This window comes from Ptychodera flava, unplaced genomic scaffold (genome assembly GCF_041260155.1).
Source record: "Ptychodera flava strain L36383 unplaced genomic scaffold, AS_Pfla_20210202 Scaffold_88__1_contigs__length_448041_pilon, whole genome shotgun sequence".
Classification (NCBI taxonomy): domain Eukaryota; kingdom Metazoa; phylum Hemichordata; class Enteropneusta; family Ptychoderidae; genus Ptychodera; species Ptychodera flava.
This window is the reverse complement of record NW_027248410.1, coordinates 42,118-173,052: the sequence shown is the minus strand read 5'-3', so window position 1 is coordinate 173,052 and position 130,935 is coordinate 42,118. Positions and strand designations below refer to the sequence as shown.

The 130,935-nt window shown below is 38.2% G+C and overlaps 2 protein-coding genes and 1 long non-coding RNA gene across 3 annotated transcripts; 2 read left to right on the top strand and 1 right to left on the bottom strand.

Moving 5' to 3' along the window:
• Positions 1 to 6,889: 6,889 nt before the first annotated feature.
• Positions 6,890 to 8,433, bottom strand: LOC139129071 (uncharacterized). Its single transcript, XR_011551494.1, has 3 exons — positions 8,417 to 8,433; positions 7,434 to 7,507; positions 6,890 to 6,993 (listed from the first exon to the last, which is right to left on the bottom strand). It is a non-coding gene; the product is annotated as an uncharacterized lncRNA (long non-coding RNA).
• A 5,260-nt stretch (positions 8,434 to 13,693) lies between these two features.
• On the top strand, positions 13,694 to 14,890 carry LOC139129063 (uncharacterized protein KIAA1958-like). The gene has a single exon (XM_070694737.1). It carries the CDS (start codon positions 13,694 to 13,696, stop codon positions 14,888 to 14,890), a length of 1,197 nt encoding a protein of 398 aa, XP_070550838.1.
• Positions 14,891 to 43,788: 28,898 nt separating this feature from the next.
• LOC139129058 (death-associated protein kinase 1-like) lies at positions 43,789 to 86,526 on the top strand. The gene is made up of 9 exons (XM_070694731.1): positions 43,789 to 44,229; positions 63,853 to 63,969; positions 64,325 to 64,384; positions 64,780 to 64,908; positions 65,869 to 66,120; positions 82,146 to 82,272; positions 82,510 to 82,658; positions 82,984 to 83,163; positions 83,747 to 86,526. The coding sequence occupies exons 1-9, from the start codon at positions 43,789 to 43,791 to the stop codon at positions 85,007 to 85,009; spliced, it is 2,718 nt and encodes a 905-aa protein (XP_070550832.1). The 3' UTR covers positions 85,010 to 86,526.
• Positions 86,527 to 130,935: the final 44,409 nt, after the last annotated feature.

Here is a 130,935-nt window from a genome sequence, read left to right as displayed (position 1 = left end):
GGTAAGGGGTGGGCCACCATTTTTTTACAGCATGACAGACAGAGAATATTTTTCAGTATTTTTGTTCCTTGTTGAAGCTGGAGTTCCTTGTAAAAATTCTTGTAGCATGATGAAATACCAAGTCTTAAACCTAACAATACAGTTGTTATGTGTGAAATGATCAATATTATTATTGAAAATTGACTTCATTTTGTGAACAATAATAATGGTTGGTAATGATACAGAGGCTAGGTTGAAACTGGTAATTTCATCATGCTATAGGGAAACTAGAATATGTAGTGGACACACAGTAAACAAAACACAATACTGAAAAGAAGCTGTAGGTGTTACAAGTAGTAAAGCTTGAACATTTGTTATCTTGTTTGTTGATTATTTATATATTTATTTGTTTATTGTTATTTCAAGAATGCAAGAATGTTGTTTTCAACTAAAGCATATATTAAAAGTTTCAAGGATAATTATTACTATATATATATATATATATATATATATATATATATATATATATATATATATATATATATATATATATATATATGTGTGTGTGTGTACAACTTTGTACCTATGTAATCTTTTTTAGGGGGGGGGAGGGGTGCACAAAAATTTTGTTGCCGGTGATGGTGGGCCACTAAAATTATTGCTGGTGTTGGGGGGGACTGTAAAAATATATATGCACCATATATTTTCTCTTCCAGCCCCCCTGCCGTTAATTGTGCTCGTTCCATTAGCCATATAATAGATCGTACGTAGAACTGCTCGCTGTTTTTCCTTGGTTTCGGAAAGTCCTTTACTAGAAAAAATCACGTATAAAATCCTCAGATGATCGCGCCACAGCAGCCCTACGATGATCATCAGTCTTCATATGACGATTCATTGCCGATTTTTGTGAATCTTGAGACCCACGAGATAACGCGTTCCTTTTATTTGCTTTCTCGCACAGCATACATAACAGCAAAATTCTTTTTTGTCATTTCCGATGGCCCGAACTTGTGAGCGAAGCCAAGGCTACTGGATGCTCCAACTGCTTTGAAACTCACTGTGACTTTCTCCCGTGCCGGGTTGCTTGCGCTTCCGCTTATCTGCTGTCAACGTTGAACTTGATGTCACTGAGGACACGGTAGCGGTGAACGTGGTAGTCTCTGAAGTAGTCGTGGCTGGCATGTCAGCCTTTTAGTGCTTGAACTTGTACAAGATCATCTTGCGATGCTTCCGATATTTTTTTGCTCGAAGCACTAAAAGTTGAAAGATAGCAACGAGGATTGGTTTGACATGATCTATGACCTATGGTGGCAACAGTTACAGGTAGCTAAGCTGCCTCTCAGCATGCACGCTGTCGTGTCAGTGATATAATAAGTGTGGTTGTTTGCCTTGAGGAAAATACATGTAAAAATCGCCCAAAATGATTTGCTCAAAAGTTACAATTTCAGGCAACACCCACTTGAGTAGTCAGTTGTTGACGGGGTCGCAATCTCACAAAGCAATAATCGCTCACATGCCAGGAAATGCCAAGAGGATTTGACAGTTGACCTCGCTGTTAATTTTATGCAGGAAATTACAATAACAATTCTTGGTCGTATACGCGTGCCAAAAGACACCTATGGTTGATTTCCTGTTGACCATTAGCATGGCAGAGTTGCAACATACCTGGACTGAAACAATTTTGTTTTGTTTTTTGTGGTGTCGGTGGTACTTTGAGAATAAAAGTAAAGATGCACATATATTGAATTTATTGTCTTGCTTATGAGCGGCCAGTATTTCCAACAGCATAAATTATGTGCATTTGCCCTAGAAGAAATAAATAATTTCGAATAAAACATCGCGAATGTAACTACATTCCTTAAGCTCGACGTACACTTAAGTGCCCCAAAGAACCATGGAATCGCCCGACTTTCGATTGAAGAGATGGGTTTTGCCAAACCGCGTATACAGAATCAAAGTGGCAGATGACTTAATTTTTAAGAATCATCGGACAATATAGCGAGATGTAAAAAATGTGAAACAGGCTCGCCACCTAATAATCCTTAATGTTTTTGTGTCAAATTTTGTGTTGATTCGTTTCGAAAATGTGTTCCTACATTCTTATCCGATTGTTTGTGTTAATGAAATGTTTGTTTCGCTTTGGATATTTGTAGAGAAGTTTGGATTAGTGTGTACGGTAATGTTTTGTTTGTGTGGGAAAGCTTATGGCGAGACGCAGCCGGACCTATGTTGTTACAAAGTTGATAGAGTCGCCCTTTGACGCTTGCGTTTCGAAACCCGAGTGTGGTTTCTCATCAGTCGCAGTGTAGATTCTTTCCTTAGTTTGATGTTTGTGAAAATTTATTTTAATGCATTTTAGTGGTCTTGCTTTCGATTAGCGAGGCAAGTATATTAATTTTGGTCACGTTGTGAGTCCGTTTGGGGTTGTTTTCTTTTTGTTTGTTGTAAATTTTGTGTTTGACGTTCATTTAGATTTTTGCGGAGGTTTGTGAATTTTTAGGCATATTTCACACTGCTCTTGGTTATGTTAGCTCTCGTACAATCTTGGTTGGAGGGACCATGAAAAAAATGCCGTTTCGTCATCAATTAGCGCTGAGTATGGGCGTCAGTATTTTGTGTAGTCAAACGCATTGCCATCAGAAAAATGCGTGTTGAAAATTTCTTCTGCGTATAATAGCATTTTTTGTGTAACCACGAACTCTGAAATTGTAAGGATTTCTTCATGAATAAAGTTTTCTTCTTTTTTCCGTCTCGACTATGTTTAACAGTGAGTAATTGGACATTTTTATTTTTCCTGCTTTTGTGCAATTTTTTGGCGAATTGATCCCGACGCGATTTCATTTTTTGATCGAGCCCGCCGACAAGACTGAGTCAACCTCTGGAGTTATTTCAATATCGCTCAAAACTAAATGTCACACATTTAATCCATTTGAATCAAATCACTTTTAGTAAAAAAAAACTACATAATTAGATGTGGAGTTAGTAGGAGTCTACGATATCTACTGCTACCAGACAAAATCAGTTGAACCATTGGGTATGTCCAGTGCGGTTATGCGTCATTGTATTTACTTAGCGCAAGCGTAATTTTTAACGTGTACACTGCAAATTTTTCTGGTTTGCCGGCCAGCTAAATTCAAGCCAAAAATAAACCGGCTTGTTTGTCAGTAAACGGATTGTTTCGAGTTGTGAATTTTGGCTTATATTTGGCTTTCTGGCATGCCAAGTCTGGTTTCTGTGCATGCCAGTTTGGGTTTTGATACGGCATATATACATGCCAAGTAAAGATCACTTCAGCTTGCCAGTTTGCCAGTTAGTACTGAACAATGGTTTACAGGCAATCCACTCTTATATGAACTAGGCTTGCTAGCAAGCCATGTTTTAGATACTGTGGCTTACCCATATACCAGATAATGCTGAACAGTGGCTTATTTGTAAACCAATACCACACTTCTCTGGCTCAACAGTAAGCCAATTCTGGTTCCATCTGGTTTGAAGATAAGCCAATATTACTGCAATGTGGCTTACAAACAAACCAATTTCTGACTAATTATGGTTTACAAGCAAGCCACTATAAGGATTCCTCTGGTTTACCAACAAGCCATTACAAGCTGGCTTGCAGACATGCCACTCTAGGGCTTTTGTATGGCTTGCTGACAAACCAGTTCAATATTGGCCATATTGCTGGGGGGGGGGGGGAGGGGGAGGATAATTATTTTTGACCATTCTTCAAATTTAAATTTGATTTCTTCAAATTTTGCAGACACAGGGGAGGATTATCATCCATGGAATGGCCTATTGGGTCCTCTATGTGATGGAGCTACACAAAGCAGGACTGTAAAATATCTGAAACACAAACAACAGCTGAAATAGTTAGAAATCCTGCATGCAAGCTACATTAAAAAAACAACAACAACAATCATCAAAATTAATTTCAGATTAACATTTATTGCAATTTACAAGAAATGAAACAGTAATTGTTGCAACATAATTAAATCTAATACTTACAAGGGTATACTCACTGAAAATGACATTCTTATGAATGCTACTTGTAAGATCATACTGATAACATAATTTGATGTTATAAAGTTTACCTCATGCATCTGATGCAAAATTGCTAGCTGTTTCACGGGAAATCCCCTGTGCATTACAGACCACTCATAATTGTCAGCACATTTAGTTCACATCCCAGCTTTGTCAAGCCAGAAGTACTCTACAAATTGACAAGTTCCTTTCAGACATCTGATGTAATTAAACTTTGAAACCCTAGATAACTAAGCAAACCCAGCATAACATTGTCTCTTTCCATGCTGCAGAAGATTACACCTTCAAGAAACAACACAAACTGCTTGCTCCTTCATAGACGAGCATACCTAAACAGGGCTGCTGCTTTGCATCTCTTCCTCGGAGTTTTCCAGTATCATGAGATGTAAAAGATGTAAACACTTTAAATTTGAGGCACAAGGTTAGATCATGGTAAAACACTCAGTACCAAGCTAACTAGTACAATGAGGGCAAGGCTTATCTACTGGTATGTTAAGGGAATTTTTGCAAGTATATCGGAATGTTTATTGGCAGCATTCTAAATTACAGTCATGTTCTGAAACACATATTTGACTGCGGGTACACTATTATCAAGTCTTTCTTAGTGCACCAATAATCTGACATGACCACTCAGGGTAAAGTCTCTTAGCATGAAAAAGATATAGGCCTTGCTGCATCACTGCACTTGCAAAAATGTGTAAAACTGTGGTTTGAATGTCATGATAATGAATTTTAAATCCAGAATACCAAAATGAATATATTACAAGGCAAGATATATTAGAGTCACAGTGCAATGTGCTTTTGAGACTTGCAAAAAAGTTGGAAAGACTTTGAGAAAACAATTTATTACTCTGGCTATGCAACAGCCATCATTGATGATATACTTCACATGTATATAGTTTGAAATAAGTAAATTAGACTCCATTAACTGTAACTTTTGGCTACTTCTTCAGTATTTCACTACTGTTTATCATCTACAGTCTTGGCTACTTTCTTCAGCATACTAAAATGCCAAGTATTATGTTTGTAAACACAGCCTGTATTTTTATATTTTTATAATTGACAAATGAATTCTTGTCCAGCCCTAAATGAAATTTCAACAATAACAATGCTACATGTACATACTGTACTGAGTAGCTAAATATTGAGGATTCCATTATGCTTCAATGACTTGAATGGGAAACTACAGTTGATAAGCAGAACAAAAATGCTGGCAGAAAGCCCCTAAGTTGTGGCTAATGGAGATCCGAACAACAGAACTAAGCCATAATCTACCAAGTAAACATATGATTCATGTGAATGAGGGTATGGTTGATGGTCATATCTGCCTTTTATCTTGAAATAAATTGACAAATGCAGATTCGACGTGGCCATGTCCTTGTACAACATCCTAGCACAGCTTTGACGAGCACTCTGTGTACCACCCATATACCTGACAACACTGTAGCAGGGGTAATTTTATACACATCCAGATATAGGAATGTGTGCTGTGTGTATGTGACATGCCTAGCACTATATACATGTACCAGATGTGCTGATCACCTCCCTCTACCAGGACCTGTGTTCAGCATGTGAGGCACAGTGATGATCACATCCACAAACAGCTGTGAAATTTTCAGCCCCTTTTTACCCTTGTCACATAAAAGCTAACTTCCGTGTACCAGCCTTATTGTAAACACACAGTGCAATTGTGCCTATGCAGACATTCATGTACCAGTTATGTTGGAATTTCCTTATTACAAACTGTACACATTGCTTCTACAAGGTTGATTTGGAAGCAAATTTTGAAGCTCATTTTTTTCAAACCCATGTTACGGTACATGTACTATTTGCAAAACTATTGTACAGGACTGTTGACACACTAGGTACATGGATGTGAAATGCAGCTGTGCTACTTATTTTTCTGACTATACTATACTGAGGATATTATTTTAATAGCTGGTAGTCTCTGTAGCTTCTCAGAGCTGGTACAGGTATGTGCACATCCCTGAACCAGCCCTCAGAATGTAAAAGGGCTGTGAGAGATTTCCAGTGTAGGATTACACGGACGTCGTTGTACTGAATCTGACAGAAATTATAAATCCAGCATGATGAAAACTCCATCAGCTGTAGCCATTGGCAATTTCCAAGTAGTTTTGTTGTGTGTATATACAGTTTCTTGTTCTACTTCTTAGAGCATAATGAATGTCTAACATACAGTATCAACCAAGTTCATATGTGTACAGCATGGTTATTGTTAAAAATCTAATTTCAGTCTGGAATAGAATTCATTTGTCAACAATAAAAATGGTTGTTAAGCATGTACACAGTACATTGTCAAGCAGAACACTGGTATTCAGTTATATAGCTATCAAAACTGTAGTTTGTACACACAACAATGAAGATTGAAAATTGCTAAAACTTACAGCTAATGTCAGAGCAAACTAGTCAAGGCACATTATGTGCCTTGACTAGTTTGTACTGAATCACAGTAACAATTTTTTTCAACAAGCAATACTTACGTCAAACTGTTACCATTTTCCAACTGCAGTTTTTCCACCAAAGACACCAAAAATGTTTGATGCCTGTTTAAAAATAAGGGAAATGGCAAATTATGTTTTGATACACCAGACTAAGATTCAATATCATAAACAGGTGCAAGCAAATGGCTCCCCTCATAAGATTGATTATAACAATAAAAAGTTTAAACATGTCTGTCTGTTGTGTGACCACGACAAAGATAATGTCACAGATATGTAATAACAGCTGAAATTTAAACAAAACCCAAAGTGTTAGTGTACTATGTGGAAATATGAAGAACATTCATGCTGATGTAATTATTATCACTGCACATAACGATACTTGATCACCTTTAGAATTCCATATCTGAGGGCAAAGTCTTCATTCTGCTTACACATTGTACACAGAGAATCCATTGTTAATTTGTGGAGCTGAAGGCATTTTCTGTATCGAGTATGTTATGTCCTGGACAATCTGTTGAAAAAGAAACAAATAATATCTATTACCGGTTAGTGGAAGTCAATAGTCACATTTGTACAGGAAGTTATTTGCTGGAAATGAATGGCTTTTAATATTTAACCATCTTGAGTGACAAGATGGCTCACAAAATTTGTGTAAGCAATTTGAAGGACCCAAGTTCAAATCGTGCTGTGGAAACATAAATTTGCCTTGAATAACAGAATCAACCATTACATCTTTTTGGCCAAAGGATTTGTGAGGTATGTGTCTGTATTAATCATCTAAGTTGCCAGTTTGAGGTTATTATCAACATGAAAAAAAAATATCACCCATGAAACAGTATGTTTGTTATTGAGAGAATGGCATGAGGATGCTTGCAAATAAGCTGTGGCAAGTCAGTTTGCCTGAAAATCACACAGAAAGGTAGCGTGAAACAAATGTGCAGTTTTACTCACTTTTTCTGGTAAAATGGGGCATCTCTTTACTGTGGCAATAGCTCTTGTTGCAGCTATTTGTTGGTGTCTCCGTCCTATACAATAATGACAAAGGATTATTAAATGCAATTTTCCTGTGAACTGATGGATGACAAAATTTAAATGATTGCCATCTTTCCGTTCAGGATGGACAATGGCAAGGGGTTATTAAATGTATAGCGGACTATGAACGACGTACACCGGACGACGCATCCATGATCCACCTCAAAGAATAGCCCTGCATACAGGTCTGTGTGTTCCCGGCGTTATAACTTACGGCCTCCGCATAACTGGGGTCTCTGCGGTCCGGATGAGGACTGCAACGAAAACGCTGTCTTTTTAGACGAAATTCTGCTCTATCGGGGCAAAATCCTTTCCCTGCCTACCTTAACCTCCTTACCGACCCAAGGAAAAATGCGATTAACTTCTCCTAACATCCAAATCCGCTCGTTTTCTGAAACATAACGTACTTGACAAGTTGTTTACCCACGGGGATCGCCATTTTGAATCTCGCTGCAACAACCCCAGTTATCTCCATATAGACCGTTGCAGAGCTAGCTAGTGGTGGAGTCTGGAGGCCGTATAAACGCCGGGAACACACATACCTGTACTCAGGGCTACTCTTAGAAAAGCTCCTCATCGCTGACCAGCAGCAACAGTGGAGCTAAGAAAACGCATTTGATTATTCACCGAGCATGGACGATTTCGGGGAAACACATTCATTCGCGGTCGTGAAAAGCCATGCAAACACGATAAACATACACCCGTCCATGGTGTAGCGGTATGTCGAAGACAATGGCGAATAGTTGTGACAAGGAAATTTTCACTTTTTCCGACAATACTCAAACGCATGTATGTTACTTAAAAATGGTTCAAGCTTGCCAATATGCTTTGAGGAAAAAATAAGCGCGGTTTAAATCAATGACTTTGCAAATCTTCCACGGAATATGCAAAAACAAGCTTACGTTTGATTTGTGGCTGTACGTGCATTCCAAGACGTTGGTTGCAACTTGCATCTGATCATGACCCGTGTATTTGTGGTGGCGAATAGCTATCGTTGAGGTACATAACCAGTTCTTGCTTGCGAAGTAATTCTTCATCGGTGACGGAAGCCATTAACTGTCGACTTGTACCGGAGTACGGAATCGTAAGCGCTGATACGATCGTCAGTAATGCCTCGGCTACGTACGGTGCGAAGGCCAGTGTAATTCGGATTTTTGGCGGGCGCAGTATCATATCAGTGCCACACAGGAATTAATACGCAACTGCCTAAAGTGAAGGGATGGGGATTCCAATAGCCAGCGGTCCCTTTAAGAGTACGATCAATCAACAAGTACTATAATTCTTACATATGTCACGGAGATATAATATCTATGACGAAGTTTAAACATTGGCTTGGTGAATCATTGTGTAAAATTGAACTATTTTAAAGTGCAATGTTACAAAGGGTGAAAGGACGGTCAAAGGTTAAGGACTTCCTCCTTGTACGCTGTTTTGGTAATTTGAACGACCGTCTGAATATCAGTTGCGTTTGCTATGGCTTGTGTATATTTTTGGCACATTCAGGGGCATAGAACATCCATTTCAAACATGTCCTTATTAATAAAATGCGTCGGACTTGTCCCAGGATCAAGGCTGTGGTCTGGCAAACATTCAGGATACGCCTACAATCCGGGCCTACAGAGAATAGCATTGATCGCGATTTCAGGTTTGATAGGCCTAGGCCTACTACTGCATGCGCGCATTCGGTCAAAGTTTGTTGTTGTATGCGTGACTCAGGGTTGTGGTAGCTTTAGTCTGAGCTATGAATTACTGTGGTTTTTACTTCCGTCGTTGTCTTGGAAAATGTTGACAATCCGACGCATAGGCCCTACATTTGTTTTTGCATGTCAATGAAAGAAAAATGACGTCATTTGATATCAACGCTTTTTATTGTCAATTAGGCCTAATTCCTTCAATTTGTTTTGATATTTATGTGCCCACAGATTTGAAGCAAGTCCTTGTCTTTTGCTCAATTGAAAACTTCAGAAAATTGTATCACCCCAAATTAAAGCTAATCAATCTGTTGCACTGAATGCGCATGGTCCTCCCTATCGTGCGAAAGGGCTGTCAAGTTGTGAGGTGATGTAAAATTCTGGTTTAGAAATTAACCAGTGACTGATGATGACAATGGCTTGAAAACAGGCCGATTAATTTCATAAACTTGAATGGTTTAAACTCAAACCATGCCCACAAAGCTGCCACTTGTGGTTGGCTTAAAGATGAGCCAATGAATTTGTTGGTATATAAACAAACCAACGATGCCAGTGGCTCAAATTTAAACCGATAAATTATATTGTCAGGGGCTTAAAAAGAAGCCATTCGTCTTAAATTATACCAAGACGGGCTTGATAATAAGCCACCAATGTATTGGTATGAATACACGCCATCCATACTCTGTGTGGTGGCGTGACTTCAAACCATAAAAACCTTAGTGGATTTCGGGCAAACCGAACTTCTACACACTGGTTCACCCGCAAGCCACCTACAAACCAAGTTGTTATATTTCAAGCCAGAAGAATTTGCAGTGGTGGGCCGTAGTACGGGCGCTTGTCATCTCGCTGTCACAAGTGTCGAATCTAGTAGACATATACATGTATTTGAAATGAATATACTAAACCGGACATCCATGATAGCGTGATGGCAAGCGCCTGTGACTCGGGCTACAGTGAGCGAGAATCAAGAACCTCGTACGGCACAAATGAAAAGCAAGCCCGAACAAAATGCACATCCACTTAGTTTTGTGAGTGGTCAATCGTACCCGGAAATGCATGAAGACAGAAAAAAATCGTGCTCCACCGGTGCTCCAATAACCGACAAGAATAGTTGACCTATCGTTGCAAAGCTTACAAACTCTCCGTACTACAGATGGTAAAGTTAAATTAAAATTTGGTCAACAATATATGATGCTATATTTGGCGAGAAATAAGTTACTGTAAATAGACTAGGTCAAATACTATTTATAGAAAACTAACTTGACAAAGGAAGCATCCAAAGAAGTAATTTTCGATGTACTAATCACTTTTGTCAGTCGCCATCTCGACCGTACCGAGTCGTGATGTGCGCAAATCTAAAAATTGCCGAGTGCTAAAATTTGCCCTGGATGGAATGTAGCTGAAGTGATCCGAACTCGCTGCAATCTACAGCCTTAATTACATGACTTATTATTCATGACATTGGAGACTGAGGTTCACTGGTCGGCCAATCCTACTATGCTGTATTTACCCATGACCTGGACTGGTTCTCGTCACAGCTCCTATTCGCAGTCGAGCGGAATTCCCTCTGCTCTCATACTGATGTGCGCCCCCCGACGACGTAATCAGTCACTGCTGATCAACGATTAAAACACTTTCAGAGATTGCATTTTTCTATTATTTTTATGTTTAGATTGAATTTGAAAGGCGGAAATAGATGTTTCCGTAATATAACCTGAGTTCAAACCAGGTTTTGTAAATATCACATGTCTTTAATTACCTGGGGGCTACCAAAATACTATTGCTGTACCTATACTTAATTAGTATAAGATGGAGTTATCAAAGTTATTCTTTATGATAATTCAAAAAAAAATAACGAAAAAGTTATAAAATATTAACAATTCATCTCTATACTCAAATCAAAATGCTTCCGTTTTCTTCGTGACAGATAGATATCCCTAATAACAATGACAATAGAGGCTGTAGTCGTGTTGATTTACAATATACAATCTGGGCTTTGGTAGGACGCTACGATCAACTACGTGTTACTAAAGCATAGCCTCGTGCACATCTTTCAATCATATGTTTTTGTGGTTTTCTGCTTTAATTGTTCATTCCACCCTTGCATATGATGAAGGAGACTGTACGTCTTTGAAAGCTCATGCTACAGTAAATTTTAGTGGACAATAGCGTTCACGTTGCTACCAAACCCAAGATTAGATGAACCATAGATCCTAAAGCTCCAGGGTCTATGTAATGAACAATGAGTAATTTAATGTGTTTTCGAAATGATGGCGTTTTCTCATGCCAGACATCTGACCTGTATTAACCTGCTGACCACAGGGTAAACAATAAATACAAAATGTATACTGCAAAATATATGAATAGCAACATTGTCGGGAATTTTCGTAAAACTTGCAACCATTGTCAAGATAGCAAAGCGAAAATATATACATTAAAAACAAATCTCAACGCAATACGCCAATGAGAATTCAATGACATTATCATACACTAAACTAGACTAAAACTACAACTTGATACATGCCATTCCGACACACTTCAGACAAGAAAACGCGTTGACCCACTCTTCATTTTTGTATGTTTTTTATTGTGACATATGCAGTAATACGAGAACGAAATGGCGAGACAAAGTAAGCGCTCTGTACTCGGAGCATTTGCATTCGCAGTTGCGCTGTATTGATTATTTGGCCGTGCCACACTTGCTAAGTGCTCGTGCCAGGACGGCCGCCGCGGCAGACTTAAGCAAACCAGAGTAGTTCCCTTAATACGGTTCGCTCGCATTGTCTCACCATGGGGTTCAGCCATGTTAAAATATATTCCAGTTGAAAGAGTAACAGGTCACGTTGTGTCTGTTTCTCAATATTCTGTTAATGGAAAAGATTTGCTTTCAATTTCTCTGATGAGAGTTAATGTTATACTTCTAAATAAACAATAGAGTTGGATGTGTTGATGTTTTATAGTTCCACTTTCGTTTGTGTTAATGTTTGTGTTTTTAAGTTAGTTTGTTACGGTACCTTGTATAATAACATATCAAATGAAACATGATATCTTTTGCAAGTACTCGAGACAGAGACTAAAGCATACATTCACATCGTTCCATTTCGTATTCTATGTAGGGAAACATACAATGTTTCCAAAACGTTACCAGTACACTACCGAAAAGCATGAGAAAAATGACACTAAGATAACACTTCCAAACTAACATTCTTGTTTTCGACCAAGTCTTCCTGAAATTGTCCATGTCATTTATATCGCAACAATTAGGATCGAAATATGATGCTAGGTACAAAGTTATCTTTCATCAATTTATTTTCACAACCTTCAAGATTACCACACAAGATAACATAAATCGAGACAATAAACTCTCCATTCAAAGCAAATTGGATTTTTTAAAAATCTATCTGCAAGCAAAGGAGAAAAAGAAACACAGAAAAACACACTGTGTATTTATATAAGCTCATTTTTATTTGGTTTCTTTAGAAACATATGTTTGATAATAATGTTAATGTTGTGTTTGTTTTCTTTATTTTTAAACCGAAACTCTACCAGCACGCGGACGGCAAACAAAGAATGTTTTTGAAAGTGCCTAAACGGGAAAAACCTTCCCCCAACAGTTTCGGAACGAAGCGTAACCACTTCCGGAACCATTACCATGATGTTCATGTTAAAATGAATGAAAATGCAGACGTTATTTCCTCCTTTTTCAAATGTATGCATCGTAATGCTAATTATATGTTTTACATTTATGGACAGGCTGACTGGACACCATTACATAATGCAGCGTACAACGGTCACGAAGCCACAACAAGATTACTATTGCAATCTAAAGCAGATATCGATGCTCGGATTTTGTAAGTAATCTTTATCATATACCCATGACCGTATCCGTGTCTCCTCTGACGCGTCGTGACGTGGAACGTAAAACATCAGTCTGATACGGCATGTTATACGTCATCAATTTTTGTTTATTTCCAGGGACTTTTTTTTCCAAAATTGCGACCTCTGTATGACAACAAAGCTTTGCCTACGATGTTCTGTCCGAGCCCGAAAAGTGGGAGGGCTTTGAAGCAGAGGGAAATGTGGGGTTACATTATTAAATCACATGTGCTTATATGCAATTTTATCGCTGCTACAAGCATGTGGGCATTCATACACGAGCGATGTTCGATAGTTTGTTCAGAGCTGCTGGACGGTCGGTCAGCGGGCAGCAACGTCTGCGGCGCACAGGCGGGACTTCCCGCGTCAGCAATCTGCGTCCGGTACATTGCAGACGATCGCCGACGCTGGAACATTTTCCTCCCCAAAAAAGAGATCTTTAACTAATAAACTGTTTAAAATTATAGTTACCATTAAAAAAGATTCGTTGTAAATGTTGATCTGAATGGAAAATATTTATTTTTCGATGCAACTTTCTAGAAAACAACAAAATTTGTGTCGAAAACTATCCCGCAAAAATGTTTCCCTGGCAACGCAATGCTGCTTTCCATCATGTCTGCCGACGAAAATCTGCAAGAGCTGTTCCTCCTCTCTCAACTGCTATCTGACGAAGAAATATTTCAGAATTTGCCTCCCGAGCCAAGTCTACCACTGCAGCAACCTGACCAGCAACGGTATGTTGATTATTCTGCCCTTGACCAAGCCGAGTTCATTGAACAACAAAAGAAACGAAATACCGTTCGAAATACCAACACAGCGGTGAAGCAGTTCGAGCAATGGTTGAAAGCAATGCGACCAACTGAAAACCGCCCAATCTCTGATATTCCGCCAGCCGAACTTGATGAGTACTTGGCATCCTACTTTCTCGGAGCAAGGCAAAAAGATAAGAGTGAATATGAACCCGACACTCTGACTAACTACCAGCGAGGTATCGACCGCTTCCTGCAAGACAGTGGATACGGACATTCGATCATCCGTGACAAGGAATTTGAAAAATCGCGTAAATGTCTTGCAGCCAAACGCGTTTCTCTGAAAAAGCAGGGAAAGGGAAATAAACCAAATGCTGCCGAACGGCTGACCGACGAAGAAATAAAAATACTTACGGAGCAAGGTATCATCAAAAGATCAACCCCCGAGTCTCTGTTCAATGCGTGCACAAACAACACAAAGATGCTTGGGTTTCGCGGCGGACAAGAAAATAGACAGTTGAAGTGGGGAGATATTGTGCTCAAAACAACTGCAGGAGGGCTGGAATATCTTGAATTTAATGAGAGAGAAACTAAAACACGATGGGGTCAGGCAGTTGGTCCAACCAGACCTTTCAATCCAAAGATATTTGCGACTCCCGACAACAAGGATTCGTGTCCGATCGAAACGTACCGCCAGTTCGCCAGTCGCCGACCAACGGAAATGAGCACACCAGAAAGTCTGTTTTACCTCGCCATCAACTACGTTCCCGTAAACGACATCTGGTACAAAAAACTTCCGATGGGGCAGAATAGACTTGCCAGTGTTGTCAGAACAATGACCAGTAAAGCAGGCATTGCTGGCAAGAAAACAAATCACAGTATGAGGAAAACGGCCATCACTAACCTCCTTCACACCGGTGTTCCACCAACGCGAGTCCAGCAGCTCTCCGGTCACAGCAATGTACAGAGCGTCAACAATTACGCAATACCATCGCTTGAACAACAACAAGAAATGTCGAATGTGCTCTGCAACTCAAATACCTCTCAACTATCACACTAACACCAGGCCGTCGTCTCACCACCCCGCCTCCGTCGTAACAACATCGTCCGCGGAAAATACTTTTCCAAACGCAGGCTGCGGCAACAGCTGGCATTTTCAGTCACGCGTCATCTACTGGCGGCTCTTTCACGATCAACGTAGCGACTGGTAATTGTCAGCCAAAGTCTCCACCAAGAAAACGTCGCAGGGCAGTCATTTATGACACGTCTAGCTCGGACAATTCCCAGGAGTAGAACTTATACATGCTATGTGTTCAGCAACATTCAAGATTGACAATTTCTGATGATTTGTTTGGAATGATTTTGGTCATGATTGAATTTGATGTTATGATGTTCATCTTGCATTTATCGATCAAATCCATCTTTTTTCACTTCAATCAAAATTTACCAATATAAAACGAAACATATTACTAGTACATATGAATTTAACGTTCCTTTATTTCAGATCTAAAGAGAGTTACAGGACAGGTTGATGTAGAAAATATATGTGATAAAGTTGATGTTTACAATCTGTTGTATTTCGCGCTACTTCGTCGTTCCTGTTCACGTCAGCCATGTTTCAGCAAGAGTTATTAAAGTGAATTCAAACTTACAATATTGTCCGTGTAATAATTATCCACCAGAACACCGGGATAGTGACCAGAATAAGTAAATTGGCTCCATTCCTTTTCTGAACTGCGGTAAATTGCGCTGAAATAATCCTGTTTAGACACTCGACACGATGCGATCGACGACTTGATCAGCTGTTGTAAACAAACATGTATCAATGCGCTCAGACCAGCGGCAGAATATAAAAACATAGTCCCTTCGAAAGACTGACAAAAACTAATAAAATTTCTTTATTTTTAATTACCTTTTACATAAATATACGGTCATGGGCATATGATAAATCGGTTATCCCACGATATCAGCGCTTGGTTGGGACGTATTGCCACTCGTGAGGGTGCGCGCCGCATCACACTCGTCTTCGACTCGTGTGATGCGGCTCGCACCCTCACTCGTTGCAATACGTCCCACAAAGCGCTGATATTGTGGGATAACCTCATACCATTAGTTTACAATGAAAATTCACAGGGTGTCCGGCAGCTCATTCAGAATTATACAATTATATCACAATGAGGTGATATCGAATTTATTTAAAACGTCAAATGCATTAATTAACTCGGCGCTTAAATAAAGCTTACGATCGCCAGGGATCTATTAAAATAATTCTAAAGATATGAATTAAAGCACATATAAAGTAGATGTAAAACATTAACTTGTCGGCATTTGCATTGTTGTCAAAGATAAATTAGGTTGAGTGGGAGCATTATGTACTTTAATGATTGAATACGATGGATGTAGTGAATACACACAGCGCACTACAAAGTTTATAAGCATATCCTCTTAAATTGCGGTAGACTTGGCATATCACGAGTGCTTGTTGTAATGGAGACGATCCTTACTCATACACGTAGCTGAGTGCAAGTTCGGACGAGTACCTTTTTCCAAGTGGCTACCTGGTAAAAAGATACGTCTTGGTTTCAGCCAATAAGTATCCGCGACACTGACGCAATGGCGAGTGAAAAATACTGGCTTAGGGTGAGGTTTGCTTGAAGCTGCACTCATAACAACGACTCCAAGACAAATTATCACCATAACGTTGGATTGTCTGCCGAGTGCTCTGCAAGTCTACGCATCACTATCGTAATAAGTGGCAAATTGTATTTCTCAATTTCCAATATTTGAACCGTAGTTATGTTATCGCAATAGAAAATCACGCGTTTGCGTTGCCGAGTTACCCCCCCCCACCCCCCGCCGCCGATAGGAAAGAGTAATCGGTTATTATCAAGCCATAGTTTGTCATTCAAATTCCAATGGAATCACGGATAAAGAGCAGTAGTAGGGTGAGGAAGTTGGTTCGATATCAAGGAACAGAGATACGCCGATCGAGCATCAAAGAAAATCATGCTCTGATGTTACTGCTACATTCAGCATAAATTGTCACACGCCCCTGTAGTCAGCCCTCAGTCTTTGGTAATTCACTCAGTTGAGGAGTGAATGTAAAAAGAGATACAATAACACGGCATGCAAAGTCTAAGCAACCTTCAAAACAAAACAGTTTGTGTTTGATGCATGATCTACAGTTCCTACAATGTCCGATAATAGCCAGTAGGCGGTCACACTTACGAAGTGGTATGTGTGCTTCTTTACCCTTCATGCCAAGTCAATAAAGGCACTCCAAGAAATCATGTTGGTCCAGCAGTCTTGTCCGGCGCTGGGGTACTTGCAGTCTTTTGGAAACCAATGCTAACACAGACGTTGTACTATCAGCGTCGGTGTTGTGGCTGTCGATGGACGGAAATCATCCAGAGGATGCTTAACGGTCGATGTCAGGGCTGTCGACGGTGAGGTTATCGGCCAGACGACATATGTGCCATGTTTATCCAGCAAAGATCCGTCGTCCATTACATGAGGGATATTTTTGGGACAGAAATTTGAGGACATACAGCGTTGTTTTTTAACATTCTCAATGAACGCACAATTTTTGTTTGAATGACCGAACACCTTTCGAGTAGCGGCTAAAATATGGTGGCAACAAACAAGCGTACATGTCTGAAGTCACAAGCGACAAAATCCATTTGGATCATTACCAAAGTCGAAATAGTGAATTTTTTTAAAAACAAATTAGCGTATCAATAAATCCAAAATATCCTCGCGAAGATTTAATGACATATTTTCAATTGTAATATAAAGAGAACAGCATGTTTGTTTAGTACTGAGATGTGCGGAGTGACAGATAAAAGGGGAATGAGTTTAAAGGCGTTAACATTATCAGTTTTGCAAAGCTGAGCTCCTTAAGCTGCACGTTTGATGTCTTGTATAGCAACAACGATTTTAATGTTTATGTTACTTAGGAAAAGTCATTCTCAGATATAATCTTTGCTCTTCAAGTACTTTTCTCTCCTCGACTTAAATCGGACTGAAGCAATAAGCAGGAAAAATATGGTTTATCAAAAAGGCCGACCGAGTGTAATTTTGTTAATTCATCTCCGAGTAAACATATGATTTCGTTAGGCTGTGCACGTGTGGAGTCGAGATTCAGGATTTCGAAGCTTGACAGCGAAATATAATGTAAGCTGGTATCTAATCCATAATGAAGACCTTAACACTCATCGACCAATACGGTCACTAAATCGCTACAATTTATTATCTTTTTGACAAATAATCCGATAATAGCGTTCATATGTGCCGTATCATTGAACGAAATTCCGGTGTAAAAAGACCAATAAGTCGGGTAAGTTATGAGATGGTAAATTAAGCAAACATTTCGATATAACTTAGCAACAATGACCACTTCGCAAAAGCAATCGCTGCATCTCGAATGTGTAAGCTGCTGTACAATGTTTCGCTCACTGACACTTGTATTTTTCTCGATTGAAACAGGTATATGTTTTTTTTATTTCTCTATTGAAGCAGGTATATGACTGTTCTGCCGTATAGACGGCATTGTCCGACCTAAAGACATAATGAGATAGAATAGTTTTGTATATAGAACTGTAAAGCTTGTATTCCAAAGTAAAACGGGGAAAATGTGAGCAATGATTTGTCTTTAATTTAACTTTATTTCGAGAGCCAGCTGATAGAAATTTACAGAGAATTGGAAGGATAGTAAAAAGAAGAAAACACATAAGATATCTCGACAAGATATACAGAACATCGACAAACAAGAGTAAAACCATAATGGCAATCTGTAATAAAACATTCAGTGGTCGACAGTGAAGTATTTTCAAATCGAAACCAGTGCGCCCCTATGTTTTCAGAAATTTATTCGGCAATAAAACTAATTAAGCAATAATAGATTTAAAACATCAAGGTACACAGTGCAATTGTATTTGCGATTTTCAGCGGCACACTGATGACCGGCTGTTTTCATGGGCTTATCAGAGGAACTACATCTGCCGAAAATATTCTTTCATTTTCTGAGGCTACTGACCTTCATAGTAATTAGCCTTTATTATGTTTTAAAAGTAGTTAAAACGTTCCGTGGAAAGATTCGTGTCGGATCTCGTTGCATCCCCTCTTTTGGTTTGTTCAGTCACTGAGTATAATGATTGATAAATACATATATTGCAGCTATGAATTAACGTGACCGACGAATATTTTGATTGGTAGCTATTTGACGTTCACGGGTCATAGGTAAACATGATGCAGAGCATTCTATTTCGTTGATACAGTGAGTGTTACCATTGAAAGAACCATATTTACCACCTGAGTGGTAACTATCTTTTCTGTTACGACCCTGAGTCAGACATAATTTTTAACTGGCCAAAACCTAGTCAAAACAAGTGCTCCAAATATTCAGCAAAATAAAGTGAAGTTGTTCAACACAAAAATATCCTCGTATTCTCTCCTGGTTTTCTCTCAATCATACCCTCTGAAGGGACATGGGATTTTACTGCATTAGGAAACAATTTCTTTTGAAACATTTGACAAGTGAATTCAAATTTTAACGGCCATTTTGATTTCCCGCCATTTTCAAAAAATGGTTATATTTACAAGGGAAACAGAACATACAATGTCACTGTTGAAAACATTCACCCCTATGCATTACATTGGATTACTCTGTGCAGTTTATGTACAGATTTTAGTGCCGATATGTACACTATCCACGGCTTTTTGCTAATCCGAATGGGTGTGCGATTAATGTCCGGGCAAACATTAAAGCTCCATAAGCTGTATTTTTTGGCTATTTGTTTTCAGAACTTTTGTTTTGTGGTTTCCCTACACTTTCTGCATTGAATCCCTAAACTGTGATTTAATGCCAAGTATTTAGCATATCAACACAACCTATATGAGGATAATCTCCATTGTTATTGTTAAAATTATATTCAAGTCCGGACTAGAATTTATTTGTAAACAATGACCAACTACACACATACAAGCTGTGTTCAAAAAAAGAATACTCGAAATTTCAACATGACAAACGGATTAGGGTCAGACACAGTAGTTGATATATAGAAAAAAAGCACAATACTAAAAAAACTTGACATAAAGTTTCAGCCTATGTCCCTTTAATCGCAGTGTAATCGTTTATCTTGTTCAAAACTGGATACTAGTCCCAGTGGGTAAAATGAGTATATACACACACGATAATGAGTACATTCCCAAAAACTGTTTTCAGCTTGAAAGTAAATTCATAAAAATAATGCTAAAAGCCACAGCTAGTGGGGCTTTAATTTATTTAGACAAAGAAAACAGTGATAAAAAAAATATTAAACTTAACCCGAACTTGACCATGTGACTAAGAAAAACTACTATAATGGCAAACTCAAGTGTTCAGTGTCTAGCAGAAGCACTCTTAGGTGTCGGTGACTTCAACCGACGTGCGACACGAGACAATACACGAATGAGAAACACAAATGCACTGATTTAGCCAATAGTCCACGTAGAATAATGGCACAAACTTCCTACTGTTTAAATCACTCAACGGAACAGAACTTCTTTGGATGTTCACCAGAACCCACAGTAGTAATACGTGAGATCGTAACCACAGAATTATGTTCCAAGAGTAAATGCAAATTACCTGTAACGTGATAATTATGTAAACAATGGTGACACTGTGATTACTAAAATCTTCCCCTATATCTGGGCTTTCAGATAATGTATAATGTACGGGATTTCTGAGCTTTTTAACCACCAGAGAATTGTTAGACTAAAGAGGTCAATTTTTTGTCTTGAACCATAAGGACGGGGAATACGTACGAAAATCGACGTCTGCGCAAGTCAGAGCGTAGTCTGTTATTTCCATTATCTTATCAGCGAACCCAAGAAAAACCGTCAAAATTTCCGAAAATTTCAGGAGCGAACGACAACTTGGCCCAAGAAACTGAGACATACACGACATACTGTCACGCGCGCTGTAAAAAAATGGCAAATCCGGAGATGTTTTCAAAAAAAGTATCCCAATTTGACTTACAAGTGCTCCATTTTATTTTGTGATTGGTTATGATTTACGTTTGAACTCTAAAGTTATGATACTTTGAGTTGTTACTTTTGTTATTAATATTTAAGGGTATGTAAACAAACCATTACTGTGTATTTGTGGTCAGTCACATGGTTCAGCTCGACCTAGCAAAATGCGACGGGCAGGGCATGGTAATATAATTGTTAGTAACTGTCGTAGCATTTACCTCTGCCAAGAATTGGATAAATTACAGAAAAATACAGCGCCAACAACAATCGTCATCATCTCACTTAACCCAATACAACGGGACCTAACGAGAAGAACTGTTAATGGCAAAGCATGTTGTTACAATCGGTACCATTCTAAACTCACCTCTACTTCGCCAGTAAAAAGTGGCGGCAATTTTCTCTTCTGTCCTAAAATTTCCTTGTTCAAAAAGCCCTTCAAAGCTGTACGTCGGAATATCGCATCATTGACGAACAGCTGCAGCCATTGTGTGTATTTGCTTTTTTTTCTTTTAGGTACGAAATGAATTTAGGGGACTCTCATAAACTGATGAGTTTGGGGAACGTCCATATCGACATTGTCGTGAAATATCCCGGCTAATATTTTAGGCAACAGGTCGTTTGGATGGAGCGATATGGGAATGTTTATGATATAGTAAATAAATCAAATCAGTCAATGAATCGATCGAGTGATAATAACCAGATATCATCATGATATTCATTTCTGTCACAGTGTGTCTGAGTCAGCTGTTGAGTTAGAATTAAACCGACTACTTATTTTCTGTGTTTGTTTGTGACATTCCGACAACATAGTAATAGTCTAATCATTCACCATATCAGAAACATCACCGGGCTGTAAAGTCTTTAAATTAAATGTGAAGCATGGAATACTGTATGATTAAACAGCTGTATTTCGTTTTCCCTTCAGGTTGGTGATACACCGTTGCTCTGGGTAGTAGGGAATGGTAATGAGAAGATGACCAAATTATTGTTGGAGTACGAAGCATCTGTAGACATGAAGAACAACGTAGTGAACGCAGTTTGCATAAAGCACGATACTGCAGTGAGACATTACTAAGATTTTAAAGCATAGAAATGTGAAATAAACATCTTACGTTGAGAATATGCCAGAACACCGCTTAAGTATGAGTACGCATGTGCGAAATTATATTCGCGAGTTGGATTTGTGGGAACACACCCAGCTCGGGTCTGTTTATTTTGTATCGGAAACTTTCATCAATGTCCATTATATGCCTTATCGGTTAATTATGTACCACACGACAGGCAAACAGTGTGCGGTCCCTCACTGTGACTAACTCTATCGTGTCGGGAAAGTGTCAGCGAGAGGTGGTAGAGACCCGTGAAGAGAGTTTTCAAAGTTCAAAGTCGTTCATTTCGTGTTCTGTAAAGGAGAGCGTCCTTCTTGGTCTGTATTCTGAAACCAAAATCATTATATTCAGTGGTAATTTGCATACAATAAATGTAAAATTGCCACATCATACCCTGTACAAGTGGATATCATGCGTGGTCAGTGCAAGCGGTACAGGGTATATCCCGTGAAAGTCCATCAGACGTGGCGGCATTGAATTGGCTTCAACGCAGCTAAAATGATATTCAAATCATCTATAAGTTGTGTATTTCTGTTTGAAATTAAACTATTTTTGGACTAATCAACCCCCTTCCCCGTCGACCCTACACGTTTTATAACTCACAGTCTTTTGTCGCCCATGACACATTGATTCCCAATGCTGTGTGAACAAATCCATCATTTTGTTTGCGAAGGAGCATGCATATAATACGCTAAAAGGTTAATTATTAAACGTATACACAAAGGAATAACATGAAGAATTTGTTGAAATAACTTAGACACAACAGTAACAAAATAACTTCATTCTGCAGATTACTAGCGATTAAAGGTGTTGCGAGAGACTCTAGAAGTTGATATGGGGCTTCAGTAGACTAAGAACAAATATTGTGCCGACCTACCCCTTTTTGCCTGCCGACCCTAAACTTTTAGAGCTATGTATACACAGATGTAAAAAGGGAAGAAAAAACCGTAAAATCACGTGTTTCGTTACCAGGCATTTGAATTTTGCTTGAACGAGGACGTCTCTTTTGTTTTTATTCCTTTTATATGTATGATCCTTTTTTTTCTGGAAATGTTGTGGACAGTGTTTGATCCCACTGAACCCTGAAAGTTGCGGATTTAAAAAAAATAAACATATTGTGGGAAAAAAATCCTTCTCGACCTACATGCCTAGTTTTGAAAACCATGTTATCGGAACAGCACACTTTGTTTCTTGAACTTAGGCTGCCCTCAAAAATGTTTTTGGTGCTGGAGGCTGGAGAAATTCAGGGGGATTCGATTTTTTTTTGTAGTAGAGGGGTAACGTCTGTTTGTTTGTATGATTTCAAAATTACATTTCAATTTCTTACATCGACGGCCTTATTCTAAGTTCAAAAATTTGTTGAATCAGTAGACAATGCCCTCAAATAGGTGTGAACATGCTGGCTCCGTGAGGTAGTATTTTCACTTGTGGACACGTACACGATGTGAGTGAACACGTCGTCATCAAAACTATTTATTGCTATATGTCTGATAAGCCCGTCAGTGAAAGGAACTCAGATACTTTTAAATATATGTAGCAATTATGGCAATATTCATGATATTGTTTTCAATACAGAGAAAACTGTATGTATGTGTATAATTCTCAAGCGATGTATGATGGAACATATTCCGGCTGTTTATCTCAATGGAGTTAAACTGCCCTGAAACAATTGAAAGTTGCTTACAATAATGCTGGTCGCTACTTCTACGATATGACAGACGCAGCAGTGCTAGTACTATGTTTGTATATAATAGGATTGACACTTTTGATGCTTTGCTTAGAAAGCAAATCAATAGTTTGATGAAAAGGGTTTCTATGAGTGAGAACCTAATTATACGTAAGGTGTATGATGTTGTGTACTTCACTTCTGACTTGAGGAAAAGATGGATAAATTCAGTCTTCTAATCTGTGTTCAGAAATATGTCTTTATGGTCTAACCCATAAATGAATATTTCTTGATGTAACCTTTTTTGTATCATTCTTTTTGCCAATCCTGTAACCATTTATATATATGGACATGCTCATTGTCCGAAATAAAGAATTAATAATAATAATAATAATTGCTGAGCCGTGGCCTTACAGTTTGACTTAACAGTTATCAGCTGGAGTGTCGACACTAGCTAAAATGCAAGGAGATGCATGTAAACTAACCAATAAAGGTTGACCGGTGCGTGAAATGTAAAAAAAAAAAAAAAGTTTGCAAGCAATATGTACACAGACGGCTACAGTGCCCCCAGCTGACCCGAGATTCAGACCGAAGATGACAGTCGTAAGGATAGGGTACAATCTTGTCCAAATGTTTTACTATTCAAGCTTTTTGCATGAGATTTCTATTCTGGTCAAGAACTTAAAATAACGTGGAACTAAATGTAACTTATTAAATTCAACTCAGCCGTATCGGTCGATGCCGTGCGGACGGAGACGAAGGGGATAGATCAAAATTTCGATTATCCTTTCTCGGCAAATTAAATAATGAAGTTTGTTCGTTAAGGATCACGACATGACAAACCGCTAAGATAGCATCATTTACACGATACAGGTATGACCTTTTGTGGTCAATTATTATGATATTATCTCAACAATTTCGTCAGTCAATAAGCTACACCTACAGCAGAGCTCGAAAAGTGAATAAAACACGATATTTAAAGCACGATATTTAAAGCGTACAAAAATTCGCTTCGCTTTAGCCCGGTAGGCTCTGTGAGCCTCGCTTGCTAGAAAGACCGTTGAAGGCGCATCGTCATATTGTTGAGGATAGAGCTGCATAGCGAACGGGTGACTGTGCATAGAATCTAATATACACACACACAAACAAACATTTTGACAAGCTTGATTGACTCTCAATCGTTCGTCTTTTTTGAGGTCATCTCAAAGTACCAAATCTGCAACTTGAGTGGCGCAGGCATAGATTGACATGCGACAGGTGTCAACGTAACGCCAATCTTCCAGAGTGCTCTAGTGCTCGTTTGTGGAATGGTTTATAGTTTGATGTCGAACAAACTATAGTAACTTATTTTGTTCATCAAATGGGCTGTGTGCCTATATTTAAAATACTAGTTATGAAAGATGAAAAGAATACTGTCGTAAAAATACTGATTTTGACGAAATTTTCCCAACGTTGTTCGTGTAGTGAACAAAAGCGGAAGTGACACCGATCAGTATTTTGTCGTCAGACATCGCCAGCAAACTCTTTTAAAAGTTTAAATATTGTACTTTAAATGAATTATTGACAGATTTGTGTGATTTGAAAACCAAGAAAGGGTTCTTTTTTTGCTGTAACAGCTTTAATTTAGTGACATCAAAATAAAGAGTTCTCCCCAACACTTTACTCACTTTACTTCCTACAAAGCCCTGAAAATGATTTCAATTCATTGTCGCTGAGGATGGTTGCAGAAAATTAAATTATAGGGCTTTACATACCTACAAAGAGACATTTATAACAAAGGAAGTATAAGTGGCCTTCAAATTCACACCTTGAAAGATAGGTCCTTCTATTTTACATTCATTTTACTAACCATGTTTAAGTTTGCTCACTATTTCTAATTTATTCCTGTACAGTAGTTTCAACAGTGAAAATTTGAAATCAACTGGGGCTCTTATGGATCTTCTAAAGATCCATGTTACACAGCATACAAACTTAAAAATGATTTCTTTACTCGATTACTTCTAATCGAAGCCAGAACATTGTGATACTATGTTAATCCTCTCCTTTCCCACAGAACATGTCTGTACTTCAAATCTTTTAACACATTGAGAATCACAGATGTACTTACCGGTACATGAGTGTTATCTTCCTCAATTATAGCAGCCCATTTCTCTACTATTTCTTCAGTCTGTCCTGTCTCATTTACTTCAGGAGGGCTTTTCTGTCTGTTATTGCAGTAGTCAACAATTTCTTTCAGTGGCCAAGTGACGCTTCTTCTGGAACCTGATTTGGGTAAGAAGAAAACAGTTTTTACCATGAAACAGTAGGAACAATAGGCATATACACTATATATGGTAATAGGAAATAGGAATACTCTTTACTCAATAAAAAGGCTGCTATCAGAACTATGGATTTGGTAAAAAACAGTATCCCTATATTACAATATTAGGTTTAATGAAACAAAATATGAATTCCATTATTTTGTTATTATATTACCATGCCCTCTCCGTCACAATTTAATTGGTCGAGCTGAACCATGTGACAGACCACAAATAAATAAAATATTATCTAATAAACAATGATGGTGTGTTTACATTTCTATGAATATGAATAATGACATTAACAGCATTTATCATAGCTGGGTATTTATTAGGAATACATGCAGAGTAAAAATAAACAGGTATTGCATAGTTCTGCATGCAGATGTCCGACACTACCTCTTATCAGCAGGTTGTTGAGCCATATGCTTTAAAGACGGAGCCTCCCTTTAAAAGGACGCCAATGTATGGAGGCGTACATTGTGTAAGTGGACACCAAACACGCCAAAACCTGGCACACGCTCCAGAAAATGCCACTTTTTAGTTTTTCCCCGGCCGCAAAAACACAGAACAGACTGCCAAGCGTTCAGCGTGAAGTTGCTGCCGATCAAACTTTGTGGTTATATTCAAAGTCTAACGCGACTGGAAGACAATTTTTTAGGAAATTCAAGCATTTGTGGTGGGGAATCAATGACCGTTGGCAATTTGAACCGACTGTCAATCAAAAGCTTGCATAAACTCTGTTTGCAGGATTAGCAAAATGTGACAAAAGGTTGAGATCAGTTTGTGTAATTAATGTTATAGAAATCAAACATCATACTGGCCATGTGTTTGACTGGGAGGAGAACTCCACTAATGCGAGAACCTGGGATTGAAAAGTGCGGCTTTAATAGGGCAAGATCTTAATTTGATTCGTTTTTAAATTCATCAGTGGACTTTTTGGATTAAGCAGTCTAAGTTGACTTGAGTTTATCCAACTCTGGCCAGTTCAATGGCACCAGCTAAAAGCACACAAAAGGATGATCATGAGAGAGTATGCAAACTGTGAATTCAAAGCTACATGTTACCAAATTGTCAAAAACTGAGCACAGTGACCTACCGGAAAAAATAACTTTATCAAATGTACAGGACTTATACAACTCTGATGGTTTCACAAAATTCACAATACTGGAAGGTTAAACTATTCCACCAAATATTTCTTTTACTAATAATCTTAGAATTTTTTGGTGTAATGTTGGCATATTTGGTATGAAATGAATGAGTTCATTAAATCACACATTTTTTTCATTTAGAGTCTTTAGTCATACTGTTCAAAGTTTTACTTTTGTGTTATTGTACAAAGAGATGTGAAAATTTCATTCACTGCAAGAACTTGAAATGAATGAATGGTTTTGATTTAAGTGATTTTAAGAGAAAAACTGACTTTCTGCATCCTGTAGACATCAAGAAACTGTATTTGATACATTATCATTGCATAGAAATATTGAAAAAAAATTCTCAACAGTTGCATCTCCTACCCCATTACAAGGCCAATTTGGTGTTTTTACTTAAACATTGGCATTCATACATTTTCAGATTTTTCCAAGATTAAAGTCATAAAATGCTACAAACTGGTTCTGGATTTTGTTTAATTATCACTAACATTAAAACCATGGGATGACATCAAAATGTTGGGCGCCAAAATATTTTCAGGTCCCGTCCCATGGGCAGAGCAAAACTTTCAAGTCCCCCCAACTGCCCCATGAATTTTTGAATCCCCCTGAACTCATCCAGCCCCCTCACCATTTTTTGAATGCGGCCTAATGTTATGAAAGTTACAGGACATTGGGAGCACAATAGGGGATTACTGAGGACGCAGTATAACTTGAGCTGGGCTGGGGTTTTAGAATTCTCATAGCATCAATTTGACTGCATGATAAATTTGAATAATTATATTGGGTACTTCATGACATAGAGTGCTCAAATGGTTGTATGGGAACACATCTTGAAACATAAGCATTGTTCGACGAAAAACAGAACATTTTTTTCAGTTTATTGTTTACTCAAGCTTAGTCCCTATATATTCACAGACATCATATGCAATATTCAATGACAATTGAAACATGGCAAAATTATGGGAATCTGAGACCAAACATGGCATGTCCGATCAGTAGCATGGCTATTTTACATTTGCATAGATTTACAATAAATCTAACTTTTACAGGAGGAGTTACTGTTTGTCCGTGTATATTTTCCTGCATAAAAAATGACCAGGGGCATATTTTACCAACTATTCTTCTTCTTCTTTGTATTATTATTATTATTATTATTATTATTATTATTATTTTTACTTACCATTATTAGGAGGTAAACCGAAGTTACTACAAATAGTTTCAGCCATCTTTATGAGAAATGCGTCTACAAAAAATCTGGAACATGAATGCAAAAAAACATATTAATTGCAAAATCTGTACATGCTGATAATATGATGCACTTAGACGACTCTACATAACTACAGCAGCGCATGTTACTAATAATGACCTGTGGTGCTCCCATTCTCAAGTGCATAATCAGGCTATGAACAGGCGATTATTAACCGACAACTATTGACACAAGGAGACAAGGGACATTGGACAAGGGGGTCTATCTCGTCCCTTCTGTTACAGAACTGAACTACCTTGTTGACTATACCATTATATATTGGGGGCGACCGAGGGGGCGAGGGCCTACCGTGTAAGCCCTGGCCATGTCGAAAGAGGATCAATTGATTATTTCTGCTCTATAATAAAGCTAAGTGTTTCAGGGTTTGAGTAAGTTTTAGAAAGATTTCGAGAAAATATATTAAACAAATGCAGCTCACTATGTGACCAGAGATAACCACCGATCAGTAATGGTCAGGTGGTAGTCCCTTGCACAAATCGACCGCCCCATAATATAAAACAATAGCCGGTATGTAGCTTGACAAGTTGTGACACATATGACAAGGTGACAAGGGAAGTTTCGAAGATGTTTGTTTTTGATTTGCGTTCATCACGCCAAAATGTCACTGCAGCAGGCGGTAGGGCCAGGGTGCCTATTGGCATGGAGCTCTTTTTTAGTTCATATATAACTTTATTAAAAAGGTCCAATTTACTTGGGGGTTATAGCACAGGTGCCTGGAGTTGCCAATGTGAAGCATACTATGCATACTTCACTGGCAACTCAAGGCACCTGTAGGTCCAGCTGACACGGGGTCCAGTTGACCAGTTACTGAGCTACAGAGCAGCTAAGGTTATTGCGAACACTGGGGACAAAACACAGCTCTGACATATGCAGCTAAACGTCCAGTTATCATACGAAATCGGTGCACACTTACCCAGTTGTTGTACACGATGGAAGTATCGCAGTCTATCCGCTTTCAAAAATAGTCGGTAAAATGACCAAAAACAAATAATTACGCTCCCGCCACTGCATTGGGAACGGAATAATAGTTGACAGTGCAGTTCTCGATCCGGTCCCAGAGAAAGGTTGAATGGATAACATCCGGGTACTTTTAGGCAAGGAACAACCATAAAAAAGGTTGGAGCGGCGCGGTAATCGTTCACACTATGCACTGTTCTATAGTACTGTTGGAGGACATGCGACCACAAAAAGCTGGAATATATAAAGAGTTAGTGGCTATTGCATACACTGTAGTAAACATTTTGATTTTTTTTAAATTTATTAATGTCACGTACATTCATGTCCCTCATGTAACAAAGTGATCAACCTTTTCAAAAGTGGCCTCGACAGTCAGCTGTTTGATGACGTAATTCGAAGAACGTGAAGACTGCCTTCCTTCCAGCTAGCCAGCCACGACGGTTGCGGTGTGTACACGGTGCAATGTGTGAATTGTTTACCGGAAGTCTAAACTTTGACAATAGCTTGGCGATGTGTTATGAGGAGAAAATTGTCTTGACTAGTCATTTACCAAGCAAGGGCGATACCGGTCGGCTGCCGTTCTCGACGTCGCAACCCTGCAAAATCGAAAATGCCTCCCAAAAGGCTATGGTGGTTCGGCTCCCGCGGAGATGATACTGACAGTGACATTGACAGAAGATTGTTGATATCCACGTGCAATGCGTCAGCAACATCCTCTTCACGAACACTGCGTCACCGACCAGGGAAAAGTGGCGTCGAAGGGAGAGAGTACGGTGCCGTAAAATGCCTCGAAGTTCCGTCCGACCCGTCTAAAATGTCTACCTACGTTAAGGTTAGTTATTTTACAGATTTCCTAATCACTGATCATCGTCAACATGATTGACAACGTACCATAACACCCACAATATGCCACGGCTTTATCAGTAGTGATTATTAATATTAAGAGAGGTCCAAGTTCTTTTGCATTCGTGTTCGATTCAAATTGCAGCCGGCAATCAATACGGGTACCAGTCAACTCGCACCTTTTCCAACCCGCCCAGAACCAACTCGCCCGATTGCAAACACACAGCCCAGACCTGCGTACCAGTGTGTGTTCCCGGCGTTATATATGGCCGCCTCCAACCACATACCGTATAACGCCGGGAACACACAGCATTGTACGCAGAGTTACATGGCACCCTTGCTGCTGATCCGTAGCCATATAAAGGGACCGTGTACCATCCCTTGGCACATTGTGTGCGATAGGGCAAACTGTCAAGTGATTGATGCGACTATGGATCTGAAGCAAGTGCCAATACTTTTTATTATTGAAAGAGCAAGCTTATTCCATGACTGCAAGACCGCATGACTGCACCATATTACTAAATAAATATCAGCTTGGTTGCAAATAGGTTGACCCATAGACAGTAGGGGGATCTTCTCCTACTGTCTATGGTTGACTGTTTCCTTGCCTCACTCAACCTCAGCACTGCACACTGCATGCTTCAAACATTGGAAGTTAAACATTAATTGTATTTCATACTGAAACTTTGAATTTCATGTTGAAATGATGATGCATCTATAAGTTGATAGAAACACGGTCTGGTGGAGGGACTGTGATAGATTGCTGTTGAAGTGGTCTGTAATTTTTACAGTCATGCTGTGAACAGTCCCCTACTCCATTGATCTTGACACACCTGCAACACTTCCTATGTGTGAAAGATGTGAAAGAGAACAAAAACTTCCTCTTAGACCACAGGCGGCCCAGTTGCATTGAGTTTTTCTCACTACTGTTTTTTCTATCAGTTCCATGTGAATGAAAAAGTGTCTTTTTAACTTTTCCTAACTTTGGCAATGTTGACCAACCATAAAATCCCTGATATTAGCATATTTAGTTGTGTCAACTAATTACAATATGTGTAAAAGAAAGATAAACGCCCTTGTACTGGGGTGTAAAAAAAATAAAGACTCAAGCGGCTAGGTTATGTAATAGAATAATTCATTTTAGTTTCTCTGATCAGTCAGAGCATGAAGAAAAGGAGAGGAAATGATAAAGAAAACAGTAGTGAGCGAAACTCAGTGCATCTGGGCTGCCCGTGCTTCGACACTGGCTCAACTATTATGTCTATTGTTGCAACTGGTGATAGCTTAGTGAACTGTCATAACATTTGTTTAATGATTATGTCAATTATAAGCTGTAAAACCAGAGCAACCTGCTAATATTAGTGCCAGTGAATGCAGTCAGTGTGAACCTAATTGTTAAAAGATGATGAAGTCAATTACTCTAGCGGAATATAGCAAACTGATAAGGATACTGGTTACTCTGCCTGCTGCTTAATTTACTTTTATTTTAACAGACTGTTTCCAATTTCCACTGTAAGCCCTAGCATGTAGACTTTGATATTGATGTTAATTCTCCCATTATTTTCTTTTTACATATAGATCATCTTTGAAAACATGTCAGTTGATGCTCCATATGCAGTGCCAGTTAAAACATTTCGATGGAATGCCAACACATTTTGTCAACACTTCAAAGGGCTGAAACCACAAGACTTTGCTAAGAAATTTGATGAACTGCTTGTTAAGCAGTCTTCAGAGAGTGAGGGTGGTAGAAGTTCTAGTCATGCTGACAATGAGCTGTCTGTCTCAGATACATTTATCAGTAGTCAAGCCGACAATGACATGCAATCAAGCTGTAGCAGTCCCACGCCATCCACAGGCTCCGACAGTTTCAGATCTGTGTCTTCATCTCAAAGCAGTGGATCACCTAATGATGGTGATATGCTCCTCGACGACTTGGCAGTAGAAATTGAATCTGCTACCAAAAGGTAAGTAATTTTTATTGTCCATATAATGTTTTTATTGTTGTCCCTAGTATTATAAACATGTTTGTAAAGTCAGGTCAAACATATATGAGCGCAAAGTATTGTAGCCACTACTCGTTGGAAAAGGCTACTATTATGTAAAGAACGCAAATCCAGGTAAATGGTAGGATTTTCTTGAAAATTATATCCGATTCTTCCTGCCAGTCTCACAAAGTTTAAATATTCTCTCTAATTTAATTAATGTGGCACCTCTGATATTTAGGAAATCAGCATTTGTAGGTACTACTATGTAAGACATAGGGCTTTGCTGTATGAATTACCCATATTTGTCCAAGTGTAAGCCTCTGCTCATGTATAAGTGCCCCTTCCCCTTTGATTTCAGAGGATTTTTGAGTCTTGAGAAAGCTTTACATCTGTGTATTAGCCCCTACCCTAGTTTAACTCAAATACGGTAGGTAGATCCTTCTTAAGTAAATGTTGGTAGAAACATACATAAATAATTATGAAAGCACCTTGAGTAAAACAGTCATGTGTAAGGCTTCGACTTTGCAAACTTGGCTTACAGGTCTGACTTTCAGTTGTACTGTTTTTTTCTCATAGGTTCTACTGTTACCATGTGCAATGCAGTTCATGGCGTGCTCATTGGCTATTGGTCTGTGACAGGAGATGTTGCCATGGAGCAAGTCAACATGCCAGAGAAGGAGTCACATCACAATTTTTGGTCTTGCACAGCAGATACTTAAGTGAGAAATGATGATGGTACAGTGGCAAATGAGACTCAGAAGCCTATTGATCTGATGGAGATGTTAATTGAAACTTTTAGTCCTGAAGATGCAATGGTCTTGGATGCCTGCAGTGGTACAGGTGTGTAGTGAACCAATACAAACAATATGATAGAGTTACCTTGGTATAGCCTGGTATGTAAAAATGATAGTTAAATCAATCAATATCCACAAGAGACAGTGATCAGAAATGTTGCTCATCAAAAAGATAAAAGTTAATATTCACATTAAATATCCGGAATGACTGCTTCCCATGGAAAAATGATTGAGTGGGTGACCGTTTAGTTAATCTGTTTACCATATAACCATCTTCACAATTCTTTCTGACTTATTTTTCCAGGTTCTACAGCAGTTGCAGCATTGCAGACAGGCCGAGATGTGTTTGCAATAGAAAAGGATGCCGACCAGTATGCCTGCTTATCGTCCAGAATCCTGCAAACATTTTCTGGTGAGGAAAGCCAATAGGAAAATCCCCACTTTCTGTTTTTAGGTAGAACATGCATTGATGACAATTCAGACTCTCAAATTTGTACAATTCTTTTCTGATCGACCACCCATGGAGGCTCATTGTAAAACAATTTGAGAACGAAAACATTTCACTGCTTCAATTTTTAGCTCCACTGTCAGCGACATGGAGCTTATCTAATATCTACTCATCTAATAGCTTTGAGATTTGGAAGACAAATTCTTAGTGATGATTTGAATGTAATGTATTCAAAGTAGGATGAAATCTGCAATTTGTATTTTTGGGTAATTTTGCCATTATTGGTCAAATTTCTTTTTCTTTAAATCTTTCTGAAATTTTGTATACAGATTCTCAGCAACTATCCATATGTAATATACTGTGATTATGAATTATTACTGTATTTGGTCAAAATATTTTCTCTCAAAGTCTCATAGAACTCATCTAATAGCTTTGATATTAATTGACATGTTCCTTGGGGTGATTTGAATGTCATACATTTAAATTGTGGTGGAATGTTTAATTTTGTATTTCAAAGCTATTTTGCCATTTGTTGTCAGGCCAATGCAAGGAAACTATCAATGATATCCAACTTCCTCATTAACGTATGTCATAAATAGGTAGCCTTTACATAACCCAGCGGAGCTGTATCGGTTGCGTGTTTGATATTGCAAAATTTTATTATAAATTCCTTCATAGAATTAACACAAAGGTTGTGGCTATTTGCTTGTAAATAAATGTTATAAAATCATAATTTTATTACATTTTTAAAAATGTGCTATTGAGCTGCTCCATTATACTGTTACAGTTTTTTCATCTTTTAAAATAAACCATACTTGGATTTGAAGTTTCTCTCCTTGTTTGTATGTATTTGCAAACACCATAGTGTGTGTGTTATGGAAGTTGAGAGAGTATATAACCATAACAAGTGGGGGTTTGAGAATAATACTTTAAATTTCATGTTAGTTGTTGTAAACGTAAAGAGAAATCTTGCTCTTGATCTCTCACACCCATCAATTGACTTTCAAAACTTTTATTTTGAAATCCTTGACCTGTTGATCTGACCAGTTGAGGGTTGGCATTTGAAACCCTGAACTGGGTTGGTCTTACAAGTTGAGGTTTGGCATTTGAAATCCCTGAACTGTCGATCTGACCAGTTGAGGGTTGGCATTTGAAATCCCTGAAATGTTGGTCTGATCAGTTGAGGGTTGGCATTTGAATACCCTGAACTGGGTTGGTCTGACCAGTTGAGGGTTGGCATTTGAAATCCCTGAACTGGGTTGGTCTGACCAGCTGAAGGTTGGCATTTGAAATCCCTGAATTGTTTACATTTGAATTTTACTGATGTTAGGTGAGGTTTTTCCTATGTATATCAGACATTGTAATTATTACTTAGAGAGTGTGGGCCAGATAACATTTATTAATATGAAAATATGACCACAGCCGTGAATTAGGCTTATGAAGTGGCAAAGCGAAATATTAACGTTCTTTGTCAGTGCCGCCAATTTTTTTTTCACTGTGTAATTTTTTTTTACAAAAATAGCTAATTAGACTTGTTGATTTGCAAAGAAAATGTCATTTCAAGTTTTATCCGAGTCAAAACAGAGACCAGTTATTTTTTCTTGACAATATAAAAATTTTCCGTGATAAAGACTAGAAATCCTTAAATGTGTAAAATCCAAAAAAACATGTGCAAGTGTTTTATATAAATATCTTTTAATATGCAGCTGATTAACATCATAAATATGGCAGGTGTATGTGCAGTAAAACTTAGTTTATCAGAATTGCAAACTTCAACTAATCCGTGTCCCCAGGAAGTTTAATGTCCGACTTCTTCTCATTGTTCAGGGTGGCGCTAACGATTGTAATTTCGTTTGAATAGCATTTATTAGTATGTTAAGGCATCCTTTAAGGGCAGGGGAGCCTATAAATACCCCCTATCATCCTGGGCGTTCATAATCCATCATGAGTGGCACATGGTCGTAGCGTCTACGAATGCTCCCTAAAATCTGGATTTTTCAAGAACAATGGTGTACATTAAAGCACTATTCCAACACATTACGTTTTGTGAATACTTTTTGCATTACTTTGTTGGCGAAATTCTCTCTTTTTTTCCCATTTTAAGTTGGTTTTTCATGCCAAAAGTGCCTCAATGCTGTGTTCGAAGCGTCCAACAAACAATACATTAAAGCATTCAAACAGCTGCCAATCACGAGGGGACGCGCAAAGTTGCAAACGATCAAACATATGTGTGTACATCAGATTGATAACGATGTCAACAATAAACAAACGATTCTTACTACAGTGACTACTGGGTTAAATACTTGACCAACGGTTACTGAAGACGAGTCTCAAATGAGATCAGGTACTGACGGACTGCTTAATGGTTTCAAGTAGCTCAAATACAGTAGTTCGAGCGAGGTTTTCCCTGGGTGTTTAGGTTGGATGGCAAAACTAGATTTTGCCAAACACCAAGGCAAAACCTCGAGCTACTGTACTGCAGCTAGGTTTAAAGCAGATTGCCTCTCCCTGTCTGTTTGTAGATCTGTGTACCCGTAGGCCTAAGAATGGGTGATGTGTACGTTGACATGCAGTACGTTATTTTACGATCGATCTCTTTTGGAAGTATGTTGTGGCCTAGCCCTGCATACAATGCCGTGTGTTCCCGACGTTATACGGCCTCCCATCATAGCTTTGTGTGACAGGGCTGTGTGTTACCGGCGTTATATGGCCTGTGGTGGGAGGCCGCAAAACGCTGGTAACACCTGAGTCCTGCCATGCAGAGCTACCTCCTACCACAGCTCTGCTGATTGCCATGGACCACGGTCCCTCCACAAAGGGACCATGCATGGACAAAACCAGCAACATGCGGATCCATTTTGGACTGAGCACGAAAAAATACTTTTCTAACTACTTTCTGCCGAAATCAACTCCATTCTGATCTATGCCTATCCATTGAGCTACCAAGCAGTAGCTCCTTTGCCTTCCCAAATCACTCAACCTCTCACAGACAGCGAAAACAATGCTCTCGTGACGTCCAAAACCGTTGTTTGGCTTGCGATGCACGGTCAAACGTCCATGCAGTGGCCGACCTTTGGATACGTTCATGCGACGAGTATACAGGTGCCCATGAGCTGCATTATTTCCGGTCAGGTCGGGTTGATGAAACTAAATCAAGACTGATTCATCTCTGTAGGAGTTGTTCAAAAAAAGAGACACTTGCCACAGATTAGCATCAAATGTCGACCGTTCAGACTGAACAATGATGAAAGTTCTGAAGTTCCCCATGATGTCGCTCTTCTCTATACGTTTTTCTGAGCTTGATATCTGACTTGTTGTGGAATCTTAATCAACTTTACTTTCCCAACCAGGGTACAACATTACCTTTGTTACTTACATAGTTACCTAGAATTCATTTAATTCGCTGATTAATATGACTCTTACGTTCTTCCTCAATTGTCTGTAACTGATTTTTCTATCCTGATATTGATATTGCATTCCTATTTCAAGTGTTTTGAAACTTATGTCATGGTCATTCACTGAAATAGTTTTCTGACAAACTCTATAAATTTGCCAACTACTGATGATAAGTCTGCAACATTTACAAACACTAGCAATAATAATTACATTTATGGTCATTTACTGTCTTTCGCTTAAGCGGGTTTGCTTGGCGGAAGCAGTATATAACGAGCTGAGTTCCCATTTTTACCCTTCCATGTGAGTGTAGTATTCGAACAAGTGAGATCATAATCTTACACTGTTCTGAGTGGCCTGGACATTTTTTATAATATACATTAAATTGATCATATCAAAATTACTCTTGTTTACATTGCTTGGATATTTATATTTTTTTCTATACTTTTGACTTTTGATTTGAAGTATTTTGACTCTCCATTGGACGCAGCACATGTACGGGTACAACCATCATGTGCAGACTGGAGTGTAATTGTAAATTTGTCGGGAAGTTGTTCACAAGAAAAAAAGCATTTTGTATTTAGAGCCTGTAGCTCGGGATTTTCCAAGATGAACAACCCATTATACATTTCCTACATCTTTGAAGCGGTTATTACTGTAATCTTTCCTGTGATGAAAATTTTGTGAATATCTTTGCAATGTGTTCCCACGATGAGTGTGAACTGATTCTCTGTTGGTAAAAATCGTCAGAAATGGTCCAGTGACCGTGATAAAATAGACACAGATGTTAAATCATTGCGAGAAAGAGTAAGACATTCACCTTGCAATATTTGCTGCCGTATTTCTCAGCAGAATAACCCATTTTTACACATTGTGTAAAGCAAGAGCAAGCAGGCGTTTCAAGGTAAATTTTGTATATAACCATGCCAGTTTGTGGCGTAAAGTTTTCCAGAGTGAAAGATTGAGTTGACGCTAATAGAGTAGACGTCCGGCCTGGCACAGTTGACTGAGATCCAGTCGGTTTGGGTTTAGTCCAGAAACCTGCAAAGTTTTGTATGATCATCGTTCAGCATTTGGGTGTTTTAATTCAATTTTTCTTGGTCAAAGTAATTGAGTAACAATGTACGCCTGATTCCATGTGTTGCTTTTGTCACCGTTATACGCGTATACGGACGGTTTCCGATTAAAAGCGGTGCTCCAGTGCTCCTAAATGCGTGCTAAGTTTATTCAGTGACTGTTTACGCAGCAGTAATCAATACGACTAGGATTTGCCACCACTTAACGACTGTAAATACGCATCGATGGTCCATACGAAAATCTTGTACTAAATTGAAGGAGGTAAAAATTATGGAAGAAAGGTCAGTCCACCGTCCATCAAAGTTGTTGATCTGAAAAATCTTCACTGTACACCAAATATACGAGTGGCTGTTATGGGTCTACATGTCTCGCCTGCTTTCCACTGTTCCTTGTTACGAGCTGTGGTCAAAGTGCGTCAAGTTACAATATGTTCATGTACAGAGTTACAGACATCGGTGAAGTACCGGGTACATTGATTGTGTTCAAAACCACTGCTTGTTTTCTCTTCGTGATTCTTGTGTCCCTAACGTCGACTGACTCTATTTGCGTCCGCACATGACTGTCGGGATTGATATTTCCTGGACAAATTGATACACTCATAGTTTATTCCGCCTCTGACGCAAAGATACACACTGCTTTACACGTGCCACTCCTAGGCCATGGGATCGATTACCATACCTTTAAATAAATGGGGTGACAGAATATTATTGTTTGCCAGTACCTTGATATACTGGACGAGACCGTGTTGCACTAGCACTGTCTATTCAGTTATTTAATCACAGAGTTCATCAAGCTATGCCCTGCAAGCACATGCCCCAATATGTTGTCGTCACATTTCTTGCAAACACAAATTCCTTGTGGATATGGCACACCAGAGTAGCAGCATGGCAAATATCGCCCCCAATAAGTGTACTCCGATGTCGGCGTATGATGTACCCCGTGAATGAACAGAACCTCTACTGGTACGATGAACATAGACATATGAACATATGGACAGACATATATTTCTGAAGGAGTTCCTTTGCGTATATTCCCAAACACAACGTTTAAGTGCACAGAACGTACTCCATTCACCATTTTTACCTTACATACTGGCTGTTTTACCTGTCTAGTGATTTCAAAGTAACATCTCCCAATATAACCCTATTCGTAGACAAGCTATTTACGGATGGTGTTCTGTTATTGTTGATGTTGTCGCTGTTGTTTTTATTGTTTTTCTGGCTGCGATGTTTTTAGTTGCTTCCAAGGTAGTGAAAGAGAAGGTTGTAGCATAACCAAGCCGTTAAATATTGTAGAAATTGATTTGCATTGGGCCACACCTGTCACCGGGCCAAAAAGAAAGGCATGTTTTGCATAAATACTGCCATTACTTTCATCACTCTGAGCACGTTATTTTCAGCTTAAATTAATATGGCATGGGGTTCTAAAGATCTACTTTAAAACTGGAACGGCTATAAAAATGGTTAAGTAAGAATTTTGAACACAGCAAAATCTAACAAATTGATTGGTATGCCTGTACGAAAATGGTTACTGGTTTGCAATTGAACTATTCAGCAAAAATTAGTGTACTTTTGAATGGGAGTGAGCCTCCTAAAAGCCTGATATGCACCCATTATGTTTGTCTTGCGCTTGGTTGGGATGAACGCCCGAACAATATATGCTTTCAAAGGACGATATGGAATAACCCGCCTGAACACTTAAATATGAAGATATTTTTTTGCATCTCATTTGATGCACTTTTCAAGGCCTTGCACGATATTCTTGTTGGAATCGAATAACGGGTATAGGATAAGTGTCATACAGCGGTTATCATGAAATATCATTTAGTCATTCTATTATTAACGATATATTATATTTTTCAACAGAGTGGGCAAACTCCTCTTCACTTGGCAGTAGCAAATAATCATGACGCCATTACAAGATTGCTGCTGGAACATAACGCATCCATTGATGTACAAGATAAAGTAAGACTGAATTGCAATGGACCATGTCGATAATTATTTACATGATTCGTACACTTATCAAGAAAGTATTGATTTCTAATAAGTCCAATTGTAATGCAGTATTCCAAATATGTATCCTACAACATTAAAAAGGGACCAATTGATTGTAAAATATCAATGACTGCATGAAAAAAGAACTTCAAAGCATACGTTGTTGCTTAATAAATAAAATGAAACAAACATGGGTTAACATTTACTGTTGCCTGCCGTGGTAGTGAAAGAGAAGGTTGTGGCCTAGCCAAGCCGTTAAAATATTGTACAAATTGATTTGCATTGGCCACACCTGTCACTTGGTCAAAAAGAAAGACATGTTTTACATAAATACTGCCATTACTTTAAATCACTCTGAGTACGTTGTTTTGAGCTTAAATTAGTACAGCATGGGGTTCTAAAGATCTACTTAAAAACCATAACGGCTATTAAAAATGGATAAGTAAGAATTTTCAACACAGCAAAATCTACCAAATGAATTGGTCAGCCTGTGAGAAAATGGTTACTGGTTTGAAGTTGAACTATTCGGCAAAAAATTAGTGTACTTTTAAAAAGGAAATAAGCCTCGTTAAAGCCTAACATGCACTGTTATGTTTGTCTTGCGTTTCAGTTGAAACGCTAATCAAGGCCATGCTCATTTTCACAGGAACGTGAGACAGTCCACGTGATGCATTAAAGCTCTGTCACAATTAAACACTTAAATCCTAATTTCTCAGAGATTACTAATAAAACGTAAACACTTTAAGTAAAAAATCATGGTTGGATGAACGCCCGAACAAGATATGCTTTCGAAGGACGATATGGAATAACTAGCCAGCGTGAACAAATTAGTACGAAGAATTTATTTGCATCTCAATTGATGCACTCTTCAAGGCCATGCGAGCTATTCCACTTAAAATCGAATAAGAGAGATAGGATAATTGTCAGACAGTGGTTGTCATGCAATATCATTTTGTCATTCTATCATTAAGGATATATCTATTTTTTACCACAGAATGGGAAAACTCCTCTTCACTTGGCAGCGGCAAACGATCGTGATGCCACTACGAGATTGCTGTTGGAATCTAAAGCATCCATTGACGTACAAGATAAAGTAAGTCTGAAATTCACTTGACCATGTCGATAATTATATACATAACTCGTACACTTCTCGAGAAAGTCACGATTTCTAATAATTCAATCGTAATGCGATATTCCAAACTTGTTTCCTACAACATCACAAAGGAGCCAATTGATTGTAAAATATTAATGACGGCATGAAAAAGAACGTTAACGCATGTATAGTTGCTTAAGGTGGAGCAACATGTTGCCAACACACTTTTTTCAAAGCAATATTTCTCATCAAAGATGACAGGGGCAAGCGCAAGAGGAAAGCCAAATATCGCCCGTTAAAGTGCGGAAAACAAACCTGAAAGGTCAAACCCTGGCCGACAAAAGGGTCGTTTTATTTTATGATGATTAGTTATGATGAGTTTACGAACCACGACTAACATTTTAGCCGTAATGTTTAGATGTTAATGACACTGTGAGTTTGTAATATTATTGTTCATATTCACGGGCATGTAAACAAGCCATTAATGTGGTCCTCTGTGGTCCTGCACGTGGTTCAGCTCAACCAATGTCATCGCAGCGGACATGGCAAAGCAATACAAAATAAAAATATCAATAGCAGCATGTACAAATATACATCATACTTAAAAAAATCTTGTTCATCGGATTTTGGACCAGGATTCAGGAGCGGCCGCAAGCGAATAGTTTTAGTTTTTTCTAGCCCCCAAAATACCCGCGGTCCCTCCGTCGTTTTTGCCGGGTTGCAGACAAGGCAAAATGATCTTTTCCCCCTTTAGGCTACCCAGAAATATCTCAGACAAGATACACTGATATGGTTATTGAATTCAACACTATATTTCTCAACAATAACAAAGGGAATTACAGTTCTAATTAATGTGTAACTGATTTGTTTTTTCATTGTCATAATTTTTTATATTTTTGATGTAATTTTCGCTCAATCAGATGCACCGCCCATTGTCTATTGTCACGATCTTGGTAAACAGACCGCCAAACGTTTTATCAGGACAAACACTGAACAACGTCTTTGCAACTAACTGTTGGCCATCACTTCGAATGTTGGCGATGAAATTAATAGTCATGGAGTACTAACCTTGAAAAAAAAAGAGAATCTTATCAGGACAAACACTTAACAACGTCTTTGGAACTAACTGTTGGCCATCACTTCGAATGTTGGCGATGAAATTAATAGTCATGGAGTACTAACCTTAACAAAACGAAAAAAATTCAACCAAAAATTTACCCATATTTTGTCGTAATTTGCAAAATCCAGACGTCGCAACAACGTGTTGACAGAGCTCAGTGCTGACACCGTGACGTCGGAAGTCTCATTCAGAATTCCACATGCCCACGGAATTGAAAACCTGACGATGTGTAGGGCGCCGCCGGCGGCGGTAATAAATATTACAAATTCGCCGATGCTAACATGTGCACTATGAACGCCTGTTAATTAGATGTGAAAAGCGTCACCTGTATGCATTTCGTGGCGAAGTGTAAATGAAGTAGTTTGCTCACAGAATTAGGTAATGAGGGATTATTGATGGTGAATTTTCTGGTCAGCATTATGGTAATGCTGACCATGATATGCCCACCCTTAATCCTTCAACACGATACGGACTGTGGCTGACCCTTACCTCCATGGGTTGACCAATGGAGCTAGATGGAAGAGTACATTGGAACTTGACCATGCACACCTAGACGTGTATAGATCATCAGCGGCTTATACAGCGGTACAATGTATAGGTGTAAGCATTGAGCCAGGTCCGTTTCTAGCTCCATGGTGTAAGACTAAGACTTTATTTTTGACTGACTACACCAGCGATGGTCCGCATCAAACAGAACTACAGGAGAAAATTTACACGGCAAATTTCCATGGACTTATTTCCATTTTTTTTGAAATCAAATTATACGTACACTTATCGTGAAGGCACACTTCGCAGCGGTAAAACATAAGTTAAAGCTAGGTTTTCATATCAGTGACGTGTGCATGTGCGCAATTTTGCTGTTGCTAAACTATGTCAAATGACCTTTTGATGTGAATGAAAACACTTCTTCGAGCATACACCTTGGTGTTCAATCCATGCCAAAATTACTACTTTGATTTTACAACACAACATGCAACTCCGTTTTCTATTTCACTACTCAACATGCTATTCCACTACTCCGTATCCTATTCCACAACTGTGTATGCTATTCCATTTTCTATTTCACAATTCAACATGCTCTTTCGAATTTCATTTCACAACACAACATGCCATTGCAAATCCTATTTCACTACTCAACATGCTCTTCCGAATTTCATTTCACAACACAACATGTCATTCCAAATCCTATTTCACAACTCAACATGCTCTTCCGAATTTCATTTGACAACACAAACATGCCATGCCAAATCCTATTTCACAACTCAACATGCTCTTCCGAATTTCATTTCACAACACAACATGTCATTCCAAATCCTATTTCACAACTCAACATGCTCTTTCGAATTTCATTTGAGTGACAACGCATCAACATATCATGCAGCAGCGAAGGAAATTCACGAAATCATGAACTCTCCATCTGTAAGGGGATTTCTCGCGAACCACCTCGTCCAATTGGACTTTATACCGAAGCGAGTCCCCTGGTTTGGGGGGGGGGTTTCTGGGAACGATTGATTGGCATTACAAATTATGCCTGAAGAAAGTACTGCGACGAGCTTTTATATACGAAGATGAGCTGAGAACACTACTCACAGAGATCGAAGCAGTAATTAACGATCGGCCACTGACTTAAGTGTACGGCGACTGCAACGAACCCCTACCTCTAAATCCGTCGCAACTCATCGTCGGCCGAACAATTACCACTTTACCGAACGACGATATCAACGTCGACGAACTACGCGATCCAAACTACATGTCGCAAACCGTCTTGGAAAAGAGATCTCATCGTCTTTCAAGACTTTTAGAGCAATTTCACGCTCGTTGGAGTAACGAATACTTGACCGCACTGAAGGAACGAGACTTAAATTACGTGAGGGGCTCCACTACGAATGAAATTAAAGTCGGAGACGTCGTACTCATACATGACAGTCAGAAGAAACGTGCGCAATGGAAATTAGCCATTGTACAGAAACTAAACGCTGGCAACGACGGGTTAGTTCGCTCAGCTGAAATTAAAACAGCAAATGGACCTAGCAACCGACCTGTCACCAAATTACATCCCCTTGAAATAAACACTGGCGATGTCAACGGCACCAGCCCATCAACAGATGATTGCGCTACAACTAATCACATCCGACGCTCATCGAGACTAGCAACAAAGGAAGCCATGAGACGAATCAAGGAGTGGAATAGAGTAATTGCCACGGAACACTGACAATTAACGTCGTATTGAGTTTCATGTGTTAACTTTATTAGAACTTTGATGGACACATAATGGACGGTTCTCATGCAAGATAATAGTTTATGCTTGCAACTTTTCATGTTTCAATAGTTTATTGAATTTCATATTTGTTGAGTTAAGTAAACTGATATTTCGCGGGCCGGAGTAAATGTCGGGAACGAACTCTGAGCACAGTAAAAGTATCAAACTATCTGTCAATCATTACGTTAGTATTCACCTCCGGTCACGTGACTAAGAGTTATTAGGCTTTAGAACTTTCTAGTGTTCATGGCGTGCAGACGTGCGTTGTCTCGCAGCGCCTCGTTGTACTTGCACTGAAACCAGTCAATAAAGCTCACGTTCAAGTTCAACCAGGTTTATGTCTTCCCTCTCTATCCATCTCACGAACCTAATCACCCACAACTTCAGTGAAAGAAAAAATATGATAAACAGAACAAAAAGTTATAAAAATAAAAAAGTTACTTCATTTACTGGCCACGATTATACCCTTCAGATCTCCCCTCCCCCCCCCTTCTTGGCCAAAGAATCATAGTATATCTGATGCAGACTAAAATAAAAATGTGTTTCAGAAAGTAACTTTTGACGGATTTTTTTTTCTTTTACCTAAGTGCGTCATCTGTTTTTCTCAAGTTTCTTTGGCTGATTTTTTATTGAAATTTGCGGGGAATTTTTTTTAAAGAAAATTTTCCACTCCCCAATGGTCCACCCCTTGCCCACTAAAGGCCTCCCTCCACAGCCCTGCTGACCACCATAGGCAAAACCAACCACTGATTTCAACGCGCAGTTTCTCCACCGAAAACAATCTGTTTTTTCACCCAAAATCGTGATCGATCTCCTATTTTGAGCACGCACAGATGCACGATGAGCTAAGCTGTGCTTTTGAACTTACACAAAGCCCACTTTCATCTCTGCGATGGGACCATATCCGTATCAGACGCCATATAGTAAATCTCGGTCTTTCACAATAAGCCTCCCACGCACGTGCACCATAGACAAAACTGCTGATTGCAGCGCGCAGTTTCTTTTCCGAAAACAGCCAATTTTTAATTTAAGATCGTGATCGATCCTTGTTTTCGAGCACGCTCATCTTGTTTAGATACACTATTTGTTAAGCTGCGTTTTTAGACTTGCGCAAAGTTCGCATTTCTCTCTCTGTGCGAGGGGACCATTTCGCGTCCGCCATTTTGAATCTTGTTCGATAGCCAGTAACAATGCCCTGCTCCGCAGAGCTAGGTTTAGAATGGGATTGTGAAATAGGATTTGGAATGGCATGATGTGTTGTCAAATGAAATTCGAAAGAGCATGTTGAGTTGTGAAATAGGATTTGGAATGCCATGATGTGTTGTCAAATGAAATTCGAAAGAGCATGTTGAGTTGTGAAATAGGATTTGCAATGGCATGTTGTGTTGTGAAATGAAATTCGAAAGAGCATGTTGAGTTGTGAAATAGGATTTGCAATGGCATGTTGTGTTGTGAAATGAAATTCGAAAGAGCATGTTGAATTGTGAAATAGAAAATGGAATAGCATACACAGTTGTGGAATAGGATACGGAGTAGTGGAATAGCATGTTGAGTAGTGAAATAGGATTTGCAATGGCATGTTGTGTTGTGAAATGAAATTCGAAAGAGCATGTTGAATTGTGAAATAGAAAATGGAATAGCATACACAGTTGTGGAATAGGATACGGAGTAGTGGAATAGCATGTTGAGTAGTGAAATAGAAAACGGAGTTGCATGTCAAGTTGTAAAATAAAAATAGTAATTTTGGCATGGATTGAACACCATAATACACCCTCGAGGGTTTATGTCCGAAAATACTTGCAAAGTAGTAAAGTAACATCCCAAGAAGATTTTATTTTCTGACATTTTGATATCACATATAAGAGGCGCCAAATGTAAAAAAAAATATTTTCACAATCAAGCTTTTTGAAGAGATAAACAATTTTGAAATATATATATATATATATATATATATATATATATATATATATATATATATATATATATATATTTTTTTTTTTTTTTTAATTATCTTTATGTTTACAATTTTTCGGCGCGTCCTTGGGCGCATTTCTTTATAATATCAAACATATTTTTCAGCATGCCCTTCATATGAAAAAAATGGAAGTTCCTGATACTTTTCTGTTTTCTGTATGAGAATTTAGTATAAGAATGCAACATGTACTAATATTTCAATCACATTTCCCTTAAAAAGTTCTGGACATCCGCTTATGCATAGAGAGTGTTGGAATACATTCAGCTCATTCAAAATACTGTACTCAAACTTCAGAATTGACAATTTTTGTGTTCCTATCTTACAACTGACATTACACCTATTTCATTAAAACGTAGATGACTGATTGTTGAAAATATACCCCCAAAATTATATATATATATATATATATATATATATATATATATATATATATATATATATATATATATATATATATATATATATATATATATATATATATATGTGTGTGTGTGTGTATGTATGTATGTGTGTGTGTATGTGTGTGTGTGTGTGTGTCTATATATGTTTGTATCTATGTATGTATGTATGTATGTATGTATGTAAATTATTATTTTTTACATTTTGCGCCTCGTATGCATACTCTTTGCTTTTAAAAACTTAAACATCTGTCATGTATCAATGGTCAATTGGCACTGTTTTTTCAACGTTTGACTTCAGTGTCAGTTTCGCCATGGCAGAATATTTGCAACACACGTTGAGTGTTGACAAGCAATGAAGCGAACGAACATCCTACTGTTCACCATATCCTTGCCCCGAAAACTACTAGGCAGATTATTTCAATTTTTTCAAATTTCCATAGGATTACGAGTAAGTTGATGTTATCAGATATTTTTCTGGAACTACCAGGCTATGATTACCTAATCCAATCATTACCCTTATTCCGAAAGACCTATTGATATTATTGTATTGTGTCATGATCAAAGTTTCATTCTATTACAATGCTGAACTTCTTTCGAGAAACATAGAAATAAAGATCGATTATTTTTACTATGTGTACACGCCAACGAGATACTGTTGTTTAGCAGGAGCGGAGATTAAACCAAGTGGGTCATTAGTGCCTTCCGATCCGAATGAAAAGTTGTGTATCCTCAGAACGTCTGTGTTTCACACAAGCGATATCGTCTTTGTCTCGAGACTAGACGAACCGGAAGTTGACCGGGCAATTCATATAGCATTCCAGTTTCTTCCATTGATTGTTATTCCGAACGGTTTTTTTGACAAAGGATGAAGCTATAAAACCTCTTGACCAGTGTTTTCCATTTACATAAATAAAAAAAACAGACCGACAAATAGATAAATAGATAGATAGATCATGTTGGTGGATAGATAGATTATCAGTGTGACAGCATAGACGTATCGTGGCAGCGACTGTGTAAGAAGTTACATACAGAGAAGATACATGTAGAGGGACAGAGAGACGAAGAGAAACATGGAGAAAGGAAGCACTCTTTGTTCGCCGCGTTTATTCGGTGAAATTTAAAATCGACAGAGGCTACAGACTGTGACCAACAGGACTAAAATACCATCATTAACGTGGAAATGGACATTCAAACTTAATGGTCACTGTCTTGGCCATGAAATGATATAATCTGAAGTGACATATATCCCTTGAAAAAAAATCAGCGATGATCACAAAACTGTTTCAGCTGACCCTTTTTAAGGCATGTCTGCTGTAACATAGGATGGGGAGTACGATTTTGGCGTTGGTTGCCTTTCAACGACAACTCGCAGTGAGAGATATCCCTGTTTTCGTGAAAATTGTCTTTAGTGACTGTCACTCTCACTGTATTTTTAGATTAGGGGACTTTTGTACCACTGGTTAATTGCAGTTTGTAAGCCATGTTCAAGAATGGAACGCAGTCCTCGCTTCTAGCGTTTATGCGGCTTATGCTGACATAAACATGTCTATCTAATTTGAATAAAAAGGCTAACAACGTGAAAGAGAGTTTTGTCCAAAGCATGTGAATCACTACTGGAGGAATAATTTCGACACATTTTCATGCTCCATGAATCCATCATGAATGTCCATCAAATGTTGTTTCAACAAATTTTGCAATGTTTTGATCGCATAATTTAGACAAAACATGATCTAATCTTTCGTCAATGGCATTTGGCGAGAGATAAGCAGCATGGACCACATGATCCACTGCCGTCCGCAGATAGGATTCAAAATTATGGTGAAGTCACCGTGGTTTAATGACCAGTTAGTAAATACCGCAGTCATGAGCGTTCGTCTTACACTTTACACCCTTTGGTGCAGCAAATACTGAGTCCGAATCACCACAAATTCAAGTAAATCAAAGTCCGAATCAAAAACCTTTATCTACGACTGAAACTTAACATCATTCCGTTCGAGGCCCGCGGCCCCCTCATTATCACCGGCATAAAAAAATCGGCGTCATCAAGGGATTTTCATTTTGTATTTTTTTAATATTTTTTGATTCGGATGTAGCTTTACCTACACTTGAGGTATTTAAAAATTGAATTCGTTCTCCACTGCTCGATGTAAATGTTCTGTTGTGAGTGTTTGAAGACTGTGAGACAATCACAATTATCGCCTGTGTTGTTTGCTGAATTAGCAACCTCAAGAATGGTACAAATTTTCATTACGATTTTCTTCTGACTGAGGTCCTTGTCTGATTCAAGACGTTTGATAATGCGATTGTGACTGGCGAGGCTACCTCAGGGTGCAATGCACTCGAGTCGAATACATAGACAATGCCTCTGTTTTTCTTGTGAGGTGGGGTGAGGCATAGTATACAGCTGCCGCTATGTCATAAGTACGGGCCGAAAGAAAGTAGGAGTTATACTTGTAAAATATGAATTGTAGTAGCAGCCAATACTACGAGCTATAGATGTCGAGGGAAGTCTGTACGCCACGGTCATTCCACTCGTTATTGTGGGGTCACCGTGCTTACATCGTTCACGGAGGTAGCACAGATTCGCCGTTCAACCATTTTAGCTCAGGTGTTCACACATGCGCTAATTTCATAGCGACGTCTGTCTGTCTGTCCGTGTGTGTTTGTGTTAGTGTGTGTATGTGTGTGTGTCTTTCTGTCTTTCTGTTTTTTTTGTTTGTTTGTTTTTACACGATAACTCAAAAACGCCTGAACAAATTTAAGTCAGATTCGGTACAAAGGTACCATATGCTACTTGCAAGAACTGATAAGATGTCGGTTAGTGTGACTTGCATATTAATGAAGTTATGCAATATCATTTTTTCCTTTCAATGGTTTCCCTATGGAGACACTGGACAAAATGCTTGATATACGACAATATATACACATGTACTGATTTTGACATGCGTCAAATACGTTAGGTATACACGTACGTATACCAATAAAATGCAAAACTACAGTGTACATTTAGTGTGCAAAGATCTGCATTATGTATACTCATACTCTGCATAGAAATACGCTTTGCATATCAAAGTATTGAAATGTTCCATATACAAAGATATGCGCTGCAAATGCAATTAATATTGTGTTCCATAGACGTAAATATGCGAAGGGCATATCAAGCATTTTAACCAGTGAGACAGTAATGACAGTGTCGACATATATCAAGAAATACTGCACCAACTTTCATGAAACTTTTCACAGATGACAATCTCAGAACATTACGATGATACTTTGAGTGTCATGTCAATTATCTGCTCATTTGCATTTTTAATGAACGTTTTTTAGTGACATAACTCCGAAATTCTTGCACCAAACTTGATGATTCGTGCAACAAATATTGATCTGATATACTGTATATCTAATTATACTTAGAAGCATTTGGCAGTTTAAATTTAATAAATAGCTCATTTGCATATTTTATCATGTTTTATAATAAGTCATATAACTCCGATATGACTGCACCTAATTTGATGAATTCTGCTGCAGATAATGATCTGACTGACATCTAACCTTTCAGTGTCTTATTATTGAAATTAGTATTTTCACCTAGATATCGAAGGAAATAAGTATATTACCCGCGTCCTTCCTTTCTCATCGTGTAAATCAACAGATTTATTTCCATCCCCTGTCAATTTGAATAAATGACTCTTTTCTGTGTGAATCGAGCAACATTATTTTCATCGTTAATATTCCTTCCTTATTTGACCGATATCATGTTCTAAACCACATGCTACTTGTTCATTGCAATGGTAGACAGATATGTCCGGTGCGCTAAAGGGAATAGTTGTAGATATATTTTGCAAAACGCTAAAAAAGGTGCAAACAAAAAACTATGTGTTAGTCAGTACGGCCGATGGAAAACCGACGTTCACACAGACTTGGGACAGAGAACGAAAGCGGGGATATCAGGAAAGGCGGTGACGTATTTTCCAATATAAAATGCTCTGTCTGGTTGTGCTAGTCAATCAATCGAATTTATTTGTGTTGAACATTTATAAAAGCATGGACAATCTCGATTCGTCCGTCTGTGAATTGACATTACTGACTTAGTCTTTCTCTTTTTTGTTGATCAATGAAAGTATTTTCGTATTCAATATTTGGCCCTAATTTGACCGATTTAATATTCTAATCTAAACTGTCTATGGTTGACCTCACTAACATACAAAGACTTGGTCTGTGGGTCAATGTGCATATATAGTTGATGAGATATTAAAAAATATTGGAAGCACGGCCATACTCTTCAAGTTAAGAGAAATATTGATATCATAGTATTTCCAACAAAAACGAGAATGCCTTGGTGATAACAAAGGCGATGAATCGGTTGAATAGAAAAACTTTTCGGACATATTTCGGACATATTTCGGATATTTTTGCATGTCAATTTTTGATAACGCAGCTCATCTATTGTACTGTCAGGGGAAGTGAATTACACGCATTGTTTATGTAGTCAGTCAATATCGGGCCTCGCCTTGTATGCTGGAACTCGGAGTTCACGACTATATGAAGTGGGATTAGATTGAACATAAACCGTCAAAGTGCCGGCAAACGGTATTCTTGCGTTACTTTACTGGTCGACTCTCCTTCGATATATGTTAATGTTGCCATGCATACCCTTTCTATAAATATATAATTTCAGTCAGCCGCCATGCTGCACCATGCAAATTCACATTCAGCAAACATTGCAATTTTTGGGACATTACAGCAACTAGGGTTAAGAAAGTAACACACCGTCTGTGTCCCACCAACAGTCAACTTCATAGTAAGCGAACCTATAGCTATCTGCAGTACAGTAGATCGGTCTTCTTTTCTGCAGCTAATTAACTTATTGATCGTATCGTTGTCGGTCATGGCCGTGATCACGGGAGCAAGCAGATTACATCACCAACGCTCAAAACCAGTACGTAAAGACTAATTATCACAACCATGCCAAATAACCAACCACTCAAGTACAGCGTAAAGCCTGATCCAGGTCCATTTCGAGCCGAGCTTGAAAACATATATCATACCTGGTATATACTAAGGGATAGTTACTTTCAGTGAACCAACGCGCGTGACCGTAGCGGTACACGTGGAATTAAACAACACAAACGTTTAATGGACTTAGATATTTCATTAAATTTGAAATCCCAATGATATGAATATATACTGTCTTTCAGAAACTGTGAGATTCGAATGAGCATCGTACATGCTCAAAAACTCATGGTTTTTTTTCAACAAAATACAGTCGGCAGTGCTGCCGAATTTAGATCCTCCCAAAACTTGCACATCGACGCAGTCATTGTGTTATATCGTATAGTAAACAGAGAGCTTTACCACATCAATACTACGGTAACATGACCATCCGATTGTTCAGTACAGCGCCGCCGTAGTTATAATCTCTGAGATTGTCAATAGCAACATATATTGCAAGATGGCGGTGCCCAGAGAGAGAAGTTTTGATATCAAAAACAGTGGACATAGGAGGCAAAATGCAGATTAATACTCTTGTGTTTGTTTTTGCTAGATATGCTTCAAGAGATATATCTGATTATTGAAATAAAGGTGGAGGGTTATTTTGGCCAATGTTCACAATAATGCGTACGGTATGTTGATGTCGCCGAATTCTAGACCACACCAATGAAGCATAATTTATCTATACAGTATGTGTAATATGTACAGTGTCGGATCTATAACGCGGCTTGGCGTCATTTAAGAGCATTGTCTCTGGGGTTTGCAAAACAAAATTCTAAAAAAAATAAAAGTATGTTGCGACTGATTGACCCTCTTAAAAACGTGAAAGTATAAAATTGTGACGACATGATCTCGCATGCAAATGCAAGGGAAGTCACAATGTAAACAATGTGATATCAAAAATAAAGTTTACTGACGGTACGCGCACTGAAATGATTATCGGGTTGATGTACATCGTTTAATGAACGTCGAGACTGTAATTCCCCTTTGTGACTCCCAAGTGTCGCCGTTTTTCTCTGTTTACGCTGATTGACATGTTACCATCAAAAACGTGATTGGCTTAGTATTTATTTTTTAGCATATTGGCATATTCAGTTTTTAATCAAAATCTACTCTAGCATTCAAACTGAAAGCTTTACTCCACATACTATTGTACTACTGCAGACTAGCCTAATTCAAATAATTTGTTGGCGATATTTTGTTCAAATATACCTGCAGTAGATATACTTAACAAGCTCATGTTCATAAATATAGAAGGAGGAGACATAGAGTCATTTTGCTTTGATAAATCATTGTGTGGTTAGTCTTCTTAGAAAGACCGAATAAAAGCAAAAAGCTCTGAAAATCATACAGAGTATAAGAAGAGTGTATAGTCTGATGAACAATAATAGGGACTTCTGTGGCTTTCCCTCAACGTATGTTCAAATGAATAAATGAGTACAGTAGAATCTTCGGGAAAGCGACATAGGAGGCACAAGAATAAAGTCATTCGACTACAACATAAATTTCCTTCATTGCACAAAAAAATTCCTTAAATATTCTCGCTCAGAATCAAACTTGCAGCGCGGGATAAGGCTGTAGCGAAGACATATATAACACGATTGGAACAAAATTGGAAAATTGGATGGCAGTAATTATAGGGAAATTGTGACGCAATCAAATATTTTACAGTGGAAATTTTACAAAATGAGAAACTAGTGTAAAATTTGAAATATTGTTTTTATTGAACAAAACAACAAAAACACAAAGATTATTGCATACCGTTTTAATCGGGTTCATTTTCATGAAAGAAGTCTTATTTTGTATAAATTTCATAAAGAAACGAGACAAAATGTATGAAAGGTCACTACTTGATGACTTTTGAGTCAGGGCACTTTTGAAATGTCCCCTACTTTTTCGTGAATTTGGGGCTCAATAAACACTAAATGTAGTCAGGACACATTTGAAATGACCCTGACTGACCTAACTGTAAATCGATCGAAAAAAATCATTTTGGTCGAGGTAAACTAAAAAAAAAGATTAGTACCAGTACATCAGTAACAAAGAAACTACGGACAAGTTCACACATTTTCACACAAAAATAATATTTTTCAAATGTTTTGAACAATTTTGCATAAGATACTGTAATGCATTGATTCTTACTCATAACATTTTAACAGCACCGTAAATATTGGATAAATTTTGTAATACGTAAGCAAATATGGTGTAAAATCAAACAAATTGCTAATTGTCTTGAGAAAGTATGCTAATCCCATTATCCCAATTCTATTAAGCTGTCGAGCTGTGTGCAGCAATGTGGAATCCGATGTACTTTGAAAGTTGACTCAGACAACACTCAAAACAGAGTTGTAGTCAAGTAACAAAATTAGGATGTATCCACGGGCGAGATATGTGTCACTGCAGGTCCGTATGGTCCTTAAAACGAAAAACATTGAGATCGGGATTGACGAGTTGACACCGGCATAAAGACCGGTGACGGCAGCGTTGTGGGCATAAATGAGGTACACACCCCGTGTTTTATCGAACAGAATCTTTCGCGCTCGCCAAGGTCGTAAAATTGTTTTTTTTTTGAAAAGCCACTACATCTCTGAGAATGAGAATTTCTGTTTTGATCTTATCGTTGCATTTACTTCATAAATCTATTGGTAAATATCTAATTAACTCTGAATACTATGGCTATCCGTCGCTAGCACGGTAAAACTGGGCCCTGCCTACAGGTCTGTGTGACCTATACGGTGGATGCCGTATCACGCGGGAACACACAGACCTTTACGCAGGGCTACGTGAAAGCTATGTCCTCCGACTTGCCTTGGCATCGGTACAACGCGACACAATGATTAACACGTTTCATGCCCGAATCCGTACGTCTGGTTGGTGGAGATACCATTCGAGGTATCAAAGTCTCAGCTTGATGGATTTATGAATGAAGTATATCCTTGGCGACGAACCCCCTTACTCTTTAAATGAAAGTAATCCGCGTAAAATAAAACACAAATCGCGAAAAAATTCGTGCACTTTGTTACAATAGTTTTGATTCATATATGCAAAAACAAAAATTAGAAATCTCTTCATGTGATAAATATATAATCCCATGGTATTTTTGTCTGTTTGACGTCGTCGTATACTCTTGTTTTTCGCGGAGACGCACAACTTCTCGCCTTCGGCTCGTATACGATGACGTCAAAGAGAGAAAATACCTAGGAATTATATATATATATATATATATATATATATATATATATATATATATATATATATATATACAACACACATACACACACATATATATATGTATATTATATATATATATATATATATATATTGTGTGTGTGTGTGTGTGTGTGTGTGTGTGTGTGTGTGTGTGTGTGGAGAGAGAGAGAGAGAGAGAGAGAGAGAGAGAGAGAGAGAGAGAGAGAGAGAGAGAGAGAGAGAGAGAGAGAGAGAGAGAGAGAGAGAGAGAGAGAGAGCGATGATTGGGCAGGAAAAAACCTTATAAGGCCAGCTATGTGTATGGGGCAGTCAAATCTAGCCGTTGTTATCTATCGGGGTATTTGTGTCTGTAACAATGAAGAAAGGTTCAAGTATCTCGAGCCTTACAATTGGAGAGCATTATGCGGGCGCAGCGGAGCCAATTAAATAGTTAACATTTTCAGAGTCGTTTTTGCCTGTAGTTTTTCTCACCGGCGCGGATATTCCCTGTTTACAATAGAATGTCACTTTTGCATGCAGTTCATTCTGTGCTTGTGTGGCCTGCTACATGCTACTGATAACAGTGAGCGCTTGTGTGCCACGGTAAACACTGAAATATGATCGTTCGACAAGTTACATTTGCCGTATTTTTCTCTTAAATTTCCCGTAAAAATCTTCAAACTGTTATTTGTATCGATCATTTAGAAGAATTTCGAGCTCAACATGTTAAAACATCAAAAGCGTTCACTTCCATGTTCAAAGTTCTCTTCGTTTATCTATGGCATGTTGCTACGTATGTGTACGTGTGAGCGATCGCAAGCAGACTTCGAAGTTCGAGCCCTTAGACGTTCCTCTTACGTCATCCTTGATAAACAAGTAAACAATACTTTAGCCAATCAAAACAGAGGGTGTGGCGGCGTTGACCAATGAAAAGTGAGAGCTGATTTGATGCCTCATTACAGTGATGTTAATGTTATATAACTCCGCAGGGTCGCCCTGAAGCTTTGACAGACAAGTAGTACGCATGACTAATCGTCGATTCTCTCGATAAATGATGCAAATAAAAGATAGAACATATGTAATAATAACAGAACCCCATGGCCTGTGAGTGCAAGCGCGCCGTACTAGCGGTATTTGCACTCGTGCTGCGGTGTATTCGGCTGTCCTTTCACTCGCTTCGCTCGTGAAAGGACTGCCGCCGAATAAACCACAGCACTCGTGCAAATACCGCTAGTACGGCGCGCTTGCACTCACAGGCCATGGGGTTCTGTCATATTATGAATGAAACAAAAAATGAAGCTAGCGATCCAAAAGGTAATGGCAATCCACGCAAAATATCGTTTAGGCCTAATACGGGTATTTTTTCGTATCATCCGCCTAACTCGCTAAACCTGAACCTCGCCGTTTCATTTTTTTTTTCATTTTCACCCAAAATGTAGAAAAGAGAAAGTTACTCAGATGTCCATCGTAACTAAAAACGTATCTTTTCGATTTCATATTTACGCCCCGGCTTTCTCGTACGATTTTGTTGCCGTGCTTCATAAGCAGTGCTGATTGCGGTAAAATAGCTTCCCTGCTTTGTCAGCATTAGTTAGTTAAAATTAATTACACAATTTGTTCTCTTTCGTTACATAACATACTACTTAAACGTGTTTAAGTACATGATATATATATATATATATATATATATATATATATATATATATATATATATATATATATATATATTATATATATATATATATATATATTAGCGGACAATTCATCACAATGCTAGCATTAAGCAATGGTGCTTTATTTCTGTTTCATATTGATATCTTTTGGAAAACAGGATATTTTGAGATCGGTTTATTAAAGATTCGCAGCTTTTAGGGCTTTGAAGCAGTGTGACTTTCTCTTTTCTTAATTTTGTGCAAAAGTGAAAATCTACGTCGTTACTGATGCTTTTAATTGCCTATTGCGCCAAAGAAAGCATGGGTAAATTACTAATTTGCGGGCGCTGTCACCAGATTGTCACCTCATTAACTTTGACAAAGTCAACAACGAATGCATGAGCAAGGTATAACTTAGCTACTGCTAAAAAATTAACAGACTCAGGGCCTTTGATGCACCAATTTTTGAGCTCTCATACCGGTATATAGTCATACTGGCAAATTTCCTCCCAAACGTGAAAGGTGAACACGCGGGCATTCTGCGATGGACGCTTGCAACTTTACCTTGCTGCAGGCCCCTCGCTAATCTTGGCCCCGCTGCTCATGTACACCCTACATGACTTAGCCCGCATTAAAAATGGTGACAGGGGGGGGAGGGGGAATTCTGGGAGGGGATTTGAAAATTCACGGGGTAGTCGAGGGGACTTGAAAGTTTTGCTCTGCCTTGGGGGGGGGGGCTGAAAATATTTAGGTTGCCAACGTTTTGAAGTCATCAAATGGTTCGAATGTTAGTAATAATTAGATGAAATCTATAACTGTTTTCTCATTTTCTGAATTAAATCTCTCTCTAATCTCTCTCTCAAAAAAAATGTATGAATGCCATTATTTTTTAACATCATGTTCGACTTGATATGGGGCAGGAGCTGCAACTGTTGATAATTTTTCAATATATCTATGCAAAGTATCAAATACAGTTCTTGGTGTCTCTCTACATCATGCTGACAAAACACAATATTCAGTTTGTCAACAAAGCTCATTGTCTAAATATTGATGATAATTAAATTAGAGTTCAGACTGAAAGTTATTTGTCAACGATACAAATGCACAGTACACGTAGGCTGTGTTGAAAAGCTGAATACTGGACAGCTCAACATACTGTAGGGAGTAGAACAAGAACTAATAAAAAGAAGAACTGAAAAAATAATTGTCAAAATACATAGTTAATACAGCTACTGCCCTGATACTGCCAGAGGCAGTGCCACTGTCACTGCGTGCCGGCAGTGACAGTGATAGGTCTGACTCTGATGTAGTTTAAGAAGATAGTATGCAAGGTAGACTCTCATGTATTTATTCGGTGAAGCACTATATCAACCAAGTCTTGCTTTCTTTAAATGGCGAACATCCCACAATTGTACGACACTTCAAAATCTCTTGCATGATAAGTTGCGACGCCCCTCCCCTATAATTTATGTTCCTAACTTACATAACAATTTAACCAATTGTTATATAAATTAGCTGACACTGGTTCAGTTATTCCTGGTTAGAGTACTGAATTGATTAGGGAAGGGTCAAGTTTTACAAAGTCGGACAAGGAGGAGGGTCACATTTTACTTTACAAGTACGCCCGGGTGCAATGAATCAATACACGGATGTTTGAGATACTGAGTACAAAAATAAAAGTAGTTATATAAAAAGTAGTTATATAATAAAAGATTGTTATATAACAATCCAATACAAGTGTCATCCGCAACAGATTATTGAAAATGCTTACCACCTAGATAGCTGAGAGAGAGTTTTATATTAATAGTGCGATTTATTTGAATTTTCTCCAAAATGTATTAATAATGAAATTATATTTCAATCATAAACAATAATATGTGTCCGTTCAAGTTGAAATTCATTCATTCATTCATTCATTCATTCATTCATTCGTTCGTTCATGGTTCATTCATTGATATAAATTCCTTCCATTCCTCTTTCATTCCATTCACCAACACAATATTGCATATCTTTGTTCCTAAAGCCGTGTCATTCTTTGACCCTTTCGTTTGTGAAGATTGATGCATATGCCTGAATTGCGTAGTCAGCGGACATTAATAAATACTATATCGACTGGATCCACTTCTTTACAATTACCAATTTAAAGAAAACACCCATGATGTTACTTAAGTAGTTTCAAAATAATGGTAGATGTTTGACCAACCTAATAATAACAGCTCAACAGTTACATAAATGACAGAGTCATTCTGCCAGAATCATGATTACCTAATCGTTTTGTATTTAACAGAGGGTTTTTTTCTTATTAATTCTAATGTTAGTTTCAATTCTTGTACGCTCTCTGTATTATCGAAAGAGGTCTTGTATGGACAGGCAAACAAACATTCCACTGGTTGAATATAAGATTATGTTAAATTTAACCAATGTAAAAGTAAATTCTCCATGGAATTCCAACTATACAATAAAATAAATTAAACGCCTGAAATGACAATCCTTATCTTAACATAATAAATTTCCGTACACATTTTCACCCAGTAAAGAGATCGATGTCTATTTAAAATATTCATCCCCAGATGCTATTTTGAGTTCATCGAGTGTTCATTTGTTAGTAGAGTTCACGGGGTCACTGATACTTCAAGTTCCCTTAAGACACTTACAGGCTGTTTTACTAAAGCGATCGATAACATAAGCACCCTGCTGCATTTATTTATTTATTTATTTATTTATTTTTTATTTATTTATTTATTTATTTATTATAATATTCATCCACAGCGGACACGATACGTGTACCGACATAGGATAGGATGACTGAAACAGGTGCGAACCACCTATACAAAGCCAGTCACCCTAATGAAATGAAATATGTACTAATGAAAAAGCAAACAACAATAACATACAGGAGATAACAAATGAAGAAAGTCTAAAACAAATCAAATAAAATCTACATAGGTCTACACCTGCTACACAGACAACGAGAAATCCACGTACAAGTGTTGTCTGGATCAAAACAGTTATAAAATTTATCCCAATACCATTTCGTCAATGTTACTCTAAATGTACAGAGTGAAGCAGTGGTTCTAATTGTCGCCGGTAAATTGTTCAGAGATTGACAATTCTATTAAAGAGAAGGTGTTGGAAAGTGACAGTTTTACAATGGTTTCTATCCAGTGCATTTGTATCAGCACTAGAACGTGTATTAATTTTAGATGAGTGAGTTTTGACATACTTATGAACATTTAAAGAGTATTTCCCAGTAGTGCATTTATAAAAGAAAATCAGATCAAGAATCTCCCTGCGAAATGACAACGGTAAAAGGTTTACAGCAACTAATCTTTGTTTATAATCAATGTCAGTGGGATAATTAAGAATATACCTTGTTGCTGCTCTTTGGATTTTTTCAATTTTTACTAAGTTGCGCTTAGACTGGGCTGCCCAAACGACACTTCCGTACTCCAGATGACTACGCATTAGTGAACAGTAAAGAGCTTGTTTTAGAGTCACATTTGTAGCCACAAGTGCGCTTGATCATGCCAAGCAATCTATGAGATTTCATGCAAATACGATCAATGTGAGTATTCCAATTCAAGTCGAAAGTGAGATCAACACCTAAATCACAGTATTTTTTAACTGATGCTAAGTCATTACCATTCATGATATAATCAAAATTCAGAAAATTTTTACATCGTGTAAAGTGGAGGACATTGCACTTTAGAAATAAAAAAGGACCCAAAATGGATCCCTGGGGAACTGCTGAAGGAACAGGCAACCAATCTGAGCATTCACCTTCAACTACCGCTCTCTGTCTTCGATGTGACAAGTAATTAGAAAACCAACTGTGCAGCATACCATTAAAACCAAAAGAATGCAACTTATTTAATAATTTGTCATGAGGTACTTTGTCAAATGCCTTTGAGAAGTCCAGATAAAGCATATCCACCTGTCCTCCTTTATCTAAGACTTCTCCGATGTCATGAACAATTTGTACAAGTTGGGTACTACATGACTTCCCCTTGCAGAAACCATGTTGTAAACTATATATTTTTTCAGATAAGATTGGATAAACTCTATTGAATAAACACTTTCCATCACTTTGCTGGCTGAGCTCAACAAGAAACAGGTCTATAATTACAAACGTCTTCCCTCAGACCTTTCTTATACACAGGAATAACATTAGCATGTTTCCACTGTGATGGTAGCTTTCCCGCATTCAATGACATGTTAAAAAGGTCACACAGAGAAGGGGGTAACTCCCTGGCACATTCCCGAAGAAGACGGGAGATAACTTGTCATTGCCCACAGCCTTATTGGGATCTAAATTTTTAAGAACATTGTAAACTTCATCAACTGTAAAAAAAATATCACCCAAGGCAGGATTTGAATGGGCATCGCTATTGAAATTAAATTCACTATCAGTACAAGTACTATCGATGGTTAAAAGTTGAATAAAAAAATCATTAAAAGTTGAGCTTTGTCAAAAGCCGTTGACACATCTTTGCCGCTACCTTTTAAAATACTAGGCAAACTATGTGATTTAGTCGTAGCACTATAAAAGCCCCAAAATCGCTTAGGATTTTTATGCATATCACTTGCTAAGTTGTCAAGAAAACTATCATACTTCAGTGAGATAAGATTTTTTAACTTGTTTCTTAGCTTGCGGTATTTCGCCCAATGAACACCTTTGTTAGACAGGATTGCTTTTCTCCGGGCACGCTCTTTAGATTTGGATAAGTGTATTACTTCTCCATCAATCCAGGGTGGAGTGGCATTTTTACGGATTTTCACTTTAGGTATGTACTCATCGACAGTTATAAAAATAAACCAAATCCAGCCACCGTTGCCACGAGGAATCAATGTCGTTCTCTAAAAGTGCTGACTTCAGGGGCACATAAGACAAGTGCTGCCTGAGGCCCTCAAAGTCAGCTTTCTTATAATTATAAACATCTCTAGGTACTTTGTGTTTTCTGTCAGGTTTACAGTTAATATGGAACTCAACAATACAGTGATCAGAGTCAAAAATATCATTATATGTAATAACATCACTAAAAGCTTCTGGAAAATTAGTTAAAACAAGATCAAGTATATTACCACTTGAAAAAGTAGGATTGTGGTTTAACTGCTCCAAAGAGAAATCGATAACAAAATCACAGAAATCATTTTCAATGCCTGAGCCGACAGTCGAAGTGACTGACGACCAGTCTAACTTGGGTACATTAAAATCACCTATAATACAGACCTTTTCGAAGCCATTTGATAGGATAGAATCGAGTGTAAGTCTTAAATTATTCATAAAATCAGTGTCACCCCTAGGAGGTCTATAACACAGTACAAGTGCTATCTTTGATGACCTTGATGGACGTAATTCACACACAACAATTTCACTCCCAGGTGTCAGTTCTTGGCGACTGAGAGATAAGATGTCATCACGAACGGCGAGCAATACTCCACCACCTCTCCTATTAGGCCTGTCTCTTCTATAAATTAAATAACCACTGGGTAGGATTTCACTGTCCAAAATATCCCCAGTAAGCCAGGTTTCAGTCACACCTATCACTGCTGGTCTTCGTGAATAGACATTGTTCTGAGTGGTTAGGTATATGCTGCAAATATACGTTATTTGCATTTCTTAGGCTGCATTCTGAATCTTCTATATTGTTCCATTCTGGTGATGATACTCTAGCACGTCTTAAATTGATGTTTAAACCGTTATTTCTTTTCTAAGATATATATCGAAATATTTGTATTAGGGTATTCCACACACCTTCGAATTCCGTGTATTATTTTGTCAAATTCAGTTCTCCTTGTCGGCATTCTTGTTTATTACTAGTTCTTCGCCTTCCTCCGTTTACTTTTCAGCTGTCACATTCTCTTACTTTTCATCTGACCAGTGTTGAAATCCCACAACGTTTGTGTAGCGCTACAACAAGCGTCTGGCTTTGTCATTTTGTCCACCTTTGAACTCGACTGACCCCAAAAAGACAATGTTTTCGCTGGCTGTTTCTCCTTATTTCTTACTCACTGTGACTACATAAAGTTCTCCTTTCCTAAGTCCATTCATGCATATATGTATTCGTTCATACTTCAGAATCATTCTTGGTTATCGTAATTTTCATCTTTGTGCATTTGCCGCCAACGTGACGTATATCTCTCTGTATGGAAACTGACTCATTACGATCATGTTGTTTGAATTGCTCGTTTACTTATGTCTATGGCCCCTGAGCACATTGACATTTTGTGTGAGATAAGCTGCCTTTTTCGTAACATTGTTCATAGCTGAGACTGTCGGGCGACGCTGTAAGTCATTTACTGTATATATAATGGTCGTTTGCACTACTAGTATTTATGTTTGTGCCACATCAACATTCTACTACGATACGATACCTGTCCCTAAACTTCATATAATTATTCAACCGAAACGGTATAAAGCGAGGCTTTTAGAATATGGGTTTTGAGTTGACCAAACTTTTTCAGTATAGTCTTTATCCCTCGGAAAACTATAATCCCATTGCAAAGTAATTTATCTCTACTTCTAATGGAATTGCAGCCAGCACAGTTAATTTGGTTGATACACATTTGGTAACATAAAGTCAAAATCCGACATGATTTTGTTACGTAGGAAAACAACGGTGAAGTTAGCAAATTTCTATAAAATAAAGTAAAGTGAATAAAACTAGTCACTAAGTCTAGGGATAAAGTACGAGCTGTAAACGTTTAAACGCTACTTTTTAGCTGGGACGCTAAAAAAGCTCCACAGTTGTGGAAGACGCTGAGACAGAGTGAGCAGTTATTTGGTTTGCTCGCAGGCTTGATATTGCACAAAGTCCACAGAATAAAGCTAGCGTTGTTGTGAAGGTCTTGAAAGGTATTGGAATTAACACTGCTAGAGATTCCAAAGTCTTGAAGTACAAGTCAGAGACAAAATCTCAAATGTCTTGATGAAAATATGTGCGCCCCAGTATTTATACTTAAATGTTGTATAACAGAATATAAACAATTTAGAACTACTGATATTATAGGTATTGTTCTAAAATATCTACACGTTTAATGAACACGACTGATTGAGTTCCCAAAAAGTTCCAAACATCACAAATTTAATTCAAGGTCATGAAGGACAGTGATCTAAAAACTGTTATGGACTTACAAGTCGTATCGTATCGTATCGTATATTCATTTCATCAGATGACCAAAAAAACAATAAAAGAAGTCATAGTAAAAAAGTCGACAATCTGATGAGGTCACGAAAATATCTCTGATCTGAACTAGTCTAGTACAATGCCGGAGGAAATAGTACATCATAAGTACATCATTCGTTCTGCAAAAATGTAAATCTTTGAATCTTTTATTCTTACAGGATGGTGAAACAGCAGTTTCTATTGCCGGAAGGAACGCTTCTGTCAATGAAGAATATAAAAATGTAGCAAGAATATTCCTGGAGTATCACTATGACAGCAACACCATTACAAGGCAAGTCAATTACTTTGCTAGAAATAAGCTCTAGGACTAGAAGAAATATAAACATAAAGAAATGACACAATCTTACATTACTGCTATGTTAATAAACATAAATATATTACTTGGTGACAATAGAATAAACTTTTATCTAACCTGAAAGAAGTCTTGAATGAAAAAAAAAGTTTGAGTGATCTATATTTTAGTTGAAGTCTAAAACTTCAATGGTTCTGCGCAGAAGCCTTTCGTCAATGGATAAGGAAATCCAGGCTGGATTGATCGTAAACATTGCATGGTCACTAAAGACTTCAATCATTTTATGTATGAATAATTTATGATATTTTTATGTCGCCTTTTTTACTACTTCATTTCAGGCTGTCCTGAATACTATCTATGACAGAGAAATCAAGGTTGAGTTGTCCAATCATCTTAAGGTAACCACTTTGAGATGTCAAAAACCAAGTCTTCAAATACCATCAACTATAAGTTTATTATGTCGTTTTAAAACTGTCAAACTTTTGTATGAATTTTATTAAGGTAATATCTTACATACTGACATGTATAACAGAGTAATAGCCACAAATAACCAACTTATTTGGTTTCACTTTTTTCATAAATATCTTGTTTCGTATGCGTCTATTGACAATAGCTCGTTTCATGGCCTTAGAAGCAGGACGTTAGTTGACGATGGATAATCATACTAAGATTTCGAAGACATTCAATAGCATTGTTTATCTAAATATTAACATGTTAAAGATGTTTAGTGTTTTGTTTGCATATGTTGGATATATAAGCTTATGTTCACCATATATTTACTCTCGTGTCTTAGATGTATCGCCGACAACAAGACTTTAAGGCTCTCATGAACCAACCAAGTGAAAAACGCAATATCATGAAAATTTGTTTGTGTGGATACGGTGGTAATGGAAAGACGACTCTCAAACATGCATTACAGCGTGTAAGTGAAACACTGTATTTGAATACAGAACATCAAGTTGAGTCAGCCGAATGGTTAATTATAACGCTATTTAATTATAGTTATTCTTAAAGGGCCCAGTTTAAAGCTTGGCATATTCGTGGATGCTAAGCCTAGTGACTCTAAATGAAGATTTATTATTCACACGCAGATAATACATAGTTCCCTTCATATTCATATCATATCACTCTACTTGACACTCCGGCAAACATGATTGTCTTTCTTATCCTTTAACAATCTCCATTATATTTATGGTAAATAATTTTGTTCCTTTCAAAAGGTACAGTGATCTTTGATTAAAAACTAGATTTCTTAAAGAAAGTTTTACATCATGACCTTGTTTTCAAGCATTGAGGTAGTTTGCTTCTTGATATTGAAAGACTTAAACATTTGCTTAAACTTTCTGTAGGGGGACTTTAAACCATTCCTTTTCAAATCATAATTAAAACCTTGGCGTAAAGGTGCAGAACTTTGTACTAGAGACACAACATACACAACATTTAAAAACACTTGAAAATCAAAATGACCATCATCCCTTTAAATTATTGATTTTGACAAAATTAAGGGTGAATGTATTATTTACTCTATGGGCGTCAAAAGTAGCCGTTGAAACACAATTCTTCAACTGTGAAAGTCTTATCACATGAGTCGAGGCGCATGTTACTTCGAAAATACGGATCCGTAAGGGGCAATTGAAATGAAATCTCACATTTCCGTCTAAATATTCACACCTAACAATGCGAGCTCGTTTGAAGAACAATGTTTTCCGACCTTAATATATAGTAGAGATATACATAATCGAGCAATCAAAACATATACTCTCACAAACTATTGGCAAACGCATGCAGCAATATCAACAAGCTGGCTCATAAATTTGACATTTTAAGGCAAAAGTAAATTACATAACATATTTTGTCATGGATGTCGAATTTTTGTTGATAGAGCTTCATCGATGCGAAACTCTTTAAACGGTCACAAGAGAAAGCACCAGCTTCAGAGAAGGAAGAGTATGAACCAACCCCTGGCATAGACATGGCCACGGTTAACATCTCAAAGGCTGGAAAATTCGGCGTCTGGGACTTTGCAGGACAAACAGAATATTATGTCACTCACAACATGTTCCTCTCAGCGGAAAATTCCATCTTCACTATTGTCTTTAGGATCACCGATGAACCCGAGAAACAAAAGAAAGAGGTGAGAACAGACCAACTACAGACCTGTTATTGAATATTAATTTTTGCTAATAATAAATCTTTTCAGTTCTGTTTGGTGGACAGGGGTATTTGTGTGTTTGCTTTTTTAAAACTTATTTTAAGACTCGATGTAATGTTTACCCAGGTAAGACATCAAACGTTTTTGTAACAGAGCAAATTTATTACTGCCACTTTAAATACACGTTAATTTTATTACTTTGTATGCTGTTTTAGTGATTGCACAACACTAACGGCGAGTTGGCATGCAAGGGTTATGCACCGGTTACGGCTGGGTTGAAGTTGATCTAAGTACGCACCTTCGCTGCTCATGTGCATTTTACTTGACATTCGGAACCGGTTCGCAATACAATTAGATAATCTACCAAATCAGAAGGCAAATTAAATAACGTCTTGTCATTCACAAAATTCGTACTACCGCTATTTTTTAAAAACCTTGGGCCTTTTAAAGAGATTTAAATAGTTAGTGGCTGATTTCGTGTTATTGGTATATTTCTCATGCTGTCTTATAAAAATTTTGCTTACTATATTTTGTTCTATGAATACCATATAAAAACATTACAATACCGACATTATCAATAATAATAGCAATTGGCCGAAGATGTTTCTTAAAACAAATCATTGTTTTACGAGCTTTAATGAACACTTTCTAGTTTTAGGAAGCATTTATATACTATCATGTCTGATGATCTGTGACCGTATGATTTCGTATGAAAATACGTAAAGCCATTCTTAGATAAAAATGATCGTTTTACTGAACGAACGGAAAACATTGTTTTATGAATTTCCAAACATATCGTGGGTCCCATTTTTGATTCTTGTTAACGTCTCATAGATCTGAAAGTTTAATAATTATTTTTATTCGCGTCATTTTCGTTCATTGTAAATCAACTCATTACCATATCTTAGTACTGTTTGACGTGGGCCTCAAATATGCAGATATATTGGTTTCAGGCACAGGTATCAAAAGAAGAATCCACAAATCCATACGGCGCTTCATTTGTCTAGCTGTGAGATGTTTTATCAATGACAGCATACGAGTTGATACGATTTATTTTCACAATGTGAAGATTTTCAGTGACGAGAAGAACAATTCATGTTTTAGGGAAAAATCACCGACAGCATTCATATTGCAAAGCAAACTCACATATAGCAATTGTCTTTGAACCTGCATCTGACATAAAAAGTTCACAAAGAGATAAACACAAATGCAACAATTAATGAGAGCCTAAGAGGATATTGTCATAGTCCTTCAATGGATTAGAAATATACACATGTACGACGTTCTAAACGATAACATAAAACAAATTTATAAGTATCAATTAAATTGCTAACTCCCTGGCAGAGGCGTGCAAGTCTAAGGCAATCCCAAAAGACATTTTTTCTGTGTTTTCCGCAATGCCGCAAAGTCTACACAGATAATTATCTGACTTTTGTTCTATTTATACAATTGTTCATGATTGGGCAGCATTGTATTTACACATTTATACATGAAGACAGAATGGCGTTGTTCTCTTGCTAAACTGACAGTTCTCGAAATTCAATTTTTTTCTTACAGTGACATTCAAACTGAACCTTCTAATCTACATTTTTATAAACCTAAGGCTAAACAAATTTTAGTGAATTAAACATTATGTTCAACCTTATTTTATTCAACTAGACTAAGCTGTTCACTATCGTCTGACAGTCTAACTAAAACTGTTAGTTCAAACTCGTTCAAATTTTGTCTATGTTCAATTTTAGCATAATTGCAGAAATATGCTTTCCAATAAATCGAATCAATTGAAACAACTCTTTGATCAAGATAACATGTATGACATGTTTCTCATAAAGTGCCTCTCTGTACAATTCCTGAATCAGTTCAATGTCGAGAGAATGACGTTTTAGCCATAAATGTTATATGTTTATTACAACACAAAATGTAATTCAGAATAGACTTTGTGTCGTTAACTGGATTTTTTTACGACCATACTTTTTCCAGGCAAGTATAACATGTCTGTAAAACTTTGGCAAAGAAAGAAAACACTAACAATGCCTTATCTCGGTAAAATTCATGCAAAATATTACATCACCTACACCACCTTTATAACAGTAGTGAAAAGGTGTTATTTTTCATGAAGGTAATTGAAAATATACAGTTTCTGAAACTAAACGATTATCCCAGGATGCTTTTAACGCTTTATCCTGGCAGAACACATCAGGTGCATTAATGCCAGCTTTGGAATAATCGCCAAAATAGTGCATCGCTTGACTCTATATCACTTTTAGATCCCCAAATAAAGAATGCAAACAATCTTTGAAGTTTGATAAGTACATAGTGGGAATCAATACAAAGATTGGGAATATAGGTAAGTTTTGAAGAGGCTAAAACTTTCAGCAAGATGACTTTTCCATAGAGTGTTAGGTTTCGTGCAGACCAGTTGTTCAAAAAAGTTTCAATTGAGGCAAGTCTTGCAGCAGATTAAGTTCTCGAGCAAAGTCAATGTCGTTATGATTATGTACACCAAAAGACTCCAATGGCTTAACAGGCCAACTGATATCGCCAATTTTCTTTTTCCTCTTTTCCACTTTCCTACATAAAGACCTCCGGTTTTCCTATTATTTAAAACTGGACCTGCGACTCTACTGAATCCATTTACAATATACATTGGTTCTAAGATGGACTCTTCATTTGAAATAAAAATTATAGTATTGTCATCTGCCACTTGACAAAGTCTTATTTCCCTTTCGAGAATATTTCCAACATTTTCGTTGACATATTGCATTTCTTTATCTGTTCTTATTTGAATAACAAGGATTTCTATAGCTAATAAAACTAACAGAGCTGAGAATGGACATCCTTGTCTGATGCCCTGCTTGAGTTGACATTTCTCAGACACCCATCCATTATTGATCACAGATGCTGTACAGTTGGAGTAAATAGTTTTTATCTGAGACCGAACGTAGTGACCAACGTTAATTTTTTTTTCTAGAACCTTAAATAAGAAGTCCTTTGGACACTATCAAAAGCTTTTGTGAAGTCTAGAAATAGAATAGCTCAGGGCAAATCCTCTGCTTAAGAAAATGAGAAGACATCAAAAATCAACCTTACATTTTCTCAAATAACTCTATTCTCTATATGAGCAGTTTGATTCCTGTTAATTATGTCTTTCAGAATTGGTTGAAGACGTTTCGTAAGAATGCACGCAACGTAATACCAGTGTTCAGTAAACTAATCGGTCTCTAATTACTCAAGTCCCTATGCTCTCCTTTCTTGTACAGAAATTCAAAAACAGCAAAGGATTGTGATGAAGGTTCCAAGACAAGAAACTGACCTTTTTAATCTAACAATTATTTAGTGGTTAATAAGCTCAGAAACCCGTAAAGTCTATATAAAGAGGAACATTTTGGTAACCATAATGTCAGTATTATTTTCATAACAGATAATTTGCATAGCCTTTCAAAAATTGGTTTTCAATAATTCAAAATATCGGACTCAAACTTTCTGGAATGCAAGCTGTCACGCCGCTTACCCAAAATGTGTCTCAGATTTCTTATATCTTGCTTTTTTGATCACATTAAATCAAATAGTGTTAAATTCACCAGTCTGTAAGTGTTTCTGGCATACGAAGTGTTTTAAAAAGTCATAAAAATTCTGAGACAAACATTGGAAGATCCTTAGGACAGCCTGCACTCGCACAAATTTCAGCCACATATCTCTAAGCATTGAATCAAAAGAAAGGGAAAACCGATTTTTGAAAGGTTATGCAAATTACCCGTCACCTCATTGTTGTTTAAACAACGGTGACAATATGGTAACCAAATATTTCCCTATATATAGGCGTTCTGAGCACATTAACGATTAGAGAATCGTTAGCTTAAAAAGGTCAATTACTTGTCTTGGACCCTTAAGATAGAATTCCTTGTCAGTCGTTCTTGGATTGAACCATTAAGAGTTTCAGCAGTACATACCAGAGAGTCCCATTAAAAATTCAGATGGTACACCATGATACCCTGGGGTTTTCCCTTTTTTCAAAATCGCTCTTTTACACTCTTCATTTGTTATTGCCATATCCAAATTATATTTTTGTTCTCTATCTACACACATCTTATTTAAGTAAGACTCAGTCTCATCACCTGAAACATTTTCGGAAGAATACAAATGAGAGTAAAAATTGTGCACACATTTTCAAAATTTCATTATGACATGAAACTACATTGTCACCAGACTTTGGCTTAGTGTTTGTGCGTTTGGTGACATTACGCGTTTCGAGATTCAAAGCAATTTTTGTTGATCTCCCCCTTTAACATACCGATTTGCATGGGAACGTATTCTGCCACATGTTGATTTTTTTCCCGGTAAAACTCTATAATAATAGAAAGTACAGAAACTACTGTATATTCTTCAATTTATTCTTCACTCACTCGTAACAAGTCAGAACGATGGGGTAAAGTTACTGGTCTATTCTTTTATCTACAATCTCAAATTCCTGTTCTAAATACCTCGATTTAGCAGTTTCTTTTGCAGCCTTTTCTTTCGAATAGTATATTTTAAAGTCATGTTTAACACAAAGGAATGACACGGAGACAATCCGAAATCCGATTTGGCCGAAATCCGGGGTTATGCATGTACTGCCACGGCAGGGGCGACAAGGTGTCATGACGGCCTTGACGGCGGTACCGGACTCCGGGTACCGTGCATCCGGCAACGTGCTACCAGTCCCCCGTTGCAGGCCCATGACAGTACCCTCCCCTGGAACTTTATTGTGTAAAGCTATCAATATAGAGACATACAGTATCTTTTATTGTGAGCTGCTACCCTGCAGCGAGGCACTTTTTTCCCTTTTTTGCAGAGGGTGTGTGGGATTTTTTTGGTGTGAACTTAAGCGTGGCGGAAGTTGAAATGGACGATATATAGGTTTGATCACACGGATATGCGCATGGATAATGACGTGGAAAGGGTGACGCAAGTTGTTTAGATAACGGTAAATGAGGGCAGTTGGTAGATTAGGTTACGTCTCAAGTGCATCCAGCAAGTGGTAGGTGTAGGTGACGCATGGTGACCCATACATGTCAAGGTCTAAACCCTTCTCCCAGTGTCCCTCCAGACGTTAACAATAATTACAGCAATGCCATAATCACCCATTAACGCAAAGGAACGACACAGAGACAAGTGTTTGGCCGAAATGAGGGGTTATGCATGTACTGCGACGGCGGGGACGACGAGGAGTCATGACGGCCTGGGCAGCAGTACCGGACTCCGGGTATCGTGCATCAGGCAACGTGTTACTGGTCGCCTGCTGCAGGCCCATGACAGTACACCCCAAATTATGGCCAAACCGTGGGCATGCATGGCTACAGTGCAGCAGCAATACAGGCCCCCATGGTGACCATGCGCCACTGGAAAATGTCTCATAGTATATGTTCATTGTTCCTAACGTTTCATGTCTCTACAGTTCATGTAGCGCCATTACAACATTGGCATTGTCCACCGAGAAACGAGTGCAATGTCGAATTGTTGGCAAGTCGCGAGTACCTTCAGTAGTACGTCAAGGGTCTCCCGCAGTGTCTTGATGTATATCTGGTACACGTCACTCCTCCATCTGCCCAGTGTCTTTATGAGCCAGTCAGATAAGCCGGCTTCAGCAGCGGTTGTGGCTGCGCCACTGCAGAAACTATGCGTCGCATACAGTTTAGCATCGGTAGTTCCTGCCTGGGTAAACAGTTCCCATAGGCATTGGTTCACTCTATGTCACGTGAGCCATGTGCCATCCACGAATTGGAACGCCTGTTCCTCAGTGCACATGTAGCCATGGTTCCTGGCATACTTGCCATAGGCGCGGACCGCACACACAGAGGTCCCGGTTGGAGCGATACGGAGGGTGTGCCCATGAGCGTATGGGTCAGTCTTTGATGACTTTATCCTGATTTCAATCAAGTCCGTTAGCACTATGTCCCGGGCTAGCAATGTGGCGTTTACATCAAATTTCATAGGTGTTCGCACGGTGAACTCAATTACCCTCAGAATGCCAGTGTTAAGCTTGCCAATACCATGAGCTTGTTGTTGCTGCACATGTCGTTACGCTGACACAGAGGCGACGGAGCAGGTCAATTGTGATTGTTTGTCGTGGCCAGCGTACTTCTCCAATGCTTCTCCTGATCCCTTGCAGTGTCTGTTGCAGAAGACCATGCGTTGTTACGACGTCAGCATACCCGCATTCAACGCAGCGACGCATCGCCCCAGCTAGGTACACCTTTATGGTTCAGTATGCTAGCCCTCGGTTTGCCAGGTTTATAATGAAGAGTATGGCTGTCCTGGCTGTGATAGATAAGGCCCCAGTCCATGTGATAAGCAGAAATCCATGTAGCAATTTTGTCCTACCTGGTATGTGCGCCGCGTGTTCCCTGCCACACTGTTATTGATATAGGCAGTTGCTAGTTCCGTCAGTTGTTGTGTAGCAAGCGGCGTGGACATAGTCGCGTTGGTACAGGTGTGGAGCCGGTATCTGCTTCGGGCACCAGTGCTCTGAATCTCTCCGTCTGTAAACGAGAAAGTGCATCAGCAATTGAGCTATCAATTCCACTGACATGGGCAATCATGACATGGAAATTTCCTTTGGCTGCCTCATAAAAGATGATCCTTACTCATTTCATGATGTGCGGGCATCTCGTTGTGCCTTTTTCGAGATGTGCACAATAGTTTGATTGTCACAATGAAACAGCACTCGGCGGCCATGCCTGCGATGCTCCCAAATTGAACAGGTGACTAGTATTGGGTACATCTCTTTCCATCCAATTGAGGATTGGAGAGAGCAAGGCCATGCAATGGTGAACCAGTGACCTGTGTGGTAGCCACCAGAGCCTATAGTGCCTGAGGCGTTGGTGTAGATGTCAAGGTCGCGAGAGAGGGTCCACTCAGTTTCGAGAAATGAGGCCCTGCCGTGCCATGTTGGTATGAAGTCGCACCACCATTTTGCGTCTAGGTGGAAGGCATCAGATTGATTGATCTTGTCGCGCAGCTTGTGCACAGTTGTGCTTAAGTCGATCATGCGGCAGAGGAAGATGCGGCCTGCGGGAATGCACTTGCACGCAAAAATGAGGGTGCCGATGAGGGATAGCAACTCCCGTTAGGTGCATGAGTGTCGGTGGAGCCAAGTGGGAAGTATTTGAATCAGGTCCTGTAGCTTATCGTCTGGCAAGCGTAGTGTCATGGTAAGTGATGGTGGGACAGGAATGTGATGGTGGGTGATGGGCCTTCGACTTTTTCAGGGGCTATATGTATTGCGAGGTCGTGGCATGTTTTGAGCATGGTGTCGAGGAGGTTCTGGCATCGAGGGGAGTGTTGGGGCAGCACCAAAGTAGTCGTCCAGGTAATGCAGTAAGTCCTGAGACTTTGCTCTGCGTTTGACAATCCAGAGGAGTGCTTCGGCCAGGAGGTTGAATAGGAATGGTGCGGAGCGAAGACCACAGGGAAGCACACGATCGAAGAAGAACAGTCCTTGGCATTTAAAGCCGAGGAGGTGCCAGTCCGCCTTCCGTACCGGACACAGTCGGAACATGTGTTTAATGTCCACTTTTGTGATGAGTGCACCTTGGCCAAGTCTCTGTGATATCGCGATGGCATCATCCACGCTGGAGCAGCGAGGGTGTAGTCTTCCTTGTTGATGTACTGGTAGACACTATCATTCCTTGGTTGGGATAAGTCCATGATTATGCGGTGGCTGCCTAATTTTTTAGTCCGAAGTCCAAGCGAGTTGCAACGAAGTTTGGCAGAGGTGGCACGGCGAACAGGCCAATTGTGTGGCCGAGGTGGAGTTCTTTTGTTATGGCGGTGGTGACAGCATCCGGGTCAATCGTCATGGCGGCCTGCAGGCAGTACCGGACTCCGGGTACTGTGCATCAGGCAACGTGCTATCGGTCGCCCGCTGCAGGCCAATGAGAGTACCCCCTGGAACTTTATTGTGTAAAGCTGTCAATATAGAGACATACAGTGTCCTTTATTGTGAGCTGCTACCCTGCAGCAAGCACTTTTTTCCTTTTTTTCCTGTTTTTTGCGGAGGGTGGGTGGGAATTTTATGGTGTGAACTTGAGCGTGGCAGAAGTTGAAATTGAAGATATATAGCTTTGATCACACTGATATATGCATGGATAATGACGCGGAAAGGGTGACACAAGTTGTTTAGATAACGGTAAATGAGGGCAGTTGGTAGATTAGGTTACGTCTAAAGTGCATCCAGCAAGTGGTTGGTGTAGGTGATGCATGGTGACCCATACATGTCAAGGTCTAAACCCTTCTCTCCGTGTCCCTCCAGACGTTAACAATGATTATAGCAAAGCCATAATCACCAAATTCTCAGAGAAAAAAACAACAACAAACAAGCAAACATTAGAGTTGGGCTGAAAAATACAATTACACACCGAATCCTCTCTTTTTATAAATTGTTATTCGATAGGCTGGTGTTAATCTTTCAATAAACCGCCATATACATGCTCCACGTTTATCATGATTCTCAATAACAAATATAACTGCACCTTTGAAGAGAAAAAGTGATCCAAACTCGTCAAAATGTGAGGATTTAGCCTTTGGATTCTTTTCCCTCCAGATTCAACAACTTTAAGAACGCGACACGTTTCTCGATGGCAGTTTTTGAATTCAAAACACCGGTGGTGTGGCCCATTTTTTTGTCTTTATAAATATCAATAATACACTTAAAAACACCGCCAATATACAGCTCAAAAATATGCCCCTCATTTACCCATGACATGAGATCAAGAATAAAAGAATTGCGCCGTTAATAGTAATTTGGCGCATACACTTAAATTGTATCATCTATTTCACAATTAACAAGCAGTTTCCCGCCATCACCATCGCATTTTCAACATATAAGACTGCAATTGACTGATGGCGAACAAGGAATTGCAACACTACAACTTTGTGAACCGCCAAAAGAATGGAACACATCCCTACCCCACTGCATATTAAACTCATGCTCGATATTGTGTATAACATGCGTTTCTTGCAGCATTATAATTTTAGCCTTTAGTGTTTAAAGCAATCTAAAATTGAAGCACGTTTCATCCTTTTTCTCTCAAACCTTTTACATTAACTAATAATATTCTCAAAGAGTCATTAGACATAATAAGCTAATCAAATATTAAAACGTCTCAGATCTTTAATGTTCCCATACGTGTTTTGTGGAGTTTACTGCCTGGGTGTTCTGGAGGAGTTGTTGTTCTCTTCTTCGACTCTTGACACCAGCGTTTGTTGACGGCTTGCTTGCAGTAGGGACAAGATGGTACGTTGTGGGATAGAATCTAGCGATCGCAAACGACGGAGTTGTATGGCATCTTGTTTGTTATCGTCGACCATCGCAGTTGATATTCCTTTTTTTCCGCCTGGTTTTTTATCTTTTCTATTCAGTTTTCCAGCGTTTACCTTATTTGCTTCACTGTGTTGATTTACTGTTGGTAGTATTGGCTGTATCTTCAGTTCCTTGTGAGGTTTCATGACTGCTTTCGTGTGTCGGGTTTACCGTTTCTGCAAATTTTTTGTCTATAAAAGTTTCTAAGCCGTTTATTTCATCCTTCCGCATAGATATTTCGGGCGAAGCTTCTTCACTTATCTGATCATTAGTTTGCATCACATTCGTGTTACTACTCAAGCAGACATTATCGCTGATGTCTGAGTATATTGCATCTTTTTGGTCAAGCTCAGCAGCATTATGAGCCAACCGATCACGTGTCGTCTGCAGTAGACACTGGTGACAAATTTCCCCACTCTGACACCGTAAGTTGGGATTGGTATTGCGATCTATTTCAAGCACACACATCTGTTGCCCGTTCTGCAATCAGTGAGTTTGCCATTTACTCGCAAGCGTTTTTCCTCAATTTCAGTCACTTCGCAGTTGCATTTATTCATTTTGGTGACAATCAGCGAGTTGTTAGCTGAATATGGCAAACCCTTTACCGTTAGCCGAATTCCTTCATGACATTTCACAAAGGGAAAATTTTATGAGGTGTCTCATCGTGATGCTGGTACACAAAAGTTTGGCTCTATCCTGTTGTCCATTTAGATACATTCGACAAACTCCCCTTGGAAACTGAATGCATCTCAGGTTGTTTGCTTATATGACTGACTACGCTGCTATATACACTTCTTCCTCGGTCAAGTAATTATCTTTGCCCTTACTATAGATGTCATTAAAGACCATGGAGATTTGCTTGACATCATCCACTCCGATAGCGGCCATGTTCCTGCGTTAGCGGCTCTGCTGACAAGTGAAATGTCTCGGAATTCTACTCTTCTTCCCTTTCTGAAAATTGTTGCCTATGTTCGTTTACTGTGTACAGCATAGGATACCGGTCAAAATAACAGAGTTAAAAAAATTGTAAACTTACTTGAAAGTCTCGAAAAATTTGCAAACAATATGGAGCGAAGAAAAACACAATCCCTAGTTTGCGAAAGTACAGCGCCCTCCGAAGAAAGTTAAAAAAGAAATATTATATATATATATATATATATATATATATATATATATATATATATATATATATATATATATATATATATATATAATCCCATGGTATTTTTCTCTGTTTGACGTCATCGTATACGAGTGTTTTTCGCGGAGCCGTACAACTTCGAGCCGAAGGCGAGAAGTTGTGCGGCTCCGCGAAAAACACGAGTGTACGATGACGTCAAACAGAGAAAAATACCATGGGATTATATATTTATCACATGAACAGTCTTCTTATTTTTCTTTTGACGCAGAGGAATCAAAATTATTGTAACAAATTGCATGAATTTCGTCGCGATTTGTCTTTTATTTACGCGGATCACTTTCATTTAAGGGGTAAAGCGGTCCGTCACCAAGCAGATACTTTCATTCATAAATCCCATTAAGTTCAAATTTTGATACATGGAACGATATTCTACCGATCAGACACACGGATTCGGTCACGTGAACGTGTCAATCATTGTCTCGCGCTGTCGATGCCAGGCAAGTCGTCTATCGGCGGACATGGCTTTCACCGCGCTAGCGACGGATAGCCATAGTATTTACAATATTTACGAATAGATTTATGAAGTAAAATGCAACGACACGATCGAAACAGTATTTCTTAGAGATGCTGTGGCTTTTGAAAAAATCACACAAGTTTTCGACTTTGGCGAGATTCAATTCGATGACACAAATAGTAGGCCACATCGCATGTTTGTTTGTGTGTGGCCACAATGCTGCCGTCACCGGTCTCCGCCGGTGTCAAATCGGATCCCGATCTCGGTCGTCAATGTTTTCGTCTGACGGACTTTGATGTTTGCAGTGACACATATCTCGCCCGTTGATACATCCTAATTGTATTACTGGACGGAAACTCCGTTCTGATGTGTGTGTTGTCTGAGTCAACTCTCGAAATACATCGGATTCCACGGCGCTGCACTGAAGAGTTATAATACAGCTAGACAGCTTATGTCTTCGATCGCTACAGCCTTACACTGAGGGTTTGATTCCGAGCTACATTACGGAATTTTTTGTGTGATGAAGGACATTTATCGTTGTTAGTCGAATGACTTTATGCTTTGCCGCCTATGTCGCTTTCCCGAAGATTATACTGTACTCATTTATTCAGTTATACCTACGTTGAGTGTAGATTTCAGGTTTATCGCCAACCGGGATCGCCAGGTACTATACAGGTACGACTTCCACATTGAGCCTTTACGACTCGACTGGAGCCTAGCCACGACGCGTCGTTACTGAGCCATTAAAAACGATCAACGGTATCCCCATTCGATTTTCAGTAATAGCTATAGTTTTTGCGGCTCGAAAGTTCGTTGGACATGCCGTCTATGTTTCCATGTGCGGATTTGTCGGGTCACCTTTTTTGTAAAATGTCATGAGAGCACGGCATCGATCAAGACAAATCGGTCTGTGTTCGTCGCGTCTCGACGTGCAGGTAGAAAGGTACCATGCAGGAAAAAAGTTCCGGTTGATGACGTACAACAGGGGTAATATGATGACGTACAACAGGGGTAATATGGATTTCTTATCTGTAATGGTGTACGTCACACAGGTGGAGATACGGGCCAGTTCATGTGATAAATATATATATATATATATATATATATATATATATATATATATATATATATATATATATATATATATATATATATATATTATATATATATATATATATATATATATATATATATATATATATATTATATTACATGTGAAACTGTATGTCCGGGGAAAAAGAAGAAAAAAAAAACACAACAATTTCTTTTTGAGAAAGTCACAACAGGTTAAGTTAATATGTAAAGTATTACAAAAGGACAACCCTTCAATATAGATAATCGCTTAGGCAAACTGAAATGAAAACTTGTTTCCAGATATTTTATTTCGTGGATCAATTACAGAAAAAGTCGGTTTAGTGAATTGTGATTGAAAAAAACGAGGATTCGGAAATATGAATGGCGGGCCACAAACAAACAATACGAACTGCCAACCTTGAGCGCAGACTGCTAATGGAATGAACTAATGTGTAAACAGGTCCGGTTTTAGTGCATAGAGGGAAGGTTAAAGCCAAACATGTTTTTCGAGATAATTCTTCTCCGCTAGTTGTTTGCCCTAATGAAAAATTATCTTATTTGTGTAGAGCGTGTCATAAAAGTCACAAATGCTCTTCATTCACGGGACTGGAAAGCCACTGGCTCCTCTTTTAATAACCTACCTTCCTTTATTATTACAATTTTTTCAAATAATATTCCCTAGTATAATTTATCAAAAAGAAACTGCTTTATGTTTTGGTGACACACTCTATTCATTCTCTCTCCTAACTTTACTCCCATATCCCATGCGCAGTTAACTGTAGGAATTACAAACGACCTGAAAAGAGGGATAAAACTACAGCAAGTTAAAATGAATACAGTGAAATATTGGCCGACGAGCGGGAAATTCAATACTTGTTAAAAGGCAGAATATAAAAACTGCAACAAGTTAAAACAAAACAGTAAAATACTGACCGACCAGCGGGAAATAAAACACTTGTTAATCGCAGAGACTAAAAATACACAGACGTTTCGGGTGCAACCCTTCGTCACTACTAAAACTCGCTGGAGAAACGTGGAGACCCAAGAAATTAAAATAACCAATCAAACTACAGAACGATCAAACGCATTTAAATATTTATTCATTCCGGCTGGGGCCAGAGTGCCAAATTTAAATATTGTGGCCTGTTCGAGTTTATGACTGGTAGAGTCGGTAGTGGAAAATAGTATCACGCACTGCCATGTCAGTCCGACAGCGGTGGGGTGGCGTAACGCTTGGCCACCGAGTATGCAAGCTTGTTGTCGGTCATGGTGCGATGACGTTCAGCAGAGCAATCGCCTAAGCGACGCTTTTGTCGCCAATAAATAACATGCTGCAGCGTTTGCATTTTGATGCAGTGACGGATAATAGCCGATGTGCTTGTAAACACGCCGGAAACATTGACTTTACCACGCTGGCCTGAATGAAATTGGTAGTAATAGTATGCTGGCAGGTGTGACACACTCCACGGTCACATGGTGACCTTTCAGTTCCGCAGTCACGATTAGGTAAACTGGGACGATTGAGCAGGTCTTTGATATTCAAATCACGTCGAAATGACGTGAAGGGAGGTGCCGAAAAAAATATGCTGTGTGTTAGGGGAGTTGGTTAAGATGGAAATACTCGTCAAAGATGCGGATTATATGTGGAAAAGGATGGTATGTTAAACACAAGAGAAATACAATCGCATTGAGAACGGGTGATTGGTATTAGCGCATCCTCCTGTGTTAGTGGTTCGATGCGCTGTTTGGCTTTGTCCACTATAGAGCGGGGATAACCCCGAGCCGAGAACCAAGTGCTTATAGTGTCTAGCTGCTGCTCAAAATCCTTTTGGTAAGAGCAAATGTGCCAAGCGCGCGCCGAAGAAACTGTGAAAATAGAATGGATTCCTTGCACCGACTGGGGTGAGATGAGCTGAATAGGACGTATGCTTGTGAGTGTGGATTTATAATGTATGAAAGTAGACAGCGAGTCCCCTTTGATAGATACTGATGTGTCAAGAAATACAAGGGATGTGTTTGAAACAGTGGAAGTAAACTCCAGTGCTGGGTGGAAAAGTAAAAACGAATTCAATAAAATTATCTAATCCAGTGCCTCATTGAGATGTTGCACCAAAGCAGACATCAATATGCCGTTTAAAAAGCCCGGAAATGCGACCGATATATGAGTGTATTATCTGTTGTTCGATATAACCAACAAATAAACAAGCATAAGAAGGTCCCATACATGTACCCATGGCAACACCACGAACTTGTATGTAAAAGTTACTATTAAAGGTGAAGCAATTTAAAGTTAAGCGAATTAAAACAGTTGTGGATGGATCCATAACGTCTCGTCCGTCAAGAAAATATGCTAGTGCCTTGAGACCATCCTTATGAGGGATGGAAGAGCCTTAACATCAAGTGTAAATATACATCTATGGGCACCTGTAAACTTAAAGATGTTGAAGATCTTGATGGCATTGGATTTGTCTTTGACAAAAGTTGGAAGCGCATTCATGATGCCGGCGAAAGTATTGTCGAGAAATGTTGAGATAAGTTTAGTGGGGCAGGAACATGCAGAGACATTGGAACGGCCAGGATTACCAATTTTATGGATTTTAGGTAATAAGTAAAAGTGAGACGTGCATGGATACGAGGTGATCAATGATTTTGCATCGTCAAGCAGAAGGTAATCATCAACTAGGTCACTGATAGTAGTTGGAGGATACTATCATGTTTATTTGTGATGTCGGTGTCGAGATGTTTATAGAAGGATGTGTCAGAAATCAGCCTTTGTGCCTCAGAACTTTACAAATCTTTACGCCATACTACCACAGCCCCTTCCTTATCAGTAGGCTTCATTTATAACTATGTTATCGTTGCGATCGGGACATCAAGCTTGCATACCCTGTGACCAAACATTTCTTTACTCCACCCCACAGCGGTCGGTCTGATATGACAGTGTGTGCTATTATTTTTACCACCGACTCTACCCGTCACAAAGTCGAACAGGCCACAATTTTTAAACGTGACACCTCGGCACTAGCCGGAATGAATACATATTTTAGTGCGTTTGATCGTTCTGTAGTTTGATTGGTTGTTTCAATTTCTTGTACCTCGACGTTTAACCAACGAGTTTTAGTAGGCTACTGAATAAGGGTTGCACCCGAAACGTCTGCTTTTTTTAGTATCTGCTATTTGCAAGTGTTTTATTTCCTGCTGGTCGGTCAGTATTTTACTGTGTTTGTTTTAACTTGTTGCAGTTTTTATCCTCTGCCTTATACCAAGTATTGTATCTCCTGCTCCTCGGCTGTTAACTACAGGAATGCAATTTTCAACTAGCCAGCAATTTTCAAATACAATGGTCTGAAGTGGCAAACACATACCCTAAGAATATATTACCACCATGTCAGTCCCGCAAAATGAAGAGAACCTGCTTTTACGATACGTTTGCATGCAATAACGACGAGTTCAGCAAAGCATGTAAAACAAGAACAGTAATGGTGGTGCTAGCGAAACACTTTTATGAAAAATTATGAGTCTTGCGAAACGTTCCTGCAGTGTCTAAGTTGTGAAAACAAAAAGATGATATATTTGCAAATGTTTAGATGTGAGATTCAACCCCTGATCATGATAGCAAAGTAGGGAAGTAGGGTATAACTGTTTGATCGAACGTTCCTGTCGTGAAAACGGAACACATATTGCACACACTTCTCTATTCTATCGCACTAGCATAAAAGTAAAACATTTTCTCCTGAGGTATTGCTAACTTTTAACATTAATGAACATATTTTTCTGCCGACAGACATGTGTACAATAACGAACTTCTTGTTTTCTTCTAGTGTGGCAGTTTTACTAACGACACTTCGTGTCTAAAATAACTAAAATCCTTAAGAGTTAGAAAAGTAAATGTCCTTTGCTTGAATTAATTTTATCTTCTACAAAACATCTATTAAAAGGTCATCTCTTGGCTCGCTTTCATCAAGGCCATTATTACGAAAAGTATTTCAGAAGGTCATCTTCAACCAACTGTCATACTGGTAGCGAGTAGGGCAGATCAGTTGAAAATGGGAACCCACAAGCAAGGTTAGTAAAATAAACGTCTGCAAAACATACTGCACTTGTATAAAAACATAATTATCTTTCAAACTAAATTTCGTCAAGTTAACAAGTTGTTACAGGGAATCTTCTGATGAAATCATTGTTACTTGTAGAAGTAACACTATGCAATCAGTTCTTTAAACGTTCAAATATCGCGCTGATAACTTAACAAACAATTACATGTTTTATCGATATTTTATTGACTTAAAATTTGATTTTTAGCTGACGCTATGTACAGAGAAATACATCTAGAAGCTAAGAAAATGTTTGGAAAATATCTGAGTATCCTTGACGAGACGTTCATACTGAATTGCCATGACTCACAACATAGAGATATGGACACACTACGGGCATGTTTTAAACTTGCTAAGGTATGTATCGATAGCAATGCCATCGTATACATTAAAATTGCAAGTAGAACTCATATTTGTTGGCTCGTGGATGACTCGAACAAACAAACAAACAAACAAACAAACAAGCAAAAAACAAAGACTTCAATAGACAAGGCCACTATCATTACTTCCAAGCATTGTTTACGCGACAAATCGACTGAAATTGGCTTCTGATAACTCTCTAGTTCAAAAAACTTGTGTGGCTTATTCCGACAAAAAATGGTTGCTGTTGGTTACTTTCTCCAGATATTCTATCTAATATTGGTTTCTCAATCAATGTTTGACATTTTTACTGAAATTGTAGAGAGAAGAATTTGTCCCAAAACTATGTGGAAATATCATTGGTAAAAAAAGACGATGGATTGTTAGCAAATATCCAGTCATCAAATGGGATTCTTATGTACAGAAAGTTAAGGAGATCGTGCCACTTATCGATGACGAGCTACTGAAGAAAGCAACGAGATTCCTACAGTATCAAGGGGAGGTAAATTGTAACTATTGCAACGTTGAAATAATGTTCTTGATATGGAAATACTTCATGCATTCTGTTTGGAGGTATTTAAAAAGTCTTTTCCGCCATGCAGGTCAGCTCTTTGTATAATAAATATGAAGAAATATGAGGATAGACAGCCATGATATTGACAAGCAAGTTTGTTTTTAACACTCCTTGAAAAGTCATAATATTGAAAATAGTTATCATATAAACTTTGTAATTCCGAGGTAAAAAAATGGTCAAAAGTTACAAATGATGGTCATTTAAATGTAATCTAGTGTCAGAGAGATACCAGATTGTCAATTTTAATACAACATGATTGGAACTAATTTGGGATAATTGGATGGTGAAGTAATGTCGCTTTAATCTACAAATGTAACCTCATCTTTTTTTACGTTACACACTTGTTCTATGAGTAATGTAAAGGTCCAATTATCCCAAATTACTTCCAATCCTGTTATACCTAGTTTTCTTCATTGTTGACCGCTGCATTACAGAAATGAAAAGGAGAGCGCTCATGCTTGAAAACACAAGTATTATTTAAAATTTGTATTTGTATTATTGTTTTCATTAGATACTTTACATCGAAAGCACTTTAACACGAGGTGGTGATATCATCGTATTGGACCCTCAATGGTTGTGCACCAGAGTCATTGGTCCGATGCTTGCTCCGGAAATGTTTTTTCAGTACGAAAAACGACTAACCAAGAAAATGATATACTCAAGAAGTGATATCGAAGTAGTTTTTCAGGACTTTGCCGACATCGATTCGTTGATTGATCTCCTGAAAGAATTAGAACTGCTCTTTGAGGTAACTGAGGAGACGACTGAAGGCCATGATGTAAGTTTCGTCATACCTGGTATGCTAGGAAATGATATGCCAAAGGATCAGTGGGAAATGGATCGTACAAAGAGTATCTACTACGGCAGAAGATTCCAATGCAGAGATGAGACAGATAGCTTCTCCCCTGGACTATTTCCAAGACTTCAAACCAGATTGGAGAGGCACTTTAGAGAAATGGATAGCCCTACAAAAGGTATTTGGAAAAATGGCATGAAAGTCTGCCGCAATGTAGAGGGTCTGATCTACATGACGAAAGGATGGAGAGCTATCCATCTCTGTGTACGGGCAAAGAAGGAAGACGACATCGGCGAATGCTACAGAATGCTTGAATTGGTTACAGATGACGTGTATGATGTCATAAATATCTGCTGCCCAGGTACCAATATCGACGTTCATATACTGAGTGCCGATTCTCTAAAAAATCACAGTGATCCTGAAAACGTCAGCTTCTACACCATAAGGGAGATCATAGAAGCAGAAAAGAAGTGTAAGCAAGTGCTAGATGAAAGAAAAACGCAGCAAGAAGAAGTATGCGAGTTACTTTGCCTTGGGTATGATTCTGAAGTTCTTCGAAACCTTGGGTATCAAAGTGATGTCAAGTGGATGTTGCAAGATACACTGAAGGAATTTTCAATTATTATGGATCGAAGGAGGGATTCTGGGGGTGATTACAGAATGATGGCTGACCTGATGGGGTTCGAACGGGCCGAAGTCGCATCCTGGGAAGAAAAGGACTCCAGAAAATCTATAACACAGCATATCTTATCAGAGTGGTCAAACCGGTGGGTACCTCGAAAACAGGGTGATTGCATGTCATCTGAGGGTGATTATATCTATGAGAGTACCTTTACAAACCTGATGAAAATCCTGCGCCATAAGGATTGCTGCGTTGATATTGCAAGAGAAGAGATACAGAAAATGTTCACGAAACTCGGGATATCAACAACTTCCAAGGCTGTAACAGGGACAAGTCGAACAAAGCCTGACATATAAAGTGACGGCTGTACACGATTTAAATCCTTATTCCAGCAAACGGACAACGAATACGCAGTTCAACCATACATACGACAACGCTACTTTACGCAATTTACCATAATAATGTCAGATACGATGGATGATTATTGGACCCTAGAGTAGTATTCTCTTCAAAAGAATTTGGAACACGAATATAGAGCAATCACATGGGAAATGGATATATGTATCGACGAAGTTAAAGCGCAATAAGAAAAGCCGAGTTCAGTAACATTGTGTAAATTGCATGGTTTCCCCAACCAAATTAAAGAACATAGACATAATTGAAGTGAAGGATATACTGTAACTTCTACAGGTAAAATCTGACGTACAAAACACTGTCCGAAATGTCAAGGCGATTTTCCCTTGCTATTCCACCAGAATCGGCTTTGCTTAAAGTTTCTGAAGCCTTTGACACTATCAATGATCGGGTTCAGAATCCTTTTGTCTGTTTACGAGGACCTAGGCTCTTTAGTCTGAGTAATTATCCTGTGATAGTTACTCTCACTTGAAAGGACGTATGGTCAGGTCAATTATAAAGAATGCGAAATGTAGCCTTATTAGCACTTTATGCTTCTGACTTAAAGATGTACTTCTTCATAGACAGATTTAAGCTATACCAGACCTTGCTTAGCACACTGTATCAACTAAATTTGACTATTTTGCTTCGGGAATTAGGTGCTTGTGTTGTAAATTTCTTTAAATGCATTTGTTCAGCTTACTGTTATTCTTAAATCGATTAGTTGCAGTCGGAACGTTTACAACTACGTATCTTACTTATGATAAATGAGTCAGAATACACTTTGCTATGTATAAGGACAAGACGAGATGAACATGAAGTTAGCACGACAGATAATGTCAACCAGTTTTGTCTCATAATATTTCTGACGATCAGTTACAATACAATATTATGCGAAAATGATTGATTAAGTGTACCACATTGATGTAAGGATGATTCAACTTACAATGATGTATCTTTAGCCCTCTGTACATTTTGGTAGATAGTTGTATGTGAGCTTTAGTGTTTTTTGTTGTTTTTTATGTGTTAATTTATATTCGAGAAGAAAATTAAAATTCTAAGAGTTATCCTCATCTCGTTTCAATATCTAACCTTGTGTTGCTTTTCAACGGTAACTGAATGCAAGTAAGGCATTTCAGTGTTAATTATGTATTCTTCTTCGAGGGGAAAAAATTGCTTTTTTCAGAGTTGTTTCGTTGTTTCAATATGTAGACTTATGGAACACACAAATTGTATGATCTCCTGCTACCATATGGTGACATGTAGATTGTAATGTGCTCCTTTCAAATTTTGGAATTTTTCAAATATTTAAAAATTTCGTTCATATTGTATATACGTCATACATCCTTAGTCAGCATCAAATTCATTTTGATTATGAATGTCGAAGTTATTTTAGGGAAATATATATTATAAAAATTAACCAAGTCAAAATACATTCACAATAAATATGGTAAATAAATTGATGTATTGCCAATGCAAATGTGTTTATTGGTTTTGAATGGAAACAAATTAAAATTAAAAATAAATGATTTGGGGATTTCATAATAATTGCCCACGTGTATGATGTGTAGTCGTGTAGCCGAAGGTCCATAAGACTATCCGCCGTCAGATAGCATTGTTATGTTTTATAAAATTTTAGCCGTATAATGATAAACTTCTTGAATCGACGAACAAATCTCAAAACACTCAGTGACCTTTTCGTTTAAGAGAGTCACTTTGACATATATATATCAAGGTGATTTTTTTTTTTCAATTTATTAATTTTTTATTCATTTTTTAGTGTGTTGTCAAATTGACGTTTCCAACTTTCTCAATTCAACATTTGATTAGTTTGATATTTGCTATATGCTAACATGACCGCATGGACGAATGCTTCGCTTAGATTAAAAGGCCAGTTCCTCTATAATTGTGGACGCAATTTTGTTGTTTATTCACTTCCGTGTTGTTTCATTTCAATACTCCTGTACTCTTGTTTCTGAACTTCAATACACGTTGATGACGATACCAGTTTATGTCCTCCACTCATCTTTTTGCACGAACAGCTAATTTAAAATCCAATGAAGGGTCGTTACCATAGGAGACCGTGCACATCAGGCACCAACAAATCCATTAACTGTAGCGACAGATATTTCAAGGCTGCCCAGGATGCAATGACTCGAAGTGTGTATTGTAGCCAGCAGGTTTCTGTGCGGCCTGCGTTCAGTATGCGCAGGCTTATTTCACTTGGCACTGTTTGGTACAATGCATCTGGTCAAAGGGGAAATTCAAACACGTGTGTGACGGTTGTGGTGTTGACTTAATCAAAAGACAGCGGATTAGCAAGTTGGTAATATTTTCGGAGCAATTATAGTGGTATATACACAAGTTGAGAGGAGATAAGGACTTGTCGGTAATATGTAAAGCAGTCAGACGTTGTGCAGTCGAAATCTTTATTTGAAATACCGCAGCCAAAATCAATGAAATTATCAAGAGAGAAGACAGAGGGTTAAGTGTTTATAAAATCAAAAGGTAAACCGTTGCACAAAAAACCTCCCTTCCCCTACTCAGGGGACTGATTTCTTTCCCCTGTGATCTGATAATGGCTTATCGAGCATGCATTGCATTTTCGGCGCGATTAAAGTTCCATTAGCTGTATCTTCTGGCGATTTTTCCGTTAGTTTTGATTGAAATGATCACTGGCTCATGTTGAATAGCCTGTCAAATAACAGAGAATCGCATATTATCCGGAAACATTACGTGCCCTACAACTAAGTAACATGTGATTTTACAACGAAAATTTCAATTTTTGTCCGGACAGAAATACAAACTCTGTTGACACGCGGATTGCAACGTAGGCATTCTTCTGCACCTGCGCGAGCCATTTACAGCAATTTCAAAATAAATATTCATTACTTATGCCCGGTACTTACGTCGTAGTCCATTGTCCGAGCACCTTGCGTAGCCAGATGTCTGGCAATCCACGACGCAATGTTGTTTTGATCTCACCATATCTGCGTTCTCCCCAGCACGCTGAGCATGCCAGACGTCAACAAACGAGCTCGGAAGGGCAACACGTTTGAACAAAAATTAGCAGTTTTATGTGGCTATAACATCACTAATCATGTTTGTTTCTTCGTAAAACAACATTTTGCAACAAATATGAGCCTCCAACATGGAATTTTCCGAGGTAAAAAATGGTCAAAAGTTACAAATAATGGCCCTTTAAAGTAGATAATCTAATTTGTGAAAACCCCTTTTGGCTTGCGAATTGTCTGACAACCTTCCGTCAGGCAAAGTGCGGAATCAAGCACGTACACAGAGGCCGATGGAGGGTCAGGTATTACATTTATATAGTGTACGCTTATCAATTAGTTATAAACTGTATGTTTTAAGACCTATAAATCACGTATTCCAAGGAAAGGGTAGTAGTGCGTTTTTTTTTCGCTGATTATCGTTCGCTTCAGTGGAAATTCGGACTGTCAGAACTTATGAGTCCAATGAAAATCGTAGCCACAGGCATTAACTTCTCCTTAAAAATAAATAAATAAAAACTCTTGCGTGATATTTTGTCACTGACTCAAAATGTAAATGAACTTGCCAATACATAAAACATATAAATACTCGAGCTGGCATTACCTCCAGTCAACGAGATAAGTGAAGCTGGTGAGTTTATTTTCTACTGGGAGGCCTGAGAGGAAATAACAAGATGGTCTTGAGCTGCCTTCGGAAAACCCATGCAAAAGTATGATGTGACTGATCAAAGACAAACGCCTGTTATCTTTATTATTACTATGCAAGAGTTATGGAAACTACGACTACATAACCATTTTAAGTTACATTTGTCCTGTTTTGGTCTCAAGAAAACGCAATTTACAATACTTATCAATTTATCACAGGATGCATCGCTCCTACCCTCAGCGAGACATCTCGGTTCGGAGATGTTCGAAGGAATTTCACTAAACTGTGTGTTGGTGGCCATGCAAGAGTCCAATTACTCCATACATAGTAACGGGACTACACTTGACCTATTGAAGTACAAGTTTCACGTTGCCTTGTGTGAGCTTAGCCTGTGGGAATCCGAAAATTAAATTTTCCTGGAACAAAAACCACAAAACATCACAGATGATCTGTAAAACATCGAGGACAGAGCAACGAAAAAATACCGTCCTTATGAAACTCTAACCTGAACGTACGACATGTAATCAAAGTATTTTATCATGTCAGGAAATCGAAAAAATGTAACATAAAATGAATATAAGAGAATTATTAAAACATTAAACATTTTTCCAGAAACGTATTTCATGACATATTTTTGGGTTGAAATGGTGTTCGAACGTATCGGTACTGTTCTCTATAATTAATAACATGTTGTTAAAGTGCTAATATCATCTACCTCATGGTGAGACGCGTTGAATTGTTGTGCTGTCATGTCAATAAGAAGTTCAAATAAACCCTTAAACAGATCGAATGAATTGTTTAAAAATGCATTCATTTCCTAAAATGACCTGCTATTTCATATGCGAGTATACCTGCAAATACTTCTCTGACGTTTCCATCTTTTAACGCATTTGTGTTTTGAATTTTGTTTGGCCGTAGAGTAATTTACCGATGTATCTGCAGGACGTTCTGTGACTTTTAAACACAAAAGGGAAAAAAGAATGTTTTTTATGTGTGAAAGTATGATCTTGATGGAATACTAGACATCCTATATCGGAATTTGACGGACTGGAGACTTCGATGCGTTCCAAAGTCAAATATGGCAATAGCATTCATGTCAAAATATTAGATTTGTGACATAGTGCTTTGATACACAAGAGAGTAAAACACGTAACATTCAAAAGTTCGACATTCCAGTCATAATCATACATTGGTGATACAACATATGTAATAAACTTAAAACATATATTCAAGGTGAAAAACCGAGAAAAAATGGTGTCAGCAGTAGCGTTATGATCGGGAAATCAAGAGACATGATAAAGTAAACGTAACGTATGTATTGATGGTGAAATGGAAAATCATCTCGATATCAACTGTGGTAGATTTGTCGGCATATAGCTGAGTAAGTGTAATGTGAAATTTAAATAAATTCATGTCAGAAAGAACAAGCCTTACTTTTAGATAGGGAAAGGAGTGTGTTAGCCATAAAACGATGTGTCTAAGTCTGGTTGTTTGATTGTGACCTGCAAGGGAATCAGGAAAAAAAACGTACTAAGCAGTGGCCAATCTAGAAACAGTTCACCTGATAACCGTAGTTAATACGTGGCATTATTCGGCCAACCATTTCTTCACCCTGAAATCAAACAATGGAAGTCGAAATATTGGCAAAGTTCATTATTTCACTTGTTTACATAACCATTTACATCAAAACAGGACCAAATGTCGACCTTGAATGTGCTTCCTTAGCACTGTATTTCTTAATTGAGAATAACACGTTCAATGCTGGATCTTTATCAGTCATCGATATGTTTAATCAATAAAAGCGAATAGGAATTATGAAATGGGTAAAATGCTAAATTCGTGTCGCTTTTCCTAAGTACGAATAACAACGTGAATGATGAAACCTCTAGTTTGCAAAGTTAGTTTGCAAATCAAAATTGGACATTAGAATTTAGCTCGACGTAATTTAAACTTGGAAAATTTACAGTTTTACACGAAATAGGGAAAGTCAAGTTTTGCTAACCCCATTATGGATGGAGATTTTGCTCGCGACAGTTTTAAGAGGAGTCATATTGTACATACAATTGGTATGGAAAAAATATTGATTGAAATGTTTAAAACGTCACAAAAATAGAACATGTCTTTTACTATCATCAATGTCATCAAAAGTCTACGTACAATTGGAAAAGGATTCTACCTATACATAGTACATGGTTATGAATTTTTGGTTCTGGTTATGACATGTTGCCTAAAATTAATCAGTGATTTGGATGGATCACTTTTATTGTCAAATAATTATAAGTTCACCACTACCCGTACAGAGAATTGACACCAATGAACTATACATTCAAAGTAACTCGTCAGAATTAAACGATAAATCGTAGGCAAAGCTGTGATAATCAGAATTGTACATACAATCTCTTCTTGTTTGTTTCACTTTTGTAGTTCCTTTCATAAAAAACTCTTGACTGACACTGATGTATAGGCTATCTCTCAGTATTATTCATATAGAAATCCGTTATACTTCGGTCAATGTATCAATTCAGAGATTTTAGCCTACACTGCTTAGGTTGTGAAAATGTAATGTATCTTTTCAAACTACATTGCTTAATGGTTGTGTATACGACGACTTCAATGCTTTTTTTAATTGCCTTGGGTGAACTAAATACTATGCAAATATCTCTCCAAAACCGTGTTTTGTAATGTCCGACCCCAAAACCCCGATAATTAATTACCCCCAATGATTTCAATCCTCCGTCATTCCATGAAAAATGAAAGGCCCCTTTGTTGGAATCACGTGATCCTAATTTTGTAACTTCTCTTTTTAAATTTGTTATTGACATGGCGCGATTAGACTTGACTCGACATTTTGCAAGACGAAGAACATCAAGACCTTGCTTATATGTTTTGTTTTTTAACTCATCGTATTTTTTTATATATAACGATTAAAATAATGTTGAAGATCCCACGCTAAATTTCCTATTCGAAATTTAAAAATACATTGCTAAGGAAGAACATTCAAGATCAAAACGTCATCCAATTTCAATGTGGTGGTCAAGCCAACCAATGAAAAAAAAATCATTTGCCCATATTTAAACTGTTATTCTTTGATTTCAGAGTGATTGTTGGCCGCATAATTAATGTTACTGATTGTAGTTGTTGTTTTAGATTTTGATAGCAATGATAATTACAATTCTATTGCGTCTTAGTGATTACAACACTCGTGCAACAAACATTGTTTTGCTGAGAACAGAAAGGTTAGCTAAGATTATTTTCTTTCTAAAACGTTTTAGAATCGTAATGGCTGATTGAAAATTAGTCGGCGAGGCAATGATATAGCGCTGTGATCATCTGTTGGCACTATAAGGATTGAGTGATCAGGTATAGGAAATATGTGTGTGTCTCCGTTGTATTTGAAGATGTGTTTGTTCGTCTTGAAGCACCTTGGTTAACTGTTTCCTTTTAAGGTAGAGACACACGTTAGATGATACTTATTTAAATTCACTTTTTCTCATAAATTTCACTTTTGGACCCTACATATTATATATTTTCTGTTAGCCCTATATCTCAACATTATGAAAAATATGTTTATTTCCCAAAATCATTGTGTCTGTGTCCATTCTCTCAAAAATATGCGTTTTTGAGTTTTTTTACCCCCCAAAAATTAGATGTTCAAGGACTATGGCGACTTGAGATCTTTAACAGAAATCAGCAATTGAATTCTCTGGGGAAAAACGGTGTCCCAGATTTTTCTATTCCCTTTGTTTCAGCACAATAAGGTGTGAAAGTAACAACTCTTGATTTTTGAATAAATTACCGGGTTTCGTTCACTTCAGCAAGACTTTCTCATGTTCCATAAATTTTACCGAAAATCTGAGACACTGTTTTACAGATATGTATTGCTACTGTGACCTGGTAAAAAATCAGACCGATCTGCGCACCTTACTTCATCCTAATTTCTTTTGAAGTTACGCTTGTCAGACCAAATTCGGAGAGAGATAATCAAAGAATTGTGTAAACACCCGTATACGTACAAAAATTGATTGTTGATATGACTTTCCGGGCGATTTTTATTCATGTTCACGAACTTGGATCAAGCAGGAGACTAGATGATTTGTATTTTACATCAAATACCCTTCCGAAGATCATAAATGGCGAGAACTGGGAGAAACACACACAAACTGTTGAGTTGTACGAGTAATGCGGACGGTTTACTTACATAACAAACATTGTCACGGCTAATCTGTTTTTGCTCAAATTAGAGTCTGAGCTTGTTACCATAACTGTAAATGGTTGTCAAGATCTAGCAATCCGTTTCTCTTCAGTTAAGAAGTATCTCTTACGCCCGTCGAGGCGAATTGCGATATTTCATGTTTGCGAGAGTCTCAGTGGACCACATTGATTTTGACATCGCAGCGTCACAGAAGCCATGGCTGTGACTATTTAAGTTCGTCATTCGGCCCGTGCGCTTGAAGATCTTCCCCTGGAAGATGAAATTTATGCATACGCTTGACACGTCCAACAGTTTCATTCACAACTTTGTTCACTGATAATCAATCAACTTCCTCGTCGGAAGAAAGACTCGTGTCCGACATCTCATCTTCTGCCACGTTGCTGTATTACGACCCTAAGTCAGGCAATCTGAGTTTTGTTCTGGTAGCCTGGTCCATGATCTTACTTACTCTCTTCTTACGACCAAGCTTAGGTTTTACGCGTCTTTGCCTTTCACTTGTCACCACGGAAGCCATTAATATTAACGTTACGCACACAAGACAGTGGAAAGTACTACGCGCATGCGCGCCGGACAAGATCAGAAAAATTAACATGATCTGTTGACCTTGCGTCCCTATCCTAACTAATCCGTACACAGTTAAGACAACCGAATAAAACAGTGCGCGTAGTTCTCAAAAGTCTATTTTTATTAGTATTTTAAGCATTTCTTTATACAATATTGTCTCAACATTTTTCCTCATGTAAAGGTCATACGGTACGGACTCCAATTTTGAAATAAAACCAAAATCTCTGTAAAAATGCATTAAACGTGTGTCTATACCTTAAATTTGACACTTTCAAATCGAATTGAGTATTTTCATTGTGTTGTGATGTCTGACACTTGAACGTTTACGTCTCCACGCACGTTGGGATTGAAAAGATTTCGGAGATTTGTGACTTTTTTAAATAACAAGAGCAATTACAGTTCACTCTGTGGTGACAAAGATTTTAAAGACTCGAATATTTACACCTTGAGATTACAGCCTCGATCATCCAGACGGGTAAGTGAACGGAGATATATGCTTTAACAGTCAACTAATTACGGGCCATTCTATGCCCTCCCCTCCCCCCTAGGCTAAAACATCCAAGCGAGTATTTGCATGGAGACTTTGCTTGAACATTAAATCGATTACACTTCACTCTGTGCGGTTAGATGCTTGACCATCTATGCTTCTACACCAATGGATATCACCCTGGAACATGCAAGCGAGTATATGCATTTAGATCTGTGGTTTTCACATTTAAAATGCAAGCAATTACGTACAGTCCACTCTATGAGGTCAGAGACTTTAATATTCAAATGAAAGCAATTACACTCTCTGAGATCTAAGGCTAATATATTAACGCCACTATCCTCATAGGAAAACGCATGGGGATCTGGCGCTTGAACATTCTGGAGATCACAACCAATTTTGATTTCAGACTATAAAATAAGTCTACACAAAGATGATCTTTGCCTTTAAAAATACAATCGCTTTATATTTCGAGAATTTTATGACAATTTGTATAAAATGAAGGGTATCATTTTTGTCAATAAAACAAGAAACTGTTCATGTTTTTAAACATCTTTAAGATATAAATAATATTATGTTATAACATTAAAATACAAAACGTACGCAGTACTGACGTTATCTAAGCGAAAGTTCCGTTTAAAAAATCTGTCAAAGGAAATATCTAAGAATATACTCGTCCTTGTTAACGTTGTTTAAGACACTGGGAACGGCTCTAACTAAATTCAACAACTGCGCGTGTAAATGAACTTTTTTTTGGGGGGGGGAAGTCTTGAAAAAAAAACGAACTAAACTAATATTGAGAACACAATATGGGATATTTTGCATATTTGAACATCTATTTCATTTAAAAAAATGACCTGAGGTGCGTCTTCCCACCGAATCCTACATTCAAGAAGACAAGCAGCCACTCAAATATTTGTGGCAGACATACCGTATTTTCTGACTTTAGCGCTCATACGCTGGAAGCCAACTTCGTTACGAGATATTTTACTCATGGGTTATTGTCGGAATTAAAGTTTTCGCCTTCTGTTGTACAAGGCAAAAACTATTTTCCGATTTGTTCTTCGATGGGTACGCCGCAGTGGAAGCGCGTTGGAGTAGTTGTAGAGTATTACATATAAGGTAGTCATACTTAAACAACCATGACGAATATTCGACGCATTGCCTTAAAGCTAGTAAAGGGTAAGATATACCTGTTTTAAATGCGAAATGCCACATTTCATAAAATTTGACGATTTTGATTTGGACAGTGGAATGCTGACAGGTGCTATTTATATTGACCTATCAAAAGCTTTCGACACTGTCAATCATGTGTTGTTGTTGGAAAAGCTGTCAAAGTTTGGCGTGAACGGTCTTGAACTTGATTGGATGAAAAACTAACTAGCAGATCGCACACAACGCACGGATATATATGGATCTCTGTCAGAAGCATCACCTGTCCAAATTGGAGTGCCCCAAGGCTCGATTTTAGGGCCACTTTTCTTTTTGATGTACGTAAATGATCTGCCATCTGTAACTAAATTATGCAAAGTGGTTTTATATGCTGATGACACCGCATTGTTTTATGCAGCAGATGACTTACAGAAAATACAAAACTCGTTACTCAGTGATTTTATATCAGTTAGTAAATGGATGGATACAAACAGATTAATCCTTAACATTGACAAAACTAAGTCCATGGTTTTTGGTACACCTCAACGTCTCAGAAATAGAAATTTAGTTTTGAAATTTAATGATATCGAAATTGATGTTGTTAGTCAATTTAAATATCTTGGTGTTGTGTTAGACAAATACTTAAACTGGGAATCTCATGGTAATATGATTGCCGAATCTGTATCGAGACGTCTTGGAGCCATATGGCGTATACGCAAATTTCTCGACCAGAAAACCTGTGAGTTGATGGTGAAAGCGTTAGTTTTTCCATTGATGACGTATTGTGGCGTTGTCTGGATGACGTGCAGTAAAGGAATGCAAACAAAGATTCAGAGGTTGCATAGTAGAGCAGCCAAATTAGTTCTTGGTAGGGGAAAGTTTTCTTCGTCATCATTGGCCTTATCTCATCTAAAATGGCATCCTATAAACCATCAGTGGAATATACAGTTAGCTGTGATGACTTGGAAATGTTTTAATAGATTTGCCCCTCCATATTTATCTACTGATTTTCAAGAGCTTATTTTGGTAGGCGCTTCCAGGCGTTTTACAAGATCTACTGTTAGTAATAAATTAATTGTGTCCATTTCCCGCCTACAGAAGGGTAGAAACACATTTCTGAATAGAGGCACAAGACTATGGAATACTCTAACCTCATATATAAAATCTCAAAAAGAACTTTGTAATTTTAAATCTTTAGTGAAGAAATATGTTTAATTTGTACGCTTTGTGTTTTTAAGTCTCGTCACTTTTGATGTACTTTTGTCAATTTTATTCATTCTACGTCGTCTGTTTTTATTTGTTTGTTGTGTACCTTTTGCTTTTTATGCAGGACGTCATGGGAGATCATAGAACACCTTGTGTGGGAAATGAATTGACTTATCCTGTTTAAATAAAGTAAAATAAATAAAATAAATAAATAAATACAATCAGTAAATGTCACTTGATAATGTTCCTCTCTTCTGGATAATTTTACAACTCAGGACAGAGTATCAATCATTGTGAATGGCCTAATCCCGACTATCATATATTACACCGGTCCTTCAATTGCTGTGAATGGCGTACAGCCCTCAAACATTACATCTGCAGTAATTCGAGCGCTTTTAAAGGGAATCTGAACAAATTTGTATTCTCATTTTTTTCAAAAATGGTATTTGCGTTTTTCTAGGTCCGTCATGTGAAAAATTTTTAATAACTCTTTTGAAAATGTGTCTGTGGAAAATATATGATCATATCGTCAAAGTTACAACCACCAAGATATGGTTTCCTCCTAAGTAGTTTCTTGTACTTCTATTTCTTTAAACAAGGGGGTATAACATTGTCGAATATTTCGAAGATTTACTTACAAAGGCATCTTAGAAAAGTTCCGAAAATTTGACGTCTTTAATTTCTGAAAAATTTAGCATTTCAAAGCACTACATAACATTACATTGCACTGAATAACACTACGTTGTACTTCTTAACTATGAGATGTACTACATAAGATTATATTCCAGTTCTACTATTATCTATTATCTATTAGCACTTTTCCCGTTCGTCGAAAATGACTTGATGAAAACAAACATCTGTCACAGTTGTTTGCGTTGACACTTTGTTATTCGTCCGGCTGATGCACATCTGCTTCTGTCACCCAGACCGTAGTGATGTTTTAGATGCCATGAAATATAATTCCATACATGAGGACAACGGAGACGTTTGTTGGTTCATTTGCATAAATTCCCATTCAGCAATTGATCTAATATTTTAAGAAGTAACAATAAACATTTATCGCTACATGTACAACACCTACGACAGATAACACAATCAGAGTCACTGTTCTGGGCTTAAGAAGTGGATAAAAGTTTCATCGGGCGACTTGACTATGTGTGTACACGAGGCAACTCGTCCAAGCGACGTCGCCTGACTTCCGCGGGCAACACAAAGATGTCATACAAACAAGGCAACGCAGCAAGCAACTTCGCTTGCCTAATGCATTGCTCGTCGTATGGCTTGTCGAGTTGTCTCGCGTAACTCGGCCTTGAGTGTCAAATTACCCAATACTTACAATAGAATGTTAAACGCAAAACGACCGACATCGCTGAGTACGGTTTTGGAAAACAGGCTTTCTTTAAATTTCACCAAAATTAATCGGGTGAAAATATCCCGGTCCAAATACGTGTCCCCGAGGCGCATCTACCGTACTTCAATAAAAAAAAAAAAAAAAAAGAAAGAGGTTTATCCTTCACAAGTTTTGGCGTCGTTTATGAACTTTACGTCACAGAGATATCTGTCCTGGATTCGCCTGTTCAGACCAAGTCAGTTCTCAAGTCAGATAAACTTGGCAATTCCAAAAGAAAATCTTAGGTTTATAGATTTAACCTACGCAGGGAATATCATAATGTTTGTTCAGATAAAATCAATATTATTCAAAATCAAAATCAATATTCCCCTTATAATATTGAGGTATCACTACCGGGTCAGAGTGCTTGTGAGCACATAATCTGACAAACTTTAAGTTGTTTGAGTTGAGTGTGTTTCCAATTTAAATTTCACACTCCTTACACAAAACCATACTTTGTCCCACTTATAGTGGTAATTGCATGTAACGTTCAGACAATGTAAGAACACAACACGATATATATTCATGGATTTACAATGGACTCACTGCTTCCAATGACTGAAGCTATGCACGTAATCTCTACGTTAATATAACTCATTCAGCGTCAATCATTGTTCATCAGATAGGGTTTAGATCTTTGAAACACAGGAATTGATAAATTCAAGTGTACACATGAATCAAAGAATGTTTGTTTCCGTTGCTCTGAGCAATGAAGTTTTTTCTCAAATAATCAGAATTGTTAAATGTACCAAACAACAACTAACTTTGCATAACTTTCGATATGATAACGATCAGTTCAATAAAATGACAAAATTTAGAAATGACTATCATCTTGTTGTTTGCTATGTAAGTGAAGTATGCAGTGCGCCCCCTTGGTAAATTAGTACGTTTAGCATGCTATACGATAGCCGTTAATATGACAACAGTACTTACGTCAACGCAGAATCTACGATACCAAAAGTTCAGCAAGGGGGCGCTTGCACACTGCATACATAATTAACACTGAGCCGTCATGACTTACAAAGTCAGGAAATATAGGACGGGAGAGGAGGAGAAAGGGGGAGGGCTCTTAGCACAAACTCGGTTTGATAGAACTATTTTATCATCTTTTAATTGCCCACATACGAGCCCCTGTGAATCGATCGGTGTGTTTGATGAGGCATACCATGCCGTCACGGTGCTTATCACTGTGCCGTTAAGCTTCTCGCTAGCGTCGATTTAGTAATCTCCGTAACAGAGACTCATGTATCTGAGAAAGGGATGGGAATCATGTGTGAAATATCATCTTTGTCAATTGACTTTTCGTGTCAGTAGAAATGTGTCGACACATCACGATCGGTGTTAAACTCACAGAGATGCATTTTGTCAATATACAGGGAACCTAATCACATTCTTGCTATAGATTCCTGGCATCAACAGGTGCCTTTTTTTCTAGTTTTTTTTTCGTTCGAAGTTAAAAAATGGTTTGGACGAACCATTAGTGATCAGGTACCTATATGTGACTTGTTATTTTGAAAATACGGTGATAGCGACAGTCACCTTGATAGGCACGTCATTGCCTATTCACAAGTAATTCCTACACTCGACACGACAATACCTAAACAACACGTTTTCATGATGGCAGACAACAATGAAATGGAGCATTTAAAATATTTATTGCTTGCAGTCTGAACGGAAGTATATTGTGTTTTAATTACTATCAAAACTGTTCATGCTTTAGCACTATAACTTTAAAACTATGAAAGGTTTTGACAATTCTATTGGATTAACAGCTCTTCAGTAATATTTACTTACATGATCGAACCTTTGATAGTAAAATATCGCATGAGTCGGGGCTTTAACTATCTTCGACTACTGCACGCAGATTCGCCATGTTGAAAGTTTATGTCATCATGTTGTTTCATTGAAACCGTCAGTTAACTACAGTTAAACTCGGTCACATTTCAGCTTTTTGAAGCTTTTTTGAAATGTTTGAGGTTTTTACTTCCAACAACCTATATTTCAGCAGTCTGGCATGCTAGGCAGAGGTTCAAATCACGTAATTTCATGGTCAACTCTATTCCTTGAAACTAATCTTTCGATAAAATAGGAAGAGGTGAAAGGGCTTTTGGTGTAAAACGTCGAGTTCGAGTTTCGTTTTTTTTATGCGCGTTTTTTTTATTCTATGTCGTAACTTTCAGCAAATCTACAAAAATAAATCGAGGACATCATTTGTAGTAGATAAGAGTAGTTTCAGAGTTACAAAATATTTACAAATCAAAAATGACTATTTCATCACCAGGTGTAAATAAATTGTGCACAAGAACCAATTAAATGCGATTTATGTTGTCGATCAAGCGCGTTTCCGTCAAGAGTTTGACCGTAAAGGAGAAAATTACCGTAAAAATGTACACATACTATGGATGTTTGCTCCATTATGCGAGCTGAAAGTAACGTGACAGTATTCGATAGAGAGGACAAAACAAACTTTTGTTTGATGCGGTGTACCGGAAAAAGCAAATGATGATTGGTGTTTCAGTGTTGTAAATTTTGTAAAGTTGGTCCGATACACACGACGGGTAATATTCCTCCGTAGACTAATATGAAACAGTGATTAGTAATTTGATCAACGCTGGAATAGTTCAGTATGTGTACGCCCCAGAGCAGCTCCAGAGATTTTTGAGTTCATGACAGACAACCCTATCGATTGATTCCGAAGCAAAGATTTTTTTTTACTTGCCTTTGGTTGTTCGGCACAACAAGTGTAATCGGTTCCATCCAGTATTGGTAACTCTGTAAATACGTGCAGCGTACAGACAAAAACTCAGAGCGAGTGGATATGTACCCTGGCAGTATTCAGATGGCAACATACTTCTTTGAAGCAAACGGCTTTGAAACGCGCCGAAGCCGGAGTGAAACAACCGGCAACTGTAGTGTAAGCCCTAACAAATTTAACAGGCATTGTACAATGCAGACTTCATTTAATATTCCCGTAAAGAATGAGATGAGTTTTTCGACAATTGGAAAGTGAATGATAGCACCCAGTAAGCGTTTTAATTCGTTCAAATGCTAATGCTGCTGTATGGAAGCAAAAATAAACACAGCTTCCAATAACTCACGACGATGAAATGACAACGCCTATAAGTCGATGGAATTCTCGGTCAAGTTTGCTACATGAACAACAGTATTGTCTTGTGATCACATGAATAAGGTGAGCATTCGGTATCCATTACGAAATATCATTTTTTTACGATGTAGCATATTTAACAACGAAATAACGAATAGGCAGACAAATAACGATTGTGATGTGCAAATAACTTGTTACTGATTAAATGTTTTACTTCGTTTGAGAAAAATAAAACTAATAATTTCTGTAAACTATTAATCTACCCAAATTATAATCGAACATAAAATCGATGGCCCAGTGCAAAGGGACGTAACTCACTTATTCAACGACAATGAAATAGCGGGGAATCGAGGTTTTCAATATCCTCTAATTCTAGATACAATTTGTTTGTAATTAATGGTTTTATTGGTAACGGGTAATTTCAAAGATATATGTCAGAGATGAATATTATATCTATGAAACCATTTTTATGTCAATTGAAAAGTGGAGTTACGACTGTCTTGTACAAGCATTTTTTTTGCAGAACAAAAAAAAACAAAAAAATACCTCATCATGAGTTACGCCCTCTATAGGACGTAGGCTAACTCGTCATATTTTACTTCCTTTATGCACAGGTTGATTTTCATCAATAGCATCTTCATTATAAGATATTTATAATTATTTCCTGTCCAAAAAAGACGTAAGTACGGAGTTCGGCCCTTTGTGTACTGACTTCTCTTGCAATATGGGCGTAACTCAAGTTACGTCCCGATGGCAATATGAGCCATATTGACCTTTTTGCTCCAAATTTTCACAAAAAAATGCATTTCACATTCCTAAACAAAAATATATCAAAACTATTTTTAAATGAAACATGAGTTATGCCGTCTTTCACTGTGCCATCGAAATGGCCACTGTATGTTTTATTTGTATGAAACACGATTGAAACTAGTTTAGGATGATTTGATAGTGAAGTAATGTCTGTTTCAGCTGCAAATGTAAACTCATCTGCTTTTCTTTATAAGTAACTCACTGTTTTATGAATAATTTGTAATATTGCAACATTCAGCTATAGGGCACCTAATACTTTTGAAAATTTTGAAAAAATGTGAAAATCAAATTATCCAACATTAGTTCCAATCGTGTTATGACTAAAAGTGACATGATTGTGCTATGCAGAATTGCAAGCATCATGGTCATCATGGGCATCGTAACCTTTGAACTATGCACTGGTAATGTCAACCTGATGAACAACGACTGCGATAGGACATGACCGCTACAACAGGCAGCAGTTAGTGGCCTAAAGTAAAACCGAATTCCGACATCGTCGAAGAAAATATGTCATGCTGCAACACATGTGACAGTGATAACAGAGTGTGCTGAAAATTAATATCTATAGGCATTCATTCAAAAAATCACTTTACACACATTGATTGGCCATCAAGTATATGATAAAAAGATGTCGACTGCCGTGGCGATGCATATGTGTTTTAGTTTTGGGCGATCATGATTAAAGTAATGGTTTGATCGCCTAGTTTGTATGATTATCGTGAAGGTCAGAAAGTATTCACCTGAAACAACTTTAGCCGCAACGGCCGCTTAGTTTCGAAACGTTCAGAAACCTTGTCCGCCGATTTTAGGGCAGTCACATATCAGAGATATGATGAATTGTCTTTGCAAGGTTGACAAGTGAAGGTATTTCGAACACGTTTTAGCGTTTGCCCTGACATAAAAGTCAGAACTCTTGATTCTAGAATGCTTCAAATAATTAAATTACCAATTAGGTAGATTAACGTTCAGAGTATGTAGCGACGTTGCAGAGAGTTATAATGTTCCTGGCACGTGTATCTTCACTGCCGCTCAACGTTGACTCAGTGAGATTATCGTCAGCTATAACAGGGATAAATTTGAGGTGCTGACTGGAGGAAACTTCAAGTTACAATAAATTCGAGGGGAGAGTAGAGTCATTAAAGACGTTGACAGAATTGTAGTCAGTGGGTCACGAACATTCAATATGACATGTACGATTTATATTTTAACATGTGCGGATTTGTATTTCGATTGAAACGAAAATTAATTTGACCCTCCAAGTAATGGTTACTGAAAACACTACAACCGTTAGTTTAGTCAAGGTTTCAGACCATCGCATATGTTTGATGGGCGCCATCAGCGTCAAGGTTGCGCAAATAATACCCATCTTCAGCGAATGGCGACTCGTAAAAACGTTTATGAATCTACAAACTCTTCATTTATAACGAAAGTGATAAACTTAAAAAGCTTGATGACGTGAAACTATTTATTTTTGCTTCATAACAATATAAATCACCATCTGAATTTTGAATTATTTTCATGCCCACTGACCAACAAACATGCTTAGCTATCAAAGGTTAGAATGATTTAGTAAGATTACAATCAACTTGAAACAAATGGCATTATAATCATTTCTCGCGGACTTTTGGTCTGGGGAAGGGGTCTGAGATAACGATGGCCATATCACTGAATGGCAGACCCGTCTGCTGCGGAAAATACATGGGATTGTAGAGATAGAATTCCTCTCGGTGACATATCTCTCTTGATTTGGTAGCTTCAACCATGCGCCCTGACTTTATAACAATTAAGGCAATGTTATTGTATTTCCCTTCAAGCCGACATTGATAATGTTTACAAACGGTGCAGTAAGTGCAAATTGAAGCTTAATATCGGGAAGTGCAATATTGTTACATTTTCTGACAAAAAGAAACTGACCACCTACAATTACAGCATTGCTGATGGGCAACTATCCCGTGTTCATAGTGTTAAAGATCTTGGTATTCTTCTCACTTCACTGATGTGTTTTAATACTAATATTGATAGTATTGTCAGTGAAGCTTTTATAATGATGGGTTTCCTTAAGCGTACCTCCGCTACTTGTCAAATATTCTACACTGAAGCTTTTGTATGTGAGTCAAGTTAGAAGCCATCTGGAATACTGCAGTGTTATATGGTCTTCATGGCTAGTAACACAAATTGATAAAATCGAACGTGGCGTGAAGCGAAAAATTATGAACTTTTTATGTTTGAAATCAAACGTGAAATATATTGTAGCAGATTACAATTCTATGTACGAGGTTTAAGCTTACCCCACTCTTGAGGAGGAGTAAATTTTAGATGCTACGAGGGGCTTATGTTTAAGCCCTAACAACAAAGTCACAACTTTTATCATGTCACAAACATTTCACTGTTATCAAGAATAATGAGAAGTATCCGAGTTTTATAAACGTTGGATGATATCTTTGAGAAATAGGCAAATTAAGAGGGCGACAAATATTCATTAAACGAAGTCTTTTCTGTGCGTGAAATACATACACCAACAACAGTCGATACTTTATGACAGTAAAGACAAATATCTAGTTCTACTCACACGATCTTCATCAGAAGTGCACGGTACCGCTACAATCAGTGCACCGTTATTCTTTCGTATAGCGAAGAGACGTAATGCTAAGAACATATTGACTGAGTAAAGTGTTATGTTTGCTTGACAAGCGTTCATGAATTTTCACAGTGCACGTGACTCCTCATAATTGACGGCATTTTGCATTCGTAATAGTCTCCACAGTACTTTGTCGATCCTAAACTAAGTGTTTGGTGATTATGTTCGTCATATAGAGCAAAATCCTTCATTTTTAGACAACAAAATAGACATCAAAATTGTGCAATGAATATCATGAGGTTATCTACTTCGAAAAAGTCGAAAAAGTCCCTTATTTAGCGTTACGAGATCACTTTGCGGCGCTCCAATGAATGAACGCTGTTCACCCTTGACACTCAAAGTACGTATATCCCCCCACGTCGACGCTGACTCCCTCTTAAACTCCAGCCGCGAAGGTTTGAATGGGACAGTTAAGTTCACTTCGCAAAATCCTTGTCACAGCTCATGCTAGCTTGAAAACTGTCAACGGCCCTTTCTCATCGAACTGGCAACACTTAGGATAGGCCAACAGAAGACCTTTCTCAAACATGCGTGTTGATAACTACGACAACATTCCAACAAATTATAACACTCTGTGATATATACTCTAATACGTCTACAGAAAAATACACCTTGTCTCCTCAATCTCTAATTCAAGGACTCCACCACGTCAGTACAAGTGTAATTGCCATATACAAACAACATGTTTCACGTTTGTAAAGTCAAGGGTAATACGAAGTCAGTCCAGAATCAGTAGTTAAGAGTAATTATTACAATGACCTGTCTGTATGTTGGTTAATTTTGATAAATTGCAGAAAATAAGACAATAACAAATTTATACAGACAATATATATTTTAGAGTTGTTGCATGATGGCATCATATCCTGAATTTCCACTGAAGGTTCAAGGGCAAGGAACCTGTGCAGAAGATGTGTTAGGGAGTCCCCGTTCCCTATGGACTTGATCCAAGTCTGTGGGCATATAAATATCAATACAGAATCAGTTGAAGGAATGATCTACAACAGAATGCAGCTGTGGTGTTAGTGCTATGCTGTTATGTAGACCGTGTGGTTAACGCATTGGCTAGGCCAGTAAATAACTGCTGCTGAGAAAAGCCGAGCTCCGAGGGAGCGAGTCACAAAAGATGAATTGGTAGGAAATGGAGAAGGGTGGTAGGAAACAATATATAACAATTTATAGCACACTAAGAAAGAGAGTATCAAACAAGTTAAAGTCGACCTGGCATGAAAAGGTGATGAAATCGTCAATAAACCTACAATGTCTGTTTAGTTTTTTATCAAATTTGCTGGTATAATATCATCTAATATCAAGGTTTGACCAAATGGCGAGACTGGGACAGAGACTTTGATAAAAGCATATTCTTTTCTAGTATTTTGAGACTGGGCCATACGATCTCACCGCACAATTATTATTTTTTTTTATACCAGCGTTCCTCTTTTGGGTCAAAGTTGTCAGCCAAATGTAACCATGTTAACCTGCCCCAAATGAAGTAAATGTGATATATTATTCACTCTGGATCGGCAGCACCTTCATTATTTTCTTTCCAAACACATGTATGAAGGGATTACGTGTATGTGCATGCACCAGAATGAGCTTATCCATATATGCACACATATGTCTATCCTGAAACCTTTAGTAAAAGATGATCATTATGACAATAGAAACAGGACCGTCACTCAATGGTGAATATGTACACAAATACGAGTGTTCTATCATGACAGAAAATATTGAACAATTCAACACTTTACCATGGTGATACTATAATCAAGTGATTATACAGAAAGAAAAATATTTTCTTTCACGAATTGGTGGAATCGTAATCAACGCTAGAGCTTTGATCATACTATGTCTATAGGGAAACCGAGTGATGAATGTTAATCTGCATAAGTTATTATGAACAATTAGCTAAATCAAAAATACAAATTTAAGTATGATTTTCACCGCAGTTGAAGGTTTATAGTATTCAATAATGCTCCGCAACTAGTCAAAGTTGACACAAAATTTCACCATGCTTTACCCGCCACGACGAATAATGTCAAATCAGTCATTCTGTTCTCATTGTGCAATAGAAGCACATCTATCGTTCTCTTCCCTACATATGTATGGAGCGATAACTTGTATTTTTATCAACAGGATGAGCCTACCGATGCACGTGTCATGTGTCTGCTTTGAAAGCTGTAGAAATCTAAAACCTTAATGACAACAAAAACACAAGTGAGGTGTGTGACTTTAAAACACTCGACGGTGAACATGAACATAATTAAAAGCGTTTTCAATTTATCACAACTGGAAATGTTCAACTATTCAACACCCCGCCCCGGTGAAAAGTAATGCATAAGTCGCATACTTGTGTACCAATGTTAAACTTACAGGAATCCTTTGTTCATGGATAAACATGAATGAAATTATAAACAAAGGTTGGAATTTGTATACTATGTCCACATGAAAAAGCGGGTTGCGGTAACACTGCATCTGCTTCTGCGCAATAATGAACACGAATTTCTGTTAGGCTGTCACTTTCAGCATGAATGACGCTGAAAGGAATTAAAGAGTTATTGACCATAATTTCGGTGTTAATGTGTATTACTTTTTATCGTTCGGCATCCCACAGTATGCTCGGATACATAACATTCTACTCGCTAATTCAATCTCGAAATGTGTTAACTGCAATTTTAGTTTTCGAGAGGATATTTTAGAAAGAACATGCAAAAAGTGAAAACAATCATATTCCAATATGTGTTTTACCATGCTAGGATACACGCAATCTGCTTGTCAACATAATCTCTAAACTTGTTCACTACCATGTCAGTGTTAAAAAGTGAAATTTAAAAAGAACAAACTTGATTTTTGGAGTAGAAAATAACATGCAGTACGTAAACAAAACGAAAATATTAAAGAAAGATAAGAGTTACATCTATTTGCCCTTGAAGGTAGAATGCACCTCGCAAAATGTTAGTCGGACTCCCAAACTTGTTGATAATCTTTTGATCCGACACTTGTGGGGCTCATAATGTGATGACGCGCCTATGTTTGTGAAAATTGGATGTTTTCTCTCTCGAGACATAACACAGGAATGGTTTCCATATTGAATTTCTAATATAAGTTATTGTTGGGTATTTCTCTTTTCTTCTGCAAAAATTAAAAAAGTGACTCCCACTTCTACTTCCCATTTGGACAGAAAGTGCATGGTTAAAAGTATGCTAGAGTAAAGTGTGATTTAAAGTTTTAAGTATTTTATTTTCGAAGCGTAAAACACTGGTTTAATGAAGTGTAAAGAACCCAAGGCATGTTTTTCCAATAAATAAAATTATGGTTTGAAATGGCTGAATGGAGAGATATTAGCTCTGATGCCATCCAGTCATTTCAAACAATGACTCTTTTTAAAAACACCACTTTCGATAGACGCTCTCACAGCCCCTTCGTTGGCCACGCAATTATGTTTCCTCAACGGTCTTTCTAAAAAGCGACGCTCACTGAGCCAGCCATGATGTAGCGTAGCGGAATTCACCGGATCGCTGAGCTGAGCTTTGCTCAGCTCAACTGCTAAGGGCGGTATTATGGTCTGAGGTGAAGCAAGCGAGGGGCTGTCGGAGTACATCCTAATCAAGATGTTAATCTGTGTAATATACATTCCTTTTGGCACACTGAATACTTTCTTTGATAATATTTGCGAGAATCGTTTTAATATCCGGTCGGTAATACTGAGCTCTTAACCTGCGCCGGTCAGGGTTGGTTTAATACAGCGATCGATTGCCGAAAGAGATTGAGTCAATAAATCAGTCATACGAAATTGGACGATCATTGAGAGAGAGGGTGCGTGGTTTAGATACGAGTTGGAATGGGGAGAGGGGAGAAATGGAGAGAGGCACGGCCATGATCATACCTACAATGAGAGAGAGAGAGAGAGAGAGAGAGAGAGAGAGAGAGAGAGAGAGAGAGAGAGAGAGAGAGAGAGAGAGAGCATGCAGGCAGACATAAAGAGGGAGACTGTTAGTATCAGTGACAAAACACATTCTGTCAATTTAAGTTTTACTTTTATTTACACACTCTTTTCTATGCTGAGATATTTCAAACACATTGAAACAACATACCAGAAATGTTAAGCATATTTTAATTTCACATCGAAAAGTAAAAGCTTTGATCAAGAAAAAAAACATCAAAATGAAGTTTAAATAAAAAGTAAAAACGCCGTGAAAAGTATTAAACCATCACCACTGTTAACAGTCGACAGTGCTAAGTAAAGTAGAGACACACGTTAGATGATACTTATTTTAAACTCACTTTTTCCCAATAAATTTCACTTTTGGACCCTACATATTATATATTTTCTGTTAGCCCTATATCTCAACATTATGAAAATATGTTATTTTGCAAAATCACTGTGTCTGTGTCCATTTCTCTCAAAAACATGCGTTTTTGAGTTTTTTACCAAGACAAAAAAATAGGTGTTCAAGGACTATGGCTACTTAAGATCTTTGAACAGAAATCAGCAATTGAGTACTCTGGGGAAAAAACGGTGTCCCAGATTTTTTCTATTCCCTTTTGTTTCAGCACAATAAGGTGTGAAAGTAACAACTCTGGGTTTTTGAATAAATTACCGGGTTTCGTTCACTTCAGCAAGAATTTCAGTCTATTGTTCCATAAATCTTATCGAAAATCTGAGACACCGTTTTACAGATATGTATTGCTACTGTGACCTGATAAAAAACACTGCATAAAAACCCTATAATACTTACTGTATTAACATGGATTATTGCCTATATTTTAGCTGAAGAGTGCATATACAGATGAATACAGTCAAGAATCCATTTTTTGTATTCAGAAAGCCTGTATTCATGTGGATTCATGTGAATTCACGTGTATTATACTATAATACAGGCAACTCATTCATGTGAATTTATCTGAATTATTGGGTTTTCATGCAGTGACCTGATAAAAAATCAGACCGATCTGTGCACCCTACTCCAACCTAATTTCTTTTGAAGTTACGCTTGTCAGCCTAAATCGGAAGAGAGATAATCAAGGAATTGTGTAAACACCACTATACCTACAGCATCGATCGTTGATATGACTTTCCGGGCGCTTTTTATTCATGTTCACGAACTTGCATCAAGCAGGAGACTAGGTGTTTTGTAATTTTACAACAAATACCCTTCCGAAGATCATAAATGGCGAGAAAATCGGGAGAAACACATACAAACTGTTGAGATGTACGAGTAATGAGGGCGGTTTATCTACATTTAAAAACTATCTACTCTTGATTGACAAATCAGAGTACTCAATTCAGGGTGTTTTATTTACTCGTAAAGCCTTGGTCACTAAATTCCAGAAACGAATGACAGCGCCGTAGTAAAGTACTGTCCAATCAAAAGTGAACATGTCATATTCTGTAGACATCTGGTACGTTTTAATATTCAAATTTGGTAAAAAAGCGAAAATCAGCTGCAACACAAAATATGCTGTGCCCTAGGGCATTTATATAATGTGCCCTAGGGAATTTATGGGATGTTCCATTACATTGGAAGGCTATTGCACAAATAAAAGTTTTAATTCATATCCTAAACATGTTACATTGACAAAGGGGACGGCTGACGTAAACACATTGAAAACGAAAATATATCAGTTAGGGGCGATAGTTTTTAAGTCGGATAAAACCCTCGTACTCAGGCTCTTCTGGTATATAAAGTCCAACCCTACGATAAAATGTCTCGGCCTGCGGCCTCGACATTTTATCGTTGGGTTGGACTTTATATACCGACGATAACTAGGGAAAGCTTACTATCTAGCGAGACGGTGATAACAGCACAGGATGTTTTTTTTCCGTAATTCATTCACACTGCGATTGCAACGAAAGACTTTGGTAAGAACTGTTCCATAAGAGGCTTTGACATGTAAACAAGCAAACTACACACTATCCAACCAGGAGCGGGGATGCAGCGCAGTCGACCAATGAGAATTTAATGAAATCATCGTACGCAAAACCTGACTAGAAGAATAAGAAATCGATATCCCATCCAAGTTTAGACGACGAAATGTGGCGTTCAAGGAATAGTCTGTTTGTTTTTGTTTTGTTTTGTTTTGTTTTGTTTTGTTTTGTTTTGTTGTTTTTCAGCTGTGTTATATGTAATGACAAAACAACACAGTGAGTATAGGCACTTTGTACACAAGTTATTTGCATTCGTATTTGCTGTGCATTCTGTTGTCCCCGCTCTTGATAAATCGTGCCAGCACTTCCGTAGAATATACAGCAACCCCCCCCCCCCCCAAGACTTAGGAGGAGCTCATGTTTAAGGAGATCGGCCCTACACATGCTTGTTGATATTACCACTTGTCATGTTGTTGATGTGGCAAGAGAAAGTAGTTCTAAATAGCCGTTGCACACATTACACCACAAACGTATCGGACAACTGTGTGTCATTTATTTTCATTCTTTTCTGTTGTTTATTTCCTTTTTAGGCGCACACTGATTTTTTCTGTTTCTGTTTGATTATTCATTACGCCTGGTTTTAAAACTCCTTGGCCTCTCGGACAGTTTACCACGATAAAACTGATGCACCTTGAAATAAAGGTAGCGTGAAATATATTTCTCGCCAAATTTAGTGAGTTCGTTTTTCTCTAGAATCAACTAAACGTTAACCATGCCGTCACATAATCCCATGACTCTGAAAGTTTTGTGCGTTTCACAATTCTCTCAGTTGGAAGAGCAATTTCATCGAAGGGACACGTTATCCCATTGTGAAAAAGACGAACTTGTATATGAAGAATATATGAATACATAATTCATAATGTAAATAAATGTGGTCATTACTTGAAATCAAAACGAAATCGCTCAAAAGTAATATGGAAGACAAAGAGAGCATCAGGTATCATCCATAGCCTATGATTGTCTCTAAGCAAATACAGGAATACAAACGCAAACCAAAATTTAGTCTGATCAAATGCTGTTTAGCTCCAATGGAATTTCTCTACTCTCTAGAGCGTTGGAAATGAAAATTCACAGACATATTTGAAATGAGGGCAAAAAAGGCCAGAGACAGAGGAGGCATTCAGATATTAGTTACATTCAATATCAAAGTATATAAACATGTTTATGTGTCCTATGATGATTATCACTGATGCTACTATTGATTGAAAGGTTTTCCTTTAAGTGATATTATTAAACTATTACGATATTGCTAATTTTTGGGAAAGGAACTCAGTGATACAACAGAATGCAGACACACGGAATATAGGTTATTCTATTCAAGCATATAAAGTGGGCACATTTGCACGGATTCCGGGACCTCAAAGTGCTGGTTTATTTTTTTCCCGATGGCTGTAAAAACAATCGTTGTCAAAGCGCTTCGCCTGTAACGCCGGGGCGCTCTTGTCCCTGGTCTCTTGCATTTTTGCGAGAGGCAATTATTAATCGGCAAGTTAGGTGTGTTGGCCCCTACTTAATTATTTCACAATGAATGGAGCCTCTAGTCTCTTACAAAGTCCATTGAACCATGAATAGTTTTAATCCTAATGGGAGCCAAAGTTCGTTGAAAAGCTCGATAAACAATGCTAAATACATCTTAATCCATGTCACCGAGTAGCTGATAACGGACTCGTACATCGTACTCTGACGGACGTCATTATTCTATTTATCTCTATTAACGATACAATTGAGTAGTACGGTCGCATCAAGGTACATCTGATATCACGTGAGTCAATCGACAAAAATCAATAAAACCTCTTCACTGCTTTATCAACTTAGAGCCGTTTTAGCACGCTGACGTAGTCAGCAGAACTATAGTAGTGGTGTCGAATTCCGTAGAGTAGGCTGTCTGGATGGATGGATGGATGAATGGATGTAGACATTTGATGAGGTTCAAATGACAGGGAATGCCACTAATGTGTATTTAAAGGCATTACTAAAAGAAGGTTCTAATCAGGTTCTTTAATATATTCCCCTCCTGTATTGGCTCAGTGTGACATTTCTAAGTCGGACATTACATTCTTGCTTACCACTCTATAGGTGATGAGAAACCTGCGCTTGCTATCACAAAATATGCAAATGTACACGCATTACAATACATTACCCTAGCATTTCAAAACGCAGCGGTGACAAAATTCAAGACCGGGATATCGATCGACGATAGCCGACTCGCCCACACGATTTAAAATAATCGTGAAATGTAGGACAACTGCTGTAAAAATATAGAGCTTGATATTGACTGGCATGTTTAAAATAACATTACAGATTCGATCGCCCCCTGTGTATACATGCACAGCGAGACACACAATACAGAAACCTAAGGTCAATTCGACACAAATAGATTACTGAAACAATATTGAGATTCCAATTCCCTCAAATGTGAAGTATGCAAACATGTTGTTGTCTATGGTGTTATTTTTCACTGCATATAGTTATTACTATGCGTAAAGACTACTTTTCGAGGTTCAAATGGCAGGTTATGACATTACTGTGTATTTGAAGGACATATCAAAATGAGGCTCGGCTGGCGCGGGTTCTTTCACATATCCCCTCCTTCATTGGGTCACTGTGACATTTTTAAGTCGGACATCACTTCTTGTTTACCACTTCATAGGTGACGAGAACAATACGCTTGCTATCACAAAATATGCAAATGTACATGCATTGCTTTAAACAACCTAACCTTTCAAAATCTTACTTATTTAAATTAACAGGAATGACATTATCAAATATGTTGATGAAAACTCCAAATTACGGTCCTTATCTCCTAAAAGTAAAAAAAAAATCCTGCTGAAAGTGGGGAAAGATATATACTCGAACGATCTTGAGCGGGTAGGTTTTCCGCCGCCGTGCACTGGATGTAATTTCGGCGGAACTGATTATTGACTGACTCTGTATGTGCGCGACCCTTTGTGTGATGTTATAACTAACCCATCATCGACTGGAGTTCTGGATGGTTTTAGTATTCATGTTGGGGCATATTTAAAACTTGAATAGTGCTATGAGTCATAATATTTGTTACATGCCTTGGTGTGTATGCAACGTCAGTGCATTGATTCGAATAGGAACTTCCGGGGTGTTAGCGCGTCGGTGAACGATGTACTGACCGGTTTCCATGGGTACCCGGTTCAGTGAAGCCCTTCGACGTTTATGACGTAAAAGTAGACGCTTAACGCTAGATGTAAAATATCATTGCGCGCACTGCTAGTTTGACTTTTGTTAAAATATGTTTGTTTTTCTTGTCAATAATGGTAAAATTGTTTTAACAATGCCCTGCATGTAACTAGATATCATGTAGCATTTAGTATGAAGAGACATGAATTAACAATATTATTTAATGAATATATGGGTTTTTGTGCCCTTACAACAGGAGACAATTCGCCCTTGGCAAATTGTCATCTGCTCTCGGGCACATGAACCCATGAATTCAGGCAATAATATGCAATCCGCTATCTTATACAAATACATTTTCATGACTTATCATCAATCCAACTACTGTTTTGTGAGTCCTTTATATCAACCTAGTGCTCTTCCTTCAGTGTGAATTTCAATACAAATTAGTGATATAATAATTTAAATAAGATTATTCTATTTCAGTACTCTCGATTAACGAATAACCTAACCTCTGCATTGGAAAGCTTTGCAACACATTTGTCGATGGTCTCCAGTTTATCCTCATCTATCTTGTTTTTTTTTTCACATTTTAATCATTCTTATATTTATAGAACGTTTCAAATAGAATTAAAAGTGAACGAATCATGACTTGTAAGTCATTGTAAATTGATAAGCGGAGAAAGCCTTGTCTGAAGGTAATTGTTTATCGCTTAGGACTCAGAGCACTGCATTGCAGTCCGACAGAAATGCACAAATACGGCCTATCTTGAGTAACTTGAACGACGAATTAGAAGTAGCCTGACTTTATATTTAGGTCGACTATATATATTGTTATGTACGTCTTTTTTTTCCCTCCGAGTTTTGAGAGTTAAAAGAAAATAACTGCACTCCGGCTGGGTCAAATATTCTGAAATTTTTACTTTATTTTCTCAGTGCTATTTCAAAAAACAATTTTTATGTTTGGCAATGAAGTTATTACAACTTTTACATACTGAATAAGAGGCATTTTAATTTTTCTTATCATGATTTTTATCATTGTTGTGTGTCAGACTTTCAACCTAGGCCGTTTTAAAATGAGAATAGATAATGCACAACAAAATAGTCGTTTTTTTCTTCTTTTAAGATAAATTTTCATTGTTTATAATAATGTCAAGTTTTCTTAAATTAATATTTTTTATCATTAATACCAAAATTGAGTTTTTTACCCAAAATATAAACCCCTTCAGCCTTTGAGCGAACAACAATACTAAACTTTAGATTCCCCACTCTTAGAAAATATTTAGGATGAGGGGTTTCCTTGTCATATTTAATGAGGTGCCCTTCCAAACCCATAAAAAGTTCAAGGCCCCAGTCTACATGATCAAAGTTTTCTCAAGTCCCTAACTTGCAAATTATGATATAGCAGCATCATATATACTAGTAATTCAAGTATAGGAAAATAAGCATGTATCGCGCAGTTCTGCTCAAAGATGATTGACACCTCTTATCGGCACTTTGTAGAGACATATTTTTAGGCAACTTCTTAAGTTTATTCATTGTTAAATGTATAAAGTGGACTTTTTGGATACTCAGTCTGAGCCGAAACGAATTTTATCAAACACTGACCATCACAACGCACAATCTGTATACGCATATGAAATGTGCATTTTTGGTTTTTATTGTTGTTCTTCCCTTGCTCGGAATGCTTGGCGTCAGAATTTCGCTTATGTTGTCCGGGTAGCTGTGAAGACAATCGTTGACGAAACAATATACCTCAAACAGTGAGGGCGTCGTATAACTCGATCTTTTATAAAAGGCAACAGATCAGTCAGGTAAGTGCGTTGGCCCCTAGTTAATAATTTCGCGATGAAAGGATTCTCCATTCCTTTACAAAATGTGTTTTACCGTGGTTAGCTGTAATCACTGTGGACTAAAGTTTGTTGGGAAGGTACATAAAGAATGCTAAATACGGCTCTAAACGGTAAATGATAAAGGGCTCGTACTTCTTACTGTGACAAGATCATTCTTCTATTTGTTTGTTGCTAACAATGACCAGTTCTGTCTCATCAAGATTACTCGATATCAAATGAATCATTCGACAAAAATTGATGATCTTTGTTCACAGCTTTATCAACTTCAGGTTGTTTGGGAATTTTTTTACTTGCTGAGCAAATCACATGAACGAACAGTAATTTGTTTATTGTTTTTTTTAGGAATCTTACAATCCTATTTTTACTTTATAGTATTGTCAGATGTTCACAATTTTTAGGTCTCGTGTTGTCCCTTTCGAAGATATAATACTCAAGTAGGTCATCGTACTCAATTAATCATTATTTGGCAAAGGGTACCAGGAATTCACAAAGAACACATTCTCTCAAAGTCGTCGTTTAGGGCACCCTTCATTTGACTCTGTTGACCAATCCAATTTTGGATCAGCGGTCTCAGGCGGACTGATAGTCCTGAACCAAAAATTAGGCAGTCTGTTTTACAATCGTATAGTTAATGACCTTAATTTGGCTATCAAAGCCCGTTCCATTAGAGGAACTCGGTTAGTGCGCAGCGGTTTTAATTTGCATAGCTACAACTCTATAAAGGAAACTGCTAAACCATTCTCTAATAAAAACTGTGTATCAGGGTCACTAAGAGAAAAATGTTTATGTGATATAACCGAGGTTATGATGATATTGTCGGTTAAGTGGTAGCGTGTTGGGGCCGGCAAGGCTGGTATTCCAATGATGAAGGGATGTAAAGACGACTGGAAACAGCGAGTAGTATATAATCTAAGAGGCTACTTTATTCATTAAGGTCTAAGCTACTTACATAGAGTGATGCTAAGCTGGAGACTGGCTTGAGTACACGTGGGCCAAGGGAGATATACATGCCCTCATGAATAGTAATGACAGCTCATGAATAATAATAACACGACACTACGTCACAGTCGATATTAGATAAACAAATTGCATGGAATTTACTTATATTTGATAATTTAAATCTGTTATCGGTAGTCTAAATTTTCGATATTTAGTAGGACCGGAAACCTTATATACTTACTCCATGCTCTTTGAGTATTAACCCCCATGTTACGACTGAAGGCACACTGTACTTTGCCGCGGCAAACTCAAGAAAAACAAGTACCGCCCACAACTTACTTCACAGACTTCTCAAATATGTAAATCATGGTAGTGTAATTTGAATATTGTTCACGTGGGCTGTGTACAGGCATAATGAGCACGCAATAGTCAAGACAACTATGTCAATCAACTGCATTGGCAGCGCCGACATTGCATAATCATAATCGCTCTACTCGGCAAATGAAAACAACAACACATGTGTGTTAGCCGGCATGTCGGAGAAAAAATCTTACATGTAGATACAGTTGTCTGTATGGGTCAATTGACGCCTATAAAACCTCCATACGCCTTTCTTGCTGAGCGCAGCAGAATGTGCAGTCTGTGGGGAGACTGTAGACTCTCGGAAGAAAAGGTCGATCTTTTCGAAAACGACCGGTATAGGCAAATGAAAACAACAACATATGTGTGTAAGCTTCGAGCGAGCCCGCATGTCGCCGATAAACTGCAACTCTTTACAGTGGAACTGACGTCTGGACATCACAGTGGAGCCTGCCTTTGTAAAAAATAAACACAGTGTGCTTCGTCGATGGCAATTCCAAAAGATTTTCTCGATGGACATCGCTACTGAGTAATCTCCGCCACTCTCTCGTCAGGATAACCTCTCTGGTGAACTGAACACAACCTGGAATTTACCACGCACAATTTGTTTTTTTGGTACGTACATGTACGTCGTTTCGGAGATCTGAACCGATCAAACCGCCTCCGCCTTCACATCCATTTCGCTGAACTTCTGCACTTGATCTTTCATGGGTGAAATCAGGGACGAAATCACCAGTACGATCGATCCTGAACGGTTCTTAGGGACTGGTCAGAGTCTTCGGCATGGGGCGCGAGGTGGATTCATGGGGGGGGGGGGGTCACCCTATTTTTGACTTGGTGAGAGGGGGGTCACCATGGTTTTGAAATGCCCAATAGGGGGGTCAGTGTGTTTTTGAATTTCGACATCGTGTTAGCCACAAATTTCATCCAGTTGCATTTTTCGGCGCACCCTTCGGGCGCGTAACTTCAATAATTAGACATATTTTTCCGCACGCCCAACTTTAACATATCAGGCATACATATATCAGAGATATATGTATGTTCAGTATTTTTCAGCGTGCTCTTCAAGCGCATTACTTTGATATATCAGACATTTTTCAGCACGCCCTTCCTATGCATTATTTTAATACACAAGACATATATATGAGAGATATCAGGATGTTTCATATTTTTCTCCTCGGCCTTCGGGCGCTATACTTTAATAAATCAGAGATATATGCCAGAGATATCTTGATGTTTGCTAAGTGAAAGTGTACTATTATGAATTCTGCATTTCATATGAAAAGCATGACAAATTCCTGATACTTTTCTATTCTCTCTATGAGAATTCAGTATGAGAAAGCAACATGCACAAATTCAATGTTACAAGAAAGGGTCATCTCAGACTCTGCACACATCAGATCTCTCTAAAATGCTCTCTATCGATCCTTAGGAGATTAATTAGATGGCTGGCAAGTCTTAACACCTATCAAAGTTTTTAATTTACTGCTTTTTCCAGTTTGATATTAATTATTGACATCCATTTCTGTACAACAGTTCAGGACATCTGGTTAAGCATAGAAAGTGTGAAATACATCCACAGCTCATTCAAAATGTACTGTATTCAACTTTAAGATTGATACTTTGAAATTCCTATCTTACAACTGACATGCCAACAGCCAACAATTTCATTAAAACACAGAATGACTTAAAATATAAATGTATGTAAAACATAACATATATATATATATATATATATATATATATATATATATATATATATATATATATATATATATATATATATATATATATGTATATATATATATATATATATATATATATATATATATATATATATATATATATATATATATATATATATATATATATATATATATATATATATATATATATATATATATATATATATTACAGTATTATATTATTATATATTACAGTTGTCGCGTACGGGGGGGGTCACCCTGTTTTCAAAATTTGGAATAGGGGGATCAGCCACTTTTTGTCATCGGCAAAAAATAATACACCCCCCCCCCAGGCTGAAGAAACTGACCAGTCCCTTAAGTGTGTCCATAACTTTAGATACCAGCGTGTAAATCATAGATTCCTCATACCGTGGGGCCATGTTGGTAAAATAGCGAACACATCTCTGGAGCCGTAAAAAACTCTTTGAGTGCGTCTCTTTTCTCTGTACGTTTTGAACAAAGGCCGAATATTATATAAATCAGAACATTTACTGACTGCCTCGGCAATGCAAGTCGGCGATTGTTCGGATCGGCCATAATGATCAAATCAGAACGCTAGACACAGACGTCAACAGAGTATAGCTTCGGCCGTTCGATTTTCATTACTTTCAGTTTGAGAAAACACGTTTTGTTTGTTGACAAACGAGACATGATATAAGCTTAGGTGGGACAAAAGCCGGCGACAGTTTTGAATATGCTAATCACGATCACGCACTGAGTGAGCGATGTGGGCGGTCTTGTTACCCTACATACTGTCATCAACTCGTTTCTGTAATACGATTGGTTCCAACAAAATTTTGTTCGAGAACAGGATTTCAACAGTGAGCCTTCAGTCGTGGTAAAAGGTTGTAGGTCGCAGTGCGCCGGAGCGCCCGCACGCGGCGGAATCTTTCAGTCTACCATGTTATGGATTGAAAATGTTTTCTATCTGTTTGATTAAGGTTACAATATCTCAACTACTTTTGAAAAATATATTGAAAGAGCCATGTTTAATAAATACTACCTTTGGTAATACAATGGCCCCCGATAACATTTACGAGTTCCATGAGTAGCTGTGGTACAACAAAAGTTGTGCGTTGTGTTCAGTGTGACCTCCATTTTTGAAGTGTACTGATGGTAACTGTAGCTGTGCAATGGTGTGTATGACTATACATTATCAAACCGCTGTACAAACAACTAAATAATTACAGTGTGATAATGTACGAGACCGCCACAAAGCTTTACCTTATGGCATAGTTTGTCGACCTAAAAAATTAGGGAACAAACAAAGCGAGACATAGGTCGCTGCTCAGCATAACGTGCTTTAATGAGATCGATTCTGGGGCACCGTGGCCCAGTGGTTAGGGTAATGGACTCACTATCAGAGAGGGTGGTGAGTTCGAGTCCCGGTTTGAGACCCGGTAGGTCCAGAGTAAAGGACTTACTGTCGGAGGACGGTGAGTTCGAGGCTCCAGCATGGTGTTGTGCCCTTGAGCAAGGCACTTTACTCCTAAGTGCTCCATTTGGGGGTTAGTGGGTTATGCATACCTCATCCAGTAATTGGGCTAACGCCTGTTGGATGATGGCCTGAATAAAAAAAATAATCTGGTAGAATACAGTATATTTAGAAATATTGGCACACAAAGACACTGGCATTGCACCTAGACATTATGATGTTTTGTAACGAACGTATATACCGAAGGGGATGCATCTACCTAATATAACTTGAAAAGCTGATGCGACTATTTGATTATTTACACGCCCTCTCTACAGTTTAACTTCATCAATGCTACAGATGTCAAGACAACATAATAGCAATACAGCATTTAGTAAAATTACAATTTAGAATCGGGTCGCAGTTACCTATTCAGCACATGATCAAACATTGTGCAGTCTCAGACATGTATATTGCGGCATTTATTGAACAGTCTTCAGCAGTAATTATCGCTTAGCAGTAAACGTAATGCATGTTAACCGTTGTTGCGCTGTTACTGTCGACTCGAAAATTCTGTTGACACCAGATGTTGTGTTTGTATCGTGTTATTACATTCTGTCATAACATGTTGTTAACAGATAATCAAAGCAACCGCTAAACTAGCCCAGCAAACACACAGAATGGCACCTCGCAACGCATGTATTAAGGAACAGCCATTCGGACGATTTAGGGAACCTGTGACTAGGTTCAATCGATAAAGGAAACAATATGATAGTGTGTGATATTTGTAAAAGTTATCCTTCTCGAGAAAAAAAATTAACAAGTACGGGAAGAAAAACTCAATCACGTATCTGAGAGCTTCTAATCTTTACGGACCTGATACGGCTTTTGCGGCCCGAGGTCGTACGGCGGAAGGGCCCGAGCGTGCGAGGGCCCGTACGCCGTACGACCAAGGGCTGCAAAAGCCGTATCAGGGCCGTAAAGGTTTTATCATATACCTTATGGAATGATAAATATGTAGTTTACATAAATTTCAACATTGTTTAGGAGAAAAAAATGCTTGCGAATCAAAAAATCATCGCCATTTGTGTCAGTTTTTCAGAAATACGATGGCCGCTTCCCGTCGCGGATTGACATACACAATGACGTCATTTGTTTACCTGCAGAATTCTAGAACGCGCAAAGCGTTATGCGTACTATTACGTGACCAACATAGATCAAGGCTGAAATCGAGGTGTAAGAAGAACAAAAACGTGATGTCACTTTCTTGTAATTTATACTGAACAGGCACGCACTTAATATACACAGGATTTCACTGGAATTTAGAAATAAAAGCCGATGTTACCGGCGCGCCTCCATTGTCACCACGCGCAACTACGATCTTACCGAGCAGAGGTTTTCAAAATCTCGCGCTGACTTTGTGTAAGAATGGAACGTTTGCGGATAGCAACGCGCGTAGTAACCAGAATTGAGATAGTTCAGAAATGCACGCGATTGCCCATATTTGGGCACCGGGATGGGGCGTGATACGTAAAAAAATGCACGGATCTGAGGGCGCTTCCTCCCATAGCTTTACACAGGCACGTGAATGTAGGTATATGATAAAGCGTAATAGCTTAGTGTAAGAATTTCATTTAAGCTAAAACACAACAACAACAACAACAACAACAACAACTCAACAGGGTAAAACACAATGTTATTTTCTCATCTCCTTAACATCTTTACATATAATTTACGACAGTCAGCATTTTACAGGGGCCGTAGAGAGGAAAATAAATACCTCGGTGAATATAAAGCAGACACAAATACAAGTTATTATGACCTGAGCTGAATGGAGTACTTTATTAACTACTGAACATTTTTACTTCGATATTTAATACGCAACACTATAAGTGTCATCAATTATGTCTTAGCGTATTGATACACCTTCAGGCCAACACAGTAGGACAACGGCAGCAAAATAACGTAATTGTTTACTGTAATCTCAATCCGACACCCCATGTCCGACACATGTCCCTCAAAACAAGATGTATATCAGGTCATGCTGTGAGGACGATTTCGTGAAATTCTTACCGGAAATAAACAAACCTGCTTGAAACTAGTACTGAAATTCAGGAGAGACAAACAAGTTGACTGATGCCCTCCCGGGTCGACTTTAATTCGAAAAACTGTCTTCCAGCCCACGAATATTCCTTTGTCCAGACTACCGACCACGTATTCCTCGTTGGAACTCCCATTATCGCCCAGTCTTCCTCTTCGAAACAAGATATAAGTTATCTTCTGCCAAAGTCAAACAAACAAACATACATACAACGGGATTACCCGTCCTAGCTACCCTATATTCCAAATTGTAAGCAAAACACAGAATTGTTTACTCGGTGAACAAATCAAATAACCAAAAATATTAAAATTAACAATTTAATTTCTTTAATTCATTCTAAATACCAAGTCTCACAACAAGTTTGAATAAGGACAGCGATATCACAACAATTCACAAAAGCACAATTGCATTGATGGTATCGGGAATCAGAATAAGCACAAGGAACTAACACAGTGACTAACGATATTGTTTTATAGGTAGCTCTAGACGTCAGTCAGAAAACAATATATTGGTGAATTAAAATGTGACAACATGCCGATTCCTGTTACTATGTCGACCACCAAGAGAATAACAGTGCAATTACTAGGTTACAAAAACGGTAAACGATACATCATTGCGCTCATGTCTTCATCAAATGAGCTAAATTTATCAATTTTAGCACTCTTTTCTAAGATGACTTTCAAGTGAATGCGTTAACCCCAGGGTACAGGTTCGAGAATTTAAACCAGTTGCTCAAATAATTTAATTTTTGATTTCATGGGAAAAGTTAAGCTCGGCTGAGGCTAGTAGAGCAAGTTTTCTACCACTGTTATTAGCTTGGTTGGCCTAGTTAGCCTGTTTAAGCTTTGAAGACCGTTGAGGGCGCATCATAGTGTGGAATCAGATTTGTTTGCCGAACGATGGATGGTGAGAGTTTAATATCCTATTCTTTGCTGTTTTATGATTTTCTTGTCCTCTCTCTGTACGCCCGAATACCACATAGCGTTTGCTTTTCGAGATCATATCAGATTTTAAAGATTTCCCGTTAATCCAAAATGCAGAGGGCAAGAAATCATATCAATGTCGAATAAATTACTGAAGTCAATGAACCAAAAAGTTTAAATTCCAAGTAACCTGGTGAAAAGACTTTAGAATCCTTAACAACCAGATGATTTATGGTGTTGTTGGTAATACTGTCTTAATCAGAAATCTCCTCACTTTAGCTGGTAATCGAAGCGAACACGTACATTAGTGTGATCTTCAGTTGCCTACATCATAATAACCGATATCATAATAACCGATAGCAGAATATCCCTTGACGCAAAATAATTATAAGCTATGAGGTCAATCATGTATTATCTATGTGCAATTCTTATTGTTTTTCCCGATGTTATGATGACTATTGTGTGCAGAATGACATCAAATCTTTCACAATAGTTTGTATTACTCAGACAACATGGCAAGAATAGGACAGGCATCTGCAATGAAATCAAAGCAGTGTGACATTTCATCTGCAAAAGATAAAAATACATTTAAATTATCCTCACAATGGATTTGAGTTACACAGTCTAATGCCTACATTCTCGGACAACAGTTGTACAGATATGAGTGAAATACAAATATAAATATCTTATTTTTCATGTCTCTGTGTCCAGAAAATTAAATGAAATGCAAATCAAGTATTTCAATTAGAAACTAAACCTATTTAATTAAATGAGGCACTAGATTACCAATTTTGACAATAAGTCCCTTCGAGTTTTTCCTGATGATTCTCACAGTAGTCATAAATGACTGATTTAATAATATCACCATCGTTAACCCTGAGTCAAATGAGTGTGTACAGTATATTACTGTGCTTACACTAAGATAGTGACGGAAGCGCCTGGCAACGCACAACGTCGTGCACAGGCAAACTTGGAATGAATAGTCTAACATATTATGTTATTTTCATATTTTATTAAAAATAATAAATCGTACTTATAAAACATTGATATCACTAGAATACAGTCAGTACTTCCATCCGTGTTGAGCTTCCTTCCTGTGGAGCAATAGTCGATAAAATCGCTGTAGGTGTATGAGTTGTGTATGACATGGGCAGCCGGCCTGGGCGTCCGGTATACTATGCGTATATAAAAGAAGATTCATAGTTCCATTTGTCAATTTGGAAAATTATGAAAATAATATCATATTTTAAACTATTCATTTCCAGTTAGCCTGTGCGTCGTGTTGTAATTGGGCTGACGCGCGTACAACACGACGCACACCCAAACTTGAAATGCATTGTCTCAAATATATGTATATGTTATTGGGCTGACGCGCGTCTACTCTCTTTAATATAGTGGTAAAATACCGTGTTTTTGTTTCTCATTTATAAACAGAACACACAACCAGCATGTGTCAGCCTTATCTGAAGGAGCGGGGCGTTTTCATTCAAACATTTTTAAGCATCAATGTGTTGCCATATAAATCTTCAACTTGTGACAAGTACTGATAATTTTGTTTGACACCCTTTGTGCTGTCTGATTAATCATCGTTTAGCTCATTTGTTTACCGCGACCTGTTTGTGTTTACAGACTGGATGAAGGGCAATACTTGCCATGGTAGAACATGCACTCAACAACTGTTCGGTCGCACTATCCTAGCTATTTTCCAATACATCTTACTTCTTGCAACCCTGCAGTCACGCCATGCATCACAGTCGCCTGTGTAGTCGCTTTGCGAATCACCTATATGCGATCGACTAGCCAAGCCTCTGTGTGCGCTATGAAGATCTGACAATCGCTAGTTGTGCCAACATGTATTAGTTAGACAAAGCATGTATAAAACGATTAGTAATGAACTGTTTCAAATGTGTCCATGTGTCGCCAAGCAACATCACTGAACCTTCTTGCGCTGGTTTAGTGTTGATTTTCTTTCTTGTGACAGGAATCTAGCGCTACACCCCAGTGGCACTACATAATATTTAACAGTAATAAAGTACATGGAGTCATATAGTCTCCATGGTGATTTCTAAGATGATCGTTTGCTGTTTGTTTACATGAAGTGTAAAGAAGTACAGAGAGAGGTAGATTAGAAGTCCGTACACCAGTACTGCATAGTATTGAGGTCGAGGGGCAGCTTGTCCCTGCGACCGCGATATGGAAGGGTGAATGATTTAACACAAGGCAGTCACATAAATTTGTTTTTATAGCGGTCAACATAAAAATGCCCTGCGGACCAGTATTGAGTTAATCTCTATCATGTGACGAGAGGCTTACAGATGGAGAATGTGTCAGTATTTTCTGATTGGGAGGGGTTTTGCGGTGAGTTGGGGAATTGTAAGTTATGGGAACGGATCATTTTTTTTCCAAATCGTGGCGGGAGAGCAGCCGCCAAACGCGTTTGCACACCGGCCATATAACGATTTTCCATCTGAATATCTGAGAATGTAGATTAAAATGTATATATGCAGTTGTGTGATATTTTTAACACCTACAGATATTCTGGTCCTGAGTACAAGTACGTTCGATTACAAAGCAACGCCTTGTCAGGCTTTTTTCACTGAAAGGCAGTATAATTAGTATTTCCTTAATCAACCGTGATCAAATGTGGCAGTGAGTTTTACACTTTTTGCTAATTTCCATTTTCTTTTCTTCTCCAATTTTAGACCATGGCGACATAATGTATTCTGTAAAGGCACAGGGACGGTAAATCTGCCTCAGCTACAGGATTACGACGAAGGTCACCAGAAACACATTCCAGCCGAACACCTATAGGAATGCCATTGCATCTTAACTCCAGAAGCACCCATTTACGGTTTTCAACACGAAATAGCTGGGATCAATCCACAATTAAAGCAAATGATATTTTCAGTCTTATGCACTTGGTCGACTCGCAGTGTTTGTAATGTTTACGTCATGCACTGGAGCATGAAAGTAATAAAGCTGTAAATCATCGGCTGTTCCTGACATAGTCTATTCGAATAAAAATATAAACAGTTCTGTGTATCGGCTTAACGTGTCATCATCGATTTTTATTTAAGGTCACATTTGGACCGATTCCTGCCTTTTAGCAGCAGAGGTATTTTTGTGGCTTGCATTGAGGTTATCGAAGCGCGTACTGTCGGCACATGTATGACTAAGTAAATACCGCCTCTGCTAATTTTAGACTGGGTAAATGTTTTGTTAAATACCTTGCTGGGGTAAGCTTCTGCAGATTGACCTTTCTATGACAGCGGAATATCGTATGCTCTCCTTAGTTACATTAATTGTCGACGTCAGAAGCTGACATTGACTTGGTAAAGTGGTTCATCGTGTAAAAAAATTAAAAGTAATTTCAGAAAGGTTCGGAGGCATTGATCATTGGGTAGCGGATTTGCGCACGCGTGGAGTGCACGCGATTAATAGTATGTTTATACCGGATCACCACCACATCGTGGTCAGTAAAAATGTCGAGGTACTCTATTAGATCGCATTCTCTAAATTAGTAATTATTCTGGAGGTCATGGTCGTATTCCGTGAAAAAATGGGGACAAAACAAAAGATTCTCGAGAGAAAGTCAAACGTTTTTGGTGCAGGTCGCTTATACAAGTTTAACTATATGTAGATAGACAGAAAAAAAGTATACAAGCAGACGATGTACATGTGTTACAACGCTGTACGAACTTCAAGTTTTCCCTATTCCAGTTACAGCGTCCTTTCTGACATGGCAAATTCAGCATCTGGAATGTCTAGAAAGATGCACAAATTTTGGACATAACCGACTGGTACAGCTAATATGTCTACGCTGCACTCATAGATGCCGTAACCGCTTTGTGCGCTCCGCAGCAACTCAATTAAGCACTTTTTATGATAGCGAGAGTTCAACTTTTTAATTGCGCGATTTTTGCAAGCCCCATAAATGTTTCGTGAATGGCTGAAAATATTTTTCACGATCAGGAAAAAACACCGATAATTTTACATACTCCTGCCTCCCTATTACATCTACCTTTGTGCGTCGTAAATAAAATAATAATAATAATAATAATTTTTATTTTTCTATACCGTAAATCCATAAAATGCTCTAAACGGTTCACAAATGTAAAAAAATAAACAAACCTTTGACACTAAATAGAGGCACAGGAAAATTTTTAAAATCTTAAAGAGAAAATTAATTAAAGCTTAGCGGAAAAGATGCGTTTTTAGACGTTTCTTAAAACTATCGATGGTATTGCACATTCTAATATCAGCCGGTAAATCGTTCCATAAACGCGGAGCGACATGGCTGAAGGCCCGTTTGTATATGAATGAAGACCTCGTAAACGTAACCACAAGCAAGCCCGAATCTGAAGAACGCAGACGGCGCGTATTACTCCTGGGTGTTAAAGGGTCAATGGTATAGACAGGTGCAAAACTATGAAATGCCTTAAAAAACCAGTAATAAGACTTTGAATTCAATTCTACGCTCAACTGGGAGCAAGTGAAGTGATATGTGATCATACTCGCGGCAGCTACACAATAGGCGAGCCGCGCTATTTTGAACTAGCTGTAGTTTCCGTAGTATACATAAAGGAAGCCCAAGAAACAATACATTGCAATAGTCCAACTTAGAAAAAATGAAAGCATGAATAAGCGTTTCAAGTGACAAACGTGGGAGAAATTTACAGATGCGAGCTATATTCCGTAAATGGAAGTATGCACTCCTGCATGTGGTGGATGTCACATGCCGCTCCATCTTCAATTGGCTAACGAGAAGAACGCCAAGATTTTTGACAACTGGCGCCGCATTCACGAGGGAGCCGCCTATTGCAACATCCACAGTCCCGAGACGGGAAAGGGAATGCCTCGTACCAAAGCAGACGACCTCCGTCTTACTGTCATTCATCTTCAAACGGTGACTCAACATCCGACACTGCACACCCCTGATACAATCAGAAATCTGAGAAATGGCGGATGCAGAGTCATCAACCTCGAACGAGATGTAAATCCCCGTATCATCCGCATACAATTGATTTGAAACACCGCGATCAGTGAGCAATTCAGCTAATGATGATGTGTATAATGTAATAAAATGAGACTGAGTGCACTCCCCTGGGGCCCCACATTCCAATTTTTGGTGGCGGACACAGCACCATTGAGAATTACACATTGATCACGGTTCGAGAGATAGGAAGAAAACCATGATAGCACATTTCCAGTAATGCCAATTGAATGACGTTTGTGTAACAAAAGATCATGACTAACAGTATCGAAGGCTGCCGATAAATCAAGCATGACAAGCAAGACAACTTTCTGTTGACCAATAGCACAAGCGATACCATTATGTAAGCTAAGTAGAGCGGTCTCAGTACTATGATATTTTCTGTACGGATGTTTCTTCACTAAAACATTTCTAGTCACCTCAATGTTTTAACAGTTCATGAAAGTGTTCCACAACCCATCCCTGAAGTGGGGTGGCTAAACAGCTGAGTAATATCAACAACTGATATGGTTACCATCACTCCTAAGCAACCAACTTTCCATGAGTACTGCAAGGAGAAAGAATGATCAACTGTTGATTTCGTCGCTAATTTCAGAATGCCGCGAGGAAAACGTTCGGTGTTGTAATTCTTAAACACGTACGGTTGGAACTAATTTGGTATAATTTGATTGCTTAAGTAATGTCGGTCCCCTCTGCAAATGTAAGCTCATCTGATTTTCTTTGGACGTTAAACACTTGTTTTTATGAGTAATTTGTAATGTTGTAACTTTAAGCTATAGGGCACCTAACACTTTTGAACATCCAATTCCCGAACATCGCCTAATCAAGGATGTGGAAAGAATCCGTCAGGGGTTAGCTAAATTCGTGAAATTATAAGTTCTTTTTGTTTGAGAGTATTGATTTATTATTAATTATACATTGATCGAACATGTTCTTGACACACTGTCATATACGTATTGCATGTGATACCCAAGAGTACTACGTTAGTAACGGGTGAATGAACTCTGAATGCATACACAGCTGAAAAAGCACATGTGCCTGTGTGAGATGCATTACACTCTGCCAGCATCAAGTTGGTTGATTCGAACATGTGTTGACATGATTAAAGACGCAATTTTTAATCCAAGGTTCTCGCATCTGTGAGTTCTCCTCCGGGCACACATTGGCTTAATTACCGTGTTGAATTTGCTCTAACGTTAGTTACATAATTTATCGCAAACGTCTGTCCCGTATGGTAACCCTGCTGACATATTGCCAGTATTTGCAATGTTTATAATTGTGCTCTGACACGGTCTCGCCCAGAAACTGAAGCGAAATTGGAGAGCGTGTTGAGAGGACTGTATTGTCTCACTAAGGCCATGAAGGTACATGTAATAAGGCCCACTACGTACCAGACTCCAAACATGTGCTCTGTGAAGTAAACCCTAACGTGACAGCGAACCGCCGCTGAGAACAGATATCGGACTTCGCTCTGACACAAAGTGCATGTATTGCCTCGTGACAAAGATGCTAGTTTTTGTGGAGGGACCGTGACTTTAGAAATCCAGCACAAATGATACTTAACCTACATTGAAGTTGTATGCATCCGTCTTCCATGATTAGACATAAATAGAGGATTATATGAAAGATTTTCGAACGTAAACTTCATCTTCATTGTTTTGACGATAATAGCGTGTTGCCAACAAGCTTTTGTTCTGATGAAGTCCTTAAAAAGAAATGGTTGTTGCGGTCACGACTACGAGGTCTTGAGCAATTTGCCAAGCCACTTGAAAGCTATTACTCCTAAACATAGGCCTACTGCTGTATATGTTGCAGGTCGAAGTCTGTCCTCTCAGATTCCCGGCTATTAAAATCCATGTAGAGACAAGGAGCGATGCGTCGCTGTTTACCGATCGGTAGAGCATTGACGTAATTTACGTGCACGGATTGATTAACTTCTCCGTTCAAAGATTTGTTATTGTTTCGGATGGTTAAGAATGAATATATGCTGCAAAACTTTGCAGAATTTACTGGAAGCGATAGCTTTGGGTTTTAATGTACAATATTCAGTTGAATTTTGTCGTCTTCGTCTATGCAGGTTGTCAAAAGCTAAGGTTGTGGCAGGTGGACCTTTTGATGACCCTCACTGACAATAAATCCCGCAATATATGTGATAAGCTCAAATCAATGATATCTTTGAAACTATCTTACTTTTCTCTTTTCCGTTTTTTTTTTTTAAACGAGAAAAAAAAATCCAGACCTACATACCCAATTGCTGAGGAGGCCTAGACCTAATTAAGCTTCCTTACGTGGCCAAAAGCGAGTGCATTAATTTTTGGCCTTGCAATGAGGGAAATTGACGAATTTCCCTAAATTTAAGCGATTTAACTCTTTATTTTGGATTCTCAGGCTTTGTTTCAATTAAAGTAAAACAGCTCAGAGTTAGAGGGTTTGAAATAGAGAAGGTACGGTAACAGGAAACACATTCTTTCCAGGGCTGCCGCACTCGATTTGTAATACCCAAAAACTTTAACCACCAGAGCTGGCTAGGACACGGAAGAATGAAAGAACCCAGCGGTAAGAAACTCATCGGTTCGACTGCGCTGCAGAGAAAGTTCTGGAACATGCCAGATAGTAAATTCCCCCCATGGCGTGATCAGATATACCTTTCACGTAATTAAAAAAGCAGCTCCTAACGCGTGCCGATGATGTTGTTGTCACAAGACGCGAGGTAGTATGCGTGACTTCCTTCGTCCAATCTTTGTATCCGAACAGTGGGGTAGAGTAACCGTGATCCGAACTTGCCGGGGATACCGTACGTCGGACAACACTGGATCAGTAAAACAAACAGTCTTACTCAGGACTGCATACCAAACGGCCCTTTTCAGCTAATCCTCAAAAGAGAATAGCTACTACACAGATATTAGTCCCTCGGCACTGAGAGAATTTGCCCGTATCACAGTCTCTTCTCGTGGGTGGACCGGAGGGACTGTGACTGTATGTAAAATTTTGTAACACAGCAAGAATGTTCGTGATCGTATCGACAGCGAAGGTACGTACATGTCCTAGCAGATGGTTGAACTCCAGAACCGTGAAATTTGTATGCATTTGATTTGGTTAGTTATTTGTCTTACAGAAATCTATTTATTGGTGTTTTTATAAAATGGCAAGTTGCAAAATAGCTTGTATGACCATCTTTATTATCCACCATGCATTTGCACAGAAAATGAGAAGGCGATTTACGTGTTCATTGCTATATACAATGAAAACATGACTGAGTGGCACG

What these genes read in the sequence shown, in the direction of transcription:
- LOC139129063 (XM_070694737.1), top strand. Translation starts at nt 13,694, where the DNA reads ATGTCTGCCGACGAAAATCTGCAAGAGCTGTTCCTCCTCTCTCAACTG.
- LOC139129058 (XM_070694731.1), top strand. Translation starts at nt 43,789, where the DNA reads ATGTCGCAAACCGTCTTGGAAAAGAGATCTCATCGTCTTTCAAGACTT. An exon ending in GAATCAAGGAGTGGAATAGA is followed by an intron (nt 44,230 to 63,852) that starts GTAATTGCCACG and finishes TTATTCTTACAG; the next exon opens with GATGGTGAAACAGCAGTTTC. An exon ending in AGTTGTCCAATCATCTTAAG is followed by an intron (nt 64,385 to 64,779) that starts GTAACCACTTTG and finishes CTCGTGTCTTAG; the next exon opens with ATGTATCGCCGACAACAAGA.